At 56.7% G+C, this 107,082-nt stretch overlaps 3 protein-coding genes across 4 annotated transcripts; 2 read left to right on the forward strand and 1 right to left on the reverse strand.

Moving 5' to 3' along the window:
• The first annotated feature begins 484 nt into the window (after positions 1–484).
• Positions 485–25,190, forward strand: GRAP (GRB2 related adaptor protein). Of its 2 annotated transcripts, XM_070563584.1 has the most exons (5): positions 485–668; positions 7,935–8,032; positions 12,323–12,445; positions 21,533–21,701; positions 23,769–25,190. In XM_070563584.1, exons 1-5 carry the CDS (start codon positions 591–593, stop codon positions 23,952–23,954), a joined length of 654 nt encoding a protein of 217 aa, XP_070419685.1. In that variant the 5' UTR covers positions 485–590; the 3' UTR covers positions 23,955–25,190. The 2 variants fall into 2 exon arrangements, with proteins under 2 accessions (XP_070419685.1, XP_070419684.1); XM_070563583.1 differs by lacking the exon at positions 21,533–21,701 and having other exon boundaries at positions 488–668.
• A 6-nt stretch (positions 25,191–25,196) lies between these two features.
• SLC5A10 (solute carrier family 5 member 10) lies at positions 25,197–100,037 on the reverse strand. The gene is made up of 16 exons (XM_070563582.1): positions 99,695–100,037; positions 99,180–99,346; positions 81,738–81,809; positions 81,363–81,467; positions 80,920–80,979; positions 80,106–80,210; positions 72,688–72,793; positions 72,322–72,402; positions 70,660–70,865; positions 66,336–66,471; positions 32,584–32,691; positions 30,220–30,370; positions 26,313–26,481; positions 25,956–26,171; positions 25,653–25,710; positions 25,197–25,532 (listed from the first exon to the last, which is right to left on the reverse strand). Exons 1-16 carry the CDS (start codon positions 99,864–99,866, stop codon positions 25,426–25,428), a joined length of 2,019 nt encoding a protein of 672 aa, XP_070419683.1. The 5' UTR covers positions 99,867–100,037; the 3' UTR covers positions 25,197–25,425.
• FAM83G (family with sequence similarity 83 member G) lies at positions 40,969–71,103 on the forward strand. Its single transcript, XM_070563581.1, has 6 exons — positions 40,969–41,100; positions 41,531–42,185; positions 55,795–55,962; positions 63,719–63,843; positions 64,504–65,746; positions 70,104–71,103. The coding sequence occupies exons 2-6, from the start codon at positions 41,664–41,666 to the stop codon at positions 70,485–70,487; spliced, it is 2,442 nt and encodes an 813-aa protein (XP_070419682.1). The 5' UTR covers positions 40,969–41,100; positions 41,531–41,663; the 3' UTR covers positions 70,488–71,103.
• Positions 100,038–107,082: the final 7,045 nt, after the last annotated feature.

Below are 107,082 nucleotides of genomic sequence, written 5' to 3' on the forward strand. Positions count from 1 at the left end.
AGGAGAGCACTGGCAGAGGGATGCGGGGGAGCGAATGGAAAGTGTGGTGTGTCCCCCCTGCCATGGCTGGAGGCCAGCGTCTGTTTAGAGAGAAGAGGAGTGACAAAGGCTGAGTCTGGAGAGGTGCGTGCTGGGGGGTGGGGGGCACTTTGAATGCCAGGCAAGGAGTGCGGGGCTGACGTAGCAGACACTGCGGGCTCATGCCAGGCATCGGAGCTTGGCGAACGTGGAGGGCAGATGGGCAAATTGGTGGGGGTGGCTGGGACCACGGGATACAATGCCTGAGCTGGCAGGATGGCTTTGAGCTCTCCTTCTCTGGAAAGCTCAGTTTTATGATCTATAACCTGGGTGCAAGAGGGGGACCCACTCCCAGGGCTGCCCAGGGACTCCCCCAAGGCGGTACCTGGGCCTGGGGCCTGAGGTAGGGGCTGGGCCGCCCCTGTCCTGTGACATGTCTCTGCTTCCTCTTCCTCCCCCGCGTCAGCTGCAGTTTCACTCTCAGCTTCCAAAGAACAAACAGACTCTCAGAGCAGAGGAAGCAGGAAGCGCGGCTGCTCTGAGCCCAGCTGCCAGGGCGCTGGGACGGCAGGATGGAGTCCGTGGCCCTATACAGCTTCCAGGCCACAGAGAGCGATGAGCTGGCCTTCAACAAGGGGGACACACTCAAGGTAGGGTGGCCAGAGGGAGCTGAGTTGGCCCCACATGGGCTGGGGGAGGGTTAAGAACCAGGGGCCCGGGACAGCCCCCCAAACAGAGTCCAGTCGCTGGAGCAGGACAGGCCCAGCATCTCCAGTTATTGGCTATGTGATTCTGGACAAGCCACCTCTTCCCTTCAAGCCTCAGTCTCCCCGTCTAGGAAACGGGGAGATGGTTAATGATCCCTCCTTTGGGACTGCCGTGAGGACTCAAGGAGACATGAGCATAGTGCCTGGCAGGAGCTGGTTCGACACCGAGTCTTCTAGGGAAGAATTTGAAAACACAGTTGGGGAGACAGAAAGAGAAAGGAAGACAGGGAGGACGGGAGGGAGACAAAAGGTCTTAGGAAAGAATCAAGTATATACACTAACCTACTGGGGCTAAAATAATTGTGATTTAAGTGGGAAGAATGAGCTTCCCAGCAGTGTGGAGAAAATGGAAAGTAGTCATGCTATAGCTCATTTCTTCTTGTCTGGGCCCTTTTGATGGACATCAAGCCTTCCAAGGCAGTCCAGGCAGAGGAGTTTGTGGGCTCTCTCTCTGGAAATGTTCTTGCTTACAAGTTTGTATAGGAAAGCAGAGCTCAGGGCCAGATTCAGGAGTGGCCACGCCAAGACTTAGGCATTGGAGCCGCCACTAACTCCTGCAAAGGAAGCCACTGCCCCCTCAGGCCCCAGTCTCCACGCCAGAGCAGTGGGCCTCAGACTGGCTGTCCCTCCACTCTGAGCCCTGAGCCCTGCGCTTGGCCCCGAGCTTCAAGCACAGGAAGGGACAGAAGCTCCCGTTTGCTGACACCCTGATTCAGCCAGGGCCCGAGCTCAGCAATGCACCAACATCCCATTGAAGCTGCCAAGATGGGGAGGACGAGTGCCCTCATTTCACAGGTGACTAAACTGAGGCACAGGGAGGTGACAGACTTGCTTGGTACAAGAACAAATTTGAACCTAAGTCCTTTGACTCTGGAACCTGCGTTCTGTCCCCCATGGGGCTGAACAGGCTGGGCTGGGGAGGGGAGGGTTGGCGTTCCCCGAGAGGAACCACGGCCAGTGAGGAGCTCCCCACTTCTCCATGCCAGGCTGCTAGCACCTGGGTCCCCTGGAGCTGCCGGCTGGGCCCCAGGGACATGTGGCAGCTGGGGACGGGGCAGGCTCAGCACCAGCTCTGTCTAGCCAGGGCGTGATCCTCTCTGTGGGACCCAGGTCTGCTTTAGAGGCCTTGTTTACCAATCTGAGAGCAGTTTGGGGTCCCTAGACCCAGATTTGAGGCATGGGAGGGAGGGGGACAGTGTGGAACTAGGAATGGGCGGGCAGTGGGCTCTAGCTGAGGCTCAGAAGGGTCGGCCAGGAGAAGACAGGGTGGGTCAGTGGGGGCCCCAAGGCAACCGTCGTGAAGACCATGACATCCCACTTCCCCCCCAGACCTCTGTGCACACCTGCCCCCGAGATTAGTCAAGTTTCCCACTAACCTCTGCTAAAGCCTTGGCCAACTCCTGGGGTGTTTCTTCAAACGGAGGTGCGGGCTGCTAAGGAAGGAGTGAGCTCACACGGGCCTCATCCTCAGGGCTGAGGACACAGCAGTGAACAAACAGCCCTGCCCTCCTGGAGCTCACGTTCCAGAGATAAGTGACGTCAGGAGGTAATAAACTGAAGAAATCAACACAGGGAGATGGATGCAGAGCGATGGCAGAGGGAGGACGCAGTGGAACAGCTTTGGGTGGGGTCAGGGGTCTCTCAAAAGAGGTGACAGCTGAGCTGAGACTGAAGGATGAGTGGGAACCAGCCATGCAAAGAGCCGGGGGAAGAGAGCACCAGACTGGGGAAACAGCTGCTGCAGAGGCCCTGGGACAAGACCATATTAGTATGTTCAAAGAGTTGAAAGAGAGGCCTGTGGCTGAAGAGCCGTGAGCGAGAAGAAGGGGGTAAGGATGAAGCTGGGAGGTAGGCGGGAGTCAGGACCTGTGATGGATTTCATTCTAGATGTGAGTTGTGTTCACGGAAGGGTTTCCAGCAGGGAGAGGATTTGATCAGATTTGTTTTGAAAAGATAACAGAGGGAAGAGGAATGGAAGCAGAGAGGGGCTATTGCTATCTACTAGGTAGAAAGAATGTGGCTTAAACTAAGAAAAAATACACAACAAAAATGTCAAAATATTAACGTCCTTGATATGTAAAGAGCTCTTATAAATCAACAAGAAAATCACAAACAGCATAATAAAAAAATAGGCAAAGGATATGAACAGGAAAATTGCCAAAGAAGCAATGCAAGCAAGTGCCCAATTTCACCAATAACAAAAGATTTGCAACTTGAAGCAACTAACTATTTTCCATTTGCCAGATCAGCAAAATTTTATTGTAAAAAGAATCTCCTAAATTGTTGAGGGTGTGGGAAAATATGCACTTTTACAGGTGTGTGGTGGACAGGTAAAGTGACATAGTCGTTTTGAAGGGCTTTAAAAATATCCATGCCCTGCGACCCAGAAATTCATCCTCTGGGAAACTGAGATGTAATCAGAGATGTTTGTGCGTTCCTCCATGAAGGGCCCAGGGAGCATGCAGTGTGGCCCGGTCCTGGTCTAGGCACTGGCGACTCAGCAGGGAGAAAACAGACACAGTCTCTGCTCATGAGCTGCTATGCTCGTGGCAGATATGGGCCACAAACCAGATGAATAAGTAAAATACAGGGCTTGTCAAGTGGAGACAGCGCAGCATGGAGAAGAATGAAGCAGGCGAGGGGTGGGTTGTGAGAGATGGCTGGGGAGGGGCTGCAATGCTGTAGAGTCGACCTCGACTGCCAGAGCAGTGATGGTACAAAATACTATAGAGCTCTAAAAACGCTATTTGGGGAGGGTATTTAATGACACAAAAATGCTCATGATGCAATGTTAAGTGGCAAAAAAGCAGAATACAAACATATGTCCAGTCAACTCCACACAGATGATCAAAGATTAATTGTGTGAAGGGAAAACTGACATTCACGCACTGGATTTGTGCCTAGAAAACAGACTAGGGGGCTGGCCCGATGGCGCAGTGGTTGAGTTCGTGTGCTCTGTGTAGGTGGTTTGGGGTTCACAGGTTAGGATCCCAGGTGTGGACCTACACACCGCTCATCAAGCCATGCTGTGGCGGCGTCCCACATATAAAATGGAGCAAGAGGGGCACAGATGTGAGCTCAGGGACAAAGTTCCTCACCAAAAACCCACAAGAGAACAGACTAGGAAGAATGTCCTGAGAAGCTAGCAGCTGTTGGTTCTGGGCGGCAGCCCCTGAGCGATTGGTTTTCTTCTTACTCTTGCCACACTTCCTCGATGTTCTCCAACCAGCAAGTGCTCCTTGCAGGACTGGACTCACGGCGGGGCCCTTACTCTCACAGTTGTGCAGGTGCAGGGTCAAAGCTTGCCTTTATTTCAGATTTTCATGGATTTTTTTGCATTAATTTTTATTTTTATTTATTTATTTACTTTTGCTGAGGAAGATTGGCCCTGAGCTAACATCTGTGCCAATCTTCCTCTATTTTGTATATGGGACGCCGCCACAGCATGGCTGACGAGAGGTGTAAGTCTGCGCTGGAGATCTGAATCTGCGAACCTGGGCCACTGAAGCAGAGCGCACCAAACTTAACCATGACGCCATGGGGCTGGCCCCTGCATTAATTTTTAAATAGACTTTATTTCTTAGAACAGTTTAGATTTACAGAAAAATCCAGAAGATGGTGCAGAGGGGTTCTCATCTGCCTGCACACAGCTCTCCCTGTTGGTAACATGTTACATTATTAGCATGGTGCGTTTGTTACATTAATGGATCAATACTGATACATTATTATTAAGTAATGACCATATCCAGAGTTTTTGCATTAATTTTGATTTTTTAACACACTGCCTGAAAATACTATTTACCTTGATTCCCGAGTTCTTTGCAGCTCCCTTAAATTTTGTGCCTGAGGCACCTCACCCGCCTCATGCTAGCCTGGGACCCACTTTCTATAACCGTAAAAACGCGGCTGTGGTCCCCTCGTCCTCTCCCAGCCAGGTCTGCAGTGCGTGGGGCTGGTGGCCGGCTCTTTCTGGCAGGGCTGGGTGGGGCCGAGCCCCATGGCCTGTGCACTCAGTCGTCCCACGAGCGTTTCCTGAGCACCCTCTGTGCACCAGACCTGGGCCCAGCAGCGCCCCCAGCCAGACAGATCCCGGCTGCAGGGAGGAGCAGACCACAGGGAGCAAAGCTCAGCTCTGGGCTTAGATGACAGCTCCGCGGCCCCGGGACCCACTCTGGACAAACTATCTCAAATGTCACTTCCCTGGAACAGAGCCCCTGTCCCTAACAGGCCAGGCATTTTTGGGTGCACAGTATCCCACAGCTCCCAGCTGGAGGAGGGATGTGGGGGGTGGCTTCACCCCATCTCTCCATGGACAGCTTGGCCCCCAAGACCCAGACTCAGGGAGCTCACGGCCTCCATGGAATCTGCACGGGGAGGCTGACGGCACCTCAGACCCAACACAGCCACCCTTGAACTCACCTTACCTGCTCCCCAAAGCCATTCCCTTGGCAGCTGATGGCTACCAGCCCGCCAGCACTCAGGCCCAAACCCTGCGTCTGAGTTTTCTCGGCCGCTCCCCATCCGTCTCCCGTGCAGCCTGTCGCTGAATGCTGTCAGTGACTCTGCCAAAACCTACCCTGAATCTGATAGCTTCTCGGCGCTCCCCAGTCCAGGCCTCGATCATCATTCATCTGGGCTGGTGCAGCAGCTTCTCCCTTGGCCACCCCCCCCCCACCCCCCCGCTCCCGCTCCTAGCCCAGGCCCCACACAGCAGCCGTAACTCAGAGCCTGACCCCCTCCCAATGACCTTGCAATGGCTTGTCTTGGTTTTTAAAATAAAATCTGAACTGCTTCCTACCCTGGTGTACAAGACCTACGTTCTCTTGCCCACCCACCTCTCCCCGCTCTTCTCTCAACGCTGCCCCTCCCACCTCAGCTCCAGACACACTGGCCTCCTTTCTGTTCCAGGGACAGAGCTTGCTCCCACCTCAGGACCTTTGCACTGGCTGTTCCTTCTGCCTTGGACACTGTTCCCCACATCCTCTTACATCTGGTTCCTTCCTGTAATTCAGGCCTCAACTTACATGTCACCTCAGCAAGGCCTTTCTTGACCATCCCATCTGCCCTCTGTTAGTCCCTCTGCCTCCAACCAGACATCCTCCATCCATGTCTTCCTGACGTATGTTTTTTAGAGCATTTACCACTACGTTAAATTACCCGATTTACTTGATTCCTTCTGTGTCGCTTGCCTGCCTCTGCCCATGGAATGTAAGCTCCTCATCCCTGCTGTCTTGCAGGGCTCAGCATGTGCCTCACAAGCAGGCGATCAGGAATAGCCGCTGAGCAAGTGCCCCGGCCAGGGGACAGCGGGCAGGACGGCGGCCTGGGGAGGGCAGGGCAGGGGCGGGCGCGGGGCGAGCCCCACAGGGAGGAGCAGGTCTCCCTTCTCTGTGGGGCCGCTGTGTCTCAGAGGGCCTGCAGCTTGTGGGCAATGCTCACAGGCAGAATTCAGCTAATGTCACCATGGAGAACACTTCTGGGTCCTCAGAGTGGAGAGGACAGGAGCACAAACCAAACCAGAATGAAACAAAAGAGGGATTTGATCCAATATCTTACATCCACGCGTGCACACAGGACTTAGTTCACAAGACTCTGCCACGTCCAGTGCGGGCTGTCACACGGACGAGGGAGGTGAGGCCAAGACTGCAGAGAGTCAGAGGCAGACAGTGTCCAGAGCCCAGGCCCCAGGCGTCGTCCCCGACTCGCGGCATGGCCGGCGGCCCACAGGCCCCCACTGTCTCACTCAGTCGGGGGACTTGTTTTGTTTTGTTTTGTTTTCGGCAAAAGTTTTCCTGAGTCAGCCACCTGCTTCCGTCTGTCCCTGGGCTGCTGACCTTGCCTGGGCGACAGGGGCAGGAAGGAAGGGGCTCAGCGGGGCCTGGCGGACAGCCGGGGGTGCCCGCCTGCGAGTGCGGGGCCTGGCCTGGGCCTTGGGTGCGCGCCCGGCTCCTCCTGGCCAAGTCGGGCTGGCCGTGCTGCCACCCTTGCGCTGGCCTGCCCGGCCCTGCTCCTCAGCCCAGCCTGGGCTGCTGCTCCGCGCCCACCATTTTCTCTCAACAGATGTCCCCACTAGGATCGACTGATGATGAGAGCTGCTCAGGACTGACGGAGAGATGCCCCCTGGGCCTGGGTCCAGAAGCAAAGTGGGAGGTGGGGTGGGGTGAAAACTGATGGGCAGGCTCCCCCTGGACCAGCTGAGCCAAGACCCCGGGCCCCAGAGTCCCAGCTCACTGCATGGCTCCACCCCACCCCTGCTGTGCGGCCGTGTTCCCTTCCCCTCGCTGGGCCTCAGTTTCCTCATCCGTGAAACAGCCTCTGGTGATGTGGACCACAAGGGTTGTCTGAGAACCGGGTGACACACAGAAAGCATGCCCAGGGAAAGGAGGAGGGAGCCCCAAGCTTCGTGCTGTACCTACTCCCCAGGCCTGGCCGGCCCCTCCTGCCGCTTGGGTGCTCACCCGCAGCACCCCCGCCGCCACCCCCACCCCCGCTCTTGCTGTTTCAGTTCCTCTCGGCCCACCTGTGGGCTGCAGGGTCCACGCCACGGACAGGGAGCCATGTGACCTCAGCAGGCTAGGCCTTGGCCTCATCTCCCTTACTTGCTCCTGGCGCCTGAACCCTCCCCCACTGAATTGTCACCCGAGCTCAGACTATAAGGGCAATTTAAGTGCAAGTGGCCCCGGTGACCGCCACTAGGCACTGAGCTCAGGCTGGGGCTCCCTGACCTTCCTGGGGACCTCAGACCTTCACCCATGGCTCAGGGCATGGCACGCAAATGCTGTGGGTCCCCCACACTCCAGGGCAAGGCTCAGGAACCGAGGCCCCCCCAGATCTGTCCCCCAAACCCCATGGTCTGCTGGGGTCTGAAGCTCAACCCACCACCAAAACCTCCTCTGGTTCCCTGACTGTCCCACCTGGGGAGGCTATGACCCTCCTGGGGACAGGCGGCCCTGGGGCCAGGGAATGAGCAGGCCTATGGAATCAGACACAACTCCTGCGACCTTGGACAGGTCCCAAGCCCGCTTCTGTGAAATGGGCCCCAGGGCTGCAACGGGCGGAACCCGCCCAGGGCCTTCAAGCAGCAGGCCCTCAGCAGGTGACAATTGCCCCTCCTTGGTGACTGAGTGGCCATGTCTCTTCTGCCCGCAGATCCTGAACATGGAAGACGACCAGAACTGGTACAAGGCCGAGCTCCGGGGCGCAGAGGGCTTCATCCCCAAGAACTACATCCGCGTCAAGCCCCACCCGTGAGTGGCTGCCACCCCAGCCCTGCGTCCTCAAGGCATCCCCTCCCCAGCCTCCATCTGTCTGGGGCCCCCAGTCTCTTCCCCAAGGGGGAGCAGGTGACAGAGATGTGAGGACATGTCCAAAGTGGTGGCAGAACCAGGGCCAGCCCAGGCCACAACACTGAGGACCTGGAACACCAGAGAACATCCAGGAGAGCCCAGGGGGGGACAGGCCCTGAGCTCTTAGCTGGCTGGGCCATGGGCTACTGTGCGGCCTCAGGCAGGTCCCTGTTCTCCCTGTTCCTCAGTTTCCCTATTTGTAATACAAGGAGGGCAGAAGCTCCAATCTGTGGAGGGTTCTAGAACTTTCTCTAAGAGGCTGGCTCAGCCCTCTGCAAGGGTGGGAAGTGAGCGGGGCGATGGAGGGGTGGAGGGGTGGGCAGGAAGCAGACCCTGTGGGCCCTGTCTTTGGAGAATGGGAGAGAGCTGGACATTGGCCAAGCAGAGTCTGGGGCTAGGGCAGAGCAGGAGTTGTGTGTGGGCCCCAGGTACCCTGTGGAGCCCCGGTAAGGCTCTCAGCAGGTGGTGTCCGATGCTGCTGCCTGGCAGTGGCCAGGGCAGGGCCCAGCCCCGGAATAGGCCTCAGAGGCCAAGAAGCTCTGAAAAACCAATTGGATATTCTTGAGATGATGGCTGAGGCAGGCCCAGAATATAGCTGCTTACTCAGTCATTCACAAACACTAGTCACAACCCCTGGGGGCCCAGCCTGGGTGATGCTGGAGACATATGAGGAGATATTGGGGTTAGAGTGGCCCCATCCTGTAGGAGAGACAGGACACAAAGTACGACGGGGGCCGGACCAGTGGTGGAGTGGTTAAGTGTGCACATTCCACTTCTCGGCGGCCCAGGGTTTGCGGTTCAGATCCCGGGTGTGGACATGGCACCTCTTGGCTAAAAGCCATACTGTGGTAGGCGTCCCACATATAAAGTAGAGGAAGATGGGCACAGATGTTAGCTCAGGGCCAGTCTTCCTCAGCAAAAAGAGGAGGATTGGCAGCAGTTAGCTCAGGGCTAATCTTCCTCAAAATAAAATAAATAAATAAATAAATAAATAAAAGAAAGTACGACACGGGGAGATAGTCAGCACTGAGATAACTAACCAGGGAAGGCTTTTCAGAAGAGGTGGCAATGAGTGAGGTTTTGAAGGATGTGTAGGAGTTAGCTAAACAGAAAAAGAGAAAGGCATTCCTGGGAGAGGAGACAAGGAGAGCAATGAGGGAGAACTCATGGCAGTGGGACTGGCAGGAGGGCCTCAAATGCCAGGCCCAGGGTGGTGGGAGTCACGGAGGTATTTGAGCAGAGGATGTAGACGCAGGTGACAGGGCCAGGCAGACTGGGAGCCGTCACGTGTGTGCGGCTGTGGGGTGGAAGGGGAGGGAGGTTGAGGGCCAGGGTGGGGCCTGGTAGGTATTTCCTCTTTATCTGTCTTCGAGTTATTTCCAATGCTGCCACCGCCTCCGGCTTCCTGTGCTGAGAAAGGCCCCGTCCCACCCAGGTCCCCAGCCACTCTGCCTGGGCTCCGGGTGCCCCTAGCCTCCCCCACAAAGGCTACAGCCCTGGGTTCCAGGCCCCACAGTGTCCCTCCAGCTGTGTGACGTTGGGCAGGTGTTTGCCCCCTCTGGCCTTACAATTATTCTCTTAGTAAAGTGGGGGCATAAGGAGAGAGACAGAGAGAACCCAGCCTAGGGCCACGAGGCAGGGCCGGGTGCCCCAGGCATCTAAAAGCCCACAGAGGACATGGGCAGGAGCGACCACTGTGGGCGCCCGGTCGGGAGGGTCCAGGTGGAGGAAACGGCCTGGTGGGGGCTGGGAGGCCAAGCGGGGTCTCTGTGTGCTCAGCACCAGGCGGCCTGCTGCGCGATGCCAGGCCTGAGGCAAGGCCCTGCCAGGGCAGTGGGGACCTAGCGAGGGCTCAAGCCTCTGATGCCCCTGGGTCCCTGGGGTCAGCTCTGCGCAGAGCAGGAGTGGGGGTCAGGCCCCCAACCCCACCGCCTGAGGCCACGCCCAGTGAGCTTTTTGCAAGCCTCAGGCTGCCCACCCTGAGACCTGAGACTGCAGGCACTCCGCTCGGCTGCCCGCTGGCCAGGGTGGGACCGGCACTCAGGCAGGCCAGGGGGTGCCGGCCACGTGGCCCCAGCGGTGAGGGCAGGCTCCTCAGGAGGGCTGGTCGCTGGGCCTGCGAGCTGTGGTGGGGGCTGCGGGGGAGCAGAGGCAGGCTCCAGGGAGCACCATGTGGGAGGCCCTTGGTCCGCCACCTGCAGGCGCCAGCGCCCCTCGCCCTGGGCCTGTGCTCGTCCGGTCCCACGGACGAGGAGAAGAGGCCTGGGGAGGCCGAGTGGCTTGTCCAGCCTCCCCCGCTGCAAGAGGCCGGCGGGGTTTGCAGGGCGCTGAGGGCCTCGGGCTGGGCTCCCAGGAGGGGCGGCTGAGCGTGAGAGCTGGGCAGAGTCTGACCAGACTTGCCCTGCAACCTTGTGGGGATCCCTGCCCCTCCTTGGGCCTCAGTGTCCACATCAGCAGCGTGGGGCCCATGCGAAGTGGCCAGGAGTGAGTGCTGCTGGTGTCGCCGCATGCGGCTGTCCTTTCAGCTCCCTGGGGCGAGCCCTGCCGTCCCCCCCTGGGGGCTGGGCCGGCCTCCCCGGAGGGCGCAGTTGCAGCACCCTTTGAGGGCGACAGCCGCCCACACACTGACGCCTCCTGTGGGGTTTTGTGGGTTCTTTGGAGACACCCGGGCCCTCAGGAAACCCCCGCTCTGGGCCCCTGGGCCCCAGCTCCTGCGGCACAGTACCTGCACCTGTGTCCTGCCGGACCTTGTGGCTGGAGGAGCTCTCTGCCCCGGGCCCCAGCTCCCAGCCCAGCCTCTGGCCTGGAGCCCTCCCAAAGCCCCCAGAGGGCTGCCGTGAGCCCCCATACGCAGCAGCCCCCTTCACCGCCTCCCCTCCCAGGGAGCCCACCAGTTTGGGGGCAGCAGGGGACTAGAACCTCACTTCTGGGGCGTGGGCCCCTGAGAAGCAGTGCCTGAGACAGGGTACGAGGACGAAGTGGAGCTGGGCAGGGAAGAGCCAGCAAGGGGTGTGGGGTCCACACAGCTACTGCCTGTGGCTGCTGCCTGTGCCCGCTGGAGCTCAATGGGGCTGGGGAGGCCGGGAGACAGAGCAGGTGCCCAGTGTGCCCACGGGGCGGGGAGCGGGGTGTCTATCCACCTGCTCCCCTCAGTCATCACTCGAGAAGCTTCCAGGGGCTCAGCCCACCCTGCACACAGGCCAAGGATGTCAGTTGCCAGAAAAAAGCATGTTGTTATCTGTGGAGCGAGAGTGGGGATACGGGCAGGACACCACCGGCATCTGCCACTGCACCTGACGCTGTATGCTCCGGGCCGGGGGCTCGTCCACATCCTGAGACAACAGGAAAAGTCCCACCTCACTTCCGCCCTCGGCGCCAAGCTCAGACTCAGGAAGCTCTCGCGGAGGGAGAGAAGGGGAAAGTTACGGGGACACAGAGGCTCTGACCCCCCCCTCGGAGTGGTGGAGCCAAAGCTGGGCTAAGGCACAGGGCCAGGAAGCCAGTCAGAGAGCACCTGGCCCCTCCGGGGTGGGCGAGGCCCCAAGAGGCCAGGGCTGCCTGGAGCCACGCAGCAAGATGGGCAGGGCTGGGAGAGAAGCTGGGCCCAGCCTTTCACCCCCGGGCCCTGGGGCCGGAGGGCTTGGGGGAATCTTGCAAGACTCGAGGCATCTCCCAGGCACCTTCTGTATGCCCAGTTCTGTTTGGTCAGCGGGAAAAGGACTTGTACCTGTGAGAAAAAGTCTAGGAGTCCCCAGTCTGTGCATCTGTGAAATGGGGACAGGGAGAGTCTTTCTCACCAGATCAAAGCTGCTATTGTTTTTGACATCCATTTTTATATTTTTTGACTTTTAAGAATCTACCACCTAAAACGGCAAAGCTCACCTGAGGCTAGCTGAGTGGAGGTTCACTGGGGTTGATTTTTCTCTTTTGATAAAGGTCTGTGTTTGCCTGGCATGGTGGGAAAGGCTGGGGCTTCAAAATGCTGGGATTGGGTCCCAGCTCCTGCCTGCCATAGCGTGTGACCTTGAGCCTGTGGCTTTGCCTCTCTGTGCCTCAGGCTCTCCATCTCTAAAATGGGCGCAGTCACAATCCTGCGTCCTGGGACTGCTGTGAGGAGCCGCGCTGCTGAGTGCCTGGCGCCTGGTGGGGTGGCCCAGCCTCCCCCTGTCTTCACCGGCCCTCTCTCTGCAGGTGGTACTCGGGCAGGATTTCCCGGCAGCTGGCTGAAGAGATTCTGATGAAGCGGAACCACCTGGGAGCCTTCCTGATCCGGGAGAGCGAGAGTTCCCCAGGGGAGTTCTCCGTGTCCGTGAAGTGAGTTCTGACCCATGAGGGTGTGCAGAGGAGGGTGGGAAGGGAGGCAGTGGCTGAGCTGGGCCTGGGAGCGCAGGACAGGGGGGCAGAGGGGGCTGCAGGGAACGGCATCCTTGGAGGAGGGGCAGCTGGAGCCAATGCCTGGAAGCAGATGACCTGCTGGGGGTCGGTGAGTGACATGCACCCCAGGGTGTGGCCCAGAGCAGGGGTTGTGCCTGGAAAGCAGGCTCAGGACAACTGCAAGGCCTGGAGTGCCAGGCTGAAGGGTCTGGATGTTACTCCATGAGCAGTAAGGGTCCACCCAAGACTTGTCATGAGGAGGAAGGATGCCAGCAGCTGGTGCGGTGGGACAGACGGGGGGGCAGGAAAGCACCGGGGCCCAGGGCAGACGTCCAGGTTGTGCTCCGGACAGGGTCCCACTATCTGGTGACACAGTTGCAAGCATGGACCTGGGGTCAGCTGCTTGGCTTTAGATTCTGGCTCTGCCACCTCCCGGCTGTGTGACCTTGGGCAAGTCACTGTGGCTGTTTGTTCACACGTAAAATGAGCTGCTGCAGGGCAGAAAGGAGTTGATGACCCAGAGCGACTAGAACAGGGCCTGGTGCTGGAGTGGGTGGCTGTGACGGGAGTGCCAGCTTTGTCATGGGGCCGCTCTGCAGGCATGGCGTGGCAGCCTCCGGGCCGTGCCGAACCCAATCCCAAAGGCCACCCCCGGGGCAACTGAGGAATCTGGATGGAAGGTTGGGGCACGGGGTGGGGGTGGGGGGAGGGCAAAGTGGTCAGGGCCTGGCTGGTCTCTGTCCTTCCTGCTCCCGGGGCAAAAACAGAGGGATCCGGACGCATGAATTCAAGGATGTTCATTGAGCTACATGCCACGTGCCCAGCTATTCTGGGGATTTGGGAAAGGACAGGGGAAAAGCGGCTGCCCTGGTGGCTTTATGTCTTCATGGGGGAGACAGACAGCAAACAAGGCCACAAATACAGCAGGAGCCAAGGTGTCAGCGATGGCCTTCTGAGGAGGTGGCGTCTGACCTAAGATCTGAGCCCGGAAGTGGAGACCACCTGGGGCCCCGGGAATGAGGACCTGCCAGGAGAGACTTCCAGGCAGAGGGACTGGTGAATGCAGAGGCCCCGAGGTGGGAACGTGCCTGGGTGTGTCAGAGCCCACAGGGCGGCGCATTGCTGGGGTAGAGTGAGCAAGGCCGGGGCGGTGGGGGGGTGGGTACAGTCAAAGAGACGGGGGCCAGATCACAGGGTCTGACAGACCCTGACAAGGAGGCTGGGTTTTCTCTCGGCGACAGGGAGCCATGGAAGGTCTCGGGCGGGGGAAATGTGATTGGCTTCCAGGTTTCAGCTGATCACTCTGGCTGCTGTGAGGAGGAGGGACAGAGGGATAAGCAGGAGCCCTGGGAGGTGAGAGAGGAGCCAGGCAGGAGGTGGTGGCATCTGGGACTGTGGTGGGGGCCTGAGGGGACAAGTGGCCATGTCCGGGAGGTGGCATGGATCTGTGAGGTGGGGACCACTGGCAATGCCAACTCTCAGGGTTGCTGTGGGCGCTGGGCATGGAGCCTGCACAGAGGAGGCACTCACTGCACCAGCTCTCGCTGTCACTAAGACAGTCCTGGGGGACAGCTGCCCGCGGAGGGAGGAGCGGGAGGTGGCAAGGCACGGGCAGCGGGGCTTCTGGGAGGCAGTGGCCGCTCTGCGTGTACCTCTGTGCGACGCCCCTTTTCCTGCCACTGGGTTGATTCACAGGCAGTGGTCCGACAATTCCCCGAAGGACGAACAAACACAAGACGCTGCTGCTGGTTGGCGCTGGGGCTGGGTGTGAGGAGGCACAGTGGGTGGGGCGCTGGGGTCAGGGGATCCCAAAGAAGCAGAGGGTGGCTCGGTGTCCTCGCGCGACTCCAAGCAGGCTGGGCCACGGTGGCCCGCGAGAGGGCCCCCTGCAGAGATGTACCTGGGGTTGACACCTTCCAGGTGGCCTCAGGCCTGCGGTGGCTGTGAGCCCTGTGACGCAGGCATTGCTCGTGGGTCCGTATCTAAAGAGCTCTTGGTTGAGTGTGATCAGCATGGGCATTGGAGCCCTGCGAGGTGGTGATCTCCCCGTCTGGGCCCGGAGGCATCCACGCAGGGAGGACCTGCACAGTCAGGAAGGCTACTGGGGGTTAAAATGATCCATCGTGAGGGGTCTCAGCACTCATCTTGACCCCCCTAAGCTGTGTCACCAGCCATCGCTTTTTTCACTTCCCTTTTCCCCTGAGAACAGCTGGCTACCCCAAGGGCAGGAATGGCTCTTGCCCTCTCTGAGCTTATTTCCCTATCTTAAAAACGGGAAGGCTGTCAGTGTGTGTGTGGGTGGGGGGCCGGGGGGAAGTGTACTGTGTCTTGGCCCTGACACCCCTAGGATGGTGGTGGGCACCTGGAGCCGCCTCCCCTCGCTCACCTCCCCACCCCCAAGGCCCAGCCCCGACTTCCCACCGGGCTCCCTGAAAAGCAGGAAATGGCAGTTTTCCAAGCGCTGGCTTCCAGGGACCTGGTCACCTCCTGGGAGTGACGCCTCCAGAGTGGCTTCTGGAACCAGCCCCAAAGCCCGAGTCACCCAGCAAAGCAGGGGCTCAGGGGACTCCCTGAGGCCACTTCTGGAGCCTGAGCTGAGCGGGAGGCGGTGGCTCCCCCCGGAAACCCCCTCTCCCAGGGGCTCGCCGGCCGAGCCTCCACCAGCGCCTGGTGCACTGCCCTCTCCTGGCGGCTTCTGTAAGCGCAGCCCGCCGCTCGTGCGCAGGCGCAGACCTGAACGCCTCAGCCTGCCGCGGCAGGACAGACAGGGCTCAAACCCAGGACGAGGTGGGGAAGTAGACACGGCGGGCCCGGGGGGCCTTCACGGTGGATGAATGAATGAATAAGGGAGATTCAGTGATAGCAGGCACATTCCACATGGTGAAGGAGGTGACATCTGAGCTGGGCCCTGAAGCAGGAGTTGGAGTTTGGTGCACAAAGAACAAAGAGGGTCTACCAGGCACAGCGAGGAGCACGTGCAAAGAGCTGGGGTGCGATTGGACAGCAACAAGTTGTCTGACCAGGTGGAGAGATGGGCAGTACCAGGAGCAGTTCTTGAGCAGGGGGCCAGCACCGATATTGACCTGGGAGGAGTCTGGGAGGGTCCCTCAGAGAAATCCCGGCGAGTGCCTCCAGCGCCACCCCTAAGGCGTCCTGGCCGAGTCCCCCAGGCTGGAATGGGCGGGAGCTCCGTGGCTCCGCTGGCTGTGGTTTGTGCACGCACCACCAGGTGGCGACCTTTGCCGTCGGGTTCGTCCAGCTGGGCTGGGGCTCTGGGGTCCTGCTCCCGCTCTGGGGTCCCTGTCTCCCATGGGGACCTTTCAGTGGCCCTTGGAGGACCACCGGGCAGGGATCAGAGTAGAAACTGAGACGTAGAGGGCGTGTGTGGCTAGGAGTGTGGGCTTTTGAGCAAGAATCTCAGCTCTGATGCCTACTAGCTGTGTGACCCTGGGCAAGTTACCCTCTGAGCCTCAGTTTCCCCATCTGTAAAATGAACACCTATGTAAAGTGCTTAGTGTGATGCCCAGCACATAGTAAGTGCTCCAAAATGCCAGTTATAGTAATTATCGTTATATTAACCCTCCAGGGGCCACAGAGTGCTTCCTGGCCCCTGCCCCTGGCATGCAGGGCTATTGGAGAAGGGGCAGGGGCCTGGGGAGGTGGGGACCCAGTTCTCGTCCTGGCTTGTCTCTGGACCTGCTGTTTTACATCAGGCAGGTCCTGGGTCTCTTCTGGCATAATGTCCTCATCTACGACGTGGAGATAGTCACCCCAGACCTTAGCAAGCCCAGTGACCTGATGACCACCCAGAAAAGTGACAGCTGAGTCAATTCGTGTGTGAGAGCTTCTGCCCTCGCTGGCTTGGCTCCTGGGGACTCTGACCCCACTATGCGGGGCATCTCCCGCACGCACACGCCAAGCCCCATAAAGCTGTCAGAGGTGGGGTTAATGGGCCTGTGGGGCCTCATGGAGTGATAGTGGCCACGGCCGGCTGCCCTTTACAAGTTTACAAAGGGCTGTCTGCCTCCACCTCCAGGAGTACGTCTGAGCTGGCGGCCAGCAGGCCAGGGGCCACGGCCGGGGCGCCATGCCTGGGCTGTGTAACTTTTGCCCCACGCTCCAATTCAGGCTGCTGTGGATTCCTCTGTCATAAGTGACGGTTTATTCCCAAGTGAGCTGTTTCACTTCCTTCCAACCCAGAGGTGCCCTGGGGGTCAATGCACATCTGTTTGCTGTGCCTCTCTGTTCATTGAGCGCCTTCTGTGTGCCAGGCCGTGTTCCAGGTGCTTGGCAATCAGCCATGAACAAAATAGGGCAAGGTTCCCTGTCGTTTAGGTACTCATGTTCTACTGGGGTGACAGACAATAAGTGATTAGTAAATTATATAAAATCTTGGAAGATGATAAAGGTTCTTGGGAAAATAAAGCAGGAAAGAAGATTTATGCATGCAAAGACAGGGAGGAAGTGATCCCCAGAAACCCAGTCTGCAGGTAAGGAAACTGAAGCTCAGAGAGGTGCAGTAACTTGCAAGGAACAGCAAAGCTGGGGCCCACTGGCCCTCTGTGTCCTGACAGACCCCGTCTACCTTTCCACCCACCCTCCCTGAGACCCAAAGACCCAGCAGGAGTCTGTCTCCACTGGCCCCTCCTGAGGTCAGTTTGATTTGATGTCTTGTCTCCTGTGGTACAGGTGTCGCACCGCCCCCCCTCTTCACAGATGGGGACACGGAGGCTAGAGAAGGGCCATGTGTAGTGGAGACCACCCAGTGGGCAGTTAGCACCCAGGCCTCTGCCCAGGGGGTCCGCAGGCCCTGGCTGGGGCAGTCCTGGGCTTCTGAACTCACCCCAGCCTTGTTTATCCTCCCTGGGCTGCCACTGTCACCTGTGCTGTTGCCGTTGCCAAGCCAGAAGAACCTGCCAGGCAAGACCGGCTGCTGCCCGGTCAGGCCCACTTGGTCCTCGGGCTTTCCAGACAGCCCCGGGCCGGCTGGCCCCTCAGCTCCCTGGTAGGTGGGTATGGGGGTCACACACAGAGACAGACACAGCCACAGCTGTTGAGAGAGGGACACACACATACAGACACTCTCACAGAGCAGGGAGAGTGACACACGCACACACCCAGACACGATGGAGACAGACACCTGACACACACACAGGCCAGGACACACGCGCACAAGCCCCGGACACTGCCCACTGTCATGGACCAGCTCCAGGTGCCCCCTCTTCCGGCGGTGCCCGGGCTCCGACCCCTCCGGGCTGCCCTTCCCTCCTCCGGCTCAGGAGGGCTCACCAGCAGGGCTGTCGGCACTCAAGTCGTCCCTCCCAGGTCAGGGGTCATCGGGACTCGGACTCGGTTCCCTCTATGTGCCCTGCAGCTCCTCTGGGCCTGGGGGTGGGGGTCGAGGTCTGGAGAGTCCATGGAGGGCAACCTCTGGTCTAAGGGGTCCTTGGACACCTCAGGGTGCACCCAGGCCTTGAAGGTTGGCTAAGGCCAAGACAAGGGCCCGGGGAGGCTGGAGACAGGCTGGCCTGAGGACAGAGACCCTGCCCCAGATGCCGAGGCCTTGGGCCGTCAGAAGGAGAGGGCCCTGCCTGGCCTCAGGCAGCTGCGGTCACAGGTCAGGCCAGGGGCCGGTGCAGCAGGAGGCGCCTCGCCGGGCCTCGGGGGCAGCAGCGGCTTTGCCAGCCCCTCTCCTCTCTGGGCCCCACTCTCCGACCAGGTGGGAGAGGGGACAAGACCTACCATTTACTGAGCACCTACTGTGTGCCACGCACAGGCTAGGGCTGGAAAATACGAGCTTCCCAGGTTTGAGAATTCTCAAATTCTTGGGTTGGAAGGTTCTAGAATTCCTGGGTCCTTGTCTCTTTGCCACATCTCATCTCTCACCTGCGGTTCCCCACTCCCTGACCCTCCTATACGATCAGGAAATGCTTTGTTCTAGATGACTTTCCAGGTCACTGAAGATAAGCTTCAGACACCAAGATGTTCAAAGTTCTGGTCATTTGGGGTTGAAATCTTTTCCAACCCACCACACCTGTGTGTGCCCCTGACCCAGAGGAGAGGGGACGCCTGAGCCCCAGACTCCTCCTTGGGGCCAGCACTGAGGCAGGGCGTTTGCCTCTGCTCTGAGTGGCCCAGATGTGGCATCGTTGGGGTCCCTGACCCCTGGCTTCTCTCCTGCCCAGTCATTGGTCACCTCACTCTGCTGCCTGGGTGCCACAGCCAAGTCCAGGGGCTGCGGAAGCCCCCAGCTCACTGGGATGGGGCCCCAGGGAGTCACTGGGCTCAGAGGCTGCCTCGAGGGAAGTGCGCAGCCTCGGGAGCCTGCAGCAGACAGGGTGGAGGTGCCGTTCGCCCGCCTGCCCTCCTTCCGCCCCGGGAACACAGACACGCATGTCCCCTGGACGACGGCATGAACGGCTTAGTCACCTGGGAACACGCCTGCTGACGGCCCATGGGTGGCTTTGCCTCGGGTTCAGGGATCACTGCTCCCGTTGGTCGCAGGGCCTCGGGCGTTTCTGTCCTCTGTCCTCGTGAGGAGCCGGCTCCCTTTGAGCGAGCTGCCCAGAGCTGGGGGCACCCTAGAGAGGACATGGGCTTGTTTCAGGGGCAGGACCCCTGGAGGGCTGGCCTCGCAGCTCAGAGCTGACTGGAGAGGTTTCAGAAATCAGGCACCTGCCAAGCACTTAAGCCTTGGGCTGTCACGCTCCATTCCCCGAGTCCAGCCTCTCCCACTGGGCTACGCCCTCTGGGCCACTCCTGCCTCCCTTCCTTTCAGGGTCTAGCATGGGAGCCATTATGAGTAGCAGGTTACAAGAAGGCTGTGCAAGGGGCTGAGGTACCCAAGGAGATGCCTGACTTTGACTGAGCGGGTCTGAGGCAGCTCTCAGAGTTCGGGCCATTTTATCTGGGCCTTGAAGCATGAGTAGGAGTTTGACTTGAGAAGAATTTGGAGGAAATAGTGTATGCAAAAGCCTGGAGGTGTGTTTGAAGGTGGAGAGAGAAGCTCTGGTGGTTCAGAGCCCTTGACTCAGGGAGGGTCCGGGGGTCCCACTGTGCCTCCCCCAAACACACACACAGACTGGAGGGCGTTTATCTTGGACAACTCTTTATCTGAAACGTTCAACAAAGCAGCATGCCGGCCCCAGGGCTGACAGGTGGAGGGAGTGAGCCCCAGGCAGGGACGGGCACTGCCTCCTGTTCGGGCCCTGGAAGAACTTGGACTGTGAGTCTGCAGGAGCTCAGGAAGCGGGTGCACCCGGCTTGTGAACGCACTGCGTCCAGAATCGTGTAAAGAGATTTAAATTTAGGACCAGGAGGTGTTTTTCCTTTGTGCTATCAAGTCTCCAGACCAGTGTGTGGTTCCCATTTAGTCCCAAACCAAATGAGAATACAGCCTGTGCTCAGGAGGCTGAGGAGGCCTCTCCCTCCCAGTGGCCATCCTGTGCCCCCAGCGCCCGCACCTGGCCACGCCCACAAGTCCGCAGGGTTTCCTGGATCTCAGCTCAGCCGGCCGGGTTCCTAAACTGGCTTGTTCCTGACGGGGAGCTGGAGCTGTTCTGTGTCGGGCCACCAGCCCAGCGAGGCCTCCCTCACCTCACCCACGGGGAGAGCAACAGTGTCCCTTCGACCCCAGCCCCGGGCAGGTGAGGACACTGAGGCCCCAAGAGGGGAGCCGGGGTGTAAGTCCAGGTGGGCTGACTGTGGAGCTGGGAAGGGTGGCTGCGATGTGGCCAAGCACGGAGGAGGAGGGACGGAGGGCCTCCTGGGGGTCTCAACCCGGGGACGACACGGTGGAGTGGGACTGGACAGGGATGACAGGATCTGGGACACTGTCAGTGTCACAGTTGGAATCGTTATTGCTATTTTCATACAATGATCACCAATCGGGAAGCACGTCAGAGTGACACCTGACATGGAGGAGCGCAGACGTGGCCCCAGCTCCAGCCTGTATTGCTGTGTGACTCTGGGCAGGTCATGGCTGCACTTGGGGCCTCAGTTTCCTCACTCTACAAAGGGCCCTGTGCCAGGGAGGGGAATCACGATGGTTTGCGCTGCCCCTTGTCCTGGCCCATGCCCGCTCCACCTCCAGCCCCAGTCCTGCATGGCCTGTCCCGGTTTGGGACATGCCGCGTGTGGGAAGGAGCCGCGCAGGTCACTCTGCTCAGTCCCAGCCAGAACAGGCCCTGCCCCGTTGGCCTGTTTTGGAGAGGCAGGCTATCTCCTCAGCGGGGCTAGAAGGCGTGTGGGAGGATTTGGTGGTAGTGGGTCGGAAGACTGGGCAAAGGCTGGGAGATGGGAAGGAACGGGGCTCGTTGACTGCATCAGAGAGCACATGAAGGCAATGAGGCTGGACATGTAATCAGAGCCAGATCTTGAGTCTGAGGTGTTAAGATTTTATCCTGAGGGGAATGGGGAGCCATAGAAGGTTCTTGAGGTGGGGGCAGGTGTGGATGGGGAGGATGTGAAGCATCCAACATGCCTGAGCTCCTCTCACAGTGGCAGGCTTTGGCCTGAGTCAGGATGCTCTTAGGACTCACTCCTCAAAGGCCTGCAAGGGCCAGGAGGGGCCAGGGCAGGGAGAAGAACGTCAAGGCTGAGGGGGGTGTTGAAGAGCGCAGAAGCTGTCTGATTGCCTCTCTCAGAGGAACCCATTTAACATTGCTGATAAACCATAGTCAGCATTTTCTGAGCATTTACCCAGAAGGGAGCTGTTATTACAAGGAAACTAAGGTTCAGAGAAGTTAAATGATTTGCCTAAGGTCACACAGCCAGAAAGTGGCTTGGTCCAGGGCCCACACCCTGCACCCCATACTCCACTCCCAGGCTGGCCTCACCAGGTCTTATGTGGAGCGGGGTCAGTGGACCTGGGGACTGTCCTCCGCCACCGGCACCTTCTCCTGACTCCAGGTCTCACCAGGGGAGAGAAAGGCCTGGTTCCAGGGGGTGAGCAGGGAGGCCCGGGGCTGTGCCGGGCGGGGCTTGGCCACTGGGGCCGTCTGAGGTGGCCGTGGTCCTCTCCCCTAGCTACGGGGACCAGGTGCAGCACTTCAAGGTGCTGCGCGAGGCCTCGGGGAAGTACTTCCTGTGGGAGGAGAAGTTCAACTCCCTGAATGAGCTGGTGGACTTCTACCGCACCACCACCATCGCCAAGAAGCGGCAGGTCTTCCTGCGGGACGAGGAGCCCCTGCTCAAGGTAGGTGGCCGGGAGGCGGGAGGCGGGGCAGGCCGGCCGCATCGGCCTCTGAGCCGCCTCTGTCTTCAGGGGCCAGGACACCCGGTGGGACCGGGTCCCCCACCCTCCGCCAGCAGCCCCGTGTCGCAGGAGGAGGGGTCCGGCCCACGTGCAAAGTTCTATTCTGGTGGCGCTGCAGTGAGGCCACCAGGGTAGGAAAGGAGAAGAGGGAAAGGAAAGGAAGGAACAGAGTGGAAGTTCCATGGGGCAAACCACGTCTGGCTTGTCCCCAGCTCCTAGAGCAGTGCACGGCACACAGTAGGTGCTTAATAAGTGTCTGTTGAATGAAAGAAGGTGCTGACACCTGCTGAGCCTACTGAATGCCCTGCACTGAGCTGGAGCCTCGTCGTCCCCATTGTACAGGTGAGGAGACAGGCTCAGAGGGTGGTGACGTGACTCAGCCAGGACCACCCATGAGAAGCTGGCCTTGGGTGGAGTGTGGGGCAGCGTGAGTGTTCGTGGGCGAGGGCCTGGCCGGGCGCAGGGTGTGTGGGGGTCCGGCCGGCCCTCATCCTCACAATAACAGCAATTTGCCAGCCAGCCCTTTCATCAAGGGGCCCCGAGGACAGCTCTCACTCTCATTAGGCTGACGACACCAGCCAACGGGGTTATTAGCCCCGACATGCTGTTTGCCTCAGGTCGGCAAGGCCTGGGGCTGGAGGTCAGGACCCTGGGAGAACCCAGTCGAACTTGGGCTCTGCAGAGGGTGTGGGGGGGCACCGCCATGGCCAAGGCCAGGGTGGGGGCTGAGGGACTGCTGCAAAGAAGCTCCAGCCTGCCCTGTTCCTAGACCCCGCCCCCTCACCATGCACGACGTTAGGGCCAGTTCACCCTTCAGCTGGGCCTCAGTTTCCCCTGTGTCCAATAAGATGAGCCCTGGGATATTACATGCTAAGAGAGTCAGACAGTGCCTCGGGAGACCCCACTGGTGCACCCTCTGTCCCCCAGGACACTCCACCTCCTCAGCCCGACCCTGGGGGCCAGGTCAGCTGTGAGCTCTCAGTCTTAGGGACTCTCCCCGCCTGGGCCTCCATCTCCCAGACCTCTATCCAGTCCCCTCACTGCCTGGGCCGGCTCTGCCCTTGGAGAGCGTGAGGGAGCCAGGATGGAGCTGGGGGGCCACCTGAAGGCCCCCGTACCCACCGCCTCGCCCTGGCTTGGGCCCTGGGGTTGCCCACCCTGTGGGCAACTCCAAAGCTGCCTCAGTCCCCTGGGACCCATGCCGCCTCCTCCTTCCTGAGCCGAGAACCGCTAATTATAGCCTGCCCGATCCTATCGCCGTGCTGGATAAGATTCCACAGGCTCAGAGCAGAGATCCTGGTGGGACAGGCAGGGCCAGGGCGCTGGGCGTAACCGTCACGGTGCCGGGCTGATGTGCCTGCAGAGAGCTCTGGTCCAGCTGCCTTTCACAGGTGGGGAAACCGAGTCCCACGAAGGGCAGGGACTTACCCAAGGTCATCTTGGGGCATAGACAGGACTGGAACCTAGGCCTGAGAGCTGGGAGCAGCTCAAAGTGACAATCTCTCCCTCAAAGCTGGGCCAAGGGCAACAGCAGTAAACTCTGCTCTTAGCTACACCTCACTTTACAGTTTATAAGGCCCCTTCCTGTGGTTCCAGGGCCTGGAGTCAAAAGTTACCACAGCTGCTAGAGCCAGGGAAATGAGACCCCAAAAAGGGGCAAGGACCTAACCAAAGTCCTGCACTGAGGACCAGGACGCAGGTCCCCTGACCGGCCAGGCCTGTGGTCCCAGCGGCCGCCAGGACAGTCGTGTTGCTCTGTGTAGATGCAGTGTCCGTGCGCAGACCCGCAGGGGGCGGGCGCAGGAGGGCCGTGTGTGTGTGTGGGGGGGGGGGGGGGGGCGGGGTGGTGGTGGCCGTCTGTCCAAACTTGGAGGCAAAGGCACTTCAGCCCCAGTTCAGCCCGGAGGACTCTGCCCTCCCCACCTGCGGGACCCCTCCTCTGTGGGCCCTCCGGGTGAGCGGGTGCGGGGCTCCTGGGGCCCGCACTGACCGCTCCCTCCCCTGCAGCCGCCCCGGGCCTGCTTTGCCCAGGCCCAGTTTGACTTCTCGGCCCAGGACCCTTCACAGCTCAGCTTCCGCCGCGGCGACATCATCGAGGTCCTGGAGGGCATGGACCCGCACTGGTGGCGGGGCCGGTTCTGCGGGCGTGTGGGCTTCTTCCCGCGGAGCTACGTCCAGCCGGTGCACCTGTGACCAAGCGGGGCCGTGGGGCAGAGCCGGCAGACCCTCCATCCCCCCGACACTGAGGTCGAGAGAGAGGACGTGGACACCCCCTCCCCGGGTCCCACAGGGTGAGCCGAGGGCCTTGGACTGGAACGTGGGCCTCCTAACTGCCACCTCCCGCCACTTCACCAATTGGGACAGACTACAGCGCCTAGCATCACCCGGTGTTCAGGGGCCCACCGGGCACCGGGAGCTCCCAGGACTTCCTGCCGGCCTCTTCCCATTGGCCACCTGCTGTGTGACGTCCTAGGGCGGGCCCCAGAGCCCCGCCCACTCCCGCCATGATGGACCCATCCTCAGGGAGGGTTGAGGACTCCTAGGTCCACCCATTGCAGGCCCAACCTAAGGAACCCTGGGCTTGGTGGGTGGGTTCACCTGGGGCAGACTATCCCCTGGGCCTGCCTGCCCCTCCCGTAGAAGGCCCCTCAGGTATTGGAGAGGTGGCTTAGTCGTAAGGTCAGGCAAGGGCACTGCCCCCCTGTTGACCTGGACTGGCCAGACAGACTCCAAGTGGAGATTGCACAGCGACTTGGCCTCCATCTGGGCATCCAGCCCCCCCCCACCCCCCCCAGTGCAGACATTTGGGCGGGGGCTGGAGGCCCTGAGGACGGGCAGTGGCGAAAGGAAGGGAGGCAGCTGCTGCTCTCCCGGCGGCCGGAGCAAGGCACAGGCTCTGAGGGGCAGGCCCTGGACGCAGCCCCCTGGAGACTCCACTCTTGTTCCACCAGCTCTTGTTCCACCCAGACCAGGGCCCAGGGGAGCTTGGGGGAACTCCAGGCCAGCTAGGAAGTTGGGGCCAGAGCTGGACTTTGAGGTCCAGCGGCATCCAGAATGGGGCGAGCAGTCTAGCGAGGCCCCAGCTTGAGGAGGGGCAGGGCATCCCCATGGGATGTGCGGCCAGCAGGGGATACTGAGCAACACCTGCCTGGAGCCTGGGCACCTTTGGGAGCAGGAGTAGTAAGGGCTTTGAATGCCAGGCTGATGGCGGAGGGGGTGGGGGGCAGGGAGGGAGGGGAGGGGCTCCTGTGGCATCTGGCAGCAGGTGGGACAGGGATCCCAGCGAGGAGGCGGCTGCAGGCCCCATCGTGGGCACAGGAGGCTCTCCCTCTGCCCGGGCTGGCCCGAGACCCTTCGAGCCCTGAGCTCTGGCAGGTTGTCCGCCCCTGACCTGGGCCTGAGTACTCAAAATAAAAACGGTAAAACGACTATAAGGATGTTCATCAGAAATCTAATTTTCTTTCCAATCACGACAACTCTTTTTGAAGTATCAAACTCTTTTCTCCCGTTTCCGCCCTAAGTTTTCATGGGTGCTGCTTTGCTGGCTCAGCCAGTCCCTGGGCCCTGACCCGCCATGGAGCCGTGAGGGGCCTCGGTGTCCTCATTAGGGAAGGGGTGCACCCCACGGCTCTGAGGGCTCCGGCCTTCCTGCCCGGGGACAGCATCAGGCAAAGTAGGCATAGAAGAAGATGTTGACGCATACGAGGAGGATGGCATTGAAGCCGCAGACACGGGCCCAGAAAGCATATTTCTGGGCTGTTCGGCTATCACCTGGAGGGGGTGGGAGAAGGAGAGAGCCAGCTGAGGGCCATAGGGCCATACCCGGCACCCACACCCGCAGCCCCCTCCTCAGGGTGGGGCAAGATGGAGTGCCTAGGGCCACACACGTACTTGTTTTGGCTCCTGGAGGCAGGGCCCGAGCCAGGGTCCACCAGGTAAGGTTCTCAATCTGCAGGGAATAGGGAGGGAGGGGGGTGTGGCAGGACGGAGGAGGACAGCGGTCAGTGACGGAAAGAAGGCAGCTGAGTTCAAAAAGGGCCGGGGCCAGGTCCAGAGACAGTTAGGGGCCAAGAGCTAGAATCTTGAGTCAGAGAGGGTCAGGGGTCAGAATGGGACCAGACTCAGAAGTTGTTAAGGGCCAGGGGTCAGGGATAAGCCTCGGAGGGTTAGGAGTCAGAGGCCAGCGCAGCTCACCTGAACACTTTCAGGGGGTGGCGTCAGCAGGCTCCCAGCCACCACCACAGCTCCACTGAGCACAAAGAGGGCGATGGCAAAGTGCAGGTAGTGCATGCTGCCGAGGACGGCAGGCCGCGTGTCCGGGGCGCCGCAGGGCGGGGCTGGGTGAAGGAATTCCAGGACCAGCCTCGTGGCGCCCACCGCCAGCCCCACCATCAGGCCCCAGAAGGCCCCCTGAGGAGGAGGAGGCAGGACAGCTGGGGCCGTGGGAGGAAGGCACAGGCGCAGGGCAAGATGCAAGCAGGCTGCAGCTCACCCACAGGGGAGGACAGAGCCCCACCCCACCTGCCCAGGCGCCCCTCACCAGCTGCCCACCTGCTCGTTGGCACGCTGCCAGAAGATGCCGAGGACGAAGACTGCTGTCACTGGGGGTGCCAGGGAACTGGTCACCGACTGCATGTAGATGAAGAGCTGCCCGCTGTTGGAGCCCTGCAGGACGGGGATCCAGGCCACGCTCACACCGATGAGCACCACGATGACCAGCCTGCGGGCAGGCAGTGGGCACGCTCACCCGAGGCCCTTCCCCAGCTTTCCCCCACGTCCCCCTGGTCACTAGGACTTGCTCTCGTTCTGCCCTTGCTGCCCCAGCTCCAGCCTTCTCCCTGGCCCCTGGTCCACCCCTCGGGGGTCGTGGCCAGTCCTGCCTCACTCCGGACTCTCCTCTGGCTCCCTGCGCCTGCAGAAGCCAACTCAGCCTGTCTGCTCCTTCTGGTCCCTGGGGGCTCTGCTGAGTCAGCCCTCAGAGAGGCCCCCAATGGCCCCCCAGGATCTCCCGCGGGTCTTCAAGACACCCAACCTCTCCATGGACGTCTATCTGGGCATTCACTTGCCTACTGTCTGTCTCCCCTCCCGGCTGGAGGCACCAGGAGGGCAGGAGCCTCATCTCTGGAGTTGACTGCTGCATCTCCTAGCACATAGTAGGTGCCCAATAAACACTGGGTGACTGCGTGAAAGATGTACTGCCCTCACATTTGGGCCAGACTGGCCTCTTTTAACACTGGCGGCCTCTGCAGGAGCTGTGACCTCTGTCTGGCACATCCATACCCCCACAGCCCTTGGCTGCTGACTCATATTCATCACAGCTCGACCCCGTCGTAAGAGTCCAAGGTTGGGAGCCAGGCGGCCTGGGCTTGGGTTAGGACCTGGACTTGGCTGTGAAGCTGGAGCCCTCTGACCAGCTCGTGTGAGCCCTTCCCCTCCCCACCCTGCGTGGGCTCCTTTTATCGGCTCCTGTCTGCCTCCCCACGGGGCGCAGGCCCCTCCACAGCAGGGACATGCTTCATTTGTTCATTCGACAAACCGCTCACGAGGAGCCCTCCTGACTGTAGGGCTCTGTGCTGCTGAGTAGACCTGGTGATGAGTGGGCCCAAGTCCCTGCCCAGCATCCAGGGTCAAGTAAGGGAACAGATGAGCCTGTCACCCTGTGCTCAGGGCTGGGCTGAGGGGGCCCAGAGGAAGTATCAATCCGGGAGGTCTTCCAGGAGGAGAGGACCCTGGAGCCTTGAAGGTGTGTGGGATCCAGCTAAGGAGACAGAGCTGGGGTGAGGTGTCCCATCTGCTCCTTCCTGGCTGAGTGCCCCTTGCCCCTGTGTCCTGGGTCAGTTGGGAGCCCCTCACCCCCGAGGTGGGTGGTGGGGGAGACCCCTGGAAGGCCGCACAGGACGGCAGGGGCAACAGAGGCCGTGTGTGCAGCTGGGGTGTGTCCCCCTTGCTGCATGCCCACCCTCCTGCCTCCCTGTCTTCCCTTCCAGGCCCGAGGGAGAGGGTGGAGGAAGGAGGTGCCACCCCGATTAAGGCTAATTAACCCTCAGCCTGGCGGGCGGGCGGGTGCTGCTCTCTTCAAAGGCACAGGAGGGCTCCATTGACACCATCCCACCCCGCCCTCCCCACGCGGGCTCCCGCTGCCCGAGACCAGACTCAGCATCTCTGCTGCGCGGCCTGGGCTTCCGGGCTGGCCTGGAGGGGCCCTGGCCTTCCCACTGCCTCTGCGGTTTCCTCTTCTGACTCAGCCGCCTCCAGGCTGCCAGAGGGACCCCAAACTTAGAGGCCGTCCCTTCTGCCTGGAACGGCTTCTCCAACGCCTCCCCAGGCAAACCTCCCTCATCCTCCAAGGCCCAGCTCAAGGCCCTCCTCCAGGGAGCCCTCCTGACCAGCTCCCGCACACACACTGCCGGCGGCATGGCTGGCCCCACCAGCTCCATCGCTCCTGGGCTGCCGCTGTGGTGGCCGGGGAGCCCCTCCGGGGCTGGGGGCTCTGAGATCTCTCTGGATCCCCTGTGTTGCCCAGCTTGACACAGGGTACCCGGGAAGGCTCAGGCACTATTTGTGGACTGAGTAATAGACAAGGTAGACAGAAGGGGGTAGCAGGGGAGGGAAACGAAGGAGCAGAAGGATGGAGGAGTGGGCCTGGGGCTGGCAAAGACCAGGGCCCCAGACGCGAGGTCATCACTGGCCCCAGGCCTGTGCTGGCTGCTCTGGCACCCCCCACCTGATGAGACTGTCAGGTCAGTGGCACGCCCCTGCCTGCCCCTGCCCCACGATGGCCTCCTCCCCAGGCTTCTGGGTGCGCCCTGCTGCCCTCTCTCTGTAAGTCCCATCCGTCCTTGGATCAAGGCTTCAGAGATCCAAGACCCCACACGGTCTAGGAAACGCAGCTTGAACAGTGTTGTTGTAGGCAGGAGGAGGCTGGAGGTATGGGGGAGGTGTCCTGGCACTTCAAGAAGGAGGGATGGTAAAGCTGAACCCTGGTCCCACACAATGTTGGGCCCTTTCCACTCTACCGAACTGGCAGCTGGGACCCAGAGAGGGCGAGCCACCTGCCCTGCATCACACAGCCTTTCACCCACAGGGAGGCTGGCAGGGCCCAGCTGGGGCGGAGTGGGGCTTGACTGGGTGGAAGAGGTGGGAAGGAGGGCCAAGGGCACTGTGGCTGGGGGCCCAGGCACATGCTGAGCAGCAGGATGGCAGCCAGGTCCCCGCTCCCGGGATGCTGGAGCATGGAGGGGCTCAGGAAGGGGTCTGCGAGGCAGGGCGGGCTCCCCTGGCAGGGAGAGGCGGTCGGCCGGGCGTGCTGGTGCAGAAGCGTCCTGCAGGCGCGGAAAGGCTCCTTGTTTGGAGGCCGTGAGCCTGCAGATGAGCTCATGCTCGCTCGCCCGCTGCCTGGCGTGTCCCAACAGGGCCCTTCCGACAGAAGCCCGGCTTCTCCGCCTCACTGGGACAACCGCCCGCAGCTCGGGGGAGACCCCACCCTGAGGACGGGGGCCATGGGCTGCTTGCCGGAGGGCACATTGTTGGCCAAGCTAAGCACCCAAGGGCCAGGCCCCTGGACCAGCAGAGTGGGGGGGCCACATGGCTTGGAGGGAGACGGAGGGGTGGGACCCAGGAGAGGGCCCAGGCAGAGGGACACGTGCACACACTCGGAGATGCCAACCCCTCATCATCCACTGCTGAGTCCAGCCCTAAAGGACTCCCAGGTACTGGCAGACCACAGGGCTGGAGGGCTGGGCCAGGTCAGCCCCTGCCCACCCCCATGGGGCGGGGCATCAGGGAGACAACTTGGATCTATGGGAGCCGTGTGTGCTGCGGGGGGAACCTGGCAATAGTCCCCTGTGGGCAGCTTAGAGAGAAAGAGAGGGGTTCATTCCTTGGTCAGGGGTATCAGGGAGGGCTGCATGGAGGAGGGGACACAGGCAGAATCTAGAAAGAGCAGAGTGAGTCCTCGAGGTAATAAGGAGGGGACAGGCAGGGCTAGGAGGAAATGGACAGAAGCTCAGCGGGGCTAGGTGCACAAGGGCTGGAGAGACAGCTGTGGCCTGAGTGTGGCCACTCCTGAGCACGGGCTCTAGGCCCTCTCTGGGGCAGCCAGGAACCACCAGGGGGCTAGGGGCCCAGATTTGGGGAAGACAGACAGATCTCTGGCATGGTTGGGGGAAGGGGTTCTCCCTGGCAGAGACTCCCTCAAGAGTTCAGCTCAGGGTAAGAGACGTCCCCGAGATGAGGGCTGTGACCGTGACGGCGTGGCCAGGAGAGTGATGAGGGAGCTGCGATGGACAGGATGTTCTTGCCTCTTCTCTCCTCTCCTCCGTGGCATCCTCCTTTCTCCAAATGGCAACCTCCTACTCACCCCTCAAAGCCCACCTGTGGTGGGGCCTCACCGGCTGTTCTCGGGCTGGGGAAGCCTACCGCCCAGCCCCTCCCCAGGGGCCTCGCACCGCCACCATACCGTCCCACCAGCAGCAGCTCCCGCTCGCCGGCACGGGGCCGCAGCCGCCTCCAGATGTCCATGGTGAAGAGCGTGCTGCTGCTGTTGAAGATGGAAGTCAGCGACGACATGAGCGCGGCCATCATCACTGCGATCATCAGCCCCCGCAGACCTGGGGCAGGGACAGGGGCTGCTGAGACCCTGCTGGCCCTCGCCCTGCCGCGGGAGCCCCTCCCGCCTGGGTCTCACTTCTGAGGCTCCCTCGGCATCAGCTATTCATTCACAAGCCCCTGTGAGCAGAGCGCCAGCCGGGAGGGGGCTGGGGGCGTGGGAGGTGGCGGAGAGAGACCCCAACATGGGAGGAGAGGCTGAGGACAAGGGGGCCACCAGTGAGTCTGCTGCTGGGGCCAGGCTGCTGGCAACATGGTCGGGGCTCTTCTCGGCCCCCCCGTCCGGGCAGAGCCGCGCACTGACGCAGCGCTTTCGCAGCCATGACTTCACTGGACGAGGGTTCCTAACCCTTTGACGGGTGAGGACGTGGACACGCAGAGAGGGGAGGAGCGTTGCAGAGGGGCCCGCAGCAGGCCAGAGGCGGAACTCTGGGAAGGGCTGGGGGAGCCCTCGGGGGGACCCTCAGCTCGGAGGTCCCACCCTGGACAGGGCAGCGGCCCAGGGTCCGGGGTCCCCCTCACTTCCTGTGTGGGGCAGCCCCCAGCAGGCACAGGCGGTCCTCTCCCTCCTTGGCTCTGTGGAAGAGGAGATGCAGTGCCCCAGGGAGAGAGAAAAAGCCACCCGTGACTGGCTGAAAATGAGTGAGGGGTCGCCATCGAGGTGGGCGAGGCAGTGCTGTGCAAAGCCTTCTGGGGAGCTGTGGGCTGGAGACGGACTGAGGTGAGGGAGGACCCAGTGCTGTGTGGCTTCAGGCTAGTCTCCCGCCTCTCTGGGCTTCAGCCTGTGTCTCCAAGGCCTCTTGTGTTTTTCCGTCAAGCGTCTAAGCACCTCCTTCAACTCTGCAGATTCCCCGTCTGTCTGTTCTCCACTCCCTGCCCTAGAATAAGCCTGACCCAGACCCCGCTCCCCTGAGGGCTCAGCTTTACAGGTGCCATTTGTTGCCTGGCTGGGTTGCCTGGCCCTGGTTCTGCATCTGACCCGCTGTGTGACCTCCAGGCATCCCACGCCCTCTCTGTTCACTTGTCAGGCTAACTGGGATGGGGCCCAAAGGAAAGTGAGTTCAATCATGGTTTTCTCCAAAACATTTCTCCACTCTCCTCCCTGCTCAAGAGAGGTGGATTAACTTGGGGCTTATTCTCCACCCACTTTGCAGACAGGAAGCTCAAGGCCTAGAGAGGGGTTGCGGCCCAACAATGGCTGGGTGTCATCCCTGGGGAGCTTAGTGAGCACCCCCAGAACCGAAGAGGAAGGTGAGGCCCAGAGGTGGGACCCACAGTGCAGCCAAGCCTTGCACCAGGCAGTTTCCCTACCTTATTAGGTTTAATCCCAGCAACAAGGCAGATGGGTGGGTAGGCGTCATTATCCCAATCTACAAATGAGGACACTGGAGCGCTGAGCAGGGGAGCGACATGCCCCAAATCTCTCTGCCAGCAAGTGGCAGAGCTGAGACCTAATCCCAGGTCTGTGTACTCACGGCCCTTGGGCCTCGGCTCCCGGGGGAGGGAGGAGCACAGTGGGGCCAGGAAGCTTCCAGTGGGGAGACCAGAGGGAGGGCAGCGGACACCCAAGGGTCTGAGAATCAGAGGGGAAACCCTCGAACTGCAAAGGGCCTCAGAAAGCTTAGGTGGGACCTCCCATAGCCCTTGCGGTATAGCCTATGCTTGCATACCTCCCGTGACTGGGAACTCACCACGCCGTATCCGACTGGCTGGGCTGCTGCTGCTGCCATGAGAAAACCTGCCCCTTAGTTCTACCTGTTGGCCGTGGTCTCTTGGGGAGGCGGAAGGTCCTGGCTCCTGTGGGGGCTTGAGCCCGTGGTCCCGCAGAGTAAGCAATGGGCTTGTGGCCAGACAGCCTGGGGTTTGTGTCTCAGCCACTCTGTAGCCCTGGACAGCTCACTTTCCCCTCCCTGTGCCTCAGTTTCCCCATCTGTAAAATGGGGCTGATAACGACAGCCTCAGGTTTTGAGAGGAGGACGCACGTTAATCACGCGTGGAGCCCTTGGAACAGTGGCTGGCACACGGTGCGTGCTGTGGGGGTTCTCTGTTATTATTATTTCCCTCTCTTCCCCGTGAGCAGAACATCCCACCTAGAGGTCACACAGTGTCACTCTGGGTCCAGACCTGCCTCCAGAGCCCCGGAGCCCCCCCGCCCTCCTTAGGCCCAGCGAGGTTCCGCCCCACGCCCCACCCTGACCCACCCAGGCGGCCTCACCGATAGGCATCAGCTCCATGACCAGCTTGGGGTAGGCGATGTTGGAGCAGCCAATCTCGGCCCCGCAGGCCCGCAGGCATTCAGAGGGCGCCACGCAGGCCACGTCATCTGCGCAAGAGGGGTGTCCAGAGTCCCGCACCGCCCACGAAACGCCACCCCCCCCAGAGGTGTGAGCACCTGGGTGGGCAGGACCCTGCTGAGGGCAGGAGCCTGGCCTGGACCTGCTCTGTCACCGCCTCTGGCCAGCGGCTGCTTGGCCCTGGGCCTCAGTTTCCCAGGCTGGGTCACGAGGAACAGGCTGGCCTCTGAGACCTGTTCTGGCCCCTAACCAGAATTGTTAACTCCCAGTCTGACTGCTGTCCTCTGTCACAATGTCTGCTCCCTGTCCCCACACCTTCTGCCGGCTGAGCAGGCTGCCCCTACAGCCCCTCTGGGCAGGAGTCTCCCTTCCCTGCCTCCTGCCCTCAGGCCCAAAGGGGCAGAGGGTGGCTAGAGAGGGGCCCTTCTCCCACCCCTGGGGCCAGAGCTTCAGGCCAGGGCCATTTCCCCCACCCCTCACCCCCTCACCCCCCAGCTGTCTCCAACAGCTTCCGAGACTCCAACCGTGAGGGGAGCCAGAGGAGCCCCGGCCTGGGATCGCTCAGCTGTCCACAAGACCCTCCAGCACCCAGGCTCAGCTCCTGGGGCCTGTCTCGTCCCTGCTCCCCTCCCACGACCTCCAGGAGCAGCCGCGCCAGGCCTTCCTGCCCTGCCCCCACGCTGGCCCCCTCCCACCTGAGGCCAGTCTGCCTGGAGCAGCTCTCCCACTCTCCCAGGAGCACGGGCTCAGAAGTCGCCTCCTCCATCTGAAAGCAACCCCACCCCACTCCCCGGGCCGTCTCCTCCCCCACCTCACTTTTCCTCCCTTGGGACCACCTGAAGACCCTCCTGGTGCCTCGCCCCTGGCTCTTGTGTGCTTGCGGGGGGCGGGGGGGGGCGCGGTTCTCTCCAGCCTGCCTCACCCATCCCCCCATGCAGGCAGCCGGGGGGCCACCCCTGCCTGGCTCACCAGCACAGTGTAGACAACGGATAGAGTCAACCCCATGTTCACTTATTCCTCCATGAAATACTTTCTAAACACCTTTGACCCCTGACCCCTGGGATTTTCAGCAGGGCCCACAGAGCGTGGCATCATGGCAATTAAGGGGAAAGTTCAGAAACAGCAGCTGCCCACTGGCTCAGAGGGGACTGGAACAGAGCCCCTCGGTACAGGGGCTGCTGGGTGGTAGAGTTTCCACATGGGCATCGATGTTTCCAGGACTCGGTCCTCCCTGTGCAGACCGGGCACTCCTGGGTGAAGAACTGTCCCCTCCCCTCCATATGCTCCTTCTGAGAGACCCTCCTTAGATGCCCAGCCAGCTGGGGGGTCTCGGATCCCTTCCTCTAGCCGGTGGAGCTGGAGCAGCGTGCCCCCTCGGCCCCAGCCCAGTCCCCAGTCCCCAGTCCAGCCTGTCTTGAGCTCCAGGCTGCCAGGACACCCGCTCCCTGCGGTCCCCCGGGCACCTCCAACCAGACGCATCCCCTGCCCCGCTGGTCCCACCCTTCTCCACCCTCCTCTCCCCCACCGCCCGCTAACCCCCCAGCCCCGTGGCTTCTCCTCCGTCACCCACCCGCCTCCCTCAGCTGCCCCTACATGTTGGGCACCGGCTCCTCTCTGCCTCCCTTCCATCCTCTCCATCCTTTCACAGTCACAACTTTCTCATACCAGTTACCTCTCAGGAACCCCTCCCCACCCGCCCCAGGAGCCCCTGGCTTCCTGGGAAAGAATCCTTTCCACACGGCACTTAAGGCCTTGACAACTGGCCACAGGACCTCCCAGCCGGCACCCATGCGCCAGCCACCTGGACCTGCTTGCGTGTCTGCACACACCCAGCACTTGGGCGCCTCCATGCCTTTGCAGACGCGGCCCTCCTCCCGGCGCTCCGTTCCTCCCCTTGTTTACCTCCTGCTTCATGGCCCAGCACAAAGGGCTTGTCCTCTGAGGCCTTCCCTGACCCTCCCCCACCCCAACCAGGGCAAAGCAGCTTCCTCCCAAGGGTTCCTATGGTCTCAGGCTGAGTCGCAATTGTTTGTTGTTATCTACTTTACCGCCCCCACCAGACTGGGAGCTCCCTAAAGGCAGACACAGGGCTTGAATCATCTCCCGGTCCCAGGTATCACTCAGGTCAGGGCTGGGCCCAGAGACCTTCTGTGAACAGTTGTGAATGAATGAGTGAGTAAGCAAGTGAGTGGTTGGGAGGAAGGAGGAAAGACACAGGAGGAGAGGAGGAAAGGGAGAAAAGGTCCCAGAAAGAGCCATGAAGGAGTTCAGGCACTGTTTGATCTAGCTGCCCTGCCCTATCATCTCCACCTCCACCGTTGTACAGATGAGAGAACTCAGGACCAGAAAGGACATAACTTGCCTGAGACACACAGTCAAACCCAGGACAGAGCCTGGGGCCCCATGGCAGGACTCTGGGGCCACTGGGGGTCCAGCATTCAGAGGGTAGGTGATGGGCCCCTTCTGACAGGCTCTGGGCCTGGACCAGCCAGCTCTGGCACTGGGAGGACCCAGCCCTCCTGGGAGGGACAGGTAAGGAGTCACAGCCACATAATGGCTCAGAAAGCCAGAGTCAGGAGATTCCGCCCGAGTTTATTCAGCCCATTCCAGCCCATTCGAGGCTCTGGGTATGGAGCACTGCCTCTGGCACCGCTGGCTCGCCTGGGTTTGTGCTGAACAGCAAAAAAAGAACCACCGCTCCTTTATGACAGCAGCAGAGGTGTCACCACTTAAACAAAGTCCCCTGAATGTGCCAACTCAGGAGTGGGTGGCCCCAGGCCAGCGAGGGCCAGGGAACAGGGGCGGCGGGGGGGGACTTCTGGGTTTGCTGCAGCACCAGCTTCTGTGGGCCTGGGAGCCCCCTACTGGGCTCCCCTTCTGCATCAGCACCCCCATCCAGGCAGGGACCTCGCCAGAAGCCTGGAGTTGCCCTCCCTGAGGCCAAGGTGAAGTCCACTGGGCCTAGTGATGGGCGATTACCCACCCCTCGCTGCCCCACCCTGCCCCCTCTAAGCCACCCTCCTTGCAGGCAGCAGAGGGGACTCCTAAACCCAGCACTCTGCCCACGGTGCTCCCCGTTCCTCCCTCCTGTGGCTCTCCATCCCCTGCAGGAGGAAGCACGAAACTCTAAGTGTGCCACTCAGGGCTCCCCACCCGTTTGGCCACCCTCACCCCTGCCGATTTCACCTAAACCTCTGGGCCTCCGTGTTTGCTGTTCCCTCCCCCGGGAATACCCTTCCCTTCTTTACAAACCCAGGGAGCTCATATTCACTGCTTTCAACTCTGCGGGTGTCCAGGCTCCCGAGGCTTTGGGGCAACATCCTCCATAGCACCAATGACTCTGTGACTGGTGACAGTCCTGCCTCCCCACAGACTACGACCATGGGGACCCAGGGAGGAGCCCGGCCCCAGCGGTGCCCAACACAAGTCAATGCATGACAGGCTCTGCTGGTGTTTGCTGACTGACTGAATGACCCTTTCCCAAGCTGGCCCCTGGACACACCACCCTGAGGAATAATCAAGGGGCTCCCCACTCCCCAACCAGGCCTGGCTCATCCCTAGGATCCAGTCCAGAGGTCAATGTCGTAGTGGTGAGCAGGCAAAAAGCACTCTGCCGGGGGTCGAGTCCAGCTGACTGTGGATGCTGGCTGATTATTCTCTGAGGCTATTTCCTCCTCTGTACAACCCCTCTGGGGCCATCCAGCACCCAAAAACTCAACTTCAACCTCAACTTCAAGACTTACACAAAAATTAACTCAAAATATATCACAGACTTAAATGTAAAACTATCAAACTTTTAGGGAAAAAAATAGGAGAAAATCTTTGGGACCTAGGGCAAGGTGGAAAGTTTTTAGACTTGACATCAAAAGCATGATCCATTAAAGGAAAAACTGACACACTGGACCTCATCAAAATCCAAAGTGCTTGCTTTGTGTAAGACATCTGTGAAAAGGATAAAAAGGAAAGGTACAGAAACAAATTCAGTAAAGTTGCAGAATACAAAATCTACATACAAAAATCAGTTGAGTCTCTATACGTGACAACGAACTATGAGAAAAAGAAATTAAGAAAACAATCTCTGGGGCCGGCGCGGGGTGCAGCGGTTAAATGCGCACATTCCGCTTTGGCAGCCTGGGGTTCGCCGGTTCGGATCCCGGGTGTGGACATGGCACCACTTGGCAAGCCACGCTGTGGCAGGCGTCCCACATATAAAGTAGAGGAAGATGGGCATGGATGTGAGCTCAGGGCCAGTCTTCCTCAGCAAAAATAAATAAATAAAATAAAAATAAGGGAAAAAAAAATAAAACAATCCTATTTACAATTCCATCAAAAAGAATAAGATACCTAGGAATAAATTTAACCGAGGAGGTGAAAGACCTGGACACTGAAAACTATAAAACAACGATGAAAGAAAGTGAAGACACAAATAAATGGAAAGATACTCCGTGCTCGTGGATTGGAATAATTCACATTGTTAAAATGTCAATACAACCCAAAGCAATCTACAGATTCAACACAATCCATACTAAAATTCCAATGATATTTCTCACAGAAATAGAAAAAACAACCCTAAAATATCTGTATGGAATCATAAAAGATCCTGAGTAGCCAAAGCAGTCTTAAGAAAGAAAACCAAAGCCGGAGGCGTCACACTCCCTGATTTCAAACTATGCTACGAAGCTATAATAAGCAAAACAGCATGGTACTGGCACAAAAACAGACACACAGATCGATGGAACAGAATCGAGAGCCCAGAAGTAAACCCACACATAAACGGTCAATTAAATGACGACAAAGGAGCCAAGAATATACAATGGGGAAAGGACGGTCTCTGCAATAAATGGTGCTGGGGAAACTGGACAGCCACATGCAAAAGAATGAAACTGGCCCACTGTCTTACACCATACACAGAAATTAACCCAAAATGGATTAAAGACTTGAATGGAAGACCTGAAACCACAAAACTCCTAGAAGAAAACATAGGCGGTAAGCTCCCTGACATCAGTCTTGGCGATGTTGTCTTTGGATTTGACACCAAAAACAAAGGCAATGAAAGCAAAAAAAACCTCAAGTGGGACTATATCGAACTAAAAAGCTTTTGCCTAGCAACGGAAACCATTAACAAGATGAAAAGGCAACCTATGGATTGGGAAAAAAATATTTATAAACCGTATACCTGATAAGGGGTTAATATGTATAAAGAACTCGTACAACTCAATAGCAAAAAACCCCAAACAATCTGATTTAAAAATGGGCAAAGGAACTGAATAGACGTTTTTCCAAAAAAGCAATACAGATGGCCAACAGGCACATGAAAAAGTGCTCAACATCATTAATCATCAGGGAAACGCAAATCAAAACCACAGTGAGCGATCACCTCACACCCGTCAGAATGGCTATCACCAAAAGGATGAGAGAAAACACGTGTTGGCAAGGATGTGGAGAGAAGGGAATACTCAGGTACTGATGGTAGGAATGTAAATTGGTGCAGCCACTATGGAAAATGGTACAGAGGTTCCTCAAAAGATTATAAAGAGAACTACCACGTGCCCCAGCAACCCCACATCTAGGATAGATACCTTAAGGAAATGAAATCACCACCTCAGAGAGCTATGTGCCCCTCTATGTTCATTGGAGCACTATTCACAATAGCCCAGACACGGGGATGACCTAAGCACCCACCAACAGAGGATTGGATGAAGAAGACGTGAGATAGAGGTACGTAACGGAGTATTACTCAGTCGTGAAAAAGAAAGACATCCTGCCATTCGCAACAACGTGGATGGAACTTGAGGGCATTATGCTAAGTGAAATCAGTCAGACAGAGAAAGACAAATACTATATGATATCACGTATACACAGAAATCTAAAAACGCTGAACTCATAGAAACAGAGACTAGAACAGTGGTTGCCAGGGGCTGGGGGTGGGGGAAATGGGGAGATGCTGGTCAAAGGGTACAAACTGCCAGTTAGAAGATGAATAGATTCCGGGGTCTAATGCAGAGCGTGGTGACTACAGTTCATAACATCGTATGACACACTGGAAAAAAAAGAAAAGCTACAGACCAGGAGAAAATATTTGCAGGCCACTTACCTGACAAAGGCCATATACATATGGAATATACAAAGAGCTCTCCAAACTCAACAGTCAACACCAAACAGCCCTATTAGAAAATGGGCAAAACACACGAACAGACATTTCTCTGAAGAGTACACACAGACGGCAAGAAGCACATGAAAATGTGTTCAATGTCACAGTCATCAGGAAAAGGCAAACTATCACGCGGCTATCAGCATGGCTAAAAGAAACAGCAGAGGCAACATAACACGCTGGCAAGGCTGTGGAGACGCTGGCTCACTCACACATGTTGGGAATGTACAATATACACACTATAATATGTCCACGTGTACCTGTATGAATTAATTTGTGTAATTTGTACACAAATATTCACAGCAGCTTGATTCGTAATAGCCAAAAACGGGAAACAACCAAAATGTCCCTCAAGAGGGGAAACGGTTCAAAGAACTACCGGCCGTCCATACCACGGAACACCAGTCAGCACAGAAAGGAGCAAGCCGCTGATGCACACCACCGCCGGGACAGACTGCCAGAGACGGAGGACAGACAAGCGGCCCAGGGGTCAGGGATGGAGGCATGGGGACAGCTGGAAAGAGGGAGATCTTGGCGGAGACAGAACAGCGCTGCACTTTGATTGTGATGGTGGTTACACAAATCTACACAAGTGATAAGGGTGCACACATCTACACACGCACACACACACAGGAGCACCTGTAAACTGGTGAAATCTGTGCAAGCCCCGGCTCGTACCAGGTTCACTTTTCCGGCCCCGGTATAACTGTGTTATAGTTATGCAAGATGACACCACTGGGGAAACCGGGGGAGGCTGCAGGTGACCCCTCTGTTGGTTTTTTAAACTACTTTCTGTGAATCTGTAATTAAGGGCAGGTAACTGCAGAGGTTGGAGGGCCAGAGGCCTTGCAGCCCTGGAGCCAGCAGTCTCTTCATGAACGCAGGGCCTCTGTGCAGCGGTGAGAGCAAAAGGAGAAGCTGAGGCCCCGAGGCTCCAGGACTTCCAGGGCAGTGCTGGCCCATGGGGCCCCTCTGTCCCCTCCTGGCCCTGTGGGGTAGGGAGGATGCAGGTATGTGTGCATGTAACTGGTAGGAGCTAGGGCACTTGTGGGACTGTGCTCAGGGAGGGGCCTGGCCTGGTCTTGGGGGCCACTAAGTTCAGACTCAATGTGACACCCTGGGGCAAGGGTGGAGCGCAGGCCCTGAGGCTTGAAGAGTCCATGATGGGGACCGCAGGGGTGCTGTGGCTGGGAGACAGAGGTCACTGCTCAGGGCAGTGGGCTCAGGTGAGAAGGCCTGAGAGGCACATGGATGGGGTTGAGGGTCCTGGGGGAGGGGGGACCACGGGCCCAGGCCTAGAGATGTCACCAGCCAGCCCTCAGCAGCACAGAGCAGGGTCCTGGGCCCCAGTCCCAGCCTGAGCACAGAGCAGCCCCATCCAGGGCAAGTGTGGGGGATGGGAGGGAAGGGCTGGGCCAGGTGCCTGGCTGACTGGTTGTGGCACGAGATGGGGTGGGGGCTGTTTGTCCCGCCAGGTTTAATGGGCTTTGCTTTCCCCGCCCCAGCAGACTGTTTTCAGATGTGGTCCCCACACCCCCCATAACTGGGGTCCCAAGCCCCAGGGACGCGAGGCAGAGAGCCCGGCCTGACCGCAGCCCACAGAAGCCCTCTCTGGCCCTCCTGGCCCCAGGGTTCAGGTGGGACAGGCTCATCATGCAGGACCAGCCCTGGGTAGAAGGAAGGAGCCCTCCCAGAGGGGAGCAGGGCTTGGAACTAAGAACTGGGGAACTGCTCTGTCCACATCAGGCCCTGTGAAGGCTCCTGGGGTTGGGTCAGACCGTGCCTCCTTGGGGGCTCCCAGCCCAGTACCCCAACTCTACTTCCACAACTGGACAGCTGCGAATCTGCAGGGACATCCCGTCCCACCTGGGAAAATGGGCACAGGTAGGGATGGACTAGGGTCACCAGCAGGCAATGTGGGCGGGAGTGGAGCGGTGCCAAGGCTGTTAACTTGCTGTGTGTCCTGAGGAAGAACACTGTCCCTCTCTGGGCTGCAATGTTCCAGAAGCTATTGGACTTTGGTCCCCGAGCTTTTCATAATTCGGCCACCCGAGGCTGAGCGCAGCAAAGGAGACAGGCGCACACCCACCGACCGACCGCAGAGTCCGTCGGCCCCGCGGGGCGCGGGGGGGGGGGGGAGGGGGGTGAATCAGCTTCCGGCCCCGCCCCCAGGGCCGCACGTGACCGCAGGTGGCGGCGGCGGCGGCGGGGCAGCACTTAGTCACCTGCCGCAGCCCGTGCCCCCGCTCGCCCGCGCGGCTCCTCTCGCCGGCTCCGCGCCCGCCCGGTAAGCAAGTCCGGCCCGCGCCCCCGGCTCCCGGCCCCCGCGCCGCCGCCGCCCGCCGCACTCCCCAAGCCTCCTCCGGGCAGGCCCCTCGGGTTGCCGCTCCGGCGCCCGGGATTTGGAGACCCCCCCTCCCTTCCCGGAAGCCCTCGGAGTGCGGGGCGCCGCTGAGCCGAGCCGGGGCCGTCCGGGTTCCTCTCCTGCTGCCGCTCTCGGAAACTCCTGGGAAGTTCCCCGCCTGCGCCCGCCCCCCCCCCCCGCCCCCAGGCGGCCTGGGACCCGGGCAGCTCCAGAAATCCCCTGGGATGTGGCCCCGCGGCCCCACACGAGACACGCCCGGCCCCAGGCCGCGTCCCCGCGCCGCCCCCCGCCGACCCCGCCCCGCCCGGCCCCTGCACTCTGCCCTGACCCTCCTCCCTCCTCCCTCCTGCAGGCGCCTGATGGCAGAGGCGCAGCGGCGGCTGTGAGGCCCAGAGCGAGCTCTGCCCAGCGCGGGATCGGGACCCCGACCCTGCCGAGCGTCCCGTCGCCTGCCAGCCGGCAGAAGCGCCCCGGCAGGTGGCACCATGGCCTTCTCCCAGGTACAGTGTCTGGACGACAGCCACGTCAACTGGCGTTCCAGCGAGTCCAAGCCCGAGTTCTTCTACAGCGAGGAGCAGCGGCTGGCGCTGGAGGCCCTGGTGGCGCGCGGCCCCGACGCCTTCTACGAGGTGCTGAAGCGGGAGAACATCCGAGACTTCCTCTCGGAGCTGGAGCTCAAGCGCATCCTGGAGACCATCGAGGTGTACGACCCGGGCTCTGAGGACCCTCGGGACACCAGCCGCCCCCAGGAGCCCGAGGACGATGGATTGGGTGATGGCGAGGAAGTCAGCGGGGCGGGTGGCATCCCCGCTGAGGCTGAGCCGTTGCCCTCGCTGGAGTACTGGCCCCAGAAGTCAGACCGCTCCATCCCACAGCTGGACCTGGGCTGGCCCGACACCGTCGCCTACCGCGGTGTGACCCGGGCCAGCGTCTACATGCAGCCCCCTATCGACGGGCAGGCCCACATCAAGGAGGTGGTCCGCAAGATGGTCAGCCAGGCCCAGAAGGTGAGCCCCCCCGTGGGCAAGTGTCGGTGGAGAGGAAGCTGGGCGGGTGGCCTGACCCGGCCCCAGCACCTCTGCTGCCCGGTGCCCGCTCGCTCAGCCCACCCAAGTCTCTTGGCTGCCTCCCTGCTGTCTCCCCTCCTGCCTTCATGGGGTTCCTCGGTTTCTTTGCAGAAGGATAGGGTGCCCAGATCCTCTAGCAGGTGACGGTGGGCTGCCCCATCTCAAAGGGCCTTTGTGCATTGTTGGGGGGTGTTTCTGATTTCCCCAGACCTGGCAAGCAGGTTCCCCGGAAGAAAGTGCTGCGATGGGGTGGGGCCGGCAGGGATGGCAGGACTCTCTCACTTACTGTCCCTCGGGATGGCTCTGATTCACCCCTGAGAAGCAGCAGGCGCTCGCACACACCCTGAGCTCCCTGGTGTTGCTTTTGGGGGGTGTGGAGACAGGCTGGGGCGGGGGAGTTGGCATGGAGACTACGTAGCCTGAGTGCGGCTGAAGCTGGCCTGGAGACCCGAGTTCACGTGCGCCTGTTTCTTGGCTGTGCTGGGTGACAGGGTGACTTGCTCACTCTCTGAGCTTCTTCGTGAGCTTTGCAATGGCAGGACCTTTCCAGGCTGGGGGATGCGGGGGTGGGGATGGCGCGGCCCTCAGGGGCGGAAGCAGAGTGATTCCAGCTGAGAGTTGTCCGTCTGGGTTGAATTCCGCCACTGTAAGGGACCTCAAGCGTTGTCTGGACCTCCCCTTCCCGACCCCTGCCGAGCTGTGCAGTGTCCCCCACGTGGGTGACCATTCTCCGCTGACACACTGACACACATTCTGAGGAGGGGTGCTCGCCACTTGCAGAGACAGCCGAGGCCTTCGCTGGACAGCTGTGACCGCGAGCTGGTGCTTCTTCCTGCAGAGCAAAAGTGCCTTTTCATGGTTTCGGAGCGCGTCCTGACGTGACTGATAAAGCTTGCCCAGTCAGCTGCATTGAGAAGGATTCTGAGGCCCAGTCTGGGCTCCGCAGAGAGCAGTGTGTGATTAGCAATGTCTGTCCTGGCCTTGGGTCGCCGGGCGAGGTATTTCTAGAGGAGTCTGATCCCCTCACTGTTCCAGGCCCAGAACCGGGCAGTAAATTGCACAAGACCCAAACACTGGTTCTGGGGACCATCCTGGCTGACAGACAGGGCCTGGGGGAGCTCTGGGGCAAAGAAACAGAAGTGGGTCAGGAGCTGATGACGTGGCCCCGGCTTAAATTTGCAGGAAGGTGGAGTCCCGTCCCCCGAGGGGGCGGCGAGTTAGATGGCCTGTGTCAGGGAGCCCGGCTTGGCCCGATCCCATGCAGCTCTGGGGCTTCGGGTCTCTGGTCTGTAAAGCGGAGGTGGGGAGCATAAATCCGCTTCTTTGGCTGTTGTGAAGATGGAGTCGGGTGACAGCCATGAGAAAGAGGTGGAGGAAGAGGCCGTCATAGTTTTCAGGCTGAATAACCCGCCCCACGCCTGCCGCGGAGTAGGAAGGGGCTGTGGACAGAGGTGCCTGACTTCAGGGCGTGAACCCAGTTCCCTGGGAGGGCCTGTTGGGATCCCATTACCCAGCCTCCACTCCCTTTTTAAAAATGGGGAAACTGAGGCCCTGCTGGGGGGCTTGACCCACTGTGTCAGGGTTCCCCCTCCTCCGTGCCTGTCCCCCGCCAGGAGTAGCAGGGAGGCAGGCACCAGGGCCCAGCGTGGCCTGGGGAGAGCTACAGAGCCTCCTCTCCCCAGACAGAAAGACGGGCGGCCTGGCCCGGTGATGGGGCCAGAGAGGGGTACCAGGGGCCAGGCTGGACCCCAGGTCATCCTCCTCACGTCTCCATGGCTAGGACTGAGACCCAGCCACCCCATCAATCCCATGGGGCCCCATAACTTCATTTGCTCCCCACAAAAGCCCCACAAGGTCACAGCATCCTCTCTTAAGGGGACATAGCCAGGAAGAAGTCTATCTCAGGTTTGATCCCCGTCTGTGTGGCACCCATTGGTTCCTTCCTGCAGCCCCCCAACAGGCAGGCATTGCCCCCTGCTTTCCTCCCTCTCACTGCCCATGTCGCACAGCGAGAGCCTCCGTCGCAGGCCTGACAGGACAGGTGAGGTCTCAGGCGGTGGAGGCCTTGCCTCCCATCTTACAACGGGCACTGAGGCATGGGAGGGACAGGGGCTTGTTCGTACCCCACAGCACTGGCAAGCCAAGCCCCTGCTGTCCAGCCTGCGTTCCTGCCATGTCCACCCCAGACCTGTGTCCAAAACAGTGTGCGTGTGGCCGGCTGTGATAACAGTGGCTCCTGTTGACAGTTGCATCATGACATGTCGGTCACCGGCAGAGTGCTTTAATGACGGTGGTCCCGTAAGATGGGTACCACACAGCCTAGGTGTGGAGTAGCCTACACCACTAGGTTGGTGTAAGTGTGCTCCATGATGTTCGCACAGCGACAGAATCACCTAACAACGCACTTCTCACAACGGGTCCCTGCTGTGAAGCGACGCCTGACTTACTGAGTGCGAGGCACTTTATAATCTCAGGTGGTATTATCTGCCCCATTTTTTGGATGTAGAAACTGAGGCCTGACTGGTTAGTCCTTGCCAAGGTCACCTAGCTAGTTCTTGGGTGGAGGGGTGGGGACCAGGCCCCTGTTGTCCTCAGACTCTGGGACGGGTCCTCTGCCCCTCCTGCCCTGGCCTTGGCAGGACACAGTGACAGGCAGGGCAGGGAGGCACAGCTCATCGGAGCAACCTGCAGTCCTGCCTCTTCCCAGGCTCGCAGGGGCCGGCTGTGACGCTGACAGATGCTGACAGGGCGCCTCGCCTGGCCCGCCCACCTGCCCGCCCTCCTGGAGCGCTTCTTACCTTATCTCTGCCCATGACTCACCCCTCTTCCTCTCGGCCCTGCATCCTCCTCTCATCCTCTCAGTACCAAAGCAGGGAGAATGCCCACCCCCGCCCCGGGATGGGGGTCCTGTGGTTTGGCTGCCTGGCCCAAACGCCGGCCCCTTTCCTACCGGGGCACCTGGGCTGGGGCTGCTGGCGCTGAGTCAGGGCGGCCCAGCCCGCCACCTCCTCATCCTGGCTTGTCATCAGTGCGGCAGGTAGACCCTGGGGCAGGGAAATGACACAGCACACACTCAGCCCGCCCCAGCTCTGCCGCCAGGGAGTGGCTGTGTTCCCGTCAAGGCTGCCACCGGATACCCCCTTGCCCTGAAGACTAGAATGGAACTAATGGGCCACAGTACTAGAAGCCAAGAGTGCTGGGGTCAGGCCCTTGCTCCACCTCCACCGCTGTGTGACCCAGCAGAAGCCCAGCTCCTCTCTGAGCCCCGGTCATCCCATCTGTAAAATGGGTACAGGCACTGAAGACTGTTAAGGGTCCCTTCAGCTCTGCCACCGTGCTGCCCTGTGATTCTAGACTCCTCCGGGACAAGAGACTGGTCCAACTCCACTGGCTGTGTGGCCCTGAGCAAGCAGCTGGTGCTCTCTGAGCTGTCTTCTGGCCCCATGGGCTCCAGCTCTCTGAGCTGGAAGGTCATCTGCCTGCCCCTCGCCCAGCCCCTGGGAGCCAGTGATTTATCTGGGGAGAAACCTGCTGTGGGGTTCCAACTGCATACCAGAGGCTGGGCCTGTAGCATCACGCCTAGGAGGGCCGAGCCCCGGCCTTGCTTGGCTGCAGCCTCTGAGGGAGGGGTGAGGCTGGGCTGGGGAGGGATTGCCTCAGCTGTCTACCTCAGGGGCTCCCGCCGTGCTGATGACAGGCCAGGAAAGAGGATAGATGTTCTAGCAAGATGTTCTTCCAGGAGACGCTCACGCCCCCGCCCCCCAAACACACGCACATGACATGGGGCAGGGTCCCCTCCCTGCCCTGACAGCCCGGGAGGCCCGGGGTACGGGGGCGAATCATTACAGGTGAGGAAACTGAGGGAGCGGGAGGGAGAACGAGTGGCGAACGCTGGGTTAGAACCCAGCTCTCATGCCGTCCCGGCCAGGGCTTGGAACAGAGACCCAAGTTAGGTATCTTGCCTGGGGCCACACAGGAAGGGACTGGAAGCAGGTTTCATGATGCCCGATCAGCCCCACGTCTTTTCTCTCAGGCCCCCACCTTCACACGCTGTAGTCCTGGCTCACGGCGTGGCTCTGGGAGAATAAAAGCAGCTTAATGAGGCATTTATTGAATGCCAGCTGCGCCCCAGGTGCTGAGCAGACACTTTACCCACACTGTCATCCTCCCAGCAGCTCCATAAAGAGGGTGTTGTCTCCACTGTGCAGAAGAGGACACTGAGGCTGGGTGGGGCTCAGAGAGGGCGAATAAGTTGCTAAAGGTCACAGAGCTGGTAACCGGAGGAGCTGAGCCCAGAACCCAGGTCTGCAGGCCCTGAGCCCCTTTCCCTGGGCAAGCGGCATCTTGGCTGTTCCCTGGGGAAGCCTGCCTCTCATGGGAGCCTCGAGCCTCCTGCGGGCCCCAGCTGGGCTCAGGACAATCAGAGCATTTTCACAAGGCTCCGTGTCCCCATGAGGGTCCCAAACACTGGGTCCTCCAACAGGAGGCAGAAGTCTGACCACACCAGGACTGCTGAGAGCAGGGCGATGGGGACCCAAGGCACCTGTGGGCCCCTGCAGCCAGGAGGCAGGGCTTTCCCCGTCCCTGAGCTAGGCGGTACCAGGACAGCCTCGACACCTGGAGAGGCCGCAGGGGTTGCCCAGTCGGCTGTCCCAGCTCGTGCACTGGCTCCTGGGAGATGGCTTCTGCCTGTGCCAGCAGTTCCCAGCCCGGCGCCCAGGGCCCTCACCTGCCAGGTGGGGAACCATCTGATAACATAATTCCAGGTGTTGGCTCCCATCTTCTCCTAAGGCTTCCCACCCAACAGCATTTGTGTCTTAATTGAGTTTGGGGAGAGTCAGGAGCAGCTCTGCCAGGAAGGAGGGCTGGCACCTCTGGACCAGGTGCACACCCGGCTCCTGGCACACTCAGACAGGCAGCCTCATACCCAGCGGCACTGCCCTCCCTCCCACGACCCCGCCAAGTAGGTCTCTCCTCATGCTCATGTCACAGATGAGGATACCAAGGCTCAGAGCAGGGCAGGGCCTGCCGAAGGTCACACCAGGGTCTGCAGCCTGTCTGGCCTAGACTGGCCTCCACAGAGCCGCAGTTGCCCTGGTTCGGCTGGCTCACCGTGAAGCCAAGCATCCTCCCCGTGGGCCCGCAGAGGGGAGCTCAGAGGCCCCTGGCTCACCTGTCCAGCTCAGTGACTGCCTTGATGCGTGAACTTGGGCCTCAGTTTCTTCATCTGTAAGATGGGGTTTGGGCACTTGTCTCAAGGCAGAAATAGTCATGAGTGTCCACTGGCTGCTCATTGTGGGCAGGGCTGCCCCCCTGCACGGGCACTGCGCCCTGGGTCCTGGTAGGCCCTGGCCGGTGTGGGCTGTGCCAGCCTCCTTCACGGGCTCCAAGTGATCCCCAGGCTCAGGGACCTTCCCAGATTAAATGCCACGTGGGGCCGGGGGAAGGTAGTCTTTGGTATCACGTGGACCCAGCCTGAGCCCTGGCTCTCCTGTGGTCTAGCCACGCCACCTGAAGACAGGCGCTTCCTCCTCAGCACCACGTGGTGCCAGCACCTGCCCCAAAGCCATGGTGAGATTTAAATGGGACAAGGGGACGGTGAAAGACTGGCACGGTGCTGGCACTCACTCCGTGCCAGTTCTCTCCCCTCCACCTTCGCCCTCACCCCTCTCCTGACAGCCTCTCTCTGGGATTGGTCTGGATTGAGAAGTGGTGAGCTCCCCAGCCTAGAGGAGTTCAAGCAGGGACTTGGTGGAATGCAGCAGAGAGGACGTGGGCATCAGGCAGCCCATGGGCCTCAGCCCTGCCCTGGCTTGCTGTGTGACCTTGGGCAAGTCCTTTCTTCCTGGAGTCTTTCTCCCAAGTCCCAAGTCTTCCTGGAGGATTTGGACGCTGGACGACCCCACCTCATCTGTCACTCTTGGACCCCGGAGAAGCTAACGTTTTAAAGGCGCTTAAATGTATGATTCCGAGCTTTTCCAGTTTGGGAGTCCTTGGCTCGTGCCGTCCGCTGATGACTGTGGGGTGGTCTGGCTGGCTGGATCCTGTGCCTGTAGGCCCGGAAGCTTGGAGAACTGAGGTCCCTTGAGGCTGGCGGGAAGAGGGTGGGATTTGTCCTCTTGTCTCAGCCACGGCACAGCCCGGGTCCTCTGACAGCGCTGCCCCGTGCTCTGCCGGCCCCTTGTCTTTGCAGCATTGCTGAGCTGTGCTGAGGAGGCCGATGTCTACTAGGGAAGGCTGGAGACTCAAGGCAGGGCCCATGCTGCCCCTGGGCTGCGGCCTGCTCAGAGGGCTCCAGATGTGACCAGTATGCGCTCCTTGACCCCATCCTGCTGTGCTTGGTGCTCAGGAGGCCTGAGCCTCCTTTAATTGGCCTTAATGAGGCTTCTGTCTTAATAGTCCAGAGGGAGGGGAAGGTGCTCTCAGAGCTGAGGAATGCCGGAGGGGGCAGCTCAGGTCATCCAATCCAACCCCCCATGTTGCAGAGAAGAGAAACTGAGGCTTTGAATGGGGAGTGCCCTGCCGTAGGCCACCTGGGGAAGGAGTGGCAGAGCCGGCGGGTCCTGGGGCATTTACCGTCTGGGCAGTGCGGATGGTCAGGGGGTGTTTCAGGGCCCAGGGCAGGCTCTAGGAGGCAGGGGGTGGGGTCACAGCTAGAATTTACACAGGACCCGCTGGGAAAGTAGCCCAGGAACAGGAGGCCTCTGCCACCAGCTCACTGTGTGGCCCTGGGACAGTGACTCCCTCTCTGGAAAATGGGGAGTGGTCATTGCTGCCCCTCCTTGGTCTCTGGAAAGGGGACACCCATACGAGTGTCAGCAAGCTGGTCCTGGCTGGGTCAGCATTTGTTACCATATACACAGACTCCCTCCCCATCTGCCCGGGAGGCAGGACCAGGCTGTTACCTGGGCGACAGGCCTTCCGAGCCAGAGGATGGGCAAACTGGTTTGGAGAGTGCCGGGAGTCAGGGGTGGTGCTGCCCACAGTGGGGCCAGGGGCTCCTAGCAGCCTTTCCCAATGTCCAGAGAACCTTCCAGGCCTTTCAGACTGTGTCTCATTAGTCCTGCCAGCACCAAAGGTGGGGAGGGGAGGAGGGCCATGTCAAGAACATGGGAAACTGAGGCACTGCAGCCAGGTCTGCCCCAGCCTTCCTGCTGGAGGAGGAGGTTGGGGCAGGAGAGTAGCTCTTCCTGTCTCTGTTCCTCACCCCCAGTGCGGGAGGGGGAGCCTGTGCCTCCACCATGGAGGCAGCTGCCATCCCCTGCAGCCCCAGTTTCTGCTGGGTGGCTGTAACTGTAGTGCCGGTCTGCTGGGGATGAATTCTCTCAGCATTTGTATGTCTGAAAAAGTCCTTATTTTACCTTTGGTTTTGAAAGCTATTTTCACTGGGTATGGAATTCTAGGTTAACAGTTTTTCCATTTAGTACCTTAAAGATGTTGCTCCTGTGTCCTCTGGCTTCCACAGATTCTGAGGAGAAGTCTGCTTGTCTTTGTTCCTCAGTGTGTAATGGTCTTTTTTCCTCTGGATGCTTTTAAGATTATCAGTTTATCACTGATTTTAAGTATTTTGATTATGATGTGCCTTGGTGTAGTTTTCTTCCCATTTCTTCCGCTTGGAATTCATTGAACTTCTTGTACTTGCGGATGTGTAGTTTTCACCAAATGTGGAAATGTTATGGCCATTATTTTTTCAAACGTTTTTCCGTCTTCCCTTCCACTCTCCACTTCTGCACCTTCTGAGACTCCAAGTACACGTATGTTAGACCTTCAGAATTGACCCACAGTTCTGATGCTCTGACCCTGTTTTTCAGTCTCTTTGTCTCTCTCTGTTACTTTGGATAATTTCTATTGGTATGTCTTCCAGTTCACTAATCCTTTATTCTGTAGTGTCTAATTTGCCATTAATCCCGTCCAGTGTATTTTTCATCTTAAATGTTGAATTGATTTACCCCTTGAGGTTCAACTCGGTGTTTTTTTAAAAAAATATCTTCCATGTCTCTAAGCAGCTTTTGGAACATATAGAATAGTTATAACTACTTTCATGTCTTTATCTGCCAATTCTAACATCTGTATCCATTCTTGCGTCTGTTTTGATGGTTTTTCTTTTTCTCGTGTGGGTCATTATTTTCCTGTTTCTTTGTGTGTCTGGTAATTTTTGATTAGCCACCAGACACGGTGACTTTTGTGTTGTGGGGTGCTGGAGTTCTGTTTTGTTTTTTCCTTTAAATATTTCGGAGCTTTGTTGTGGGATGCAGTCAAGTTGCTTGGAAACTATTTAATGTTTTTGAGACTTGCTGTTAAGCTTTATTAGGCAGGACCAGAGCAGATTTGTCCAGGGCTGGAGTTGGCAAACTGTGGGCCAAGACTGTCCTGCTGCCTGCTTTTGTAAGTAGTGGAAGACAGATACCTACCTTTGTTTACGTGCTGTCTATGGCTGTTTTCATGCTATGACAGCAGAGTAGAGTAGTTGTGTCACAGACCATATGGCCTGCAAAGCCTGAAGTATTTACTCTCTGGCCCTCTACAGAAGTTTGCCAACCTCTGGTCCAGGGCTTATGTGCCCACTGTTTAGGCAATATCCTCCGGAGGACTCTCCTGCAGGCCCCGTGTGTTAGAGGGGTCTGCAGTCTGGCTGGGGGAATGGAAACGATCCAGTCCCCTGTGAGCACTGGCTGTTGTTCCAGCTGCTCCTTTCCAGCAGTTGCCCCTTGGCCTCGGCCTTTTCCTCTTGTGCACGTGCTGCTCGGTCACCAGCTGAAGGCTCAAGGGGACACCCTCTGCAGGTTCATTCTGTGCAGCTCTCTCCCCTCCACTGCTCCATCCTGCAAATTCTGGCTGCCATGCTCTGAGCGAACCTTGTCTCCTCGACTCGGGAGACTGCTGGACTCCACTGAGGTGCCCTTCCCATGTTGAGGCCTGGAGGTGGCTGGGGCAATCCTAGGGCTGACCTCGTTTGTTTCTCTTCTCTTAGGGATTACTGCACTGGCTGTGCTACCTGTTGGCCATGGTTTCATAGATTTTGCCTGGTTTTTTATTGCTAAAGTCGGAGGGTAAGTGCAGGCCTTATTGTTCCATTACAGCTGGAAGTGGAAGTTGAATCCAAGGTCTTGATGGTCATTGTCCCAATCTTTAGGACAGTCTGAAGCATTCCCTGTATTGTTCCTGTGAGCTTCTGCCTTCCACCAGCCTTCCGGCTGGCACGGAGGGAAGCAGGAGACGGGTGGCGATGATTCCCAGCCTGTCCGCCCCGGGGGTGCTACGGGTCTGCTGGATCAGGCCTTGGGTGGGTGCGATGCAAAGGCAGCAGCTGGCGTCTGCTAAGCATGGGCTCTCAGGTCCTGCGCTGGCTCTGCACCTGCATTCGTTCACTTCACCCTCTAACAGCCATGCAGGTGGCATTTTTGTCACCCCGTGAGGAAACCAAAGCACTTGTCTGACGTCAGGCAGCTTCCCGGGAGGATAGTCTGGAGCCTGTGCTGCTACCCTCTGTGGAGTGTCAGACCCAGAGATGCAAGAGTGTCCCCGTCTCCTGCACTTTCCAGGCGGTGAAAGTGAGGCCACGAGGGATTTGCCTGCTTGTGCACCATGTCTGGAGCGCTTTTGGGCTCCAGGGTAGGTGGGGTATGTCTGTCTGCCCGTAACTGCCTGAGTGATGGGGGGGCTCATGGTGGAGCATCGGGGGCCTGTGCCAGAGACCCATGTCCACCACCCCACTGGCCAGTCCCCTCCCCTCTCTGGGCCACAGTCTCTCATATGGGGTGTATGTCTGTCCACTCATCCCAAGGATATTTTGGGGATTCTGAAACCGGCAGGAGATTGGCAGGGGGGTGGGGTGGGTGGAGGGGGGAAGGCCAGAGACAGTCTTAGCTGCATGGAGAGAGGCAGGGGATTTGGGACACGGGTAGGAGGCAGGGTGGGGAGGACCCGCAGATCTGTGGGATTGGGGAGGGCATGGCGAGGGAAAGGAGGAGTGGGGAGCTGCTGGAGGAAGAGCACATCCTGGGGGCTTGCACGTATGACATACCCCCCGAGAGACATGGGGAGGCATTTAGGTATGAGGCGCATTGAGGCCCCGTGCCGATACCAGTCCCTGCGTGTCCCCTTCCAGCCCGGCCTGACCCGCCTCTGCCTTTTGCCCTTGCTGGCCCCCTCCTGGCATGGCCATCCTCTCACCGCCTACTCCCGGGCGTCACGCAGCACCACCCTGCTGCTCCTTGGCGCCGGGAATCAGGATGGTTGCCGTGGGTATTCAGTCCCTCCTGGTTCTGGGCTGCATCTCAAGAGAAGGCTTTCCCCTCAGTAAGACGTGTGGGGACCGGCGGCCTCCCTCCTTCCCTCGGGAACTGGACTGGGGGGCTGGTGCTGCCAGCGATGCCAAGCCTGGAATATGGGACACGCACATGCCTGCCGTCCCCACCCTGGGAACCGCTCACATGGACACGGCTGGTTCCTGTGGTCACGAGGAGCCAGCTTTAGACCCAGGCCACCTGCCTTTTGACCAGTGCCATCTCCTAACACACGGCGGGGTGGGAGTGGTCTCCCTGTTCCAGCCTCCTCTCCCTCTTTTCCATGGGTTTGGCCCAGGACCCGCGCGGGACCTGGCTGGGGCTGCTGCAGGCGGCCTCTGCTTCCTCCAGGCAGGGCCAGCAGCTCTGTGCTCAAGCCGCGGATGTGCAAGCTGGGTAGACCATAGGAGTGAGCCTGGCCGACACCCCCATTTGACAGATAGGGAAACCGAGGGTCCGGGAGTCTGTGGCTTGTCTCAGGTGGCCCTCATTCCCACCATCGCTCTGGGGCCAAGCCATTTGCTCTTGTTCTCAGTTGACAAAAGCACCCCGAGGCCACATTGGGCTTGGACGGGGGCTCTCCCCTTGATGAGCTCCCAGTGTCACTGGCGAGCTGGGCCACCCAAACAGATAATTAGGCAAGGGAGTGAGTCCCTCCATGCCTCAGTTTCCCTCTCTGTGAAATGGGAATAATAACCACTGCCTCACAGCATGTTTGTGAGGCCTGAACGAGGTGCTGTTGTCAGGGCTTGTCATAAAGCGGCACGCAGTGCGAGGGCCAGGACTGGCTCGCACTGTCTGAGCAGGATGTGCTCTGGGTGGGGCGTGTGCGAAATGGGAAGGGCATGCAGGACTCAAGGGCTGCCAAGAAACCTGTGTGGTTCTGACAGTGGACAAGTTGTGGGGGCCTCCCTGGGCAGTGCCAAGCCCTCCTCCCCACCCCCAGCCTCAGGTGGCACCTGTTGCAAGCCCTCCTTTGACCACCCCCAGCACCAAGCCCAATGCCTGGGGAGAGCCAGCACTCAGTCCTGGGACCCCATGGGGATCCACCATCCGGGGCAGGCCCCAACAGATTCCGCCCGACAGCAGACCGTCCCTGGATCAGGCGATGTGGAGATGGACGTACGTGGAGCGGGTGCTGCTGGGACACGCTCCCCAGCCCAGGCCCGGGGCAAGTCCTTGTCTGCCGCGGCGGGCAGGGCCTGGAACCAGACCGGACTGATCCAGTGGTGGGGGCCAGGGGGGCGGTGCTGCACTCTTTCTGCGGTGGCGCGTGCAGCTGTTTGCCTGCAGGAACGGCTTATCCAAGGGGATCCCAGGGCTGTGCGGTCCAGATGAGTAAGTCCCTGCCGCCAGCCCACCCACCTCAGGGTCTTGTAACCCTCGACTGGAGTGACACCCACAGCCGTTGTGAGCCCACCCGGAAGTGACACTGTGTCTCATCCGTCCTCTCAGCCACCCCTTAGCCAAGCAATCTCTGGCCTTTCTTTGAACATCTCCTGGGATGGGGAGCTCACTCCCTCTCAAGACCTCTGCCTAACTTTGGGTCAGAAAGCATTTCCTCTTCTGGTGCTGACCTCCTCCTCGTGGCTTCCCCCTGCTGGTCCCAGCCCCTCATAGACTGGACCTGCTCCCTCTGCCCTGCCTCACACATCCCTTCAGAGATTCAAAGACAGCGAGCTGTTGTGCCCCAGAGGGCAGAGAAGAGCCTGGGCATGAGCCATCAGGGAGCCCTGGCTGGTCCCACAGCTCTGCTGCACCCATTGTACCGATGAGCACGCTGGGCCCAGAGAACCTGGGTGTCTTGCTCGGGGTCACACAGAGATCGTGTCCATGGCAGGGCAGGCAGGGAAGAGCTCCCAGGGGTATGAGCTTTACTGCTGGATGCACAGCTGGCGTCAGCAGGGGCCTGAGGCCTGGGAGGAGCCCAGATGGGCCTGCAGGGGCCAGTGGGGTGAGCCTGCTGGAGTGTGCAGACACATCCCCAGCAGACCCCAGGCCACCTGCCAGGCTACCCTCATTATTGGGGTGAGAGTGAGTTCAGTGGCTGGCGTGGGTCGGTTCTAGCCTGACTAGCCCCAGCCTGCTGTGTGGCCCAGAGCACATCCCCAGCCTCTCTGTGTCAGGCTCCTCCAGGAGGTTCTCAGACCCAGGGTGGAGTGGGGGCGCGTGCCTTGGAAGGTGGGAGGGGCTGGACATCTGTCTGGGTCAGGAGCATTGGGCCCAAGTCTCTCGTGCTCCCCACTGCTACCCAGTGGGGCAGGGAGGGGGATGGGAGAGATGAGGACCAGAGCCTGCCAGTCCCTGATCACCCCAGGCCCAAGAGCCCCCTGACCACCCCTGAAGCAGGCCAGCGTGTTCATGGCCCTGTCCTTTCCCTACGCCTCTGCCCTCCTTGTGCCTTGACTCAAGTCACTGCTCACACTGGGCTGGGGGTGGGGCAGTGCACCTTGACCTCTGGGACTCACCCTGAGCCACGTCCGGGAGGCTGGAGGTCGGCTGCTGTGGGGACAGATGTTGTCAGATGACAGGAAGTGCTCATGTGCTGGTTTGGGCGCTCTCCAAACCAGACGGAAGAGGTGACAGTGAGGGAGCCTGCCAAAGTCCACACCAGCCCAGGGACACAGGGGTGACCTCAGCAAGCAGTGTGCCAGCTGCTGGCCCTCCTCCCTAGCTGTTGGCACATCTGCGTCATCTCGGCATCCTGGGGTAGTGGATGGAGGGCAGTGGCGTGGCCTGTCCTGACTCAAGAATGCAACCCCAGAATGGACTGAAACAGGACCCCTGGGCTGAGCCCTGACACCCGCACGGAGGGGACCGGCCCGCTCCTCATGACACTGACCCTTCCTGACTCTGCGACCTTTGAGAGCCTGCTCCTCCCAGGCTCCTCGGCAGCTCTCCCCTCCCTGCATTCCTCCCCTGCCAGGTGACTGGGCTTTGTGTTCCAGGGTCTTGTGTTATGGAAGCAGCGGGTGTGTTGAACGTGCTTCTCCTGTGCTCCCTGCTGCCCCAGAGTCCAGTCTGCACCACCAATCGAGGATCTTGTATCCCAAGTGTTGAATCCTAAGCCTAGAACTTTGGGGCCAGAGAGGCCCCAGCCCGTCACTTCCCTGTCCCAGTCCTGAGGCTGTGGGGAGCAGGGCTCGAGTGGGCACCCAGAGAGGGCGGCGGGCGAGGGAGGGCCATGCATCCTGCTGAGGCACCTGTCCCCACTGCCATCTGCCATGCTGCCTGACATCCCTGGTCTCTCTTTCCGCTCGCAGGTGATAGCTGTGGTCATGGACATGTTCACCGATGTGGACATCTTCAAAGACCTGCTGGATGCTGGCTTCAAGAGGAAAGTGGCAGTGTACATCATCGTGGATGAGAGTAATGTCAAGTACTTCCTGCACATGTGTGAGCGGGCCTGCATGCACCTGGGGCACCTCAAGGTGAGCCAGCAGGTCATGAATGGCTGATTGGTCACTCAGTCAGTCAACAAACACTTTGAGCACCTGCCTTCCAGGGATGGAGCCTGTGCTGGGCACACAGAATTCAATGATCCTAGAGCCTTCTGCCAGGTGGTCACCTGGCCTCTGCTTGAATGCCCTGAGGGACAGGACACTACCTGCCTCCAACAGTCAGAGATAAGATAACCTTGAGTAAGGTCCGGCTGACCAGGTGCTGGAGCAGGGCGCTACGTCACATGTTATTTCAAAGCCGCCTATGCCTGTTGGTTACCTGTCTTGGCTTGCACACCTTCAGTGACAGGGTGCTCACCACCTGGGCTCCAGCAGCTCACCTCCAATCGGGAGACCTCTGACTCCCAGGAAGTCCTTTCTTGAGTTTAGGGCAAAATCTGTCTCTGTAGAATGTCTTCCCACCGGCTTTAGTATCTGGCTCGGACAGGGGAAGCTCCCCTGCGCTGAGATTAGAGAAGGCTTCCTTGAGGCCTGCAGAGTTGAAATGGATTTGAGGAGCAAGAGCAGAGTAGAGGGAGGGCCCAGGGAGCAGAGGTGGGCCGTCTGGTGGGCTGGCTCTCAGTACTGTTTTGCTGTGTGTCTTTGAGCATGTCGCCTCCCCTCTCTGGGCTCTAGGATCTCATTGGTCCAACAGAGGGGTGTGTGGGCTCTTCTGCTTGGACACCCTGGCATTCGGTGCCTTGCTTGGGGGTAGAGGGAGCCCTCTTTCCACCCAGCCATCACTTGGCACATACTGTGTGCATGTTTCCCAGAGAGTAGGGATCAGTATGCACAGTGCCAGCCGATCCTGCCACAGTGTCTGCCGGGTCCCAGGCCCGTCCTCGGCACCCCACCTGGCTGACTCATTTACTCTGCCGGATGGGACACGGCAGTTGTTCCCATTTTCAGATGAGGAGGTAGAGGCGCCCAGGTGTCACTCACCACTGGTACGTGAACGATAGGGGAGCGGGGGCTCAGAACCCCGGCTGGGCCCCACCCCCAACAGGTCAGAATTCCTTGGGCTTCGGGCCTGTGATCCGAACAGAATCCCGGGAGAAGGGCGACGCCAGCTGGGTAACCAGGGGCTGGGCCCTGTGCCTGTGGTCTGTCGGCATCTGTTGAGTGTGCCCCCCACACCAGTGGGTCCTTTCAAGTGGGCGTGAGCTCTCTGGGCGGCGAGTCTCTGACTGTTGGGACATTTTTATGTGGTGTCCCTGGTGAGTTGACCCCAAGCCCCACGCTCACCCTCTGCACTGCTCACCTTGTAATTAGCACTGAGAATTGACTCCCTGGGGAGACAGCTCATGCCGAGAGGTCCAGGGTGTGGAAAAGGCATCTTTTGAAAAGTGACTGCAGAGGCCTCAGCCCTGTGGGCAGCAGATCAGACAACCTCAGGGCTCCCTGTGCAGCCTTTTCACAGGCTGGGGAAGAGACCCGACGGGCCTCCCCTGCCATGCCCTGCCACATGCCCAGTGGTGCTTCACACATGTCCCATCACTCAGCCCCTGCCATTCCCCCGGTGGACAGGTGACGAGGCAGGGAGTGGGACCCGGACCTGGGGCTGGCTGCTCTGGAGGCCTCGCCCCCTGTCCAGTGCCCTTGGCCTTTTCTCAGTAGGGAAGTCCCAGATGCGGGTCTCCGCAGTGTTCAGCACTCCCAGGGAGTGGGAGGCGGCTGGGTTGGCTGAGAATGTGGCCCAGAGGGCTCACTGCTCCCTGCGAGGTCAGCTCCTGCCCCTCGCCGCCCACCCATCCCACCCTCTGCTCCCAGTGCGACTGGGGGCCTCAGGACCTCCTGCAGCCCCAGAGCTTTGTGGGAGCCTGGAAAGCCCGAGCCAGAAGGGGCCTTGAGGCCATCTAGACTAGGCTCCCACAGGACAGATGGGGAAACTGAGGCCTGAGGGAGGCTGTGACTTGCCCAGATGCATTCCCCGGCTGAGCCTGCACCTGCCAACAGGGCCAGCCTGGTGCACACACGGGCTTCTTGGCTGCTGCCTGGTGGGACTTGGGCACATGGCCCCACCTCTCTGGGCCTCCAGCGCCTCACGGCCATAATGATGCCTCATAGGCTGTGTGAGGATGAAATTAGAGGAGACGATGGTTGTAAAAGCGCGCTGTGAGCTACGGGGAGTTACTCAGCTGCTGGCAATAACAAGAAATTATAGACCCCAAGCCCTGGGCAGGGGTGGGGGGGATGGGTGCGAGGCCTCCCCCACCCCTTGAGCTTGAAATGAGGCTATAGCCCAGGGTGTGGGAGGGGCAGCTCTGGCCCACCTCCCTGCTCTGGGGAAGGTGGCAGGGACTTCAGGGTGATGTGCCCAGGAGCCAGACACCGTGGGAAGGCTGGGTGCTTTCAGGGGAAAGACTATGTTGACCCGGCCTCCTCATTCTCACCCCTGAGCCTGCCCTTTCCACAGCCTGGCGGGTGGCCAGAGGCTCCTGTGGGCCCAGCCCTGGCCAAGTGTCACCCTGTCGAGGGCCTGCCTGCACGGCCCACCTCCCTGCCCGCGGGCCAGCTGGGCCCGGACCTGTCTCCGGAGCACTTCCTTTGCCAGTAATCCCTGGGCCCGCCCTCATGCCCTCAGCCGCTCGCCGTCCCTGCCCAGCTCTGCAGCCACCTGCCCTCAGATCCTCCAGGCCAGGATACAGGTTGCACCTGGTGGGGTCATACCATGGTGGTGACTATGGCGGTGGGATGTTGGCCACCAGTCTGGGGGAACACCAGGAGCCAGGCCTGAACCCCAGGCCTGCTACCTGCATTGTCACCTCGGGCAGAGACACCAGATCTTTCTGAGCCTCAGTCTTCTTATCTGAAAATGGGCACATGATCGTTTATCTGGCGGGGCTGCTGTGAGGAGTGAAGGAGGCGTGGGGCAGGGCATTCAGTAAGGAGCTCCCTTGCTGGCCTGCTTGTGGTTGGAGATGGGCGTGGCCCTCCCATGAGACCCCAGCTCTGGTCTGAGTGCCAAGAGGCTTCCCTTCCCCCTCTGAGCCATGGTCTGGCTGGGGACCACCCTTACACCTCCCTCTCCAGGCAGCCCTCCCTGCCTCCTGAGCTTTGAGCTCTATTGCTTGAGAACCCACCCTCCTCCTGGTTTCTAGCTGAGGTGGGAGGACACGTGCCAGCACCTCCCACGGTGTAAGGTCCCCAAGCGCCCCTGCCTGCTGGCTCAGCTGGCCCCTGAGGGCCATCAGGTGGAGAATGTGGGACTGATGGCCCCATATGACAAAGGGGGAACAGGCCTTGAGAAGAGGACTCAGCCCTCTCACTCCACCCGAGCCCAGGGCCAGGCCACGAGTCCGAGCCACATTTGGGGGTGAGGCTGGGTGCCGAGGGATGGCCTGAGCCAGTGGGAGCCGGGCGCCCTGGGCCTCGAGGCTCATAGCGTAGGACAGGACGGGAGCTGTGAGATGCCTGGCTCATCTGAAAAGCCAGTCCGGCTTTCTGCAGCCCAACTGGAAAAACCAGCAGCCACTTGGGCGAAGGCTGGACCTACTTCTGATCAACAAAGAAGCGCCAGCCCGGGTCACTGTGGGAGGGCGCGTGGTGAGGGCGCGTGGACTCGGCCTGCGGCTCAGGCTCCACACGGGACAGGCGAGCCCCCGCCCCTCTGGTGCCCAGGGCTTCCTCCTGCCCATCCTGCCTGCCCTGCCCTGGCCTGGATCGGTACGGGGTTCAGGGTGTGGGCGGTGCTTCTCAATAGAGGGGTCGCCGGCTTGGGACATGGGCAGGGTCTGGAGACGTTTGTAGTGGTCGCGCCTGGCGGCCGATGGGTGGAGGCCAGGGTGTTGTTAAACGTTCTGTGAGGCGCAGGACGGCCCCACCACAGAGACTCAACCCAGCCCAGAGTCTCCACACTGCCGAGCTGAGTGACCCCGCCTAGGGGAAGAGCCAGGGGCCCCTCAGTCAAGGCCCTTAGCTGAGCTGGCTCAGCCCTGCCCCAGCCCCCGCCCCCAAAGTGCTTCCCCTCCCAGCTTCACGACAGCCCCGGGGGGCCGGGGTGAGTTATGGCTCCCCTCCCCAGCACAGAGAGTGGAACAGCCCCTTTAGAAGAGAGCAGAGACTGTCCAGGCACCCAGCACACGGGCACATGGGCTCTCGCCTCCCACCTGAGGGCTCTGTCCCCTTGGCCTGATCTCGCTGTCACCAGCAGGCCTGGTCAGGATGCATCTCTAGGTCTCCACTCTCTTGCTCTGGCCCAGAGGATGCCAGCAGGCCCCTGCAGAGGGTTGGGAGTGAAGGAGCTGCCAAGGTGCGGCTGGAGGCTGTCCTCACCTGTCCTCAGTCCCAGGGGCTGGACCCCGCCCACCGGGAGACCGTGGGCAAGTTGCTCCCCTTCCTGAGCCCACCTGACCGTCACTATGGCTGACAGCCCTGGCCTTCCTGGGCCTGAGTGCATGCCATTCCAGATGTTTCCTGTTCCTCTGTGTTCAGGCCCTCCTGCTCCCCTGGAGGAAGGAGCCCCACTCACGTGGCGCCGCACGTGCTGTCATAGCTCCCTCTGTCGCCTGTGTTTGCAGAGCGCCCACTGAGTGCTGGTGTGCATCACGGCTTCACTCAGCCCTGGCAGCAGCCCTGAGGCAAGGGGGTGGGTCGACCCATTTCACAGATGAGAAAACCGAGGGGTGCGGAGGCCAAGTTGGCATCCGTTTGGTGCCAGGCCTGGAGCTGGGTTTGGCTGGAGCTCAAGCATGCCTCGGACCCGCCCTGCTTCAGGGGGCCTGGGCTTGTCCCCTATGCTTCCTGCCAGCCCAGGCCTGAGCACTGGGGGCCGTGTGAGCACAGGAGGCCCCAGGGGGAGTGCAAGGCGGGTGCTGTGGGTTTGCCCCAGCCCTAGTGCCCACCCTACCCTGCCCTATACATGCCAGGACACAAGCTGCCCTTGGAGAGGATGAGATGCTGGCCGGCCATCCTCCCATGATGCTCTCAGGGAGCCATCACCGCCCCCTCTTACATATGAGGAAACTGAGGATCTGTAGAGGCCAAGGACTTACCCAGGACACCCCAGTGGGCCAGCCTGGGTGTCCCCGCCCTGCCTGCTGCGTGCTCTGCTGGGGGTGTCCAGGGCTCAGAGACAATGCGTCTTTGTGGGTCCTCCACCCCTGCTCCCCCGAGCCCGGCTCCTGAGACGTTACCTCATCCGGACTGGGCCCCATGGGGTGGGGCTCACCAGGAACAAGCAGGCGGGGGAACAGGCCACGGGGGGAGGGGCGCGCCGCTACAGCTCCACCTGCTGCTGAGCCCTAGGGCCCAATGGGCCTGAGATTTGAGGCCAGCCCCCTAGCGTGCAGACAGAGAGACTAAGGCCCAGAGAGGGCTAGCTTCGAGTCACACGGTGAGTCTGGCACAGCAGGGCCTGCCTCTCACACGGAGTGAGTCACTGAGATGAGGCGACTTCTGAGCCCATCACTGGGACAAAGTTTAGGGTGTGTGGGGCAGATGCTGGTGAGGGGAGCTGAGGCTGGTGGCCATCCTTCCAGGCCACGAGAGGCTGTGGCCCCAGCATGCGGAGTGCTGGGCCAGGAGCCCACAGAAGCCACGGGGCTGGGCTGCGGTCAGGCACAGGTGACAAGGGAAGGCCTCACACCGCCTCCAGGATCTTTGTTCTGACTTCTGGTCCCGAGCATGCTCTGCGTTGGGTACAAAGTCACAAGCACTAATTGTCCTGGACCCGGGCCAGCTTCCCGCTGAGCTGGCTGTGTGCAGACAGGCAGCCTGGGGGCAGGGGTGGGCTGGCCCTGGGAGCAGAGGCTTATCTGCCTTCTGGGCTGGGCCAACAACAAAAGGATTGTTCACTCCATAGCCAGGTGGGCATCCCTGCGGACTCGCCCCTCAATGTCTGTGGACACTGTCCTGAGGCTGCCCCGAGCAGAGAGGGGTCCAGGACCTTCACAGAAAGGAGGGATGCAGGTGCTCCTGGGGGTAGTGGGCTGGAGTGCAGGGCACGCCCCAGCTCCCTCAGACCCACACCCATCTCCCTGAGGTCCACTCCTCACCCGCAGCAGCCCCTCCGTGTCCTCCACCTCTGGCTCCCCCTTCATTTCACACATCCTCCCACTGCCAGAACTCTTCTTCAGGTGTAGCTCCAACCACATCACTCCCTGCTCTAAATCCTCTCATGGCTCCCTACTGCCCCCAGCGCCAAGCCAGGCCTTTCAGCAGGTGTAGGGTCTTTTGTCAGCATCCAGCTGGGCCCGCTTTGCAGGCTCTGTCACCCACCCGCCTCCTCCAAGTCCTTGCATTTCTTAGATGCACTGCCGCTCTCATTGCCGGGCCTCTGTATTCCCACATCTGGAATGCCGTGCCTGGAATGGTAACCCTCACCCCCTCTTCCTCATCTTTCACATGATATCCAAGAAGTCAGCCTGCCCTGGAGCCTGCCCCACCCTCCCACAGCCTCCCCCTCACCTCCAGTGTGGGATCCTTGGCACAGTCATCTCTATGTTTGCAGCTGGGGGCCCTGGCGGGGGTCAATGAAAAAGTGGGCAGTTAATAAGCTGGGGCCAGTGAGTGGGTGGGGGGGGGGACAGGTGAGGAAGTCACAGAAGGTGTAACAGCCCAGTGCCAGAAGCTGTTAAAAATGTAATTCCCAGCCTGACCCCAGTTCTGAGCCGAATCTCTGGGGCCCCCAGAAGCCTCTGTTTCTAACACACCGCACTGGCAATGGTTGCACCAAATGAGCCCAGCCCGAGGTGCTACTTTGGGGTGCCCTCAGCTGTCCCTTCAACTCCTGGGTCTCAGCCAGGCTTGCCCTGCCCTTCCTGGGGTCCGCCATGCCCCACCACTGGCTTTTCACACCTGCCCCTCCCTCAGAGCAAGAGCCTCCTGCCATTGAGGGGAGCCTGCACTGGAGCCCTGCAGCACCAGGCCCACCGACACCCAGACTCCACGGCAGAGAGGGAGGACCCTCCGTGGCCGGCGTCCAGAGAAAGGCAGGGGCGACCTGGCCTTGGACCCGCAGGGGTGGTGGGCCTGGCTCTGTCGGGGATGCCTGGGAGACCCCCCTTCTCTCTGGGTCTTAGCCCTCCCTCCTGTGATTTCTCAGGGCCTTCTGGCTTGCTCCTGAGCCAGGCAGTGCCAGCCCAGTGGGGAGTGGGATCTGACCGTTTACTGAACTGCTCCTGGGTACCAGGCAGTGGCTGGCCCGAGAGGAAGTAGGATGGTTTGCTGTGAGCCCTGCCCTCAGTGAGCAAAGCTGAGTGGGAACGATAAACCACCTGTGTGGAGAAGACCCTGGGAGAGGCCCAGCCGGTCACTCATCCTGGGAAGGCCACAGATTTGCCAGAGGGCAAGACCCAGGTCCCTCAGGGCAGCCCCCCATCCCCACCCCACTGCATAGCCCCCAGCCATCAGCGGGACCTTCCTAAAATGTGTCCACACAACCTTTCTGCTCGAGACCCTGCACCGGCCTCCTACCACCTGCAGCAGCCTTTCCCACCCCGGCCTGGCCAGCCGGCTCTTGTCTTGGTGGGGCTGCTCTGTGGACACCCTTCAGGCCACGCCCAGTCCATCCTGCACTGCGCCCTTTGTCACCAGCCCCTACTCTCCTCTCGTTTCGTGTCCCACCGCTTCTAGCCTTGGCCCAGACCCTGTGGTCCCACGCACACCAGCCCTTTCTCCAGGCCTCGCCACCTTGTCCTTCCCCGTGAGAGCTCCCCCAAAGCCCTCCGTGAGCCCTGGGCAGAGGCTGGCGCCCCTGGTGTGGCCGGTGCCACTGTGTAATTCTGTCTCTCATCGCCCAACACAGAACCTCAGGGTGCGGAGCAGCGGGGGCACAGAGTTCTTCACGAGGTCGGCCACCAAGTTCAAGGGCGCGCTGGCCCAGAAGTTCATGTTCGTGGATGGAGACAGGGCCATCTGTGGCTCTTACAGGTGACTCTTCTGCTTTCTCGGGGCTCAGGGGAGAGGCGGCTCTGGTTCCCACCGGGTTTCTGCCTGTAATCCTGCCTTATGACACCCTGGTTATTCCGGTTCATTGGTCCCAAAACTGCTGAGGCGTGAGCGAGGCTGGGGCACGCCCGCACGCCGCCCGCCCGCCCCGGAAGCAGGCCGAGGAAGGCTTTTGTCTGCCGACTGTTGCTCCAGCCTGGAGGTGGGGTGTGGGCTAGGCCAAGCTGCATCTTCCCGAGCTCACAGGGCAGTCACTCTGGTCATTGGTCAGAGACATCAGTGACAGCACCAGCCACTGTATGCTGGACGACGCCAGGTGCCGGGCTGCCCTGGGCATTCTGCATGCAGCCGTAAGGGGTGCTGTGGCACCCAAGAGCAGCGCAGCACGGTCTGTTTTACATGGCTGAGAGTGGCTCCAGGTAACTGAGTTGCACGAGGTCTGACCCCAAGGCTGGTGCCCCGTCCTCTGGTCTGCTTGCTTCTCGATCCAGTCCCAGGGCCCCACAAGCCACAGGCTGATGAACACCAGCCTGTGGGTGGACAGTGGCTTGCTCAGACGCCCACTGCAGGTGGTCTCAGGGCCCAGGGGAGGAGGCAGGTCCCCACGTGCCTGACCTGGCTGCCCCTCCCCCTGTGTTGTAGCTTCACGTGGTCAGCCGCAAGGACGGACCGGAATGTGATCTCCGTGCTGTCTGGCCAGGTGGTAGAGATGTTCGACCGGCAGTTCCAGGAGCTGTACCTCATGTCGCACAGTGTCAGTCTCAAGGGCATCCCCATGGAGAAGGAGCCCGAGCCAGAGCCCATTGTGCTGCCCTCCGTGGTCCCGTTGGTGCCCTCAGGCACCGTGGCCAAGAAGCTTGTCAACCCCAAGTATGCGCTGGTCAAGGCCAAGAGTGCCGACGAGATTGCCAAGAGCTCCTCTGAGAAGCAAGATGTCAAGAGGCCTCCAGGGCCGCAGGGTGCAGCGCTGGCCGAGCGGCCGGGAGACCTCCCCGAGCCGCTCCTGCCCGTCCACCCGGGGCTGCTCAACCTGGAGCGGGCCAACATGTTCGAGTACCTGCCCACGTGGGTGGAGCCGGACCCAGAGCCTGGCAGTGACATCCTGGGCTACATCAATATCATCGACCCCAATATCTGGAACCCCCAGCCCAGCCAGATGAACCGTATCAAGATCCGAGACACGTCCCAGGCCAGCGCCCAGTGGAGGCAGAGCCAGGACTGCAGCCCCGCCCCGGCGCCCAGGGCCCCTCAGGACGGGGTCCCAGCTGAGAATGGCCTCCCCCGGGGGGACCCTGAATCACGGCCCCCGGTGCCCAAGCCCCGGACAGTCCCTGTAGCAGATGTGCTTGCCCAGGACAGCAGTGGTGTCGGCTGGGCCCTGGAGACCCCTGCAGAGGGGGTGCCTCAGAATGGGGCAGACCACGGGCTGTCCAGGACGGCCGGCCCGGGCCATGCCCCGCTCCAGCGGCAGCTGTCCACGCCTCAGGATGACCCCGATGGCAGGGGGCCAGCCATCCCCAATGGGCTGGATGGGGAAGAGGAGGAAAATGACGACGACTATGTGACCCTCAGTGACCAGGACAGCCTCTCGGGCAGCTCTGGCCTTGGCTCTGGCCCCCGGCGGCCTTCGGTGGCCTCTTCTTCCGTGTCAGACGAGTATTTTGAGGTGAGGGAGCGCTTGGCCCCTCTCCGGAGGCACCATTCAGAGCAGGTGGCCAACGGGCCAGCCCAGTCCCCCCGCCGACAGCTGAGTGCCCCCCACATGACCCACGGGACCTTTGGTGGACCCCAGGCTGTCTCGTCCTGGGCCCAGGATCAGGAGCGAGAGGAGGTGGGCACTCCGAGGAGGACGCAGGCCCCGCGCTCCGTGGACAAGAAAGCACAGGTGGGTCAGGGTCCCTGCACACTGGGGTCCCGGGACCGCTGCCGTCTGCTGGGCTGCTGCATGCCCGGCTCCCATAGCTTTCCTTGTTACAGATGGGGAAACTGATGACCGGGGCGGGGGTGGGGAAGGAAGCACCCAGGGTCACACATGTGGGCAGGTCGTTACCAATTCTGGGGACCTCAGCCCTAGTGTCCCTAAAGGCAACCTAAGCCAACTCCCAGGAGCTGAAAGGAAACGCACCAGAAACACCCAGAGGCTGCAGGTGCCTGGCGTTACAGGAAGTTGACGCTGCCCTTCCACGTGAGTGGTCTACTCCCTAGTTTGCAGATGAGAAAATGGTGGCTACACAGAGATGTTCCTTTACACCCCTAGGTCACACAGCACTAAGTGGTGTCTGGATGTTATGCCAAGCCTCCTCCATGCCGGTCCCTTTGATTGTGGCCCTGGGGACCACTCTCCTCCCTGCTCCCCCAGGCCAGGAGACGGCTCACATCCATCCTTTGCCACCCCTCTGGTGACCTTTGCAGGGCAAGGACCCAGAACCCTGGGTGTCCCGCAGCCCCAGCTCAGCCCCTGGCGCCTGTCCTACCTGGGAACAGTGCACGGCTGATCATCCCCGGCATGATCATCAGGCCCATGGGCAGCATCTTGAGGTAGCTGGCCAGGATGGAGCCCGCCTTGGCGTGGTTCAGGTCCCGGGCAGACAGTGACCGCTGCACGATGACCTGGGGACACAAGAAAGCAGTGAGTCCCAGCCCCCTCAGGGACCCCTGTGGCAGGATTTCTGCCTGATGGGCCTCAGGGCACGGCATGAGACAGACTCTGCCCTGCTAGCCTCAGACCCGCCCGAGACCACCACAGCTCAAGCCTGACAGTTCCACCCAGAGCAGAGCTCACTCCCATTGACCAAGCACCAGGGGCCAAGGTACTCTCGTTCCAGGGACTCAGTCTCCCCAACTGTCGAGTAGGCTACTCGTGTGGATCCTGCCTGGCCTGCCACTCCGATTGTCAGGGCTGGAAGAGACCCTGGGTCGGATGTATCGGGGACTACCCACCGTCTGATCCCCTGTACTCTCCCGAGTGCAGCTGGTGTGCTTACACAATGCAGGTGTAGACACTGGCACCAGCTGTGTTTGTGTCACTGGCAGAGGTCAGGAGCTTTCCAACCTGGGGTTTTGGAAAGCTTGCAGGTCAGTAGTTGAGGGATGCTGGAAACTGCCTCAGGACAGCTCCTTACGTAGCCTTAGGAGGATCCTAACTAAACCTCAGTTTCCAGATCTGCAGATTGGGAGGAGGGGGGGTGGTAATTGGAACTGATGGCATCTGAGATCTGTCTCAACTCTGACATTATGATTCTACTTTAAAAAAAAAAAATCTAACTTTTTAAAAATACTTTTACTGAGATATAATTCACATACTTTTTAGCCACATGAAGTGTGCAGTTCGGTGGTTTCTAGAGTGTTCACAGAGTTGTGCAATCTATAACTTTTAAACGTAAATATTTTTCCTTATCTGTTCTGCAGTTTAGATCACCACCTGCAATTCAGAAGTAGAAATTACCTGTGGTTTTAACTTATTTTGCAAACATGCTGGTCTAACAGGTCGCTCCCAGCTTTTCCCCCCAGCCACGGCTCTCGTGAAGCCTTGATTACAGGGCGCTGGCGCGGCAGCACTGGGTATGCGGGACAAGCTGATTGCAGCCCTGTTTCTCCACCGGCTTCCCATGACTTGGGACAAGTCCTTGCCTCACTTTGGGCCTCAGTTTCCCTGTCTGGACAGTGAGGGGTTAGACTCAGTCCTGGACAGACCCTTCTTCTCTGATGTCCTGTGATGGCAGGAGCCCGGGCAGCGCTCCTCAGAGGAGAGAGGAAGCGTTTCCCTAACCCTGCACATCATGCTCCATTATTCCCGCCGTGCTCACAGTGGCCGGCTCGGGGAGGCAGGCGGGACAGCTGCTGTCGCCCCGTTCTACAGGTGCAGAAGCTGAGGCTCGGCGCCCCAGCAGAGCAAGTGGCGGGCAGCAAGGCCGGGACTTCCCCTGCGGGGTGAGCGGGCCCCTGCTTCCCCGCGCCTCTCACACAGGCCCAGCGTGGCCGTGCTGGAGGCCGGCACTCACTGCCATGCTCAGCCTCTAAGCCACAGCTTCACCCCCATGAACGGCTGTGTCGTTGTCTACAAAATGGGAGACTCCCATGGACCCGCAGGGTTGCTGCAAGGACTGAGTGAGGCCGCTCTGTAGACCACCAAGCTGTGCCTGGCTGGTCTCGAGTTCCCCAATTTTAGGCTTCCCTGCGGGTGCAACCTCAGGGCCAGCCATGGCTCGGTGCCAGCCCAGGAGCATTTGGATGCTGGCCCTACCCTTCAGAGGAGTCCTCAGCTGGCCCGGGTGTCCGTCTCCTCAGCTGTGAGATGGGGACAGGAGCCTTCCCGTGAGTGAAATGAGGTGTGGGTACCACCCAACACTCCTGGCCTGCATCAGGAGCCGGAAGCATTGTGGTCATTGTTATGATTGATGCAGCTGCTGCTGCCTAAAAGGAAGACCCTTCGTCTGAGCTGCAGCAGCAGCAGGCAACAGAAGGCCACTGCCGAGGTGGGCAGGCCCCAGGAGGTCCTTCCCATCTGTGTGCCTCCCCATTCTATAGACAGGGAAACAGGTCAGGGAAGGGCATGGCAGATCCCAGGCCGGCACTCTCTGCCCTGTAGGCCTTCTATCTCTTGTCTTGTTGGTTTTGTTTGTTTCTGATACGAGAGTGTCATCGACGTATTATGGATGAGCTGGGAGATAGTGAAAAGTCTAACGAAGATGACGGAGAGCACCCACCCGTGGTTCCAGCATGTGGAGCTGCCACCTGGCGCTGACCAGACTGGGCGTCCTGGAGGGCTACCCTGTCCAAGGGACTGAGTGGTCAGCCCTCCAGGCACCCTGCAGAGCCCCTGGGTACTGGTGAGGGTCACAGCAGAACAGGACCTGGAGGACCAGGCAGGCAGGTGGCCCCAGCCCGCTGGTCCCTGCTTTGCGGGGCTTCTGGACCAAGGCCCTGCTGCCCCCTGGGCAGACCCAGCCTGAGCGGGAGGACAAGGTGGGGTAAGACTGAAGCCAGGCCGTGGCCTTCTGGTGCCAGTGGTACTCTGGACCCCCCTGGGGTCAGTGGTGTCCTGTCTCCATCTCCGTGTGACCGACCCTGTCTTATCCAGGCAACAAGGCCTCCAGCCCTGACCTCGAGGCCAGGCCGTGTGCTGGTTCACTTGGCCTTCATGGGAAAATCTCCTGAATGATGTTCTCCCCAGAGACACCAGGGCCATGCCAGACCCGTGCTGAGTGGGGAGGGAACGAGGTGCCCTGGGGTGAAGGGGCCCAGGCTGGCCCAGCAGGCAGTCCAGGCACCGCCAGCACACCCTCCACAGCCCCTCGCCCACCCATCCCTCCCAGGGGAGCTGGGAAGACACCTGCTCTGGGTCCACGCGTTCCCTGAAGGCCCACACGTGAGGCGCAGCCCTCGTGGGAATCTTGGGCACCACGTGACAGATGGGGAAGTTGAGGCGCAACCTCCCAGGGTTTCTGAAGCCTCCCAGCCTGGATCGCTTCCCACTGTCCCAACCCAGGGAGGCTCTTTGGGGGAACACGCTGAGCATTCCCCTCGCGGGCAGGCAGCCCTGGTCCCAGGAGAAGTCACTCTGCTCTGGGCGCACATCCCAGTTCTGCCCGCTGGGCCTCAGAGTTCCAGCCCGTGCACGGGTTGGCCGGGCCTACCGCAAAGGGAGACTGCCCTCATTCACCCCCAGGTCTGGCTGCCCCATTCCCGTGGTGAAGCCCTTGGGGGCACGGGTCCAGAGGGGAGGGCATTGTCAGGCCTGTGGCCGCTGAGTTCTGCTGCTTCCCAGGCTGTTTCCCACCCTCGGTGCTGCCTGTAGCTGCCCGTGGCTTCTGGAGCAGGCGGGGCGGGGGCAGCAGCTGCTTCTGCCCAGAGAGGGAAATTGGCTATCTGAGGTCACCTGGTGGGTTCACAGCTCGGGCAGGACAGGACCGCACTCACCAGGACACCGGACCGCATCCAGGCACTGCCTCCGACAATCCCACCCAGCCCCATTTACAGATGGAGGAGTCTGGGCAGGGGCATCGAGCAGCAGTGCAACTTGCCTTATCACAACCTCGAAAGGCAGGATTATTCCCATGTGACACGTGGGGAGACTGAGACACCCAGTATTTGAAACAAACTTGGCCAGGACCACCAGCTGGTGAGTGGCAGGGCCAGGAGGAAAACCCAGAAGCTGCCGCTGCAGCCTGCCCGGCAAGGATCCCGAGGGAAGGGATGGAGTGTCTCCTGGGATCTCACTTACCCTGCTCTCTCTCTCCCAGGGCCCAAAGTTCCACTATTATGGAGTCCCTGCCTCGGGGACCAGAGATAAGGATGGCTTCCCACGGCTGTCAAGGACCACAGGACCTGCACGGTGCCGCCCCACTGCTGAAGGCGTCCAGAGCTCTACCAGGAAAGCACGCCCAACCGTGGCAGGCCCCCATCACTGGCAGGCCAAGGGTGGCCCTGGGCCACGCACGCTGCCAGATTCTGGGAGCCCCCTGGCTGATGGCAGGGCCACCGAGGAGCATCCAAGTCCTTTTGGAATCCCATACTCCAAACTGTCCCAGTCGAAACACCTGAAGGCCAGGACGGGCGGTGGCCAGTGGGCCTCATCCGATTCCAAACGGAGGGCCCAGGCCCCCCGGGACCACAAGGACCCCTAGCACGCTGTCCCCAGGCCTGGAGCCAGGCTGTCCATGGCCTTGGCCCCAGCCCAGACTCACCGTGCAGGTGTTCGAGGGGCCACGCCGAGGATTGGCAGAGGGGCCGCCCCGACCCTCCAGAGCCAACCCCGGACGGCAGGAAGGTGGGGCAGGCAGTGATGCTGACACTCACCTGGTCGGTGCACCAGTACCAGGTGGCCATGATGGTCAGACCGAAGGTCATCCCAGTCCACGGGAGGTCCCCTGTGTAGGGGTCTCGGAACATGTGCATGGCATCTGCGCGCGGCAGGTGGCAAGTGGTGTTGGCGATGATCCTGGTTGGGACGGCCTGGGAATAGGCTGCCGCCAGCTGCTCATACCCGCCAATCTGGTCGAAAGCTGGAGGGGTTGGGGGACAGGGACTGGTTTGTTGCTGGTGGCCCTGACTCCCGGCTTCACTGCCCTCATCTCACAAGTAACTTCCTGTTGCATCAAACTTGACTTTTCCCCACTTTACCTTTCCCAATGTCTGGAAAGGCACGGAGGGTAGAGGGTTTTAAAAAAATAGGTGAGTTCAAATGACTATTTTATTTGTATTTAAAATAACACTATTAAATGAGCATTTTGCACGTGGGCACCCCAGTGTCCTGTTGGCCTCTGGATGCTCGTTGGCCTTGGGTACGGGGTTCTCTGCCAGGTTTCAGACTGTCGATTCAAGGAAGCAACAGTATTTTTTCTTGGCATTCAGGGCCTTTCCTGAGGAGTCTAAAGTGTTGAAGCCCTGACCGAGGGGCTCGGAAGGACGTGATTTTGGCGGAGCTGAGAATGGCTGGCGGTGATATGGCACTCAGGCAGAAACTGAGGTCCCAGAAGGGCCAAGGGCCCAACCAAGGTCATACAGCCAGCCAGCTGGGGCTCGAGCCAGGGGTCCTTCCTCTTGAGCCCAGACCATATCCGCCTCCTCACTGTTCCTGTCTGCCTCAGGGTCAGGGTCCCGCGGGGCCAAGCTCCGGCCCGTCGGTGGCTTTTGCTGTGTCTGCGATCACTCCCGTCCTCTCCAGACTGGGCCTGGCTGCCTGGGTCCCTCTTCGGCAGTGGGTTCTGGGGACATGGGCCCCTGGTCTGAGAGGAGGCAGATACACAGAAGCCTGGACACAGGAAAACCCCTGTCTCAGCCCCAGGCCCACTCCCTGCCTTCGCCAAGCAGGAAGCCTGTTGCCCGGACACTGGGCCCGCAGCATCATTGCCCAGGCTAGGCCGGGGCGGGTGCTCGGAGCAGACAGACGCACACCGTACAAGGGTCAGAACTGCCCAGCCCCGGGAGCCTAGAGTCTGAGGCTGGAAGAGACTTTAAAGGCCCCTGTTTGCCCTCTGTGGGATGCTCCTGGCTCTGCTTGCATACCTCTGGGGACGGGGAGTTCACTTCCTTTCGGAGCAGCCCTCTGAGCTTCCTCCCCTCTCCCAGACAGGTATCAGCGATCTGTCTCAACTCCCTTCTCCCCCAGCAGTCATTGCAGTGCTTCCGGGCATCTTGTACATGATTTTAAACACCTGGAGCAGATGCCCGGGAGTCTTGTGGGCCCCTAATTGTGTGTCTGCACATCTGCCTTGGCCCCACCTCACGGTCAAGCCTGGAGCCGGGCCCTGTGTTCCTGAGGCAGCTCTGTGCCATACGCGGGCTGGCCCAGATCTAGTGACCGACATGCAGCTGGGCCCTGGGAACAGGAGGAGAGCAGGCAGCCTCTGTCACCCTCATGGCTTGACCAGGGAGCCCACCACATCCCCAGCAGTGATGCCTGGGTCCTGCAGGGCAGCAGCCGGATGGCACAGGGCTTGCTGCCGGGACAGCCCTCACCTTTGATGGTCAGGATGACAGCACCCACCACCATGATGAGCGTTTGCAGGGCATCTGTGTAGATCACAGCAGCCAGGCCTCCTGCAGAGGAAACAAGTGAGCTGGAGGGGCCTGGCCTCGGGAGGAGGGACAGCTGTTCCACATACGTGTCCCCTGCCTTTCACAGGTGAGTGAGCTGTGGGACGAGGCAGCTGGGCCAGCAGAGCCGGGCTTCAAGTCCCCAGCTGTCTGACCTAAACCAACTGCTTCCCAGAGGTGGCCCTCTGCCTCCAGCTCCCGCCCCCGGGCTCCCACCAGCCTCGGATCCACCGCCCGTGGTCAGGCCCCTCTGCGGGAGCCCCATCCGAGCCCTGCGGGGCGCCGTACCTGCAATGGTGTACAGGGCGGTGATGACGAGCATGAGGATGGTGGAGAGGTAGAAGTTCCAGCCCAGGCAGATGTGCACGAAGAGAGCCCCCGCGTACAGGTCGATCTGGGGGGAAAGGCCGAGGTGACCGCAGGACCCACAGTGCGAGCCAGCCCCGACTCCACCATTCGCTCGCCCGCCGTGTGGCCTCAGTGCCCCACAGATGAGCAAAGGGAGACCCCTTGCTCCCGGGGCTGTCATAGGGGTAGGAGGAGGTCCTAGCTGTGGACGAGCCACGTGCAGGGGATGTGCTGTTGTTAGGAAAGTGCTAAGTGGCTGGTGTCCCCAGGAGCAGCGTTGTTGCCTCTGGCCCTGCCCGGGGAGGCAAAGGCAGAGCGATGTCCCCTCAGTTCCCACAGGTCCTTGACGAGGAGGCCACGAGGGCTCCTGGGGGCCCCGGATTAGTGGGCCTCAGAAAACAGGTCCGTATGCCTTGGCCTCCAGGCCCACGTCCAGCTGGGTGCGCCCCCTGTTCTCTGCGCCCTGTTAGGCAGGGGTCCCCCGGACAAGAGACTGGACTTGTGCCCGGGGTGGGCTGGGGGACAGAGGGCTGGTCTTGCTTATTGCTCCCCTGTGGGGTTGGAACTAAAGCCGAGACCCCGTCTCAGGCTGACCCTGGGGCAGCACGTGGGGCAGGAGCTGCAGCCCCAGGCAAGCCTTACGACCTTCTCGTGGGAATGGGCCCACAGACAGCAATCACCTGCAGGGCAGGAGGACAGCGCCCCGTCCTGCGGGACCTCGGGGCTGGGCAGCGGGCTGCACCCCCTCCAGATTTCCAAACCTGCCATTCTGTGCTGGCTCGGCAGAGGGGAGACAACCCGGAATACAGCCTCTGGGGCCGAGAGACTCCTGAGGAGGCTGGGCAAGGCTGTGGGGCAGCTGAGCTTGCCAGTGCGTGGACCAGTCCACACGAGGCTCAGGGGTGCCGGCCCCTTCCGGCTGGCCCTGCCACTGGCCCAACTGGGAGCCAACCAGCACTGCCCAGAGCCAGGCTCCTGGAGCCCCTGCTCCCGCAGGCCCCGGGCCCACATGAAGCAGCATCTCCCTCAGAGCCCACATCCCCTGCACCTCTCCCTGCAGGCTCCTCCTCTGCCCTCTCCTGGAGAGGAGGAGGGGCTCAGAACTGCCTCGCTCACTGGGCCCCTGGCTTTGGCAGCGTGTGGGGGAGTTTGTGTGTGCGCATGAGAGAGTGAGTGTGTGCTGGAGGAGGGAGGGGTCTCCCCCCCAGGCCCAGCAGGGAAGCTCAGAGCCGATGAATGTCAAGGCAGGAAGGACTCTTCAAGCTCCTTGCCCCATGAGACCACAGGAGAAACTGAGGCACAGGGAGGGCAAGGGCTTTCGTAAGGTCAGGCCCCGGCAGATATCAGAGACGAGCTGTCAGGCGAGAGAAGGCCAGGAAGCAGCAGCCCCTCCTCCACCTGGTCATCCTCCGGCCACTGCTCAGGACCCCTCCCTGGACCCCAGCCGCCCTCAGAGTGGAGGCCTGGTCTGGGCGCCCAACCTTCACAAGCACAGTTGACTCTGGTCACACCAGCTGCCGCCGGTCCGCACCCAGCACTTCGTGGCTCACCTGGTCCCTCAGTCTGGAACTTTCCAGTCTCTGCATCTCATCTTTCAGAACTCAGTCTTCGCAGACGCCCTGCTCCCCTGACCCCTCTGCTCCTCAGGGACAGTTATGGTCAGCCCTCCATGTCTGCAGTCCTGAATTTGCGGGTTCAACCAACTGTGCATCCACAGGCCTAGGATGGCTGTGTCTGTACTGAACATGTACAGACTTTTTTTTCTTGTCATGACTCTCTAAGCAATACAGCATAACAACTACACAGCATTTACGTTGTATTAGGTCTTGTAAGAAATCTACAGACGACGAAGTATACAGGAGGGTGAGCGTAGGTTACATGTATGCAAATACTGCGCCATTTTACTTAACGGACTCAGATTGTGTATCCGCAGGGTTCCTGGAACCCATCCCCCACGGATACTGAGGGACGACTGTATCCCTTCCTGCCGTGGCAGTAGGCCCTCAAGAGTGACAAGGTGTGTGACAGGCGGCAGGAACAGCACAAAGGGGCTGTGGTGGGACTTTGCTGTCTTCCCTCCAGGGCTCTACGCAGCGTTTGGTAAACGTGCTGCTGCCGCTGGAGCCACAGCAGCCACTGTGCGTTCGCCTGCAGGCTCCAAGGAGTCCCAAGAGGAGGCCCTCTAGACGTCCGCGGTCCCATCTGACCTCTCCTTTTGCAGACCTGGCTCTCTCTCCTGTGGGCCCAGGCAGGCTGCAGGATGGTAAAAGCTAAGAGCCCTGAACCCAGAGCCACACGGATCTGGGTCAGTGTCCCTGGTCCACTGTGTCCCGGTCACCTGGCTTTGAGCAGGTCACTTCACCTCCTGAGCTTCAGTGGCCCTTATCTGTAAAATGGGGGAGTGGATGTGAAGAGGGGCAGGCACTTGCGCCCACACGCAGGCAGGGGTGCCCAGCACCCTCCGTCACTGCTGGACCCTTCTGCAGACCCCTGCAGGCTGGGGAGGCTGGGGGAAGGGCAGGCAAGAACTCCGAGGGAGCCGACTCCCCTCTGTGGCTCCCTCCCTGGACGGCCGGGGAGCACATGCAGAATTGGGAGGCCAAGCCGGAGGAACTTGCCCACAGTGGCAAAACTCTGGCAACAAGATCGAAACGACAACACCAGGGAGCTGAATCTCAAAGGAGGGGCTGCTCTCAAGGGCCTTGTGCCTCCTCCGGCCGCTGCTCCACCCTCACTCAGAGACCTGCCATGGCTCCCCGCTGCTGCAGGCCATTGCCCGGGGTCATCTGCTTTCTCCTGTGATCTGACTCCAAACTCGTGTGCCACCAACTGCACTCACCACCTCCCGTCCCTTCTTCCCCAAGCATGACGCCCAGGCCGCACCCACACCACACCTTCTACCTGCAGTGGCTGCTCCCCCTCGTCTCGTGCCCAGACACCCAGCCACCCTCCGAGGCCTGCTCCCCCGGGAAGTGCTGGCTGGGGCTCGGTAAGCCGTGTGCCGCACGCTGCCTGAGCACCTTCTTCCCAGCGTCTCCTGCGGCTCTGAGAGGTAGATGTGACGGCCCGCTCCACTCCGTGGATGAGGGCGCGGCACGGAGAAGACCGCGCGAAGCCCGTGGTCATGGCCATGAGGCAGGGCCCGAGGCCGCTGGGCCGACCCTGGGGACTGAGAGCTCCTGGTCTGGACAGAGGGGGCCCTCTCCTGCACCGTCTCCTCGGACGTGCAGGGACCTGAGCCCAGGCCACTGGGGGAGCGAGGCTGAGGGGGGGCGCGGGGCTGCCCGCTGAGCTGACTGGAGGCTGGGGCTCATCTGCCGGCCGCCCTCGGGGGGCCCCTGCCCTGCCACTGGGGGAGCGAGGCTGAGGGGGGGTGTGGGGCTGCCCGCTGAGCTGACTGGAGGCTGGGGCTCATCTGCCGGCTGCCCTCGGGGGCCCCTGCCCTGCCCCGCGCCGGCCACCCCTACACGGAACCCCTCCTCTCCCCGCTTCAGAGGGTTGCAGAGATGCTGGGGTGGTTCTCACTGACATTTACCACAAGTTTACCGTGCATTTTCCCCAACATCATCCTGACATCCCCTGTCCCCAAAGCTTGCCCATCCCCATTGAGGCCTCCACCCTCGGAAGCCCCGACGCCCCCGCCCACTGGGCTGGTTGGGAGGAAGATCAGGACGTCTCTGCCTTTCCCCCGATGCAGAACCAGATCCACCGCCCGCCCGGCCCCGGCCCTGCGCCACCGGCGCCCTCCCGCCCCTGGTCCTCGCCCGGCCATGGCTCCACAGGCTCCGGGCCCACCCGCTTCCTGCAGCTGCCAGCCTGGGATGCTGCTTCAAGGCCAGCATTTTCGTCCCAGGCCGCTCTCCCCAACTCCAGCCTGACGGTTCCCCTGCTCTCTCCCTTCTCGAGTTCAGCCCTGCCTTTGCTGCTTCTATCACACTTTCACCATTTCATACAATTGTACTGGTCAGTTCATTTATCTCACTGTCTAGAACACAAGCTCCCTGAGAGTGAAAAGCGTGCTCACCATCCTGGGCTCACTCAATGCCTGGCGCACAGTAGGTGCTCAGTAAATAGGCACGTTCACCAATAACAGGGCTTGGCGCGCTAGCGCCCACAGAGTGGATCCAGTCGCGCCCAAGGGCATTGTCTTCCGCCCTCCAGCGGCATAGGCAAATAGTTTGCACATAGTCCACAAAACCAGAAATATTTACTCTCTAGCCCTTCCCAGAAAAAATGAGCTGACTGACCCCTGGCATGTGTCTTCCACTCAGTCCTGTGAGGTGTGCCGGGTGCATAGTGGCACTAGGATACATCAGTGAACAGAGGAGAAAATGAAGGAGACAGACGTAAATCATTCGGCCTGCCGGAAGACAGTATGTGTATGAAAAAGGGCGAGCAGGTAAGGACGCATGGACCTGCGGGGGCAGGGGTAGGCCTTGTTGAGGAGGAGGGATCTGAAAGGCTTGAGAGAGGAGGGGGATATGGATGGAATCCCCACGGAGATATCCAGGGTATTCTAGACAGAGGCTACAGCAAGTGCAAAGGCCCTGAGGCAGTATTGTGCCTGGCATGTTCACAGAAGTTCAAGGCCAGTGTGGCTGGAGTGACATGTGCAACAGAAGAGGGAGAGGTGAGGGCAGCAACATAGCAGGGGCCAAACCTTGGAGGGCCTTGTAGGCCACAGTTGGCCTTTACTCCAACTGGCCTGGGGTGTCATGCCAGATTTCTCTATTTTTCAGAGGTTAAATGACTGACCCAGGGCCACACAGTGATAGAGCTCAGTTCCCCCCAGCCCCGTCTGAGGATCAGGGTGGGGCTTTCTGCACTCTGCCATCGCATGTTGTCTCTGAGACCAGTGTCCCCGCCTGGGGGATGGCAGCAGGCGGGCCCTGTGGTCTCTGTGCAGACAGGCTGCAGCTGAGATGGCTTCCGGATGTGCAGACACATGGGGCATTCCCTGGGCTCAGCCCAGTGAGGTCACAGCCTCTGGGGGCCGGCTGGACACTTCAAACAGCCTTAGCCCAAAGCCATCAGCCAGGACAGCCCCATCCCTCGCAAGCCAAGCCCAGCAGAGGTGCTCCTCTCACTTCCCTCTGCTTCATCCGGACAGACCCGCTTGGTGCTGAAGCCCCAGGCTTGACGTCAGCTGCTCCCCATTTTATCGGTGGGTAAACTGAGTCATCCCCCATCACAAAGTGGAGTTTGAAGTGTCACTTCCTGGCTGTGTCAGTGCAGTGGGGCAGCGGTCGGGCCCCTGGGCTGGGGGACTGAGGCCAGTGTTCTAATGCTGATCTCTGCCTGATCCACCTTGACCTTGAGTGGGTGACGGCCTCTCTCTAGGTCTCAGCGGTCTCATCCGTGAATTGGGGCTGCAGGACAAGATGGTCTCTAAGGACCCTCCCACTTAACCCTCCGCCATTTCTGGAAGTCCTGCCCAAGCCACCCGCTTTAAGCTTGCTCTGTGAGTGAGACAGAAACTCTTTTGCGGAGATATCAAGAGGATGAGACTGGGGGTGAAAGAACCCCTGTGCCCACAGCTCGGCCTCGCCAGACCCCCACCCCGCCGCAGGCCCTCCTCACCTGTCACCTCTGTCTCCTCCAGTCCATCCTCTGGGAGGCGCCAGAGGGACAAACGGACCTGACCGTGTCACTCCCCTGCTTAAAGGCCTGATGCCCTTTGGCTACTTTGACCCCTTACCATCAGAACCCCCAACCCCATCTCTGCCTGCAGCCCTCGAGGCGGGGGGTGGGGAACCGGCAGCCTGAGACCAGATGCAGCGCCAGATCTGTGTGCTGTGAACGCTGGAGCACGCTCTCCGGGTCGCCTCGGTCTCCATCGCTCCCGATTACCTCACTCCCAGCTCCTCCTCACAGTTTCCTACCTCGTCCCCGAAAGCGTCTGCCTTAGAGACCCCCAGAGTCTAGGCTCCTGACTCGACCACCCCCCAGACACATCCTACAGCGCCCCACTCTCCTTGGCATTTGTCCCCCTGCCCCAGCTGTATCCCTTCCTCCGTCAGAGCCCAGCTCAAAGGCCGACCCCAGCAGGCTCGCCGCCGCCCCTCCCGGTGGACACACGGGCCCCCTCCGCTCCGGCGGGACACGGCCCGGCTCTCACTTATTTCCGTGTCCCTGGCTTCCGGGCCGGCTGCTCCGGGGGCTCAGGAAGCGCGGGGGAGGCAGGAGGAGCAGGAGGGGGAACTTCGGGCCTGGGCCTCGAGCGCAGCCCGGGCCGGGCCTCCCTTCGGCGGGGCCGGGGGAGCAGAGCTCTTGACCCCTGCGAGGTGAAGAAGGCGGCGCCCGCTCGCTCGCTAGCGCCCCCGAGCCCGCCCGCGACAGGCGCCGGCGCTGGGGGCCCTGCAGTCGCCCCCGGGCCCATCGCGCAGGAGGAGCCGGGCCCGCTGCTCCGCACCCAGGGCAGGGGGGCGGGTCAGCGGCAGGTCAGCCCCCGCCGGGGCCCAGAGAGGGCTCAGGGTGGACCAGGCCCCCGAGGAGCCGTCGCCTCCCAGGGCCTCGTTCCGGGGCGCCCTGCCCGCGGCCCGGCCCACCAGCGACCCTCAGCCCCTCGGCCGCGCTCCCCGCACATCAGCGGCTCGCCCGGGCTGTCCCCGGCCCGCGCCCAGCTGACGGGCCCCGGAGGCGACTTCCCCGCCGAGGAGAGAGCGCTCCAGCCCCACGCCTACGCCCCGGCGCCCCGAGCAGGCGCGGGAACCACGGCGACGTCGCCGGAGGCCTGGGACAAGTTCTGTCCCTTCCCTGGGCCTCGGTTTCCCTATCCGTAAAATCAGGGCCCAGGAAAGCCAAGCCCCAGCGAGTGCCGACTGACAGCCGAAGTGTGCTTTCTCCTCCGGCCCTGCCCGCGGCCCGGGGCCAGGCCCAGGAGAAGGGGCCGGGGGCGCCCACCGGGAGGGCCGCCCGCGGTCGGCAGGTGCGGCCGGCTGGGCTCGGCCGGGATGCTGCCGCCCCAGGCAGAGGCCTCGGCTCCGCGCAGCCTCGGAACCGGCCCGACGCGCGGGCTCTCGGCGCCCCCTGGTGGGCGGTCCCGGCTCCCCGGGAGGACGCCCAGGCCAAGCCCGGACCCCACCAAGCCCTCAGACTGAGAGCACCTGACGTGCCAGCATCTAGAGCCTGGGGCCTCCGCGCTGCCCCGAGCTGTGCAGGCTGCCGAGCCTACACTCCAGGGCTCCTGGACCAGCGTCACAGACTCACTGTGTGACCCTGGGCAAGTCATTGTCCCTCTCTGGGCCTCAGTTTCCCCAAGTGTTAAATAAGGCAGAGATGGATGAGAGGATGTCAGGTCCGTTGGAGGGGCCCTCAGAGGCTATGCTGGGTGGAAGCTGGGGTGGGGAGCAGCTCACCGATATCTTGGTGAAGACGGACAGGAGCAGGGACAGAACAGACAGGTACATGCGTATCCGCTGGCCTCCGAAGCGCTTTTGAAGGTACTCAGGCATGGTGACGATCTGGGGAGGCACAGGGCGTGGGGTAAGCACTGCCCGAGACCAGGCCCGGCGTTCAGGGCCAGGGGCTTCTCAGGGCAGGGCCCAGCCCCCCGACTGGCGCCGGGCCCTGAATTGCAGGCTAAGGGTTCTGACCATGTCCTCAGGGTGCTCGGCAGGGGAGTTGCAGGCTGACGTTGGCTCTCCAGGGCTGATAAGAGGAGCGGATTGGAGGGGCTGTGGCTGGGGACAGTGGGACAAGTCTGGAGGCTGTTGTGACACATCCACATGGGCTATGATGGGCTGGATGGGGAAGGTGGCAGTGAGGAGCAGAGTAGGGGGCACACTGAGAGAGATGCAGGAAATGGGATCCACTGGACTTAGTGACTGCCCAGCTGGGGCTAAAGGAGAGGGCAGAGTCGAGTGTTGCCCAGGCACGCCATCCAGGTGTGTGCCCAGGTGTGCAGCCTGTTTGCCCGGGCAGGTGGAGCATCATCCCCAAGATGCAGCACGCAGGGCCAGTGGAAACCATCAGACAAGGCACCCGGGCTGAGGTCCTGGGGACCTGCCTTGGTGGGTTGGTAAGAATGTTAGTTGGACTAATTACAAACCCAGCCCTGAGAGATCCCCAACTTGTGAGTGAAGCCAGGGGCTCCTGCCCATCACCACCACCAACTCAGACCAGGGCCCAGACCCAGGAGAGGCTGTCCTGAGGTCCCAGGAGCAGACTCACCTCCGAGGAGATGTAGATAGGCACGAACACCCACGCCAGGGCCAGCAGCACGTACGTGGCCTGAGGGGTACAAAGGCAGGGTGAGGACAACAGGCACAGCTCCCACAAGACATGCTCCAGAGACGCAGCTGGACCAGTGGTCTGGAGGCCTGACCTGCATGACAACCTGGGGTGACTCCTTCCCCTCCCCGTGCCTCTGTAAACAGATGGCCTGGACCAAGGCCAAGAGCTCCCTTCCTGCTGGCCTATCCAGTGTGCTGGCATTTGGAAGACCAGACGTCCTCAAGGACACCGCAACACAGAGCCCATCTGGACATTGGCTGACTCGAGCTGCTGGGAGGTGCCCTTGCGCCATTGGGGGTGGACTCCCACGGAGCCCCCGTCCAAGGCCTTTCGAGGCTGCCGCGCCCTCCCACAGCCTGCATGCCCCTCCAGGAGCTCACATTCCATTCGAAGCCCGCCACAGCCAGGCCTCCAGCTGCACCTGAGCCTGCAAGTCCGATGAAGAGGCCCGCACCCTCACTGCTGGCGAAGAGGGAGGCTCCGATCTGGAGGGGAGAGAGGGGAGGGAATCAGCTGCAGGCCCACCCAGACTGCAAAGCCTCTGCACTTTACACAACTTCCCACACCCCATCCCTACCTCCCAAGTTCGGGGACCCCCTGCCAGCCTCAGCCTAGGCTGCTCAAGCCGGCCTGGGCGGTGACCTTGGGGAGGAAGACACGCAAAGTGGCCGACCCAAGGGCTGTGGATGCTAGCTGACGTAGATGTCAGGTGTGGACGCCCCAAGCGGGGGTCGGAGGAGTCAGGGGCCACTCACCGGCCACCACGTCATGTCCCGGCCCGCCAGGAAGTAGCCGCTCACTGTGTTCCTGCTGGCCCGACATGAGGACTGCAAGGACAGAGGCAGAAATTGGGACCCTTGTGCATTGCTGCAGGGAATGTAAGATGGGGCCACTACTATGGAAAACAGCCTGGGGGTTCCTCAAAGAGTTAAACATGCAATTAGCCTATGACCCAGCAATTCCACTCCTAGGTGTATAACTAAGAGAACTAAAAACAGACACTCAAACAAAACTTGTACTTGAGTATTCATAGCTGCAGTGTTCACAACAGACAAAAGGTGGAAACAATCCAAATGTCCATCAACTAGTAAATGGATAAACAAATTGTGGTCTATCCACACAGTGGAATATTATTCAACCATGAAAACGAATGAAGTGCTGATGCACGCTACTACACAGTGACCCTGGAAAACATTCTGTTAAGTGAAAGAGGTCAGACACAAAAGGCCAAAGATGTTACGATTCCATTTATATGCATGTCCAGTACAGGTAAATGCATAGAGACAGAAAGTAGCTTAGTGGTGCCAGGGGCTGGGAAGAGGGGGCAGGGGAGAGTGACTGCGAACAGCGTGAAAATAAATAAAGGAAACGTCACTTAAAGAGAAAGGAGGAGAGTGACGTCAGCATCATGGCAGAGTGGACTTGCCCAGGAATCTCTCCCCTCTAACATACAATGAAAAGGGGCATCCATCCTCCAACAGAGGACATCCTAACACAACATAAAAATGTAGGCAAGACACGTAGCCACATGACAGAGGGTGGAGAGGCTGGAGGTCTCCTCGGAGGAGCTGGAATGGAGTAGGAGAAATCTTCGCTCCCTCCACTAAAGACTGTGATCTGCGACCGTGAAAGGATCTGTGAGGGAAGGAACGGGGCATGGGATGTTCGTTCATAGGAACATCAAGGACCACCAAAGCCTGTGCAGCCTAGAGGGAAGACCTCTACTGGGGCGAAAGCTTTCATGGGGGGTGACATTAAGCCAACACCCCAGGAGAGCAAGATAGTGAGATCAGAGCGAGAAAGCCTGGAGTGCATGCAGGAGAAAGCACCTCTCCCCCCACCTGCCCTGCACCCACTCCACTGCCTGGGATCTTGGCTGAAGGCAGAGGGCTCAGAATACATGGGTCTTGACCCCCACCCAGTGGCGATAGGTGGTAACTGTAACTAAACAATAGCAGAATGCTTAAGATCCAACCCACCTCCTCTAGCAATATCAAACACTACATCAAATCTCCAGACCAGAGAGAAAACAAGTACCCAGAATTGAGTCCTGAGGAAATATGACAGAAATATGTAATCTAAACAACAATGAATTCAGAATAGCTATCATCAAAAAACTCAACGAGGTTAAACAGAATGTAGAGAAACAATTCAACGAGTTCAGGAGCTTCTTCACAAAAGAGATGGAAACTATAAATAAGAATCAGTCAGAAGTATTAGAGATGAAAGACACAATTGATGAGATAAAACAAAATACAGATTCCTTGAATGCCTGAGTGGACACCATAGAGGAACATATCAGCATAATCAAAGATAGACATGTTGAAATGCTCCAGATAGAGGAGGAGAGAGAACTAAGACTAAAAAGAAATGAAGAAAGTCTCTGAGAAATATCCATCTCAATTAAGAAATGCAACATAAGAATTATAGGTATTTGAGAAGGAGAATGGAGCAGAAAGCATGTTCAAAGAAATAATAGCAGAGAACTTCCCAAACCTAGGGAAAGAGAGGGAAGTCTGTGTGGAAGAGGCTTCCAGATATCCTCGATTTGTCAATGTAAAAAGACCTGCTGCAAGGCATATAGTAGTAAAACTGGCAAAAATGAATGACAAAGAAAGAATACTAAGGGCAGCAAGGCAGAGGAAAATAAGCTACAAAGGAACCCCTATCACACTTTCAGTGGATTTCTCTGCAGAAACCTTACAAGCTAGGAGAGAATGGAATGACATATTCAGATCTTCCAAACACAAACATTTTCAGCCAAGAATACTCTATCCAACAAAAATATCCTTCAGCTATGAGGGAGAAATAAAAACTTTCCCAGACAAACAAAAACTAAGGGACTTTGTAGCCATGAGAAGCCCACACAAAAGAAATCATCAAGAAGGCCCTCATACCTGAAAAAAAAAAACAAAACTGGAGACAGTGGTCACAAAGCACAGAGTAAGGAGATAAACAGGTAGACAGAATCGGAATAGGATAGCAAATACTCAAGCATAGCATTAAGCTAAAGGGAAGGAAAACACCAAAAACAAAGACAATCCTGTCATTTTAGCCACAGACTCACAAGACAAGATGGAATAGGATGTGAGAAAAACAATTTAGGAGGGGAGGAGGAAAGAGTCTGAATCGGTTGAGACTAAGCAAACAAGAGGCCATCAGAATATGGACTATCTTATACACGAGATTCTGAGTAGAAACCTCAGGGTAACCACTAAACAAAAAAGCAGAACAGAGACACAAAGAATAAATAAGGAGAAAACAAAGAAACACATCATAAAAAAACTACATAATTCAATGGGTAGACCAAAACAAACAGGATGAGAAACAAAGGAAACGCAGGAAAACTGGAAAATGAGTGATAAAATGGCAGCATTAAGCCCTCATACATCAATAATCACCCTAAATGTAAATGGAATGAATTCTCCAATAAAAAGACACAGAGTGGAGAGATGGATTAAAGAACAAGACCCAACAATATGCTGCCTCCAGGAAACACATCTCAGCTCCAAGGACAAACACAGGCTCAGAGTGAAGGGGTGGAAGACGATACTCCAAGCCAATGGCAAACAAAAGAAAGCAGGTGTCGCAACACTTATATCAGACAAAGTAGACTTCAAGATGAGACAGGTAAAGAGAGACAAAGGGGGCAATATATAATGATCAAAGGGACACTCTAGCACGAAGACATAACACTTATAAATATCCATACCCTGAATACAGGAGCACCAAAGTTCATAAAGCAAATATTAACAAACCTAAAAGAAGATATTAATAATAATACAATAAAAGTAGGGGACCTCAACACCCCACTCACATCAATGGACAGATCATCCAGACAGAAAATCAACAAGGAAACAGTGGAATTAAATGAAAAGCTAAACCAGTTGGACTTAATAGACATATATAGAACACTCCATCCAAAACCAGCAGAATACACATTCTTCTCAAGTGCGCATGGAACATTCTCAAGGATAGATCATATGTTGGGAAACAAGGCAAGCCTCTACAAATTTAAAAAAATTGAAATAATAACAAGCATCTTCTCCGATCATGATTCTATAAAGCTAGAAATTAATTACAAGAAAAAAGCTGAGAAAGGCACGAGGATGTGGAGATTAAACAATACGCTACTGAACAAGCAATGGATCATTGAAGAAATTAAAGAAGAAATAAAAAAATACCTGGAGACAAATGAAAATGATAACATGCCATACCAACTCAGTATGGGATACAGCAAAAGCCACATTAAGAGGGAAATTCATCGCAATTCAGGCACATCTTAACAGACAAGAAAAATCCCAAATCAACAATCTTAAACTACACCTAACCGAATTAGAGAAAGAAGAACAAACAAAGCCCAAAGTCAGCAGAAGGAGAGAAATAATAAAAATCAGAGCAGAAATAAATACTATTGAAACAAAAAAGGCAGTAGAAAGGATCAATGAAACAAAGAGCTGGTTCTTTGAGAAGATAAATAAAATTGACAAACCCCTAGCCAGACTTACAAAGAAAAAAAAGAGATAGCTCAGATAAACAAAATCAGAAACGAAAGAGGAGAAATAACAGAGAATACTATGAAAAACTATATGCCAACAAAATGGATAATCTAGAGGAAATGGATAAATTCTTAGATTCTTACAACCTCCCAAAGCTGAATCAAGAAGTAATACAGGGGCCAGCCCCATGGCTGAGTGGGTAAGTTCATGCACTCTGCTTCGGTGGCCCAGGGTTTTGCTGGTTCAAATCCTGGGCGTGGACATAGCACTGCTCATCAGGCCACGCTGAGGTGGCATCCTACATGCCACAACTGGAGGGACCCACAACTAAAAATACACAACTCTGTACCAGGGGACTTCGGGGAGAAAAAGGAAAAATAAAATCTTTTAAAAAAAAAGAAGAAGAAATAGATAATTTGAACAGACCAATCACAGGTAAAGAGATTGAAACAGTAATCAAAATCATCCCAAAGACTAAAATCTCAAGACGAGACAGCTTTCCTGGGGAATTCTACCAAACTTTCAGAGAGGATTTAATACCTATCCTTCTCAAGCTATTCCAAAATATTAGGGAAGATGGAACACTTGCTAACACATTCTATGAGGCCAACTCTGATACCAAAGTCTGACAAGGACAACACAAAAAACGTAAACTACAGGCCAATATCGCTGATGAACCTAGATGCAAAAATTCTCAGCAAAATATTGGCAACCTGAATACAGCAATATATCAAAAGGATCATACACCATGATCAAGTGAGATTCATACCAGGGACACAGGGATGGTTCAACATCCACAAATCAATCATCGTGATACAGCACACCAACAAATTGAGGAATAAAAATCACCTGATCATCTCAATAGATGCAGAGAAAGCATTTGACAAGATCCAACAGCCATTTATGATAAAAACTCGTAACAAAATGGGCATACAAGGCAATTACCTCAACATAATAAAGGCCATATATGACAAACCCACAGCCAACATCATACTCAATGGGCAAAAACTGAGCACCATCCCTCTGAGAACAGAAACAAGACAAGGATGCCGCTATCACCACTCTTATTCAACACAGTACTGGAGGTTTTGGCCAGAGCAATTAGGCAGGAGGAAGGAATAAAAGGAATCCAAATAGGGAGTGAAGAAATGAAACTCTTGCTGTTTGCAGACGACATGATCTTATATATAGAAAACCCAAAAGAATCCATCGGAAAACTATTAGAAATAATTAATAACTACAGTAAAGTTACAGGGTAAAAAATCAACTTACAAAAATCAGTTGCTTTTCTATACTCTAATAACGAACTTACAGAAAGAGAACTCAAGAATACAATTCCATTTACAATTGCAACTAAAAGAATAAAGTATCTAGGAATAAATCTAACCAAGGAGGTGAAGGACTTATACAATGAAAACTATAAGACATTACTGAAAGTAATCGATAATGGCATAAAGAGATGGAAAGAGATTCCATGCTCATGGATTGGAAGAATAAACATAGTTAAAATGTCCATACTACCCAAAGCAATCTACAGATTCAATGCAATCCCAATCAGAAATCCAATGACATTCTTCACAGAAATAGAGCAAAGAATCCTAAAATTCATATGGGGCAACCAAAGACCCCGAACTGCTAAAGCAATCCTGAGAAAAAAAGAACAAAGCTGGAGGTATCACAATCCCTGAGTTCAAAATGTACTACAAAGCCACAGTGATCAAAATGGCATGGTATTGGTACAAAAACAGGCACACAGATCAATGAAACAGAACTGAAAGTCCAGAAATAAAACCACACATCTACAGACAGTTAATCTTCAACAAAGGAGCTGAGAACATACAACGAAGAAAGGAAAGTTTCTTCAATAAGAGGTTTTGGGAAAACTGGACAGCCACATGCAAAAGAATGAAGGTAGACTGTTATCTCATGCTATACACAAAAATAAATCTAAAATGGATCAAAGACTTGAAGATAAAACTCCTGGAAGATAATACAGGTAGTACACTCTTTGACATTGATCTTAAAAGGATCTTGCTGAATACCATGTCTTCTTGGACAAGGGAAACAAAAGAAAAAACAGGCAAGTGGGACCTCATCAGACTAAAGAGCTTCTGCAAGGCAAAAGAAACTACGATCAAAACCAAAGGACAACACACCAACTGGGAGAAAATATTTGCAAATCATGTATCTGACAAGGGGTTAATCTCCATAATATATAAGGAACTCACACAACTGAACAATAAAAAAACAAACAGCCTGATCAAAAAATGGGCAGAGGTGTCATAGGAGTGATGTCAGCAACATGGTGGTGTGAGCTCACCCGGGACTCTCTCCCCTCCAAATTACAACCAACAAGAGCAACTGCTTTCCAACCAAAGAAAAAAATCCTAATAACAGAAATCATTGGAGACCCACAGCAGCCAAACAACAGAGGGCGGAGAGGCTGGAGCCGGCCTCGGAGGAGCTGGAATGGGGTAGGAGAGAACTTTGCTACCTCCCCTAGAGGCTGGGATCGCTGCCGCGGGTGCAGGAAGGAGCGGGGAAAGGGGCTGTGCATCCGGGATTGTCCAGGACTCCGGCCGCTCATGCAGTAGAAACCCTCTAACAGGGAAAGCTTTTGCGTGGGGGAATCCCATCAAGCCAGGGCCCCGGGAGACCAGAGAGCGAGAGCTGATCCGGGTGCAGGTCAGGGTGCAAGAGAAAGTGCCCCTCCTCCCCCAACCGGCACTGCACACCCCATCAGGGCTGAAGGCGCAGGGCTCAGAACACGCGGCTCTCGACCCCCATCTGGTGGTGACAGCCTGTAACTGCAACCGAATAATAGCATCATGTGCAAAAACCGCTCCTCTACCATCCAGCAATTTGTAAAATCTCTGGTCCAAAAGGAAAACAATAAAAATACAAAAGTAGGTCCTGAGGGCTTGGAAATGGGTAAACTAAGTGAAGAGGAGTTCAAAATAGGTATCCTCAAAATATTCAATGAGGTAAAGGGAAATACAGAGAAACAAGTCAATGAGTTCTGGAGTTACTTCACAAAAGAGAGTGAAACTATAAAGAAGAATCAATCAGAAATACTAGAGATGAAAAATACAATGGATCAGATAAAAGAGAATACGGATTCCCTGAATGCCCATGTAGACACCATGGAGGAGAAAATTAGCATAATCGAAGATAGACAGGCTGAATGGCTCCAGACAGAGGAAGAAAGAGAACTAAGAATTTAAAAAACTGAAGAAAGTCTCAGAGAAATAGCTGGCTCAATGAGAAAATGCAACTTAAGAATAATCGGAATTTCTGAGGACGTGGAAAAGGAAAATGGAGCAGAAAATGTGCTCAATGAAATAATAGAAGAGAACTTCCCAAATCTAGGGATTGAGAGAGAAATGTGTGTGAAGGAAGCTTTCAGATCTCCTAGATTTGTCAATGTAAAAAGACCTACTGCAAGGCATATAGAGTAAAACTGGCAAAAATGAATGATAAAGAAAGAATACTCAGGGCAGCCAGGCAGAAGAAAATAACCTACAAAGGACCCCCTATCAGGTTTTCAGCAGATTTCTCTACAGAAACCTTAAAAGCTAGGAGAGATTGGAGTGACGTATTCAAAACTTTAAAGGATAAAAATCTTTAGCCAAGAATACTCTATCTAGTAAAACTGTCCTTCAGACATGAGGGAGAAATTAAATCTTTTCCAGACAAACAAAAGCTAAGGGACTTTGTAGTCACAAGACCTCCACTACAAGAAATCCTCAAGAAGGCTCTCATACCTGAAATAAGAAAAAAAGGGAGAAAAGGGCCACAAAACACAGAGTAGGGAGACAAATAGATAGAATCTGAATAGGATAGCAAACATTCAACTATAGCATTAGGATAAACGGAAGTAAATCATCAAAGCAAAGACGGTCTTATCACTCTAACCACAAACTCACAACACCAGTTGGAATAAGAGATGGAAATAATAATTTAGGAGGGGAGGAGGACAGGGACTGAAACAGTCTAGGCTAAGGAAGTAAGAGACCACCAGAAAATGGACTATGTTATACACGAGATTCTGAATATAAACTTCAGGGTAGCCACTAAACTAAAAAACAGAACAGAGACACAAAACATAAATAAGGAAAAATCTAAGAAACCCAGCATAAGAAATTGCAGAAGTCAATGGGTAGGCTAAAACACACAGGATGAGAAACAAAGGAAACACAGGAAAACCAGAAAACGAGCAACAGAATGCCAGCATTAATTCCACATGCATCAATACTTACCCTCAATGTAAACAGATTGAGCTCACCAATAAAAAGACACAGAGTGGCAAAATGGATTAAAGAACAAGATCAAACAATTTGTTGCCTCCAGGAAACACACCTCAGCTCCAAGGACAAACACAGGCTCAGAGTGAAGGGGTGGAAGACAATACTGCAAGCTAACAGCAAACAAAAGAAAGCAGGTGTCACAATACTTATATCAGACAAAACAGACTTCAAGATAAGGCAGGTAAAGAGAGACATAGAGGGCCAATATAGAATGATCAAAGGCACACTTCATCAAGAAGAAATAATGCTTATAAATATCTATGCACCCAACACAGGAGCACCAAAGTTCATAAAGCAAATATTAACAAACCTAAAAGAAGATATCCAAAATAACACAATAATACTAGGGGACCTCAACACCCCACTCACATCAATGGACAGATCATCCAGACAGAAAATCAACAAAGAAACAGTGGAGATAAATGCAAAGTTAAAACAGTTGGACTTATTAGACATATATAGAACACTCCATCCAAAACCAGCAGAATACACATTCTTCTCAAGTGCGCATGGAACATTCTCAAGGATAGATCATATGTTGGGAAACAAGGCAAGCCTCTACAAATTTAAAAAAATTGAAATAATAACAAGCATCTTCTCCGATCATAATGCTACAAAGCTAGAAATTAATTACAAGAAAAAACCTGAGAAAGGCACGAGGATGTGGAGATTAAACAATATGCTACTGAACAAGCAATGGATCATTGAAGAAATTAAAGAAGAAATAAAAAAATACCTGGAGACAAATGAAAATGATAACATGCCATACCAACTCATATGGGATGCAGTAAAAGCTGTGTTAAGAGGAAAATTCATCGCAGTACAGGTACATCTTAACAGACAAGAAAAATCCCAAATCAGCAATCTTAAACTACACCTAACTGAATTAGAGAAAGAAGAACAAACAAAGCCCAAAGTCAGCAGGAGAGAAATAATAAAATCAGAGCAGAAATAAATGCTATTGAAACAAAAAAGGCAGTAGAAAGGATCAATGAAACAAAGAGCTGGTTCTTTGAGAAGATAAATAAAATTAACAACCCCTAGCCAGAGTTATAAAGAAGAAAAGAGAGAAAGCTAAAATAAACAAAATCAGAAATAACAGCAGACTGCACAGAAATACAACGGATTATAAGAGAATACTACAAAAAACTGTATGCCAACAAAATGGATAACCCAGAGGAAATGGATAAATTCTTGGAGACCTACAATCTCCCAAAGCTTAGTCAAGAAGAAGCAGACAATTTGAACAAACCAATCACAAGGAAAGAGATTGAAACAGCCATCAAAAGCATCCCAAAGAATAAAACCCCAGGACCAGGTGGCTTTCCTGGGGAATTCTACCAAACTTTCAGAGAGGATTTAATACCTATCCTTTTCAAGCTATTCCAAAAAATTAGGGAGGATGGAACACTTCCTAACACATTCTATGAGGCCAACATCATGCTGATACCAAAGCCTGACAAGGACACCACAAAAAAAGAGAACTACAGGCCAATATTGCTGATGAACATAGATGCAAAAATTCTAAACAAAATTTTGGCAATCTGAATTCAGCAATTCATCAAAAGGATCACACATCAGGATCAAGTGGGATTCATACCAGGGACACAGGGATGGTTCAACATCCGCAAATCAATCAACGTGATACACCACATCAATGAACTGAGGAATAAAAACCACATGATCATCTCAATAGATGCAGAGAAAGCATTTGACAAGATCCAACAGCCATTTGTGATAAAAACTCTGAACAAAATGGGGATAGAAGGGAACCACCTCAACATAATAAAGGCCATATATGACAAACCCACAGCCAACATCACACTCAATGAGCAAAAACTGAGCGCCATCCCCCTGAAAACAGGAACGAGACAAGGATGCCTACTATCACCACTCTTATTTAACATAGTACTGGAGGTTTTGGCCAGAGCAATTAGGCAAGAAAAAGGAATAAAAGGGATCCAAATAGGGAGAGAAGAAGTGAAACTCTCACTGTTTGCAGATGACATGATCTTAGATATAGAAAACCCCAAAGAATCCATTGGAAAACTTTTAGAAGTAATCAACAACTACAGCAAAGTTTCAGGGTATAAAATCAATTTACATAAATCAGTAGCATTTCTATACTCTAATAATGAACTAACAGAAAAGTAACTCAAGAACACAATACCATTCACAATCTCAACAAAAAGAATAAAATACCTTGGGGTGAATTTAACTAAGGAAGTGAAAGACCTATACAACGAAAATTACAAGGCTTTTCTGAAAGAAATGGATGACAACATAAAGAGATGGAAAGACATTCCATGCACATGGATTGGAAGAATAAACATAGTTAAAATGTCCATTCTACCTAAAGCAATCTGCAGATTCAATGCAATCCCAATCAGAATCCCAATGACATTCTCTGCAGAAATAGAACAAAGAATCCTAAAATTCATATGGGGCAACAAAAGACCCCGAGTTGCTACAGCAATCCTGAGAAAGAAGAACAAAGCTGGAGGCATCACAATCCTTGACTTCAAAACATGCTGCAAAACTACAGTAATCAAAACAGCACGGTACTGGTACAAAAACAGGTGCACAGATCAATGGAACAGAATTGAAAGCCCAGAAATAAAACCACACATCTGTGGACAGCTAATCTTCAACAAAGGGGCTGAGGGCATACAATGGAGAAAAGAAAGTCTTTTCAACAAATGGTGCTAGGAAAACTGGAAAGCCACATGTAAAAGAATGAAAATTGACCATTCTTTCTCATCATTCACCAAAATAAATTCAAAATGGATCAAAGACCTAAAGCTGAGACCTGAAACCATAAGCCTTCTAGAAGAAAATGTAGGCAGTACACTCTTTGACATCAGTATTAAAAGGATCTTTTCGGACACCATGTCTTCTCAGACAAGGGAAACAATAGAAAGAATAAACAAATGGGACTTCATCAGATTAAAGAGCTTCTTCAAGGCAAGGGAAAACAGGATTGAAACAAAAAAACAACCCACTAACTGGGAAAAAATATTTGCAAGTCATACATCTGACAAAGGTTTAATAGCCATAATATATAAAGAACTCACACAACTCAACAACAAAAAATCAAACAACCCGATCAAAAAATGGGCAGGAGACACGAACAGACATTTCTCCAAAGAAGATATATGGCTAGCAAATAGGCACATGAAAAGATGTTCGTCATCGCTGTGTATCAGGGAAATGCAAGTCAAAATTACACTAAGATATCACCTTACACCCATTAGAATGGCAAAAATAACTAAAACAAATAGTAACAAATGTTGGAGAGGTTGTGGAGAAAAAGGAACCCTCATACACTGCTGGTGGGAATGCAAACTGGTGCAGCCACTATGGAAAACAGTATGGAGATTCCTTAAAAAACTAAAAATAGAACTACCATACGATCCAGCTATTCCACTACTGGGTATCTACCCAAAGAACCTGAAATCAGCAATTCCAAAAGTCCCATGCACCTCTATGTTCACTGCAGCATTATTTACAATAGCCAAGATGTGGAAGCAGCCTAAGTGCCCATTGACTGATGAATGGATAAAGAAGATGTGGTACATAGATACAACGGAATACTACTCAGCCGTAAAAAAGAACAAAATTGTCCCATTTGCAACAACGTGGATGGACCTTGAGGGAATTATGTTAAGTGAAATAAGCCAGATAGAGAAGGACGATCTCTGTATGACTCCACTCATATGAGGAATTTAAAAATGTGGACAAAGAGAACAGATTAGTGGTTACCCTGGGAAAGGGGGGGTGGGGGGTGGGCACAAAGGGTGAAGGGGTGCACCCACAACACAACTGACAAACAATAATGTACAACTGAAATTTCACAAGATTGTAACCTATCATTAACTCAATTAAAAAAAAATGGACAGAGGGTAGGAACAGACATTTTTCCGAAGAAGATACACAGATGGCTAATAAACACATGAAAATGTGCTCAACATCACTGATCATTAGGGAAATGCAAATCAAAACTACACTAAGATATCACCTTATACCTGTTCAAATGGCTATAATCACTAAGACTAAAAATAACAAATGTTGGAGAGGGTGTGGAGAGAAGGGAACCCTCACACACTGCTGGTGGGAATGCAAACTGGTGCAGACACTATGGAAAACAGTATGGAGAGTCCTCAAAAAACTAAAAATAGAGCTACCATATGACCCAGCCATCCCACTACTGGGTATCTACCCAAACAACTTGAAATCAACAACCCAAAGTAACATATGCACCCCCATGTTCACTGCAGCACTATTCACAATAGCGAAGACGTGGAAACAATCCAAGTGCCCGTCAACTGATGATTGGATAAATAAGGTGTGGTCTATATATACAATGGAATAGTACTCAGCCAGAAAAAAAGACAAAAACATCCCATTTGCAACAACATGGACCTGGAGGGAATTATGCTAAGTGAAATAAGCCAGACTGAGAAACACAAACATCAGATGATTTCACTCCTACGTGGAAGATAAACAAGCACATGGGCAAAGAGAACAGTTCAGTGGTTGCCAGGGGAAGTAGGGGGGGGAGCACAGGGAGTGAAGGGGAGCACTTATGTGATGACAGTCAAGAAATAACATACAACTGAAACCTCACATTGATGTAAACTATTATGAACTCAGTAAAAAAAACAGTCAGGAAGCCGTGAGAAGGGAGCTCACACAGCACTTGGTGCAGCGGCGTAACCGGCAGGAGGGGAAGCTGAGAATTATTTTGACAAGGGAGGGCATCAGTCACATGGGAATACCATCCCCTGTTTTTAAGAAAAAGAAGGAAGCTTAGTCCCTGCCCCAGCAACGATCCACTAACCATGGCTTGTGGCCAAGGGGAAACCAGCGCAACCTCCAACTCACGCTCTCCAGTGAATTTTCATTCAAAACAACCCTCCCCAATTTCCTCCAAAAACCCAGTAAAACCTGACCTTTCCTCTGTCCCCTGGACCCGCCTGTGTCTCACCATAGCTTTCATGCCCCGAATTGCAGTTGCTCTGTCATTCCTGAATAAACCCCTTTTGCTGGTAAAATAACTGGCTGGGTTTTGTTTGTCTGTGTGTTTGTTTTGCTGAGGAAGATTGGCCCTGAGCTAACATCTGCGCCGGTATTCCTCTATTTCGTATGTGGGACACTGCCTCAGAATAGCTGACGGGTGGTGTAGGTCCACGCCCAGGATCCGAACCCACAAACCAAGGCCTCTGAAGCGGAGTGCACCAAACTTAACCACTAGGCCACAGGGCCAGGCTGGCCCCCAGTTTTATTTTTAAGGTCAACAGTAGGTATGGGGTTTCCTTCTGGGGCGAGGAAAATGTTTTAGAACTAGATAGATGCAATGGTGGCACAACATTGTGAATATCCTAAATGCCACTGAATTGTGTACTTTCAAATGGTTCAAATCGAGAGTTTTGTGTTGTATGAATATGAGTCAATTAAAAAGAAAAAAAACAGAGGCAGGCAGCTTCCCATCCACAGCCCACCACCCCAGGCCCGGGACCCATCGGTCAGCTTCTCCTGGGCTTCGCTCATTTCCAGCTTGTTCTGGACAAAGGTCCCTCGGGAAGAGCTTTTGGCCCAGAGAGGGATGGACACAGACCCAAGAGGGAGCCAGCGACCGTGAAACCACCGCCCGCCACCGCTGACTACAGCGCCACACACTGGCCGGGCCAGGCTCCCCCAGCTTCTGGTCGCTGGCCAGAGAAACAGCCTCAGCCTCAGCCTCAGCCTTGATCCCCACGAGACCACCCCGCAGCGAGCAGCTGAGCCAAGGTTCCCTTTCTGCCTGCTGATGAGGACTTTGAGCCAACGAGCCTGAGAGCCCTTTGGCCTGGGCTTCTTACTTCTAATATTTATATTTCTGATACAATTTAAAAATTATCACTTGAGTATTCCTGCACGCCTCTTTTGGGGCAAGAGACTATAGAATTTGTTCTCCCTTGTATGGAATGAAAAATCTGAAGTCAGAGTGTCTGAGAGCAAATCCTGTCTCCTCCTGGCCATGCGACCTTGGGCAAGTTACTTAACTGCCGTGCCTCAGTTTCCTTTTCTGTAACATGGGCCAAATAAAAGTTCTTCCCTTGTAGGGTTGTTACGGGGTTGCATGAGTAACACATGTAACACGCTGACAGCGGTGCCTGGTGTCCAACAAGGGCCAGTGATCAGGTGGGTTATTCAAGCCCCGTTTAGTGCTATCTGGACAAGAGGCATTGAAAAGAAGTGAAATTGAAAACAGGAGAAACTTGAAAAGAGGGACACAGGAAGTGTATCTAGATACATACTTTGCATTTCTTTTTCACAACACATATATCAATCAATATACGGCCTCTTTCTCCCTGACTTTAGTTGCCCCCCCACCATCCGATATTCAGGGTGATTAAACCAAATTGTCCAGATCTGTCGTTCCAAGCTCATGTTGATGTCGCTCCTGCCTGCCTCTCTCCAGCCCCAGCCCCCTATTGTCTCTCTGTGCACTGTGACCCAGCTGCACGGAATGCAGCACAGTCTGAAGGTTCTCACGGTCTTAGCAAGGATGACCACATCCAGCTGTGCAGGCTGTGCACAGCACAACTCCGGAGTAGCTCAGATCTTAGCCCACCCTTTTTCCTGTGTGTCCTCTCCTCTGTCAAGGAGATGATGGGCATTGCCAATCCCCTCCTTATTTCCCTTTCCCTTGTAAAGGGGCCTTGTCCTTCCCAGCAGTTGGCTTGAGTGCTCCCAACCCGATCTCCAGCTCCAGCGGCCCTGAGACATCTAAGTCTCAGAGCCTCTCACGTTCCTTAGCCGTCACGCTGGGCTCAGGGACAGTCACTGACTTAAGGGGGTGCAGTCAGAGTGAAGCTGGGATTGCTCCTGGTGTGCTGAGTGGTGGACGAGGGATCTGGGCTCCAGGGCCTGCTGGCAGCCATGTATACCTAGTTAACATCCACTGAGAGCCTCTGTGGCAGAGTTGGTTCCCAGTGCTTTACCTGTATGAGGTGTTGTCTTCACAACAGCCCCATGAAGTAGGTACCCTGATTGTCTCCAAACCACCAATGAGGAAACCAAGGCTTTCAGGAGTGAAAGGATATCCGGCTAGTAAGTGGTGGAGTCAGGATTTGAACCCAAGCTCAACCACTAGGCTGGGCATCTTGCTTCCAGGAGGGAAACGGGCTCAAGACAAAGCCACACACGGATGGAGGTGGAGAGAACCACAGTGAACTGCAGCTGTAGCCTTGATGATACTGGGAACCCCTGGGTCACACTGCACCTGAAGCCTTCTCTATTGCTAGCTTTTCAGTATGGATGTCGTTGCATTTCCTTTGGTGTTTGAGCTCATTTGAAATAGGTTTTCTGTCACTTGTTAACAGATAGCCTAATGGATGCAAAGGCTAAGCTCAAGGTCCTTTCCTCCTGCAACATCTTCTTGAAGGCCCTTTTCTGGCCTGCCTAACCCCAATCAGGCTCCTTCAGAAGGCTGCACCTGCACAGCTTGCTCTGTCTGCCTATGGGCCACGAGCACCTGCATCTGGTCCCTGTGGGGTCCGGCCCCAGCACACTCCTCATCCGCCCCATTCTTTCCTGCACTTGTTCACGGCTCTCTGCCAGCAGCACCCAGCTGGGCGCGCAGCCTGCTTGGAGACACGTCAGAGCTCCCGCAGCCCCACCGCCTGCAACAGCAGCCTGCAAACGGGAAGGCGGAGCTGGGCAAGGGGGTCCTGGGCAGCCAGGGCTGCTGGGCCTGAGCCCCCCTTCCAACTGAAGTCCCGCTTGTGCTGCCGGGAAGGCCTGCTCTCGCCTCCCCGTCCCTCTGCAGGTGCTGCTGCCCTCCCGGGCCCAGCTCTCACCTCCCTCACCCGGGGAGCCTCTGTGGCCTGGTCTGCGCCATGCAGCTCCCTGCTATGAATTCCCAGCCACCGACTCTCCCAGGAAAGGGCACGCTTGGTTGTCCATAGGCTTTCCCATCTTATGTCCCCTTGTGCTCCCTGGAACAGCCACCCGCGTGGTGTGTTTGAGGAAACTGAGGCCCAGAGAGGTTAAGTGACTTGCTCCAAGTACACAGACGGCGCCAGGACAAGAATCTAGCTTTCCTGATGGCCACCCCTGGGCGACTTGTGATTTACTATTTAATTGCATGGGAGTTAACTCCCGTTACTGCTGCTGCTGCTGCCACTTCTACAACCACGACTACAGCCACCACTGCCACCACCACCACTGCCGCCACGACTACCACCGCTACCACCACCAGTACAACTACCCCTATCACTACTACCATGACCACCAGCACTACTGCTACCACCACCACCTCCGCCAGCCCCAGCACACCCGCACCGCTCCCGCCACTGAACCAGCAGCGACAGCAGGGTCCCCCCGCACAGGCGCCTCGGGTAGGAGAGCTCCTCCCACCCCGGCCTGAGACTCGGGGGAGCTGGGTGGTGTGTCCGTCTTATACATCGGGACCCCCAGGCCCGGAAAGCCGAGCAGCCTCCTAGGATGCCAGAGCCGGAGACGAGACGAGTCTTCTGCCCTTGGGTTTGTGCTGGGAGCCAGTGAAGATGGGAAGGGGCGTTTATTCTCCCCCAGGAGAGGATGGCTACAGCGTCGCAGGGCTCAGGACCGCTGGCCTGGGGACCTCTGCAGACCTGAAGCTGGCTGGCTCGCTGTGGCCACCTCCCTGCCAGGAAGGCCTGTGAGGTCAGCATCACGAATAGACAGGCGCCTCCCCTCCGTGCAGGGGCCTGGGGCTCACCGGGCAAGTCCCAGTTCCCGGGGGCACCAGGGTTCCCCTGCTAAAGGGGCTGGCCTTTTCTCCAGGGCTGTGGGAGGACAGGCCGTCTGCGCGGTGCCCCCACTGGAGTCGGTGAGGGGCTCAGGTCGCTTCTCTTTCCTATCAAGGGCATGAGGAGCTGGCTTATAAACTGGACTAGGCCGGCAGACACAGAGGCCCCGGGGAACGTGTTAACCCTAAAGACCCCCAGGCCCCGCAGGCCCCTGCCGCCTCTGGATTCTGACCCAGCAGGTCTGGGTGCAACTGGGAACCCTGTGATCCTATTGTTCAGGCGGAGTTCACCCCGCGAGCCCACCCGACATGGAAGCGAGGAGGAACAGCCACGCAGGGGCTCCAGCTGGTCAGCCGCCAGCCCAGGGAGCTGCCCACCGGGCCTGTCCGTCAGAGCGGCCTGCCGCTTCCTCACTTTGTGGGCAGAGAAGCTGGTGCCCAAAGAGAGAAAGGGGCTGGTGGAGGTCTCCCACAAATCTACCCCAGGGCTGGGAGGAGGACCCCAGCAGGCCCTGGGCCTCCGGGGGAGACCCTGTGGATGCCGCAGGGACGTGCCACCCCTGTCCCCAGGCCCCAGCGCCCACCCTGGTTGGCCGCCCACCGTGGTCCTCTCACCCATATGCCCACGGCCACGTTCAGGGCAAAATACACGGTGATGACGATGATGTCCGCCACGCTAAGCTGCGGCCCGGACGCGTGGGAGTGGGTGGTGGAGTTGTTTGCTATCATCCTGCAGCAGCCACCAGCACAGAGTGGAGGGACCGAGGGCCGGAAAGGGCCTCCTGGCAGGCAATAAATTGATCATTAAACCGAGCAGGCCCGTGGCATCCCCAGCCCACTGTATGGCCGCCTGCTGGGAAACTGCTTCAAAGTGCAGCTCCCTCTCCCCCCCGCCCCCCCCCGCCCCACCGTGTGGGGAGCAAATCCAGAGGCAGGAGCTGGGGGAACTGGGGGAGGGGGACGGGAGCCTCCTGGAGCTCGGAGGAGGTTTGGGGAAAATAAAAGGAGTTTAGCGGATCCAAAGGCAATCAGGATGGTCCCAGAAAGAAAGGGCTCAGTCACCTAACAGGTGGCCCAATCTACATTTAATCTGTAGGAGCAGCGTGGGAGGTTGGGGACAGAGGCCTCACCTCTGGGGACACCACTGTGATGGGCAGCGGAGCCCTCCTGCAGCCGTTGGGCTGTGAACGGACCAAGAGCCACTTGGGATGGTAAGTCCTGCATTATGTGGTTTATTCCAGCCACGACAGTCCTGGCCCCAGAGCGTGCCCCTGTCGGACAATAAAGGCCTGTCATCAACATTTCTGCCCTCTTTTTCTAGACCAGTGAAACAGGCCTGAGCCCCACCACCTGACCATTCATTTGGGTCCCTGTGGGTCTGGCAGCACCACAGAGGGACTGATATCTGGCAAGAGCCTGTGAGGGGCCGGGGGATGTGCTTGGTTGTTCTACACGCTATCCAGTGTCATGCTCGGAGCAGCCGCTCTGAGGAGGTGGTGTCACATCACCGTCAAGGGACGGAGGCCGGGAGGCTGAGCCCTCTGTCCTTTGACAGCCACTTCAGGGGCGAGGCTGGCATTTAGCCCCAGATCTGACCCCTGTCCTCCCCGTTCCTGGCAGTGATGGTTCTGTTTCCACCGGATTCCGTGGAGTCCTTCCTGCTGGGGTGCTTGCTCACTAACTAAATCAGTGTGCACAGCCAGGCGGGCGTTGCAGCGCTGCGGTCCGTGGAGTTGCAAAGCATTTGAAGTTTAACTGACACACCGCCCTTTCAGAAGTGTTAATGAGTGAGCGCCTGCCACTGAGAACACGCTGGCCTGCAAACCCAACCGTGTCTACTGCTCAGTAACCTGAGACGGAGGGTTTAAAGATTAATCCTCTCACACTCAGGACTAGATAGAGGAGAGGAAAGTTAAGTCGCTGCTTGTAGTAAACCCAGGCGAGCTCTGACGGCCCCCCACCGGCCAAATCTCCTCGCCTTCCACCAGCGAGACTCTCAGATGGTGTTCACTCTCCAAGCCACCGTGAGACACGTAGCATAAATCAGAGGCTCACTTTGTACCAGACAGGGGGCCCACTGGATAAGGTCCAGATTTACTAATCCTGTCTCCCAAAGACAAAGTATTGGAGAAAATAGTGTTTGGTCCTCTCCCTCTGCCTGGGTCTCAGAAGGAAATAAACCCTTGGAGACACACCCGCCACTGCTGGTCAGAAGTCCTGGGAAAAGACGCCGCGAGAGGCCAGCCCTGCCCTGACGGACGGAGACGGGCAGAGGACATGAGGGAGAATGCAATTTGCTTTTGTTTTAATTAATAGATTTTATTTTTTCAGCTGTTTAGGTTTTTGGAAAATTAAGCAAAAAGGACAGAGTTCCTCTATACTCCCTCACACCCCCCAACCTGGTTCCCCCCATCCCCTCCTGCAGCAGTGGGGCGTTTGTTGCAATGAGGGACCACACAGACACATCCCTGTCACCGAGAGGCCGAGGTTCACGTCAGGGCTCGCTCTGCGCGTTGTACCTTCTGTGGGTCTGACACACAGCTGTGCCTCGCTTTATCGCGCTTCGCGCATACATGTTTTTTAGGAACTAAAAGTTTGTGGCAACCCCGCGTTGAGCAAGTCTATCAGCACCATTTTGCCAACAGAATTTGCTCACTTGTGTCTGTGTCACATTTTGGTAACTCTTGCAATATTTCAAACTTTTTTCACTATATTCACTGTATTCAACTTTTTTCACATATATTTCACTATATATTCACGATATTTGTTACAGCCATTGTGATCTGTGATCTTTGATGTTACTATTGTAACTATTTGGGGAGCCATGAACCACGCCCACATAAGAGGAGGAACTTAATTAATAAATGCTGTGTGTCTTCTGACTGCTTAACCCCCAGCCGTCCCCTCGTCTCCTCCTCCTCCTCGGGCCTCCCTATTCCAGAGATACAGCGACACCGAAATCAGGCCAGTCAACGACTCTACAATGTCCCCTAAAGGTTCAAGTGAAAAGAAGAACCGCACGTGTCTCACGCCAAATCAACAGCTAGAAATGATTAAGCGTGGGGAGGCGTGGACTCAGTAACAAAATGGAGCGACATGCATCAGGGCTTCTAAAGTGGAGCTGCGAGGCCATCGAGGAAGGGAGGCTTGCGCACGTCCACCACGTCTCTGCCCAGATGGAATGCGACTTTTTGAACTGTGCCTTCCTCTTGTTATCTTGACCTTCCTTTAAGAAGAGAAAAAATCGCTTACTCCTATAGAAAAATGCTTACTCCCATACATAACAACGCTTTTGGCTTGGACAAGGTCTTAGGAACCAATCACGCGTAGCCGGGGGCTAACAGCTGCCCGCGCCAATCACTCGTCTTGCAAAACAACCTGAGGGAGTCCTCTCTTTTGTCTTTTTTAACCCTTGCCTTGTCTTCTCCGGAGCACATTTTGGGTTTTTGAATAAAGTGCGATTCTAATTGCCCAGAGAAATATCTGTTGCTTAAATTGCTGTGATTTTTCCTCAGTCGACAGAAGAAAGCATGTCAAAAGCCGAGACAGGCCGAAAGCTGGGCCTCCTGTGCCAAACAGTTGGCCAAGTTGTGAGTGAGAAGGAAAAGTTCTTGAAGGAAATTAAAAGTGCTACTCCGGTGAACACACGAATGACAAGAAAGCGAAGCAGGCTCATTGCTGACGCAGAGACAGTTTTAGTGACGCGTCCGTGTGGGTCTGTCATTGTAACGAATGCCCCACTCTGCTGCAGGAGGTGACAGTGGGGGCTACAGGACCAACCCAGCCACGACCGTCCCTTAAGCCAAAGCCTGATCCAGAGCAAGGCCCTAACTCTCTTCAACTCTGTGAAGGCTGAGAGAGGGGAGGAAGCTGCAGAAGAGAAGTCTGAAGCCAGCAGAGGTTGGTTTGTGAGGTTTAAGGAAGAAACCATCTCCATAACACAAAGTGCCAGGAGGAGCAGCAAGTCCTGATGTAGAAGCTGCAGCCAGTTCTCCAGAAGATCTGGCTGAGATAAATCATGAAGATGGCTACACTAAACAAAGGTTTTCACTGTAGATGAAACAGTCTTCTATTGGAAGACGAAGCCATCCAGGACTTCCATATCTAGAGAGGAGAAGTCAAAGCCTGGCTTCAAAGCTTCAAAAGACAGGCTGACTCTCTTGTTAGGGGCTCATGCAGCTGGTGACTTTAAGTTGAAGTCAATGCTCATTTCCCATCCGGAAAATCCTAGGGCCCTTAAGATTTGTGCTAAATCTACTCTGCCTGTGCTCTGTAAATGGAACAACAAAGCTTGGATGACCGCACATCTGTTTGCAACTTGCTTTACTGAATATTTTAAGCCCACAGCTGAGACCTACTGCTCAGAAAAAATGATTCCTTTCAAAATATTACTGCTCGTTGACAATGCACCTGGTCACCCAAGAGCTCTGATGGAGACGCACGATGAGATGGATGTTGTTTTCGTGCTGCTAACACAACATCCACTCTGCAGCCCATGGATCAAGGAGTAATTTCAACTTTCAAGTCTTATTACTTAAGAAATACATTTCGTAAGACTATAGCTGCCATAGCCAGTAATTCCTCTGATGGATCTGGGCAAATAAATCCAAAACCTTCTGGAAAGGATTCACCATTCTAAATGCCCTTAAGAACATTTGTGATTCATGGGAAGAGGTCAAAATATCAACCTTAACAGGAGTTTGGAAGAAGTTGACTCAACCCCTCGTGGATGACTTTGAGGGTTCAAGCCTTCAGAGGAGGAAGTAACTGCAGATGTGGTGGAAACAGCAAGAGAACTAGAATTAGAAGTGCAGCCTGAAGACGTGACTGGATTGCTGCGATCTCACGATAAAACTATAATGGATGAGAAGCTGCTTCTTATGGATGAGCAAAGAAAGTGGTTTCCTGAGATGGCATCTACTCCTGGTGAAGATGCTGTGAAGATAGTTGAGATGACAACAAAGGATTTAGAATATGACATAAACTTCGTTGATGAAGCAGGGGCAGGGTTTGAGAGGACTGACTCGATTTTGAAAGAAGTTCTACTGTGGGTAAAATGCTATCAAACAGCATCACATGCTACAGAGAAATCGTTCATGAAAGGAGAAGTCAATCGGTGTGGCAGACTTCATTGTTGTCTATTTTAGGAAATTTCCACAGCCACCCCAGCCTTCAGCAGCCACCACCCTGATCAGTCAGCAGCCATCAATATCAAGGCAAGATCCTCCGCCAGCAAAAAGATTACAGCTCGCTGAAGGCTAGGATGATGGTTAGTATTTTCTAGCAATAAAGTATTTTTAAATTAAGGTATGTACATTGTTCTTTTAGACACAATTCTATTGCACACTCAATAGACTACAGAATAGTATAAACATAAGTTACACTCACTGGGAAATCAAAAAATGTGTGTGACTTGCTTTATCGCTATATTTGCTCTAGTGCCGTGGTTTGGAACCAAATTTGCAATATCTCCAAGACAGGCCTGTGTTTTTTCTTCCCCTTCTCTCTCTTCATTTTCTGGGACTCCTGTCATGCATGTTGGTAAACTTGATGTTATTCTACAGGTCTCTTTAGCTGTCTTCATATTTCTTCATTCTTTTATCCCCCATTTTTTTATTGTAAAATACACATAATTTTTTTACTGTCTTTATTTTTAAGTGTACAGTACAGTGGTATTAATGATGTTAATAATAGGGGCCGGCCCCGTGGCCGAGTGGTTAAGTCTGCACGCTCCACGTTGGTGGCCCAGGTTTCGCTGGTTCGGATCCTGGGTGCATACCTAGCGCCACTCATCCAGCCACGCGGAGGCGGCGTCCCACACAGAACCAGAATGACCTACAGCGAGAATATGCAACTATGTACTGGGGGCTTTGGGGAGGAAAACAAATTAATGTTAGTAATAATAATAATAATAACGTTATGCAGCCGTCTATCCAACTCCATATGTCTTCTCATCCTGTAAAACAAACTCTATACACATTAAACAATAACTCCGTCTTCTCCCCTCTCACCAACCTTTGGCAACTACCGTTACTTTCTATCTATGATTTTGACTAATCTAAGCACTTCGTATACGTAGAATCAGATGGTATTTCTCTTTTGGAGATTGGCTTATTTCACTTAGCATAATGTCCTCAAGCTTCATCCATGCTGTAGCATATGACAGAATTTCCTTCCTTTATAAGTTGAATAATACCCCATTGTGTATGAATGCCACATTTTGCTTATGCATTGATGGCCACCAGGGTTGCTTCCACATTTTAGCTGTGACGAATAATGCTGCTATGAACATATTTGTACGAATATCTGCTTGATACACTGCTTTCAGTTCTTTTTGGTATATACTCAGAAGTGGAATTGCTGGGTCATATGGTAATCCTGTTTTTAATTTTTTGAGGAATCTCCACACTATTTTCCACAGCAGCTGTGCCATTTTACATTCCAACCAATGGTGCTCAAGGGGTCCGGTCTCTCCACATGCTTACCAAGACTTGTTATTTTCTGGGCATTTAAAAAAATTTTTTTTTATGGCAGCCATTCTAATGGGTGTGAAGTGGTAGCTCATTGTAGTTTTGATTTACATTTTCCTAATGATTAGTGGTATTGAGCATCTTTTCATGTGCTTATTGGCCGTTTGTATAACTTCTTTGGATAAATGCCTCTTCAAGTCCTTTGCCCATTTCTGAATTGGGTTGTTTGAATTTTTTGTTGTTGAGTTTTCTATATGTTCTGGATATTATCCCTTTATATTTATTTGAAGATATATAATATAATGGATATACATTATATCCACAATATATATATGATTTGCAAATATTTTCTCTCATTCTGTGGGTTGCCTTTTACTCTTGTTGATATTGCCTTTTGATGTGCAGAATTTTTAATTTTCAGTGAGTCCAATTTATCTATTTTTTTGTTGTTGTTACCTGTGCCTTTGGTGTCATATGTAAGAAATCATTGCCATTGTGAAGATTTTGCCCTGTTTTCCTCTAAAACTTTACTAGTTACTATAATTTCTTCTGAAAGTTTTAGGTCTTTCATTCAGGATTTTGATCCATTTTGAGTTGATTTTTGTATATGGCGTTAGGTAAGAATCCACCTTTATTCTTTCACATGTGTGTCTCCAGTTTTCCCAGCACCGTTTGTTAAAAAGACTGTTTTCCCTACTGAATGGTCTCGGCACCCTTGCCAAAAATCATTTGACCATGTATACAAGGTCTATTTCTCGGTTCTCTATTCTATTTTTGTGTGTGTGTGAGGAAGATTGGCACTGAGCTAACATTTCTTGCCAATCTTCCTCTTTTTTTTTCTCCCTGAAGTCCCATTACATAGTTGTATATCCTAGTTGTAAGTCATTCTAGTTCTTCTATGTGGGACGCCACCACAGCATGGCTTGCTGAGTGGTGTGTAGGTCTGTGCCCAGGATCTGAACCAGCAAACCCCAGGCCACCAAAGCAGAGTGCATGAACTTAACCACTTAGCCATGGGGCTGGCCTCTCTCTATCCTGTTAAATTGATCGATGTCTGTGTTTACGCCAGTACCACACTGTCACTGGAGCTTTGTAGTAAGTTTTGAAATTAGGAGGTGTGTCTTTCAGCTTTGTTCTTTTTCAAGATTGTTTTGTCTATTCAGGGTCCCTTGAGATTCTATATGAATTTTAGGATGCGTTTTCCTATTTCTGCAAAAAATCTCCTTGGGATTTTGGTGGAGATTGCATTGAATCTGTAGATCTCTTTGAGTAGTATTGATATTTTAACAATATTAATTCTTCCAATCCATGAACAAGGGATGTGTTCTCATTTATTCATGTCTTCTCTATTTTCTTTCAGTAACGTTTTGTAGTTTTCATCGTACGTCTTTCACCTCCTGAGTTAAAGTTAATTCCTAAGTATTTTATTATTTTTCATGCTATTGTAAATGGAATGTTTTTCCTAATTTCCTTTTCAGATTGTTTATTGTTAGTGTATAGAAATGCAGCTGATTTTTGTGTGTTGACTTTGTATCCTATTTTCCTAAATTCGTTTAATAGTTCTAAAGTTTTTTTTAATCTTTAGGGTTTTCTACATAGAATATCATATCACCTGCAAACAGAGAGACTTTTACTTCTTTCCTTTTCAATGTGGGTGCCTTTTCTTTCCTTCCCTCCTTTCCCTCCCTCCCCCCCCCCTCTTTTTTTTCTTAACCTAACTTCTCTGGCTAGTTCTCCCAGTACTGTTTTTTTGGTGGTTTTTTTTTCTGTTGAGGTAACAGTGGTTTACAACATTATATAAATTTCGGGTGTACATTATATTTCAGTTTCTGTGTAGATTATACAATTTTCACCACCCTAAGACTAATGACCATCCACCACCACACACATGTGCATAATCCCCCCTCCCCCCTCCCCCCTTCCCCTCGGGTAACCACCAATCCTATCTCTGTCTCTGTGTGTTTGTTTGTCATTGTTTTTATCTTCTATTTATGAGTGAGACCGTACGGTGTTTGACTTTCTCCCTCTGATTTATTTCACTCAGCATA

The sequence above is a fragment of the Equus przewalskii genome, chromosome 10 (genome assembly GCF_037783145.1).
Source record: "Equus przewalskii isolate Varuska chromosome 10, EquPr2, whole genome shotgun sequence".
Classification (NCBI taxonomy): Eukaryota; Metazoa; Chordata; class Mammalia; order Perissodactyla; family Equidae; genus Equus; species Equus przewalskii.

Bases quoted from the DNA above. Each gene is read 5' to 3' on its own strand.
- GRAP (XM_070563583.1), top strand. From the start codon at position 591: ATGGAGTCCGTGGCCCTATACAGCTTCCAGGCCACAGAGAGCGATGAG. The intron at 669-7,934 runs GTAGGGTGGCCA...TTCTGCCCGCAG, and splicing joins ACAAGGGGGACACACTCAAG to ATCCTGAACATGGAAGACGA. The intron at 12,446-23,768 runs GTGAGTTCTGAC...CCTCCCCTGCAG, and splicing joins GAGTTCTCCGTGTCCGTGAA to CCGCCCCGGGCCTGCTTTGC.
- FAM83G (XM_070563581.1), top strand. From the start codon at position 41,664: ATGGCCTTCTCCCAGGTACAGTGTCTGGACGACAGCCACGTCAACTGG. The intron at 42,186-55,794 runs GTGAGCCCCCCC...TTCCGCTCGCAG, and splicing joins TGGTCAGCCAGGCCCAGAAG to GTGATAGCTGTGGTCATGGA. The intron at 65,747-70,103 runs GTGGGTCAGGGT...TCTCTCTCCCAG, and splicing joins CCGTGGACAAGAAAGCACAG to GGCCCAAAGTTCCACTATTA.
- SLC5A10 (XM_070563582.1), bottom strand. From the start codon at position 99,866: ATGTTGATGACAGGCCTTTATTGTCCGACAGGGGCACGCTCTGGGGCC. The intron at 81,810-99,179 runs GTGAGAGGACCA...CTGTCCTTGCAG, and splicing joins ACGTGGCCGTGGGCATATGG to TCCTCATGTCGGGCCAGCAG. The intron at 30,371-32,583 runs GTGAGGCCGCCT...TCCCTGCCCCAG, and splicing joins CATGGAGCTGATGCCTATCG to GTCTGCGGGGGCTGATGATC.